General features: G+C 49.4%; 1 long non-coding RNA gene across 2 annotated transcripts; it reads left to right on the top strand.

Annotated features, from left to right (window-relative positions):
* The first annotated feature begins 49,523 nt into the window (after positions 1-49,523).
* Positions 49,524-111,995, top strand: LOC125439370. Of its 2 annotated transcripts, none has more exons than XR_007245527.1 (4): positions 49,524-49,600; positions 50,074-50,178; positions 108,823-108,936; positions 111,728-111,995. It is a non-coding gene; the product is annotated as an uncharacterized LOC125439370 (long non-coding RNA). The 2 variants fall into 2 exon arrangements; XR_007245526.1 differs by having other exon boundaries at positions 108,818-108,936.
* The last annotated feature ends 32,184 nt before the right edge of the window (positions 111,996-144,179 follow it).

The following is a 144,179-nucleotide window of genomic DNA, read 5'->3' as shown; positions in this document are numbered from 1 at the left end:
CACACTGAGATGAGGCAAAATCAACTCCTTTCACAAAATGTTCAGCTGGAATCATTAGTGGGGCAATGGGGTGAGATTCAGCCAATCCAAATGTAGGGAAAAGAGGCTGCTCGCGCATGTGTGAAAGAGACTATGGAAGAGCTCGCAGTGCTTATGGCAAACCTCCGGGCTTGTGGGGAACCATTCAGGGCTCCCCATACCAGCCCTGACTCTAGCGAAGGAAAGAGCCAGGCAGCAGAGGGGAACTACAAGCAGGTGCACTCCGCGGCTAAGCCACAGAGCATTTATAAAGTACAAATCAGCCTATGAATTGCTTTTGAGCCACTGATCTTTCTGCCACACCACAATTTCCTTTCTTTGTTTCATTACATTTCAAAAGTCATTTGCCATGCAGCACTGGAAGGGACTGTTCAAGGAATGCAAGTTCCAGCTACCTCTGACGTTTGGCATCAGTCTAATGATTTTTTTTTTGTTAATAGGAACACTACTCAATGGAAAGACAAACTGATAACCAAGTCTCAGGTATTAAGCAGCAAGCTTCCTGAAGATTACAAATTTCTTCATTTTTCCTGGGCTCTACCTCATAAAAGTTTATGCCACAATAAGTGCGTTAATTAATCTTTTAATTGCCATGAGCTCTTCGTTGTCTTGGCTACGACAGATTAACAATGCAGACATAAACAGATTTATACGCTTCTTCCATGGATGTCCATAGGTTTAGATGGTTATAACTTTGTTTAGGATAGTGCTGTAACAAAACGAATTCTCTGGAATGTCTCACTTTCTTCCTTACTTTGAAAAAATAACCAGCAACAAGCCAACTGTTTGATGAAGGAAAGCAATATTCAGGATTGGAAGGTTTCTGAATCGATGAACCTTGATTTCTAATTTGTATTCCTAATTCAAAACTCAGTGTATGAGAAAATTTTACACAAACAACAATGTGATCGTAAAGATGAAATATATGCCTTTCAGGTGCCTGTAGTTAACGAGCTTACCTATGAGAGAAAAAATGAGAAGCTGATGAAAACAAATTGAGTCTTACCTAGAATGTTGGCTTAAATAATTATGTTCTTAAAGCACCACTCTGTAATCCACCCAGTGCTAAGTGTACATTTAACCTATAAAAATCATAGCGAGGAGCAATAAATGGAGAGAACACTATTACCACTTTTCATTTCTGCAAAATGAACTATCATTACAAAAAGGGCTCCAACAGTTTTAGTGCTACATATTCAATATAGGCTTGCAGAGAACTTCAGTTTTCTTCCTGATGGGTAGTCAGTCTTGTTCAGCAATGGGAAATTTGAATTGTTCACCCTTTGTAATTCAGGCATTCACTGCATGATAAGCTACCATGTAGAAATTTATTTTACTGAAATCTTCAGGAGGTTTTTTTAGTGACATTTGATCAATATTTTGATAGGGCAATCTTGCTTGCTACTGGGGTATATTTTCCTTTCTGATAATTCAAGGGATTAAAAAGATGCTATTGCCAGTGGCGTTCCTGCCTAGGGACAGGGGGTACCCTCTGTCCCCGGGCGCCCCCCCATTTGGTCATGTGGGGGGGGCGCCAACATTTCAGGGTAGTTTGTGTGTTTTTAAAGTTTTCAAGTGTTTTTCACGTTCCGGCCTGCAGGGGGCGCATTTTTAAGGCTAGCGGCACCAACGTTTCAGGGTACCATCCAGAGACTGTCCTGATGATACCACCCAAATTTGGTGATTTTTGGTTCAGGGGAAGCAAAGTTATGGACCCCCACAGGGGGTGCCCCCATCCCCATTGTTTTCAATGGGAGATAACCTGAGATGGGGGCTACCCATTTGAGGGACCATAACTTTGGTCCCCCTGAACCTAACTTCACAAAACTTGGGTGGCATCATAAGAATAGTGACCAGATGATACCCTGAAAATCTGGTGCCACTAACTTTAAAAAATATTTACCCCTTCCAAGCACCCCAAGGAATTTGCCCAAGATTCTTTGTTTTGCAGTGACTTTGCTCCATTGTAGCCAATGGGGAATTTCTGAGTGTGTAGGCAGGCTGCACATTTTTGAAGATAGAGGCACCAGACTTTCAGGGTGGCTCCAGGAGGACCTCCTGGTAATAGCATCCAGGTTTGGAGACCTTTGCTTCTGGGAATTCAATTTTATGGGCCCCTAAAAGGCTTATTTTGTTTCCCCGCTCCTGCACATGAAAGCCTGTGGGCTGAGTTCTCTCAGAACTCTCTCAACTCCCCCCCCTCCAGAAGCAAAGCTCACCAAGCTGGATGCTATTACTCAAGGCCTCTTGGAGCCACCTTGAAAGTCTGGTGCCTCTATCTTCAAAAATGTGCAGCCAGCGCTTACACACTCAGACATTCCCCAGAATCTGCCAGGGTCTTCAGCAAGTTCTGTGGTGGGAAAAATTACTTTTCCCACCATAGACTTCAATGGGGCTTTCTGTTATGCCCAGATGGCTCTGTGGTAGAGGTTTCAACAGGAGGTAGGGATCTTGCTCTGGGTGGGGTTATTTCCTGTAGTTGCTGGTGTGAGTCTCCTGAAAGGAACCAGCCAAATTTGCTAAAATGTGTGTGGAAGAGGAAAATGCTGTGGGCACCGAGTTGAAGGTGAACCTGATGCCCACAGCATTCGGACATCACAGGCAAACTTTAGCAAAGTTGGCTGGTTCCTTTCAGGAGACTCACACAAGCAGCCCTGCAGGAAATAAGTGTGGGGGCACTTATTTCCTGTAGGGCTGCTTGTGTGAGTCCAGAGAAAGACCACTACCACAGTGCCTCCTGTTGAAACCTCTACCACAGAGCTGGGCATAACAGAAAGCCCCATTGAAGTCTATGGTGGGAAAAATATTTTTTCCCACCACAGAACTTGCTGAAAAGCCTGGCGGATTCTGGGGAAGGCTGAAGTGTGTAACGTATTTCCCCACGCTATTTTTTTGAAGATAGAGATATGAACACTTTCAAAAAGGTAACTTCAAGAGGCCTTGAGTCAGCATCCAAGCTTGGTGACTTTTGCTTTTGAGGGGTGAGTGAAGGCGCTGAGAAGTTCTGAGAGGAGCTCAGGCCGCAGGCACCATGTGCAGGAGCAGGGAAACAAAATAAGCCTTTTGGGAGCTTATAAACCAGACCCTCAGAAGCAAAGGTCTCTAAGCCTGGATGCTGTCCCTAGGAGGGCTTCCTGGAGTACCTTGAAAGTCTGGTGCCTCTATCTTCAAAAAAATGTGCAGCCTGCCTCAGAAATTCCTCATTGGCTACAATGGAGCAAAGTCACTGCAAAACAAAGAATCTTGGGTGGCGAAAGTCCTTAGTGCCTGAGGAAGGGGTATATTTTTAAAGCTAGTGACACCAAAATTTCAGGGTATCATCTGGTCACTATTCTTATGATGCCACCCAAGTTTTGTGAAGTTAGGTTCAGGAGGACCAAAGTTACCAAAGTTATGGTTCCCCAAATGGTAGCCCCCATCTCAGGTTATCTCCCATTGAAAACAATGGGGATGGGGGCATTCCATTTGGGGGTCCATAACTTTGCTGCCCCTGAACCAAACATCACCAAATTTGGGTGGTATCATCAGGACAGTCTCTGGATGATGCCCTGAAATCATGGTGCCGCTAGCTTTAAAAATGCGTTCCCTGCAGGCCAAAAAAACACCAAAAATACTCCCGAAAGGCCCAAATACCTTGCATTCGCATTTGTTCATATTTGGACAGGACATAATCAGACAATTTTTGTCCAAATGTGCCCAAATTTGCCCAGATTCCAGCCGAATCTGCTATTTGTTTCATCTGAATCTCCAACCCTCAAAAGTGATGCTGTTTCAGGGTGGGGGAGAATCCGCTCCCAAACAGCATCACTTTCAATTTTGTTTTAACCGGGGACCCCAGATGCTCCCTTTAAGGTGGATTTAAAAGAAGAATCTGTGTTCCCTAGTTTAAACACCATTGAAAGTGATACTGTTTGGGGGTGGATTCCACTGGAGGTGTTTTGTGAGAGATGATGCTGACATTTGTTTGGTAAATGTTTTGCTGGGGGTGATTTGTGAGAGATTTACATGCTTAATACCCACTTGCACTGGCTTGGAGTTGTTTCTCAGGCTAACAACCTACCTCATAGGGTTGTTGTGATTCGGAAATTAGGAAAAGAGTTGGTGGGGAGAGAGCCATGTATGTTTTGCTGGGAGTGGAAGGTGTTTTGTGAGCTGGTACAAAAAATCATTGTTTGGTCATGGTGGGGGAGGGTGGCCGCCGATACGCCGGGCCGGGGGGGGCAGGTTTTGTCCCCGGGCACCAGTTTGCCTAGGTACGCCCCTGGCTATTGCAATCCTTTGGGTTTGTGAATATAGAGCTCAAACTAATGGAAAGGAAGTTGCTGCCTGCTTAAAACAGTGGGCCAGTGAAATAGTGACATAGATTTAAATCTGAAGCAATTAAATAATAGGCCTTAGGCCTTGAACTGCAAAATGTAAATGTTAAAGAATGTCTATCTTTACATGTCCCAACCTCAGTACTGAAAGTTCTATCATGGAATATTGCAGGGTGGCACAGAAAAGTAGCTGATTATGATCTGATCAGATTTATCAGGGAATTTTATATTATTTTCCTTCAAGAAACTTGGTCACTGAAGGATATCCACCTCAGCATGTATCAGAACTTCTCTCTCCTAGCTACAAGGTCAGCCCTTAAAAGATGGTATTAAGGGTTCTCACTTTTGATTTCAGACCATCTAGATTGTAAAATAATCCAGCTAGATCTTTGTGAGCCTTGGGCCCACACAATTATCTTGCAGTTTCCATATGCCAGCCTGAAGGTAATAAATGTGTATTTACCTCCACGTCCTTCTTACCAAGAGGTCAGAGTACTAAGAAGAAGAAGAAGAAGAAGAAGAAGAAGAAGAAGAAGAAGAAGAAGAAGAAGAGGAGGAGGAGGAGGAGGAGGGGGAGGAGGAGGAGGAGGAGGAGGAGGAGGAGGAGGAGTTTGGATTTATATCCCCCCGTCTCTCCTGTAGGAGACTCAAAGGGGTTTACAATCTCCTTTCCCTTCCCTCCTCACAACAAACACCCTGTGAGGTGGGTGGGGCTGAGAGAGCTCCGAAAAGCTGTGACTACCCCAAGGTCACCCAGCTGGCATGTGTGGGAGTGCACAGGTTAATCTGAATTCCCCAGATAAGCCTCTACAACTCAAGTGGCAGAGCTGGGAATCAAACCCAGTTCCTCCAAATCAGAGTACACCTGCTCTTAGCCACTACACCACTGATGCTCACACATGATCCACATGAAATGCCTATTGCTTGCTTTCAAGGCATTATACAATCCTGCAACTCCTGTATAAATAATGCAGGTTCCTGACTGATGGAACTGTGCATTTCTCAAAATAAACTTATCTTAAATGGTTCACAGCCAGGAGATATTCCTGGTGAATTTACCTTCTGTTCCCCAAGTGGTTGCAGTGTCATTGACTACGCACTGATTTCTCTGGGCCTAAAAACTGGGTAGTGAACTTTCACTTCAGTGTAAAAACTGACAGCAACAGAGGCATAGATACAAATGTCCCAGGCACCCCCTATTGGGGGTGCAGAAAAATTTGGGCTAATTTCTAAAAAAAATGTGGTATTTTTACTGTTTTTTGTTGTTGACCAGCAGGGGGTGCAGTTTTTAGGCAGTACCAAAAATTGTACCAAAATTGGTACAGTACCAAAATTGTACCAAAATTGCAGTACCAAAATTGCAGGCTATAGTCAGGGGCACTCCTGATGATACCAGCCAGGTTTGGTGAAGTTTGGTTCAGGGGGTACAAAGTTATGGACCCCAAAGGGAGTGCCCCCATCCCCCATTGTTTCCAATGGGAGCAAATAGTAGATGGGGCTACCCTTTTGAAGGTCCATAACTTTGGACCCCCTGAACCAAACTTCACTAAACCTGATAGTCTCCTGAAGATAGGCTAAAATTTTGGTACTATTAGCTTAAACGTTGCTCCCCTGACAGGCATCCTCAAATTATCCCCAGGTTCTCTCTTTAAATCCACCCCCTTTGGAGCGGATTTAAAGGGAGAATCTTGACTCCCTAGATTAAAAAACATTGAAAGTATTGTTGAAGTATTTCATGACCAGATTCAACTGGTTGTTGTGGGTTTTACAGACCGTGTGGCCGTGGTCTGGAAGATCTTGTTCCTAACGTTTTGCCTGCATCTGTGGCTGGCATCTTCAGAGGTGTATCACAGAGAGAAGTCTGTTATAAGAGAAGTCTGGACACAGTGTTTAACAGACCTCTCTCTGTTATACACCTCTGAAGATGCCAGCCACAGATGCAGGCAAAACATTAGGAACAAGATCTACCAGACCAGGGCCATACAGCCTCGAAAACCCACAACCAACATTCAAAGTGATGCTGTTTGGGGCGGGGGGGGGGGAATCTTCCCTGAAACAGCATCACTTTAAATGTTGTTTAAACTAGGGAGCCTAGAGTCTAAGGTGAATCTGGGCTTCCTAGTTTAAACAATATTGAAAGTGATCCTGTTTTGGGGTAGATTCTCCCTTTAAGGAGGATTTATAAGGAGATTATGGGCCCCCTAATTTAAACAAAATTGAAAATTATAGTGTTCCAGGGTGGATCCCACCCCCGAACAGCATTTCTTTCAGTGTTGTTTAAACTAGGGAGCCCAGAGTCTCTCCTTAAGGTAGATTTAAAAGGAGAATCTGGGCTCTCTAGTTTAAACAACATTAAAAGTGATGCTGATTCAGGGTGAATTCCCCCCTTCAAAAATAGCATCACTTTCAATGTTGTTTAAACTAGGGAGCCCTGGGTGTGTTCAGATTTGTGTGTTGGGGCATGTTCTATAATGTTACAATTTTGGGAACAATTTATGATGGAATAAATTAAATAAAAATAATAAGTTAGGGTTAGGGTTAAGGATCAGGCAGGGGCACAAGATTGCCTGAGTGTTACATTGAGTTCTAGGGTGCAGTCCAAGAATAGGGCTATGGTCAGTTTTAGGTTTTGGGTTTTTGTTACAATTTTGGGAACAATTTATAACTGAATAAATTAAATAAAAATAAAAAGTTAGGGTTAAGGGTCAGGCAAGGATAAGGGTTACAGCAAAACCCCAAAACCTGAAAATGACCATAGCCCTATTCTCAGACAGCGCCCTATAACTCAACGTAACACTAAGGCAAACCTGAGCCTCTGCATTTGCGTTAACCCTAACCCTAATTTACTCTTCTTCTTTAATTTATTCAGTCATAAATTGTTCCCGAAATTGTAAAAAAACCAGAAACCTGAAACTGACCATACCTCTATTCTCAGACTGTGCCCTAGAACTCAATGTAACGCTAAGGCAAGCTTGAGCCCCTGCCCTTGATTTAACCCTAACCCTAGCTTATTAATTTATTCAGTCACAAATTGTTTCCAAAATTGTAACAAAAACCTAAAACTTAAAACTGACCATAGCCGTATTCTCAGATTGCGTCCTAGAACTCCACATGGCACTAAGGCAAGCCTGAGCCCCTGCCCTTGGCTTAACCCTAACCCTAACCCTAACTTATTATTGTTATTTAATTTATTCAGTTATAAATTGTTCCCAAAATTGTAACAAAAACCGAAACCTGAAACTGACCATAGCTCTATTCTCAGACTGTGCCCTAGAACTCAACGTAACACGAAGCCAAGCCTGAGCCCCTGCCCTTGGCTTAACCCTAACCCTAACCCTAACCTTAACCCTAACTTATTATTTTTATTTAATTTATTCAGTCGTAAATTGTTCCCAAATTTAGAACAAAAACCCCAAACCTAAAATTGACCCTCGCCCCTTAACCCTAATGTATTATTTTTAATTAATTTATTTTGTCATAAATTGTTCCCCAAATTGTAAGAATTCCAGGCTTCTTGCTGACACACAGCCACACAGCAGCTGTGGAGGATGGCTATTAAAAAATAAATCAGAACCCAGAGGGATTGCTGCTCCCGACATAGCCATTTGCATGCAGAAACAGCACTGGGATGAGGAATTATTTCTCCATTTCTCCTGTTCTTCTTGGAGTATTCTGTTCCCCAAGCCCAGCTCTTTTAAAAAGTGAACATCTGGTTTGTGTCTAAGTCAAAAACTTTATGAGAAAGTCTTGTTTTGCGGTGGAGACTGGAGAAAGAGAGACAAAAGGCACCATGTAAGGATTTTTAGAAATACCAGTCATAAAGAACTAAATGAAAGAATCAGGAGAGTCTTTTAAGATAGCAGGATGTTTGGATGTGGATGGCGTTAAACATAAACACATGGAGTTTGTATTAGATATATAACAGGTTTTAATTGCAGTGTAAATTTGAGATAGTTTTTGAGGTGTGGGGAACGAATTGAGCAGCTATTTCTTTAATTGTGTAACTCAAAATAATTTCAATAATCTTGGTTGTGCCTGTCATAATAATGCATATATATATGAAGGCTAAGGTGCACTAGTCTAGATAGGACTATGCAGGCATAAATTTGTAAGAACAGATAAGTTACAGATACATTGGTGAAACTGAAGACTATTACTGAGATGCAGAAATTAGTTTTCAAAGTACATGAAATACAAATTCTGTAACCGACAGATAATGTTGAAAGACCATTTCTTTGGCATTACTGATTTTGCAACCTTCTATTCATGTTTTGCTTCTACAGATCAGCAAGTAAAACTGAGGCACATAAGCAGCATGCACTCTGATATGTAAAAGATTTAAAGTGAAGTGCATGCAAATGTAATACCCAACCCCTAATCACGCTTTATATATAAAATAAATAATAATGCTCATAAGTAAATCCTCAGACAAATATTGGCCATGTTAGGGATGTGGACGTGCAGACAGGATTTCTGTCTGCCACCCGAGGGCGGAACTGGTACTGCTCAGAGTCCCCAACCAAAATTAACAACACAGCACTCTTGTCTGTGGGGTGAAATTTTGGCCATAGCCAAACCATTTTATTGACAAAGTATGAAAAGAAGTGTGAGGCATAGCATGGGATCTGATCTGAACACTGGGCAGCCAGAGTGCTGTCCCCCAGGAAAACCTTCCTCCAACCTGCCTATTGGAGGAAACCATTAGCCTTGCACAGCAACCGTGGAACCCAGCTGGGCAGAGGGTCCTTTCTGGAGATTCGTTTTGCGCAGCGCAGTGATAGTGGAACTCAGCTGGGTGGCAGGCCCCTTTCTGAAGATTCATTTTACCACTAAGGGCGCAATCCTCAGCAGGCCGCTGCTGGGTGTCCTGACCCATGGCTTGTTCCACCTCAAACCTATTCAGGAGGTTCCGCTATAGAGGGTTAGCTCCACAGCTAAAGCGGGTTAGCTCCACATCAAATCAGTTCCCATGCACCAACCGCCAGCTTGGCTATGACAGCACACACATGCAGTAACATTGTCCAAAGGGGAGAGGGTGGTGGAAAACTTGTTGCTGCTCAGCTCTGGAGGAGGGGCCAAGGACTGGGTTGAAGCCTTATAAAGGCTTCCGATCACCCCTCTTGCTGACATCATGACGCCACACCGGCATCATGATGCTGTTGCACATCGTGGGCATAGCTGCTGCCTGTCTTCCACGGGCAGGTGCTGTGGGGCCACTTTACTGTGCCCTTTCCCGGTCGGCAATACTGACCCTGCTGACTTGTTGTAAGGAATTCCATAGACGCAGAAATAAAAGGCTTTGGGAGTAAAAGTCCATTTATTAAGACATCTTAGAAAGCTCAAGTACACGCAGTGGCAGGAATGACACTTCCCGCCAGAAGCACAGGTTATAATATCAGTCACCCCATCCCCCCTTACTGCTTCCCATGGGAACAGAGGCTTCATCTCCCGCGCAAAGATAAAGTCTCCGCCGATGCATCTGGCCCATCGCCCGGGCTGTGGAATGCACTCAAGGTTACTTCACCATCAACACCATTGAATCCTTTACACTCTGCCTCCCCTAAAGAAGACCCCTTCCCCCCAGGTTTGTGCGGAAAGGCGCGGTGGAAAGCAGCAATAGAATTGGGGGCTTCAATGTTTTCGGAATAAACCCATTGATTATGCAGAGGAATATCCCACCCAAGAGGCTAAATATTGCAAGCGTTTCGCGATTAAAGCGAGAGTCCAGGATAAGCGTCAATTTACCGGTAGTGCTTGTGTGCATCAATAATGGTCGATTGAGGACCTCTCCGGCGGGTCGTGCCAGGCATCGGCGGAGGCGGGGAGCCTCCTTGAGCAAGCTGGAATGGAAGACAGGATGGATATTACTAAGAGAGTTAAGGCAAATCCTAAGCGGGCAGTGACATCATTAATCACTTTAGTAATCTGAAAAGGTCCACACAAATCTCTTGCCAAGTTTGGAATATTTATGCACGTCTCTGAGATTTTTTGTAGATAAATATGCCAGGAGCCCACATGCAGAGGCAAAGCCGAGCGGTGTTTATCAGCTTGCAGTTTTTGGGAGTACTTTGATTGTTGTAAGGCGGTCTGGACCGAGCTTCCATCCCTCGGCTAGGGATGAAATCCATTGTTGAAATTCTGGGGGGTCCAAAGCAGCTGCGGGTAGTTGTGGCAACCTTGGCCGGGGAAGGAGCGACCAGACACAATTTCAAAGGGGGTTTTCTTTGTACTACTATGAACCGCATTGTTGTAAGTGCTCCGCCAAAGCGGAATAAGCTGCGCACCAATTGTCTTGTTGATAGTTGGTGTAACAAGCGTAAATACTGCTCTAGGGTTCTGTTAAGTTCTCTCCGTCTACGCCGTCACTTTGAGCGTGGTAGGAGGCGGCGGCGGCCGAGGCGGCCCCTAATAACCTTAAAAGCGCTTTCCAGAACTTTGAGATGAATTGGGGGGCAGCGATTGGGAGACCACCTTAACTTGAGCGGAATGGAGGCGGTAAACATGTTGAATAAACAGCCGTGCCAACTTAGGGCCGGAGGGGATGGAAGCACATGGAATAAAATGGAGGCTTGCCCAGGGAATAAGTCTACCACCACCCACAAAGAGCCGTATTGCCATGACTTTTCGGGCAAATCTGTAATGAAAATCCATGGAGATGACTTCCCAAGAGTAGGGAAGCTACCGGGAGAGGTTATTAATGATCCATGGGGCTTTCCCGAGGATGGTTTGGCCTTCTGCACAGAGCGAGCGGCCTTTTAATGTATGCCTCAATGTGCTGCGCATTAAGCCACCAGAACTGCCGGCGAGGGCTAAGTGCAGAGTTTTCAAAAAGCCAAAATGTCCAGCCGAACTGAATGGTGGCGAAGCTTCAAGAACGCTGCTTGCGGAGGGGGGGAGGCACGTACTAGCATTCCCCCCTCCGTAGCTCCATTCTCCAAGCGCAGTTGGGAGTCTCCTTCGGACTGGAGGCTCATGCAGCCCCGCCTCCTCCAATTCCCGCAGGAAAGGAGAGCCGAGACTGGGAACGGGGGGTGGAGGAGAAGTGGAAGTTTGAGATCGGGTGACAGCCAACCCCAACTGGGAGGGAGTAAGAACAGTCGCGTGGAATGTCTGCGTGGGCAGCCCCACCCCCCTCCTCGGGTAAGTAGCGAGAGCAGCGTCAACCAGTTTGTTGGTTTTCCCAGGGAAAAAATGAACTGTAAAAGAGAAGCGAGAAAAGAAATCGGTTGAAGTTGTTTTGCGGACATCTTGAGGGGGGGGGAAAGAGCTGCCAGGTTTTTATGATCCGACCAAACTTGAAAGGGGTGCTTAGCCCCTCTCCAGCCGAGTAACCAAGTGGAGAGTGCTGCTTTGATGGCCTTGATCTCCTTGTCTCCCACAATCCGGATGAGTTCGGCACCAGAGAATTTTTTAGACAAATAAGCACACGCAGACCAGTCTACCATCTTTATTTTTTTTTTCTGCAACAGGGCTGCCCCAAGTGCTTTGTCCGAGGCGTCCACGTGAACCACAAGCGGGAGATCCGGGTCAGAATTGCTTTAGGATAGGTTCGATTGAGTAAACGCAGATTTTAATAGTTGAAAGGCTGTTTGACATTTTCTCAGACCAGAAAAGGGGGGCCCCGGGCTTGGCGGACAGTGGATCTTTACCTTTAGTGCGTAAGAGGTCTGTGAGAGGGAGAGTCAGTTCAGCAAATTGGGGTGCTCTAAAATCACGATAGAAATTAGCAAAACCAAGAAACGACTGGAGTTCTTTGCGGTTGGTGGAGGCAGGCCATTGGAGGACTGCTTCAATTTTAGCAGGATCCATTGTTAAGCCCTCGGGCGAGATCCATTAACTTAAATAGTCAATGGAAGTCTGATGAAAACAGCATTTGGAGAGTTTGGCAAAGAGAGAGTTGTCAAACAAAGCGTTTTAATACCTCTCGAACCAATATTTCATGCTCTTCTATAGTTTTCGAGTAAATTAAAACGTCATATAAGTATACAAACACTCCCTTGTGCAGTAAATCATGGAGAACTTAAGACGATAAGGGCCATGAAAGCTCCGGGGGCCCCACGCCAACCCGAATAGCGTTATTAAATATTCAAATTGTCCAAACTTTGTGTTAAACGCAGTCAGGTGTTCATATCCTTCAGCAATTCTGACTCTGTAATAAGCTTCTCTCAAGTCCAATTTAGTAAAAATGCGTCCTTTGCCGAGTGCATCTAAAAGGTCCTTGATCAAAAGGCAAAGGATATTTATTGGACAGGGAGACCGCGTGAGACCTCGATAATCTGTGCAAAGCCGTAAGGAGCCATCTTTCTTTTTGACCGACAAAGCGGGGAGCAGCGTGTATTATTGTTTGGTAGCCCGCCCGTAAGGAACCCATGAGCAAGGTTCTTATCTAAGAAGGCACGAAGTTCCTTCTCTCCTCATTGGGACTCATCGCGGTAGATTCTACCCTTGGGTCGTTGTGCCCCTGGTTGTATGACAATTTTACAGTCAGTGTCTCTGTGAGGTGGCAGCTGATCGCATTCCTGCTCCTGAAAAACTCTGGCTAGATCCTGATATGCAGGTGGGATGTCAATAGAATCAGGAGCAATCACTGAGGAAGCCAGAGAGGGGGGTGTGTCAGGAGACGTTGGGTTTTCTTCTCCCAATTCATGTGTTCACCACAGGGAGGGTCCAGTGAATTCTAGGATCGCTTTCTTTCCAAATGAATTTTTGGTTCATGTAACAATAACCAAGGTACATGCCCAAAACTATGGAGTGTTTGGCCACTGGCGCCAAAATGGAAACTAATTTTCTCCCCAATGAATTACGACGCAACGGAGGAGAACCGGCTGTGTTTTGTACTGGGCCGGTCCTTCGTTTCCGAGGGGGCTGCCGTCCATCTGGGTGAATGGTATGGGCTTAGCCAGGGGAATTCGATCTAGACCTAGCTCCTCTGCCACCTGGGGCCGCATTAAGCAGTGGGAGCAGCCGGAATCCACAAGGGCTGAGTTAGTTCCCTTAGTTCCCTCTCCAACGCAGCCAGCTCCCTCTCCTTGCGAGTCAATGCATCTTGGTGCGCATGCAAAGCAGCTTTTTCCCGTTCTAACTTAACCAGTTCGTCCCGTTTAAGGGCTTCAGTGCCCGTTCCTCCTCCCATAGCTGTGCCCGTTCCTCCTCCCATAGCTGGCGTTCACGGTTCCATGCCGCTTGGGCATCACGCAGTCGTCCCACTTCCTCATCCCAGTCCTCTCTCGATGGGAGAGGAAACCGGTCCGGCTGGGAAGGCAGGCTTTCTTCGGACCTCTTAAGTGCGTCTGGAAGCCCGAGGCATCGGAGGCACCGTAGCGCCCGTAGCCACCGGTGGCTCCCCGAGGCACCTCAGGTGCGGTCGCTGGCCCGGGATTAGGGGGGTCCGATTGGGAAGCGGTACGGATACCCCTCCCAATTCCAGGTTTAGTCCGGTGTGTCCTTTGGGCCGGGCCCAGTGCTGTGCCACGGTGGTTCTTTGGGAGCATCACCAAAATACGAGTCCAGGAATCGTTCAATGGATTCCTGGGTTGCCGCATGAAAGGTGGTCAAGCCCGTCTCCTCCATGACAGGTTGCATCTGAGGTTTGTAATCCACACGAGAACGGGTAGAGATCCGTTCCACAGGCGCTCGATCCATGGACAGCGCCCCAAACGACTCATGGAAGTCCCCATCGTCGTCGTCACGTCCCTCGTTCCAACGGAGTAAAGGAAGACTCGTGCTGATACGAGGACGGGAAAGAGCCACCAGCGAGGCCCGTTCTCCTGCTGGTTCCTCCAGATCCAGAAGGGAAAGGTCGGAGCCCTCTTTGGGGGCTACCGCACCTTCCGCACTTTGCGTGCGCAGAGCCTGAACGCTTTCGCGTTGCCGTTGTAAATCCAGTCTGGACTGTTCCAGGACTTTATCATGGACTGACCGATTCTGGGCATATTGTCGTTGGAGCGCGTCTTTGGCACGGTCCAACTCGAGCTGGACTTCTTTGCGTTGCTGTTCTCGATCCCTCTGCAGGTTTTCGCGCTCTTGCTGCACTCTTTGTTTGTTTTTTTGTGAAACAGGTTGCTGAGGAAGCTAAAATTAACCTTGCAGAAACCTTCCTCACACCTGTACAGGTCTGCATTTGGATGCTGATCTCTGCATTAGCAGTCCTCAGATTACAGGAAACCATATTGTATTGCCTCTGAAGACAACCTAGAAGCTTCAGCTGATGCACAATGCTGCCACCCACATGGTCTAGTGCTGGACACTGTGACCATATTTGATAATTATTACAGCAGATAAAGTCATTACCTTATGGTTCTTGTGAATTGATTAATTATGAAAAAGCCAGAGAGACATAGTCTTAAAGTGTTGAATAGGAGAGTCTCATGTTCATCCTTACTGAACTATAAGACTTAGGTCAGTTACAAGCTATCTCAGTGTACTATGCTCTCAGGGTTGTTGTGATGTAAATATTGTGGACATGTATCTTCCAGGCCAAGAAGTTTCAGAGGGATTACGTAATCCACCAGATTGAGATTGAATTGAGTTCTCGACCAGGCCCATCTCAAGCAAGCACAATTTCATGTTTCTCTTCCAAACAAAGGCAAGTTTACAGACTGAGGTGGACGGCAGAGGAGGAGAACTGGTGCATGGAAAAGGGAGATCGTGTGAGTACAAGAGGGTCATGAGGTGGAAGGGAGAAAAAGGCAAGTTCTTGTGCAGTTAATTCTGCTTAGATACAGTTAGACCTGTCCAGCACCTGAACTTACTAAAAATAAATTTTAGATCAATTATTACCTAGATCAGTGATTCCCAAAGTGGGCGCCACCGCCCCCTGGTAGGTGCTGCAGTGATCCAGGGGGGCGGTGATGGCCACAGGTAGAAACATTAATAAATATATATATCTTTCTGTTTAATTGCTATTAAAAAAAATTAAAAATTAATTTCCAGGGGGCGCTAAGTAATATTTTTTCTGGAAAGGGGGCGGTAGGCCAAATAAGTTTGGGAACCACTGACCTAGATCCTTTCTATCACACTCTTTGCTTGGCTTTAACTGGAATTTTAGCTATCATTACTGAAGAAAATTACACATTTGATATTGTGCAGATATTTAATATAGTCTGTTTTTCTTACTTGTGATAACATGAACATTCATATTGCTTGCGGAATTTTTACATTCTTTTTCCTGTCTTGCCTCTACAAAATTCAAACTGTTGTTAATATCTTTTAGATTAGTACAAGTAGGAAGTTCACAGAGTTGGGGGTTACCATTTCTTCCTATTATAAAGGTAAAGTTTCCCCTTCAGTCGTATCCGACCCTGGGGTACCACTGCAAGCAGTGATTTTATACACAAGTTGCTTTTGTGGGGTAGTTTGCCATTGCTTTCCTTGGCTATTCTTTGCCCCCTAGCTATGAGCTAGGTACTCATTTACCAACCAAGAAATGGATGGATGGCTGAGTTGACCACGAGCCAGCTGCCAGGATATCTGACCCACAGGGGGCTCAAATTCCTGATCATGTGACTGGCAGTGCAAGCACAACCACGTGACTCCTCCTCCCTATTATAGGGACCCTATATCTCTTCATTCTTTTCCCTGGCAGACATATAACCTCTCCCTTTTCCCACTTCTTTACATCCTTCCTACCCACCAGTCAATCTACCATTACCTACTTTTTTCTTTAGCTTTCCTTCCCTCACCCCAGCAGCCTCTCCCTGGGAAAAAGCAGGCCTAGCCCAATTGTGTGGGTGGTGATACTCCAGTTGGTGCTGCTGGGCTTCTCCCCAGTGCGTCATCCTACATTAAAGACATGATGGAGGGCAGGAAAATGGGACTTTCCAGGGTTCTTTTGGTCTCCAAATTGCAGAAAGAAAGGCTTGGAAGTCTCAGCAATATTGTTGTGGTTGCTTAGTAACTTTCAGAATGTAGCGTGGGTGTTCTTTTCTTAAAGCTGCAGGAGTTGTGTCTATTATATTGTGCAGTTTTACTCTCCTAATGTAATTTTCTTTCTGCAAACCTGGATTTCCCCTGCATGACCTTAACTCCATTTGGCAGATCTACTGATCCACACAGTGTTGCCCAGGTTAGAAATTAGATATTATATTGCAGATATGCATGCAAAGGTACTAATGCTATGGGAAATTAAATAAAGTTACCTGGCATTATTTTAATCTACAAAATAGTTTGTTGCTCAATTCCTAGACATAAAAAAAACATCCTTGGATAGTTCACACAGAAAAAAAATTTATGTATCAAGTACAAACTCTTATGCTTATTTTAAAAATTGTCTATGGACCTGCCTTATTCCAAAAGAATAGCTATTGCACTACATGCACTACTCCATAAAACTAGTACATGAAAAATGTAGTTACTTTTTGTAATGGATATAAATGCTAACTTCTCTTAGACAGAGGCTCCATTCTTAGAGAAAACCCTGGGATTTGAGGATCTAAAATATCTATATCTATAATTATGTCAGTATTTTAGATACTTCATGTATTTCAAGTATGCATCCTATCCAAATGTCCTTACATGTACATCCTGTAAAAGTTTTATAAATGTTGATTGGCATACTTGATGTGTAAATGTGTTCTTTAAACTGTCATCCCAAATAAACTTAGTTGAAATCAAATAATAATTTTTAGGCAAGGGCTAGTACTGACATTTATCTCATTGAAAGATCTGATACAATTGTAAAAACCAATTCAAAAAAGGAAAAAACCAGCATTTTAAAAGAAACAATAAAATCCTCAGGTTTGTAACTAACTGGAAGAAAATGTTGCCATATTCAGGCTAAAATGGAATTCCAATGAAAATGGGACTTTTTAATTTCCTTTCTTTTATAAATGGAAAATTAATGCTTTTCTAGCTAATTAAACTAAAAAAATTAATTTGTAAAGGACCACTTGTATAAGATTATGAACAATCTTTATAGTATAGTATTATATTATTGTTTTACCCCACTAAAACATTCCCATTCTCACTGGACACAGTGTGTAATAGATTTCCCTTTGTGATACACCTCTGAAGATGCCAGCCACAGATGCAGGCGAAACGTTAGGAAGAAGATCCACCAGACCACGGCCACACAGCCCAGAAAACCCACCACAACCAATCTTTATAGTACTTTTTAAAATGCTTCAGAGGTGCTTAGCACGAAACTACAGGGTATAAGGATGCAAGTCTCTCATTCAAACTAAGGTACTTAGGAAATTGCAATTTTCCAGTTTTTGAAGACTTATTTGAGACACTTATTGTGCATAATTTGCTTCTTACCTTGTGAAACCCAAGATCTCCTGGGAAGTGTAGTTTCCACCAGGCCATTTTCAGCCTCAAGTGAACAGGCCGCTTTTTCCAGCCTGCACTTTCAGGCTGAACTAAGGTAAGTGTGTGTGTTGGGAGCAGGGCGCTGCGGGGTGGTGGGGTGGTGGGGGGAGTGGAAAACGCAGAGTGTGCACCGGGTGCAGTATGGCCCAGCTACACCTCTGTTTCCAGTGACTAAAGTCTAGTTGCTTTAGGTTAGACATATTAGTTTCTAGCAGCTAAAAGCTAAAGCTAAAGCTTTTCCTGGGCTGTGAAAGATGGAATTTAAGATACTTATTTCTTGGACTGAAGGACATTTGGCCATGTGGAACAGTTTACTGCTTTGATTTCAAAACTGATTTTTCATGTCACAAATAAGTTTCTATAGCACCAGGTGTAGCTTAGTTCAAAATATAAAGTTTGCTGTTTTTTCTGACAAAACCATACTACACATTATGTGAGAAATTCATGACTGAAAAAGCACACCAATAAAGAGTTAAATATCTCTGCCCTCATTATTAATGTTTCTTCCAGCTCCAGGCTGCTTAGGTCTTTAAATTGTGCCCAAAAATAAGTCAGCAGCCAAGATCTAGTGACTGTGAAGATATGTTCACCATGTATTCTAACAGTGAGTAATACAGCCAACAGCAAGTAATATAGCTAACACAATTTCAAGTTTCTGCATATCTTCAAAGGTAGCACCAGTTAGAGCTCATTGCAGTACCAGATCTGACAAATATAGTATCACATTATATGTTGACATTTTGCATTATTCCTGTTTTCATTTTGTCTAGCCAAATTGACATGTATAAGAATAGCAAAGTTTTAATGAAATCTAAAGATTACAATAGAGATGGGAAGCCCCCTCAGTCCGGTGATAGCCAATTTTTACATGGAACATTTTGAGAAACAAGTCCTCAAAACAGCACCCAGAAAACTCGCAACTTGGTTCCAATTTGTGGATGAAAATCTTTTACAATCTGGAGCCATGGCGAGGAGGAACTGCTGAATTTTCTGGCCCACCTTAACAGCATCCACCCAAACATCCAATTTACCATGGAAACTGAAAAAGAAGGAAAACTGCCTTTTTTAGATGTCTTGGTCTTTCGCAGAGGTAGAACCGGTTGTTAAAATTTTCTCAGTTTGCAGAACCTGTTGTTAATGGTTAACTCCATAAGGGACAAGGGGGCAATCTCTGTCCCTGGGTGCAACACAACTCATCAAGTAGGGGATGCAAAATCACCCCCAGGGCCCCCCTGCCCTCCATGGCACCCCCCTGCCCTCCATGGCACCCCCCACTCCCACCCCCACCCTGCGGCGCCCACCCCCACACTTACTTTCGTTTCAGAACGAGATAGGAATTTGCAGACGATCCCTAACTTAAGTCTCTTTTCTGCAGCCTGCTGCCTGGCTGTCTCTCTTCAGCCTCCGTCCCTCCCCCGCCCACAGCTAAGCTGAGCAAAGCAGAGGGGAGAAGCAGCTGGCTGCCAGGGAGATCCCCCCCCCCACCCCCCGCCCCCCCCCCCCCCCCCCCGCCCCCCCCTCCCTCCTCCCCTTCCGTCCCCCCCCCCCACCCCCACTCCCCCCCGCCCCCCCCCCCCCCTCCACCCCCCCCGCCACCCCCACCCCCCCCCCCAACACCCCCCCCCACCCCACCCCCCCCCCCCCCCCCCCCCCCCCCCCCCCCCCCCCCCCCCCCCCCACCCCCCCCCCCCCTCCACCCCCCCCCCCCCCCACCCCCCCCCCCCCCCACCCCCCCCCCCCCCCACCCCCCCCCCCCCCCACCCCCCCCCCCCCCCACCCCCCCCCCCCCCCACCCCCCCCCCCCCCCACCCCCCCCCCCCCCCACCCCCCCCCCCCCCCACCCCCCCCCCCCCCCACCCCCCCCCCCCCCCACCCCCCCCCCCCCCCACCCCCCCCCCCCCCCACCCCCCCCCCCCCCCACCCCCCCCCCCCCCCACCCCCCCCCCCCCCCACCCCCCCCCCCCCCCACCCCCCCCCCCCCCCACCCCCCCCCCCCCCCACCCCCCCCCCCCCCCACCCCCCCCCCCCCCCACCCCCCCCCCCCCCCACCCCCCCCCCCCCCCACCCCCCCCCCCCCCCACCCCCCCCCCCCCCCACCCCCCCCCCCCCCCACCCCCCCCCCCCCCCACCCCCCCCCCCCCCCACCCCCCCCCCCCCCCACCCCCCCCCCCCCCCACCCCCCCCCCCCCCCACCCCCCCCCCCCCCCACCCCCCCCCCCCCCCACCCCCCCCCCCCCCCACCCCCCCCCCCCCCCACCCCCCCCCCCCCCCACCCCCCCCCCCCCCCACCCCCCCCCCCCCCCACCCCCCCCCCCCCCCACCCCCCCCCCCCCCCACCCCCCCCCCCCCCCACCCCCCCCCCCCCCCACCCCCCCCCCCCCCCACCCCCCCCCCCCCCCACCCCCCCCCCCCCCCACCCCCCCCCCCCCCCACCCCCCCCCCCCCCCACCCCCCCCCCCCCCCACCCCCCCCCCCCCCCACCCCCCCCCCCCCCCACCCCCCCCCCCCCCCACCCCCCCCCCCCCCCACCCCCCCCCCCCCCCACCCCCCCCCCCCCCCACCCCCCCCCCCCCCCACCCCCCCCCCCCCCCACCCCCCCCCCCCCCCACCCCCCCCCCCCCCCACCCCCCCCCCCCCCCACCCCCCCCCCCCCCCACCCCCCCCCCCCCCCACCCCCCCCCCCCCCCACCCCCCCCCCCCCCCACCCCCCCCCCCCCCCACCCCCCCCCCCCCCCACCCCCCCCCCCCCCCACCCCCCCCCCCCCCCACCCCCCCCCCCCCCCACCCCCCCCCCCCCCCACCCCCCCCCCCCCCCACCCCCCCCCCCCCCCACCCCCCCCCCCCCCCACCCCCCCCCCCCCCCACCCCCCCCCCCCCCCACCCCCCCCCCCCCCCACCCCCCCCCCCCCCCACCCCCCCCCCCCCCCACCCCCCCCCCCCCCCACCCCCCCCCCCCCCCACCCCCCCCCCCCCCCACCCCCCCCCCCCCCCACCCCCCCCCCCCCCCACCCCCCCCCCCCCCCACCCCCCCCCCCCCCCACCCCCCCCCCCCCCCACCCCCCCCCCCCCCCACCCCCCCCCCCCCCCACCCCCCCCCCCCCCCACCCCCCCCCCCCCCCACCCCCCCCCCCCCCCACCCCCCCCCCCCCCCACCCCCCCCCCCCCCCACCCCCCCCCCCCCCCACCCCCCCCCCCCCCCACCCCCCCCCCCCCCCACCCCCCCCCCCCCCCACCCCCCCCCCCCCCCACCCCCCCCCCCCCCCACCCCCCCCCCCCCCCACCCCCCCCCCCCCCCACCCCCCCCCCCCCCCACCCCCCCCCCCCCCCACCCCCCCCCCCCCCCACCCCCCCCCCCCCCCACCCCCCCCCCCCCCCACCCCCCCCCCCCCCCACCCCCCCCCCCCCCCACCCCCCCCCCCCCCCACCCCCCCCCCCCCCCACCCCCCCCCCCCCCCACCCCCCCCCCCCCCCACCCCCCCCCCCCCCCACCCCCCCCCCCCCCCACCCCCCCCCCCCCCCACCCCCCCCCCCCCCCACCCCCCCCCCCCCCCACCCCCCCCCCCCCCCACCCCCCCCCCCCCCCACCCCCCCCCCCCCCCACCCCCCCCCCCCCCCACCCCCCCCCCCCCCCACCCCCCCCCCCCCCCACCCCCCCCCCCCCCCACCCCCCCCCCCCCCCACCCCCCCCCCCCCCCACCCCCCCCCCCCCCCACCCCCCCCCCCCCCCACCCCCCCCCCCCCCCACCCCCCCCCCCCCCCACCCCCCCCCCCCCCCACCCCCCCCCCCCCCCACCCCCCCCCCCCCCCACCCCCCCCCCCCCCCACCCCCCCCCCCCCCCACCCCCCCCCCCCCCCACCCCCCCCCCCCCCCACCCCCCCCCCCCCCCACCCCCCCCCCCCCCCACCCCCCCCCCCCCCCACCCCCCCCCCCCCCCACCCCCCCCCCCCCCCACCCCCCCCCCCCCCCACCCCCCCCCCCCCCCACCCCCCCCCCCCCCCACCCCCCCCCCCCCCCACCCCCCCCCCCCCCCACCCCCCCCCCCCCCCACCCCCCCCCCCCCCCACCCCCCCCCCCCCCCACCCCCCCCCCCCCCCACCCCCCCCCCCCCCCACCCCCCCCCCCCCCCACCCCCCCCCCCCCCCACCCCCCCCCCCCCCCACCCCCCCCCCCCCCCACCCCCCCCCCCCCCCACCCCCCCCCCCCCCCACCCCCCCCCCCCCCCACCCCCCCCCCCCCCCACCCCCCCCCCCCCCCACCCCCCCCCCCCCCCACCCCCCCCCCCCCCCACCCCCCCCCCCCCCCACCCCCCCCCCCCCCCACCCCCCCCCCCCCCCACCCCCCCCCCCCCCCACCCCCCCCCCCCCCCACCCCCCCCCCCCCCCACCCCCCCCCCCCCCCACCCCCCCCCCCCCCCACCCCCCCCCCCCCCCACCCCCCCCCCCCCCCACCCCCCCCCCCCCCCACCCCCCCCCCCCCCCACCCCCCCCCCCCCCCACCCCCCCCCCCCCCCACCCCCCCCCCCCCCCACCCCCCCCCCCCCCCACCCCCCCCCCCCCCCACCCCCCCCCCCCCCCACCCCCCCCCCCCCCCACCCCCCCCCCCCCCCACCCCCCCCCCCCCCCACCCCCCCCCCCCCCCACCCCCCCCCCCCCCCACCCCCCCCCCCCCCCACCCCCCCCCCCCCCCACCCCCCCCCCCCCCCACCCCCCCCCCCCCCCACCCCCCCCCCCCCCCACCCCCCCCCCCCCCCACCCCCCCCCCCCCCCACCCCCCCCCCCCCCCACCCCCCCCCCCCCCCACCCCCCCCCCCCCCCACCCCCCCCCCCCCCCACCCCCCCCCCCCCCCACCCCCCCCCCCCCCCACCCCCCCCCCCCCCCACCCCCCCCCCCCCCCACCCCCCCCCCCCCCCACCCCCCCCCCCCCCCACCCCCCCCCCCCCCCACCCCCCCCCCCCCCCACCCCCCCCCCCCCCCACCCCCCCCCCCCCCCACCCCCCCCCCCCCCCACCCCCCCCCCCCCCCACCCCCCCCCCCCCCCACCCCCCCCCCCCCCCACCCCCCCCCCCCCCCACCCCCCCCCCCCCCCACCCCCCCCCCCCCCCACCCCCCCCCCCCCCCACCCCCCCCCCCCCCCACCCCCCCCCCCCCCCACCCCCCCCCCCCCCCACCCCCCCCCCCCCCCACCCCCCCCCCCCCCCACCCCCCCCCCCCCCCACCCCCCCCCCCCCCCACCCCCCCCCCCCCCCACCCCCCCCCCCCCCCACCCCCCCCCCCCCCCACCCCCCCCCCCCCCCACCCCCCCCCCCCCCCACCCCCCCCCCCCCCCACCCCCCCCCCCCCCCACCCCCCCCCCCCCCCACCCCCCCCCCCCCCCACCCCCCCCCCCCCCCACCCCCCCCCCCCCCCACCCCCCCCCCCCCCCACCCCCCCCCCCCCCCACCCCCCCCCCCCCCCACCCCCCCCCCCCCCCACCCCCCCCCCCCCCCACCCCCCCCCCCCCCCACCCCCCCCCCCCCCCACCCCCCCCCCCCCCCACCCCCCCCCCCCCCCACCCCCCCCCCCCCCCACCCCCCCCCCCCCCCACCCCCCCCCCCCCCCACCCCCCCCCCCCCCCACCCCCCCCCCCCCCCACCCCCCCCCCCCCCCACCCCCCCCCCCCCCCACCCCCCCCCCCCCCCACCCCCCCCCCCCCCCACCCCCCCCCCCCCCCACCCCCCCCCCCCCCCACCCCCCCCCCCCCCCACCCCCCCCCCCCCCCACCCCCCCCCCCCCCCACCCCCCCCCCCCCCCACCCCCCCCCCCCCCCACCCCCCCCCCCCCCCACCCCCCCCCCCCCCCACCCCCCCCCCCCCCCACCCCCCCCCCCCCCCACCCCCCCCCCCCCCCACCCCCCCCCCCCCCCACCCCCCCCCCCCCCCACCCCCCCCCCCCCCCACCCCCCCCCCCCCCCACCCCCCCCCCCCCCCACCCCCCCCCCCCCCCACCCCCCCCCCCCCCCACCCCCCCCCCCCCCCACCCCCCCCCCCCCCCACCCCCCCCCCCCCCCACCCCCCCCCCCCCCCACCCCCCCCCCCCCCCACCCCCCCCCCCCCCCACCCCCCCCCCCCCCCACCCCCCCCCCCCCCCACCCCCCCCCCCCCCCACCCCCCCCCCCCCCCACCCCCCCCCCCCCCCACCCCCCCCCCCCCCCACCCCCCCCCCCCCCCACCCCCCCCCCCCCCCACCCCCCCCCCCCCCCACCCCCCCCCCCCCCCACCCCCCCCCCCCCCCACCCCCCCCCCCCCCCACCCCCCCCCCCCCCCACCCCCCCCCCCCCCCACCCCCCCCCCCCCCCACCCCCCCCCCCCCCCACCCCCCCCCCCCCCCACCCCCCCCCCCCCCCACCCCCCCCCCCCCCCACCCCCCCCCCCCCCCACCCCCCCCCCCCCCCACCCCCCCCCCCCCCCACCCCCCCCCCCCCCCACCCCCCCCCCCCCCCACCCCCCCCCCCCCCCACCCCCCCCCCCCCCCACCCCCCCCCCCCCCCACCCCCCCCCCCCCCCACCCCCCCCCCCCCCCACCCCCCCCCCCCCCCACCCCCCCCCCCCCCCACCCCCCCCCCCCCCCACCCCCCCCCCCCCCCACCCCCCCCCCCCCCCACCCCCCCCCCCCCCCACCCCCCCCCCCCCCCACCCCCCCCCCCCCCCACCCCCCCCCCCCCCCACCCCCCCCCCCCCCCACCCCCCCCCCCCCCCACCCCCCCCCCCCCCCACCCCCCCCCCCCCCCACCCCCCCCCCCCCCCACCCCCCCCCCCCCCCACCCCCCCCCCCCCCCACCCCCCCCCCCCCCCACCCCCCCCCCCCCCCACCCCCCCCCCCCCCCACCCCCCCCCCCCCCCACCCCCCCCCCCCCCCACCCCCCCCCCCCCCCACCCCCCCCCCCCCCCACCCCCCCCCCCCCCCACCCCCCCCCCCCCCCACCCCCCCCCCCCCCCACCCCCCCCCCCCCCCACCCCCCCCCCCCCCCACCCCCCCCCCCCCCCACCCCCCCCCCCCCCCACCCCCCCCCCCCCCCACCCCCCCCCCCCCCCACCCCCCCCCCCCCCCACCCCCCCCCCCCCCCACCCCCCCCCCCCCCCACCCCCCCCCCCCCCCACCCCCCCCCCCCCCCACCCCCCCCCCCCCCCACCCCCCCCCCCCCCCACCCCCCCCCCCCCCCACCCCCCCCCCCCCCCACCCCCCCCCCCCCCCACCCCCCCCCCCCCCCACCCCCCCCCCCCCCCACCCCCCCCCCCCCCCACCCCCCCCCCCCCCCACCCCCCCCCCCCCCCACCCCCCCCCCCCCCCACCCCCCCCCCCCCCCACCCCCCCCCCCCCCCACCCCCCCCCCCCCCCACCCCCCCCCCCCCCCACCCCCCCCCCCCCCCACCCCCCCCCCCCCCCACCCCCCCCCCCCCCCACCCCCCCCCCCCCCCACCCCCCCCCCCCCCCACCCCCCCCCCCCCCCACCCCCCCCCCCCCCCACCCCCCCCCCCCCCCACCCCCCCCCCCCCCCACCCCCCCCCCCCCCCACCCCCCCCCCCCCCCACCCCCCCCCCCCCCCACCCCCCCCCCCCCCCACCCCCCCCCCCCCCCACCCCCCCCCCCCCCCACCCCCCCCCCCCCCCACCCCCCCCCCCCCCCACCCCCCCCCCCCCCCACCCCCCCCCCCCCCCACCCCCCCCCCCCCCCACCCCCCCCCCCCCCCACCCCCCCCCCCCCCCACCCCCCCCCCCCCCCACCCCCCCCCCCCCCCACCCCCCCCCCCCCCCACCCCCCCCCCCCCCCACCCCCCCCCCCCCCCACCCCCCCCCCCCCCCACCCCCCCCCCCCCCCACCCCCCCCCCCCCCCACCCCCCCCCCCCCCCACCCCCCCCCCCCCCCACCCCCCCCCCCCCCCACCCCCCCCCCCCCCCACCCCCCCCCCCCCCCACCCCCCCCCCCCCCCACCCCCCCCCCCCCCCACCCCCCCCCCCCCCCACCCCCCCCCCCCCCCACCCCCCCCCCCCCCCACCCCCCCCCCCCCCCACCCCCCCCCCCCCCCACCCCCCCCCCCCCCCACCCCCCCCCCCCCCCACCCCCCCCCCCCCCCACCCCCCCCCCCCCCCACCCCCCCCCCCCCCCACCCCCCCCCCCCCCCACCCCCCCCCCCCCCCACCCCCCCCCCCCCCCACCCCCCCCCCCCCCCACCCCCCCCCCCCCCCACCCCCCCCCCCCCCCACCCCCCCCCCCCCCCACCCCCCCCCCCCCCCACCCCCCCCCCCCCCCACCCCCCCCCCCCCCCACCCCCCCCCCCCCCCACCCCCCCCCCCCCCCACCCCCCCCCCCCCCCACCCCCCCCCCCCCCCACCCCCCCCCCCCCCCACCCCCCCCCCCCCCCACCCCCCCCCCCCCCCACCCCCCCCCCCCCCCACCCCCCCCCCCCCCCACCCCCCCCCCCCCCCACCCCCCCCCCCCCCCACCCCCCCCCCCCCCCACCCCCCCCCCCCCCCACCCCCCCCCCCCCCCACCCCCCCCCCCCCCCACCCCCCCCCCCCCCCACCCCCCCCCCCCCCCACCCCCCCCCCCCCCCACCCCCCCCCCCCCCCACCCCCCCCCCCCCCCACCCCCCCCCCCCCCCACCCCCCCCCCCCCCCACCCCCCCCCCCCCCCACCCCCCCCCCCCCCCACCCCCCCCCCCCCCCACCCCCCCCCCCCCCCACCCCCCCCCCCCCCCACCCCCCCCCCCCCCCACCCCCCCCCCCCCCCACCCCCCCCCCCCCCCACCCCCCCCCCCCCCCACCCCCCCCCCCCCCCACCCCCCCCCCCCCCCACCCCCCCCCCCCCCCACCCCCCCCCCCCCCCACCCCCCCCCCCCCCCACCCCCCCCCCCCCCCACCCCCCCCCCCCCCCACCCCCCCCCCCCCCCACCCCCCCCCCCCCCCACCCCCCCCCCCCCCCACCCCCCCCCCCCCCCACCCCCCCCCCCCCCCACCCCCCCCCCCCCCCACCCCCCCCCCCCCCCACCCCCCCCCCCCCCCACCCCCCCCCCCCCCCACCCCCCCCCCCCCCCACCCCCCCCCCCCCCCACCCCCCCCCCCCCCCACCCCCCCCCCCCCCCACCCCCCCCCCCCCCCACCCCCCCCCCCCCCCACCCCCCCCCCCCCCCACCCCCCCCCCCCCCCACCCCCCCCCCCCCCCACCCCCCCCCCCCCCCACCCCCCCCCCCCCCCACCCCCCCCCCCCCCCACCCCCCCCCCCCCCCACCCCCCCCCCCCCCCACCCCCCCCCCCCCCCACCCCCCCCCCCCCCCACCCCCCCCCCCCCCCACCCCCCCCCCCCCCCACCCCCCCCCCCCCCCACCCCCCCCCCCCCCCACCCCCCCCCCCCCCCACCCCCCCCCCCCCCCACCCCCCCCCCCCCCCACCCCCCCCCCCCCCCACCCCCCCCCCCCCCCACCCCCCCCCCCCCCCACCCCCCCCCCCCCCCACCCCCCCCCCCCCCCACCCCCCCCCCCCCCCACCCCCCCCCCCCCCCACCCCCCCCCCCCCCCACCCCCCCCCCCCCCCACCCCCCCCCCCCCCCACCCCCCCCCCCCCCCACCCCCCCCCCCCCCCACCCCCCCCCCCCCCCACCCCCCCCCCCCCCCACCCCCCCCCCCCCCCACCCCCCCCCCCCCCCACCCCCCCCCCCCCCCACCCCCCCCCCCCCCCACCCCCCCCCCCCCCCACCCCCCCCCCCCCCCACCCCCCCCCCCCCCCACCCCCCCCCCCCCCCACCCCCCCCCCCCCCCACCCCCCCCCCCCCCCACCCCCCCCCCCCCCCACCCCCCCCCCCCCCCACCCCCCCCCCCCCCCACCCCCCCCCCCCCCCACCCCCCCCCCCCCCCACCCCCCCCCCCCCCCACCCCCCCCCCCCCCCACCCCCCCCCCCCCCCACCCCCCCCCCCCCCCACCCCCCCCCCCCCCCACCCCCCCCCCCCCCCACCCCCCCCCCCCCCCACCCCCCCCCCCCCCCACCCCCCCCCCCCCCCACCCCCCCCCCCCCCCACCCCCCCCCCCCCCCACCCCCCCCCCCCCCCACCCCCCCCCCCCCCCACCCCCCCCCCCCCCCACCCCCCCCCCCCCCCACCCCCCCCCCCCCCCACCCCCCCCCCCCCCCACCCCCCCCCCCCCCCACCCCCCCCCCCCCCCACCCCCCCCCCCCCCCACCCCCCCCCCCCCCCACCCCCCCCCCCCCCCACCCCCCCCCCCCCCCACCCCCCCCCCCCCCCACCCCCCCCCCCCCCCACCCCCCCCCCCCCCCACCCCCCCCCCCCCCCACCCCCCCCCCCCCCCACCCCCCCCCCCCCCCACCCCCCCCCCCCCCCACCCCCCCCCCCCCCCACCCCCCCCCCCCCCCACCCCCCCCCCCCCCCACCCCCCCCCCCCCCCACCCCCCCCCCCCCCCACCCCCCCCCCCCCCCACCCCCCCCCCCCCCCACCCCCCCCCCCCCCCACCCCCCCCCCCCCCCACCCCCCCCCCCCCCCACCCCCCCCCCCCCCCACCCCCCCCCCCCCCCACCCCCCCCCCCCCCCACCCCCCCCCCCCCCCACCCCCCCCCCCCCCCACCCCCCCCCCCCCCCACCCCCCCCCCCCCCCACCCCCCCCCCCCCCCACCCCCCCCCCCCCCCACCCCCCCCCCCCCCCACCCCCCCCCCCCCCCACCCCCCCCCCCCCCCACCCCCCCCCCCCCCCACCCCCCCCCCCCCCCACCCCCCCCCCCCCCCACCCCCCCCCCCCCCCACCCCCCCCCCCCCCCACCCCCCCCCCCCCCCACCCCCCCCCCCCCCCACCCCCCCCCCCCCCCACCCCCCCCCCCCCCCACCCCCCCCCCCCCCCACCCCCCCCCCCCCCCACCCCCCCCCCCCCCCACCCCCCCCCCCCCCCACCCCCCCCCCCCCCCACCCCCCCCCCCCCCCACCCCCCCCCCCCCCCACCCCCCCCCCCCCCCACCCCCCCCCCCCCCCACCCCCCCCCCCCCCCACCCCCCCCCCCCCCCACCCCCCCCCCCCCCCACCCCCCCCCCCCCCCACCCCCCCCCCCCCCCACCCCCCCCCCCCCCCACCCCCCCCCCCCCCCACCCCCCCCCCCCCCCACCCCCCCCCCCCCCCACCCCCCCCCCCCCCCACCCCCCCCCCCCCCCACCCCCCCCCCCCCCCACCCCCCCCCCCCCCCACCCCCCCCCCCCCCCACCCCCCCCCCCCCCCACCCCCCCCCCCCCCCACCCCCCCCCCCCCCCACCCCCCCCCCCCCCCACCCCCCCCCCCCCCCACCCCCCCCCCCCCCCACCCCCCCCCCCCCCCACCCCCCCCCCCCCCCACCCCCCCCCCCCCCCACCCCCCCCCCCCCCCACCCCCCCCCCCCCCCACCCCCCCCCCCCCCCACCCCCCCCCCCCCCCACCCCCCCCCCCCCCCACCCCCCCCCCCCCCCACCCCCCCCCCCCCCCACCCCCCCCCCCCCCCACCCCCCCCCCCCCCCACCCCCCCCCCCCCCCACCCCCCCCCCCCCCCACCCCCCCCCCCCCCCACCCCCCCCCCCCCCCACCCCCCCCCCCCCCCACCCCCCCCCCCCCCCACCCCCCCCCCCCCCCACCCCCCCCCCCCCCCACCCCCCCCCCCCCCCACCCCCCCCCCCCCCCACCCCCCCCCCCCCCCACCCCCCCCCCCCCCCACCCCCCCCCCCCCCCACCCCCCCCCCCCCCCACCCCCCCCCCCCCCCACCCCCCCCCCCCCCCACCCCCCCCCCCCCCCACCCCCCCCCCCCCCCACCCCCCCCCCCCCCCACCCCCCCCCCCCCCCACCCCCCCCCCCCCCCACCCCCCCCCCCCCCCACCCCCCCCCCCCCCCACCCCCCCCCCCCCCCACCCCCCCCCCCCCCCACCCCCCCCCCCCCCCACCCCCCCCCCCCCCCACCCCCCCCCCCCCCCACCCCCCCCCCCCCCCACCCCCCCCCCCCCCCACCCCCCCCCCCCCCCACCCCCCCCCCCCCCCACCCCCCCCCCCCCCCACCCCCCCCCCCCCCCACCCCCCCCCCCCCCCACCCCCCCCCCCCCCCACCCCCCCCCCCCCCCACCCCCCCCCCCCCCCACCCCCCCCCCCCCCCACCCCCCCCCCCCCCCACCCCCCCCCCCCCCCACCCCCCCCCCCCCCCACCCCCCCCCCCCCCCACCCCCCCCCCCCCCCACCCCCCCCCCCCCCCACCCCCCCCCCCCCCCACCCCCCCCCCCCCCCACCCCCCCCCCCCCCCACCCCCCCCCCCCCCCACCCCCCCCCCCCCCCACCCCCCCCCCCCCCCACCCCCCCCCCCCCCCACCCCCCCCCCCCCCCACCCCCCCCCCCCCCCACCCCCCCCCCCCCCCACCCCCCCCCCCCCCCACCCCCCCCCCCCCCCACCCCCCCCCCCCCCCACCCCCCCCCCCCCCCACCCCCCCCCCCCCCCACCCCCCCCCCCCCCCACCCCCCCCCCCCCCCACCCCCCCCCCCCCCCACCCCCCCCCCCCCCCACCCCCCCCCCCCCCCACCCCCCCCCCCCCCCACCCCCCCCCCCCCCCACCCCCCCCCCCCCCCACCCCCCCCCCCCCCCACCCCCCCCCCCCCCCACCCCCCCCCCCCCCCACCCCCCCCCCCCCCCACCCCCCCCCCCCCCCACCCCCCCCCCCCCCCACCCCCCCCCCCCCCCACCCCCCCCCCCCCCCACCCCCCCCCCCCCCCACCCCCCCCCCCCCCCACCCCCCCCCCCCCCCACCCCCCCCCCCCCCCACCCCCCCCCCCCCCCACCCCCCCCCCCCCCCACCCCCCCCCCCCCCCACCCCCCCCCCCCCCCACCCCCCCCCCCCCCCACCCCCCCCCCCCCCCACCCCCCCCCCCCCCCACCCCCCCCCCCCCCCACCCCCCCCCCCCCCCACCCCCCCCCCCCCCCACCCCCCCCCCCCCCCACCCCCCCCCCCCCCCACCCCCCCCCCCCCCCACCCCCCCCCCCCCCCACCCCCCCCCCCCCCCACCCCCCCCCCCCCCCACCCCCCCCCCCCCCCACCCCCCCCCCCCCCCACCCCCCCCCCCCCCCACCCCCCCCCCCCCCCACCCCCCCCCCCCCCCACCCCCCCCCCCCCCCACCCCCCCCCCCCCCCACCCCCCCCCCCCCCCACCCCCCCCCCCCCCCACCCCCCCCCCCCCCCACCCCCCCCCCCCCCCACCCCCCCCCCCCCCCACCCCCCCCCCCCCCCACCCCCCCCCCCCCCCACCCCCCCCCCCCCCCACCCCCCCCCCCCCCCACCCCCCCCCCCCCCCACCCCCCCCCCCCCCCACCCCCCCCCCCCCCCACCCCCCCCCCCCCCCACCCCCCCCCCCCCCCACCCCCCCCCCCCCCCACCCCCCCCCCCCCCCACCCCCCCCCCCCCCCACCCCCCCCCCCCCCCACCCCCCCCCCCCCCCACCCCCCCCCCCCCCCACCCCCCCCCCCCCCCACCCCCCCCCCCCCCCACCCCCCCCCCCCCCCACCCCCCCCCCCCCCCACCCCCCCCCCCCCCCACCCCCCCCCCCCCCCACCCCCCCCCCCCCCCACCCCCCCCCCCCCCCACCCCCCCCCCCCCCCACCCCCCCCCCCCCCCACCCCCCCCCCCCCCCACCCCCCCCCCCCCCCACCCCCCCCCCCCCCCACCCCCCCCCCCCCCCACCCCCCCCCCCCCCCACCCCCCCCCCCCCCCACCCCCCCCCCCCCCCACCCCCCCCCCCCCCCACCCCCCCCCCCCCCCACCCCCCCCCCCCCCCACCCCCCCCCCCCCCCACCCCCCCCCCCCCCCACCCCCCCCCCCCCCCACCCCCCCCCCCCCCCACCCCCCCCCCCCCCCACCCCCCCCCCCCCCCACCCCCCCCCCCCCCCACCCCCCCCCCCCCCCACCCCCCCCCCCCCCCACCCCCCCCCCCCCCCACCCCCCCCCCCCCCCACCCCCCCCCCCCCCCACCCCCCCCCCCCCCCACCCCCCCCCCCCCCCACCCCCCCCCCCCCCCACCCCCCCCCCCCCCCACCCCCCCCCCCCCCCACCCCCCCCCCCCCCCACCCCCCCCCCCCCCCACCCCCCCCCCCCCCCACCCCCCCCCCCCCCCACCCCCCCCCCCCCCCACCCCCCCCCCCCCCCACCCCCCCCCCCCCCCACCCCCCCCCCCCCCCACCCCCCCCCCCCCCCACCCCCCCCCCCCCCCACCCCCCCCCCCCCCCACCCCCCCCCCCCCCCACCCCCCCCCCCCCCCACCCCCCCCCCCCCCCACCCCCCCCCCCCCCCACCCCCCCCCCCCCCCACCCCCCCCCCCCCCCACCCCCCCCCCCCCCCACCCCCCCCCCCCCCCACCCCCCCCCCCCCCCACCCCCCCCCCCCCCCACCCCCCCCCCCCCCCACCCCCCCCCCCCCCCACCCCCCCCCCCCCCCACCCCCCCCCCCCCCCACCCCCCCCCCCCCCCACCCCCCCCCCCCCCCACCCCCCCCCCCCCCCACCCCCCCCCCCCCCCACCCCCCCCCCCCCCCACCCCCCCCCCCCCCCACCCCCCCCCCCCCCCACCCCCCCCCCCCCCCACCCCCCCCCCCCCCCACCCCCCCCCCCCCCCACCCCCCCCCCCCCCCACCCCCCCCCCCCCCCACCCCCCCCCCCCCCCACCCCCCCCCCCCCCCACCCCCCCCCCCCCCCACCCCCCCCCCCCCCCACCCCCCCCCCCCCCCACCCCCCCCCCCCCCCACCCCCCCCCCCCCCCACCCCCCCCCCCCCCCACCCCCCCCCCCCCCCACCCCCCCCCCCCCCCACCCCCCCCCCCCCCCACCCCCCCCCCCCCCCACCCCCCCCCCCCCCCACCCCCCCCCCCCCCCACCCCCCCCCCCCCCCACCCCCCCCCCCCCCCACCCCCCCCCCCCCCCACCCCCCCCCCCCCCCACCCCCCCCCCCCCCCACCCCCCCCCCCCCCCACCCCCCCCCCCCCCCACCCCCCCCCCCCCCCACCCCCCCCCCCCCCCACCCCCCCCCCCCCCCACCCCCCCCCCCCCCCACCCCCCCCCCCCCCCACCCCCCCCCCCCCCCACCCCCCCCCCCCCCCACCCCCCCCCCCCCCCACCCCCCCCCCCCCCCACCCCCCCCCCCCCCCACCCCCCCCCCCCCCCACCCCCCCCCCCCCCCACCCCCCCCCCCCCCCACCCCCCCCCCCCCCCACCCCCCCCCCCCCCCACCCCCCCCCCCCCCCACCCCCCCCCCCCCCCACCCCCCCCCCCCCCCACCCCCCCCCCCCCCCACCCCCCCCCCCCCCCACCCCCCCCCCCCCCCACCCCCCCCCCCCCCCACCCCCCCCCCCCCCCACCCCCCCCCCCCCCCACCCCCCCCCCCCCCCACCCCCCCCCCCCCCCACCCCCCCCCCCCCCCACCCCCCCCCCCCCCCACCCCCCCCCCCCCCCACCCCCCCCCCCCCCCACCCCCCCCCCCCCCCACCCCCCCCCCCCCCCACCCCCCCCCCCCCCCACCCCCCCCCCCCCCCACCCCCCCCCCCCCCCACCCCCCCCCCCCCCCACCCCCCCCCCCCCCCACCCCCCCCCCCCCCCACCCCCCCCCCCCCCCACCCCCCCCCCCCCCCACCCCCCCCCCCCCCCACCCCCCCCCCCCCCCACCCCCCCCCCCCCCCACCCCCCCCCCCCCCCACCCCCCCCCCCCCCCACCCCCCCCCCCCCCCACCCCCCCCCCCCCCCACCCCCCCCCCCCCCCACCCCCCCCCCCCCCCACCCCCCCCCCCCCCCACCCCCCCCCCCCCCCACCCCCCCCCCCCCCCACCCCCCCCCCCCCCCACCCCCCCCCCCCCCCACCCCCCCCCCCCCCCACCCCCCCCCCCCCCCACCCCCCCCCCCCCCCACCCCCCCCCCCCCCCACCCCCCCCCCCCCCCACCCCCCCCCCCCCCCACCCCCCCCCCCCCCCACCCCCCCCCCCCCCCACCCCCCCCCCCCCCCACCCCCCCCCCCCCCCACCCCCCCCCCCCCCCACCCCCCCCCCCCCCCACCCCCCCCCCCCCCCACCCCCCCCCCCCCCCACCCCCCCCCCCCCCCACCCCCCCCCCCCCCCACCCCCCCCCCCCCCCACCCCCCCCCCCCCCCACCCCCCCCCCCCCCCACCCCCCCCCCCCCCCACCCCCCCCCCCCCCCACCCCCCCCCCCCCCCACCCCCCCCCCCCCCCACCCCCCCCCCCCCCCACCCCCCCCCCCCCCCACCCCCCCCCCCCCCCACCCCCCCCCCCCCCCACCCCCCCCCCCCCCCACCCCCCCCCCCCCCCACCCCCCCCCCCCCCCACCCCCCCCCCCCCCCACCCCCCCCCCCCCCCACCCCCCCCCCCCCCCACCCCCCCCCCCCCCCACCCCCCCCCCCCCCCACCCCCCCCCCCCCCCACCCCCCCCCCCCCCCACCCCCCCCCCCCCCCACCCCCCCCCCCCCCCACCCCCCCCCCCCCCCACCCCCCCCCCCCCCCACCCCCCCCCCCCCCCACCCCCCCCCCCCCCCACCCCCCCCCCCCCCCACCCCCCCCCCCCCCCACCCCCCCCCCCCCCCACCCCCCCCCCCCCCCACCCCCCCCCCCCCCCACCCCCCCCCCCCCCCACCCCCCCCCCCCCCCACCCCCCCCCCCCCCCACCCCCCCCCCCCCCCACCCCCCCCCCCCCCCACCCCCCCCCCCCCCCACCCCCCCCCCCCCCCACCCCCCCCCCCCCCCACCCCCCCCCCCCCCCACCCCCCCCCCCCCCCACCCCCCCCCCCCCCCACCCCCCCCCCCCCCCACCCCCCCCCCCCCCCACCCCCCCCCCCCCCCACCCCCCCCCCCCCCCACCCCCCCCCCCCCCCACCCCCCCCCCCCCCCACCCCCCCCCCCCCCCACCCCCCCCCCCCCCCACCCCCCCCCCCCCCCACCCCCCCCCCCCCCCACCCCCCCCCCCCCCCACCCCCCCCCCCCCCCACCCCCCCCCCCCCCCACCCCCCCCCCCCCCCACCCCCCCCCCCCCCCACCCCCCCCCCCCCCCACCCCCCCCCCCCCCCACCCCCCCCCCCCCCCACCCCCCCCCCCCCCCACCCCCCCCCCCCCCCACCCCCCCCCCCCCCCACCCCCCCCCCCCCCCACCCCCCCCCCCCCCCACCCCCCCCCCCCCCCACCCCCCCCCCCCCCCACCCCCCCCCCCCCCCACCCCCCCCCCCCCCCACCCCCCCCCCCCCCCACCCCCCCCCCCCCCCACCCCCCCCCCCCCCCACCCCCCCCCCCCCCCACCCCCCCCCCCCCCCACCCCCCCCCCCCCCCACCCCCCCCCCCCCCCACCCCCCCCCCCCCCCACCCCCCCCCCCCCCCACCCCCCCCCCCCCCCACCCCCCCCCCCCCCCACCCCCCCCCCCCCCCACCCCCCCCCCCCCCCACCCCCCCCCCCCCCCACCCCCCCCCCCCCCCACCCCCCCCCCCCCCCACCCCCCCCCCCCCCCACCCCCCCCCCCCCCCACCCCCCCCCCCCCCCACCCCCCCCCCCCCCCACCCCCCCCCCCCCCCACCCCCCCCCCCCCCCACCCCCCCCCCCCCCCACCCCCCCCCCCCCCCACCCCCCCCCCCCCCCACCCCCCCCCCCCCCCACCCCCCCCCCCCCCCACCCCCCCCCCCCCCCACCCCCCCCCCCCCCCACCCCCCCCCCCCCCCACCCCCCCCCCCCCCCACCCCCCCCCCCCCCCACCCCCCCCCCCCCCCACCCCCCCCCCCCCCCACCCCCCCCCCCCCCCACCCCCCCCCCCCCCCACCCCCCCCCCCCCCCACCCCCCCCCCCCCCCACCCCCCCCCCCCCCCACCCCCCCCCCCCCCCACCCCCCCCCCCCCCCACCCCCCCCCCCCCCCACCCCCCCCCCCCCCCACCCCCCCCCCCCCCCACCCCCCCCCCCCCCCACCCCCCCCCCCCCCCACCCCCCCCCCCCCCCACCCCCCCCCCCCCCCACCCCCCCCCCCCCCCACCCCCCCCCCCCCCCACCCCCCCCCCCCCCCACCCCCCCCCCCCCCCACCCCCCCCCCCCCCCACCCCCCCCCCCCCCCACCCCCCCCCCCCCCCACCCCCCCCCCCCCCCACCCCCCCCCCCCCCCACCCCCCCCCCCCCCCACCCCCCCCCCCCCCCACCCCCCCCCCCCCCCACCCCCCCCCCCCCCCACCCCCCCCCCCCCCCACCCCCCCCCCCCCCCACCCCCCCCCCCCCCCACCCCCCCCCCCCCCCACCCCCCCCCCCCCCCACCCCCCCCCCCCCCCACCCCCCCCCCCCCCCACCCCCCCCCCCCCCCACCCCCCCCCCCCCCCACCCCCCCCCCCCCCCACCCCCCCCCCCCCCCACCCCCCCCCCCCCCCACCCCCCCCCCCCCCCACCCCCCCCCCCCCCCACCCCCCCCCCCCCCCACCCCCCCCCCCCCCCACCCCCCCCCCCCCCCACCCCCCCCCCCCCCCACCCCCCCCCCCCCCCACCCCCCCCCCCCCCCACCCCCCCCCCCCCCCACCCCCCCCCCCCCCCACCCCCCCCCCCCCCCACCCCCCCCCCCCCCCACCCCCCCCCCCCCCCACCCCCCCCCCCCCCCACCCCCCCCCCCCCCCACCCCCCCCCCCCCCCACCCCCCCCCCCCCCCACCCCCCCCCCCCCCCACCCCCCCCCCCCCCCACCCCCCCCCCCCCCCACCCCCCCCCCCCCCCACCCCCCCCCCCCCCCACCCCCCCCCCCCCCCACCCCCCCCCCCCCCCACCCCCCCCCCCCCCCACCCCCCCCCCCCCCCACCCCCCCCCCCCCCCACCCCCCCCCCCCCCCACCCCCCCCCCCCCCCACCCCCCCCCCCCCCCACCCCCCCCCCCCCCCACCCCCCCCCCCCCCCACCCCCCCCCCCCCCCACCCCCCCCCCCCCCCACCCCCCCCCCCCCCCACCCCCCCCCCCCCCCACCCCCCCCCCCCCCCACCCCCCCCCCCCCCCACCCCCCCCCCCCCCCACCCCCCCCCCCCCCCACCCCCCCCCCCCCCCACCCCCCCCCCCCCCCACCCCCCCCCCCCCCCACCCCCCCCCCCCCCCACCCCCCCCCCCCCCCACCCCCCCCCCCCCCCACCCCCCCCCCCCCCCACCCCCCCCCCCCCCCACCCCCCCCCCCCCCCACCCCCCCCCCCCCCCACCCCCCCCCCCCCCCACCCCCCCCCCCCCCCACCCCCCCCCCCCCCCACCCCCCCCCCCCCCCACCCCCCCCCCCCCCCACCCCCCCCCCCCCCCACCCCCCCCCCCCCCCACCCCCCCCCCCCCCCACCCCCCCCCCCCCCCACCCCCCCCCCCCCCCACCCCCCCCCCCCCCCACCCCCCCCCCCCCCCACCCCCCCCCCCCCCCACCCCCCCCCCCCCCCACCCCCCCCCCCCCCCACCCCCCCCCCCCCCCACCCCCCCCCCCCCCCACCCCCCCCCCCCCCCACCCCCCCCCCCCCCCACCCCCCCCCCCCCCCACCCCCCCCCCCCCCCACCCCCCCCCCCCCCCACCCCCCCCCCCCCCCACCCCCCCCCCCCCCCACCCCCCCCCCCCCCCACCCCCCCCCCCCCCCACCCCCCCCCCCCCCCACCCCCCCCCCCCCCCACCCCCCCCCCCCCCCACCCCCCCCCCCCCCCACCCCCCCCCCCCCCCACCCCCCCCCCCCCCCACCCCCCCCCCCCCCCACCCCCCCCCCCCCCCACCCCCCCCCCCCCCCACCCCCCCCCCCCCCCACCCCCCCCCCCCCCCACCCCCCCCCCCCCCCACCCCCCCCCCCCCCCACCCCCCCCCCCCCCCACCCCCCCCCCCCCCCACCCCCCCCCCCCCCCACCCCCCCCCCCCCCCACCCCCCCCCCCCCCCACCCCCCCCCCCCCCCACCCCCCCCCCCCCCCACCCCCCCCCCCCCCCACCCCCCCCCCCCCCCACCCCCCCCCCCCCCCACCCCCCCCCCCCCCCACCCCCCCCCCCCCCCACCCCCCCCCCCCCCCACCCCCCCCCCCCCCCACCCCCCCCCCCCCCCACCCCCCCCCCCCCCCACCCCCCCCCCCCCCCACCCCCCCCCCCCCCCACCCCCCCCCCCCCCCACCCCCCCCCCCCCCCACCCCCCCCCCCCCCCACCCCCCCCCCCCCCCACCCCCCCCCCCCCCCACCCCCCCCCCCCCCCACCCCCCCCCCCCCCCACCCCCCCCCCCCCCCACCCCCCCCCCCCCCCACCCCCCCCCCCCCCCACCCCCCCCCCCCCCCACCCCCCCCCCCCCCCACCCCCCCCCCCCCCCACCCCCCCCCCCCCCCACCCCCCCCCCCCCCCACCCCCCCCCCCCCCCACCCCCCCCCCCCCCCACCCCCCCCCCCCCCCACCCCCCCCCCCCCCCACCCCCCCCCCCCCCCACCCCCCCCCCCCCCCACCCCCCCCCCCCCCCACCCCCCCCCCCCCCCACCCCCCCCCCCCCCCACCCCCCCCCCCCCCCACCCCCCCCCCCCCCCACCCCCCCCCCCCCCCACCCCCCCCCCCCCCCACCCCCCCCCCCCCCCACCCCCCCCCCCCCCCACCCCCCCCCCCCCCCACCCCCCCCCCCCCCCACCCCCCCCCCCCCCCACCCCCCCCCCCCCCCACCCCCCCCCCCCCCCACCCCCCCCCCCCCCCACCCCCCCCCCCCCCCACCCCCCCCCCCCCCCACCCCCCCCCCCCCCCACCCCCCCCCCCCCCCACCCCCCCCCCCCCCCACCCCCCCCCCCCCCCACCCCCCCCCCCCCCCACCCCCCCCCCCCCCCACCCCCCCCCCCCCCCACCCCCCCCCCCCCCCACCCCCCCCCCCCCCCACCCCCCCCCCCCCCCACCCCCCCCCCCCCCCACCCCCCCCCCCCCCCACCCCCCCCCCCCCCCACCCCCCCCCCCCCCCACCCCCCCCCCCCCCCACCCCCCCCCCCCCCCACCCCCCCCCCCCCCCACCCCCCCCCCCCCCCACCCCCCCCCCCCCCCACCCCCCCCCCCCCCCACCCCCCCCCCCCCCCACCCCCCCCCCCCCCCACCCCCCCCCCCCCCCACCCCCCCCCCCCCCCACCCCCCCCCCCCCCCACCCCCCCCCCCCCCCACCCCCCCCCCCCCCCACCCCCCCCCCCCCCCACCCCCCCCCCCCCCCACCCCCCCCCCCCCCCACCCCCCCCCCCCCCCACCCCCCCCCCCCCCCACCCCCCCCCCCCCCCACCCCCCCCCCCCCCCACCCCCCCCCCCCCCCACCCCCCCCCCCCCCCACCCCCCCCCCCCCCCACCCCCCCCCCCCCCCACCCCCCCCCCCCCCCACCCCCCCCCCCCCCCACCCCCCCCCCCCCCCACCCCCCCCCCCCCCCACCCCCCCCCCCCCCCACCCCCCCCCCCCCGTGGCACCCCCCCCCCCCCCCACCCCCCCCCCCCCCCCCCTAGAAATTTGCCCAAGAATCTTTGTTCTGCATTGAGTTTTCTGCATTGCTGTCAATGGGGGTTGCAGGCTGGGGGGGCACATTTCTGAAGGCACAGTCTCAAAACTTTCAGGGTCTCATCAGGAGACTGCCCTAATGATACCCCCCAAGTTTGGTGCAGTTTGGTTCAGGGGGGCCAAAGTTATGGACCCTCAAAACTGTAGCCCCCATCTCCTATTAGCTCCCATTGGAAACAATGGGGGATAGGGGCACCCCCTTTGGGGGTCCATAACTTTGGACTCCCTGAACCAAACCTCACAAAACTTGGGGAATAGCATAAGGACAGTCTCCTGATGATACGCTGAAACTTTGGTGTTGCTAGCCTAAAAAATGCGCCCCCTGCAGGCCAAAAATGGAAAACCACTAAAATACCCCAAAACGAACCCAGCATTTTGATGTCCCCCACAAGGTGATGCCCTGGGCAGCTGCCCACCTTGCCCAATGGGCATTACACCAGTGATCTATGGCATGTCTATGGTGACCTTGGGGTATGTCCATTCCAGGGAAGCAACCAAATTCTGAATGTGTGCTCAGGCAGCTATCTAGTCATCTGTCATGCAGAATGCAAGCACTACACTGACACAAATCTGTTCAAAATATTACTCATTTTAAATAGTAAACAAATCAGCATGGTTGTCTGGGGCACTTGATTTGAGTAACAGTGATCACTGCAAGCAAAGTAATTTTGAGTTTTGAATATTTTGTCAAATTTTCCCTGTTGGTTTCCTTTTGAATTATTCTTGCATTGACGCTGGTTCTGTCATTTGGAGGCTCCCTTTTTGGCACAATTGTGTAGTTCAAGAGTTGTTGCCCTCCTCAGGTCAACCTAATTGTCTTATATGCTTGGAAAGAAGATAGATCTGTTCCTGCAATCAGAACAAGTTCTGGTTTTCAAACATCATCCATGTCATCCACAAAGACTATGGTCCATTCACATGCTGAAATATACATCTTCTTGGATGTCAGCAGAATTGGAAATTGAAGATGTTGAAAAATTATGGGAATAGGGCTTTAACCTAAAACCCCAGAAACAATACTGCACTCTTAAACATTATTTATGAAAACTGTGAACCATCCTTTCTCTTATGGATACAAAAACACCAGAAATACTTGTGTTTTTAAAAGAAACATAGGCTCATTCCGCACATTCAGAATAATGCACTTTTAAACTGCTTTCAGTGCTCTGTGAAGCTGTGTGGAATGGCAAAATCCACTTGCAAATAGTTGTGAAAGTGGTTTGAAAATGCATTATTTTGCATGTGCGGAAGGGGCCATAGAAAAATCTGTTCTCCTTTTGCTGAGTCTTGATCGCTCAACCTACATTCAAAATGCCTTTTCCAAGAAAATGTGGAAAACTCAAGTCATTGCCACTAATTACTGTTAAATCACCACTATATTTTGAAGATCTTTTGAATATTTTAACCATTTCTGCTTTACAGATGGCATTTTTACTGGATAAAATACTTAGCTCTGGCATTAAACTTGAGTAAGAATGACTGTGAATGTGGGAAATAAAAAGGGTTTTTTAAAGTACCTTGGGAATCTCAAGCTCTTAAATTGTTTTTAAAAAGAGACAGCATTATAATACATGTCAGACACCCACCAGTAGAAATAGCCAAGGCTTACAATGTAATGTTTCCTTAGAATCATTCTGTAACCTGTCACTACTGACGCCTTAAAGCAGCTTACTGGAGAAAATGAACAAATTCTCTGTGGAGCTCATTATGAATAATTACCTGTTTGTAAGAAACATTAACTTCTGACAGCTGCTAATTTTCCAAGAGAATTCTAACAATTCAATAAATTGGATTTTTTTTTCATACACTGCTCACTTTGTCATTGCAGCAGTTAAATATCAGTACTGGCTTTGTACTTTTTCCCCTCCAATGTGATTGAAGAGCCCAACTTACACCCTATGAAGTTTCACATCAATCTGCAATATTTTTAATAGAGAGAAGAGTGTCTAGAATTGTTTTCATTACTGTCTTGTAGTGTTTTTGAACATCCATTAAATTGAGAGCTAGTTTTGTGCTCATTGGCAATAAGCAGGAGATACTGGAAATTTTCCCATATTGCGCACAATGGCAGAAATCTCTGCTTAACTATGACTGAAATTGCCACAGCAGCTTCTAATATCCATTTGAATCAATGCAGCAAAAGATTTCATAATGTTATGTTTGAACAATGTTTTGTTTGTAACATCCTTTTAGAAACTGCCTAATAGTGAGATTGAAATTTTGTGTTAAAAGTATAATTTATTTCATCATGATTTGCTTCCAACTAAGTAAGCTAACAACAACAACTTCCAAAATGATTCTATTAACTGCAAAACTGTAAGCCCATTTATAGTTTCTTGCTTACACCTTTAATACAGGATGTAGATGCTGGAAGCGGCTGCCGGGTTGCACCAGGGATGGCCGTGTCCAGCTTCCAGTGGCAATGGTTATCCCTGCTGCAGAGATCTGGCCCTGACTGAGGGATTTCTTGTCCCTCCCACAACCATAAGGGAGAAGTCTAGGGCTGTTCAAGGGATGACTGAACCTATTTCTCTGTGATGGCCATCCCTGTCATAGGCCCCTTCCGCACATGCAGAATAATGCACTTTCAATCCACTTTCAATGCATTTTGCAGCTGTGCGAAATAGCAAAATACACTTGCAAAGTCGACTGGAAGTGCATTCTTCTGAAAGTGCATTCTTCTGCATGTGCGGAAGGGGCCATAGGGCCTTTCCCCACTTTTCCCTCAGCCGCTGTCGCTGCACGCAATTCCCAGCGCGTGGCATCCCTGGCGCGCGCCCGGGTGTCCCCACGACCCCGTGCTCTGTGCGGGGTCATCAAAAGGCGCCCTTTGCAAGAGCGCCAGGGATGCCTTGCGCTGAGGGGGTGCAACAGCGTCAGCGTCGGGGCAGTTGCACTGTTGCCGCCCCTCTTGTGAGGAGTGCCGGGGGACCCCGCGTTACTCTCCTCAAGTAGCGCGGGGCTTAAGGTAAGTGCGGAAAAGCCCATAGACAGCCAGGCCGGGCCAGAGAATTCCTGCAAGGGGAAGATCATATTCCTCCCACTACAAGGGAAATATTGGATTCCTTCCACCCTGTGAGAGAGAAATCAGATTTCTCTCTTCAAGGGGGAGATGGCATACCCCCATGAGTTTTGCAAGTCCCCACTTGTTATGTATAATGCCATGAAATCTACCATCCCAAGCAGTCATGTTCTTCATGTGATTTGATCTCGGCCAACTGGAGATGAGTTGTAAAACCAGGAGATCTCCAGTCACCACCTGGAGGTTGGCAATCCTAGAGATAAGCATGATATAGAGTAATAATTTTTGTGTAGTTCTAGTGCTGAAATATTTCCTCAATTATGATTGAAATATAAAAACGTTTAAAGATTTGTAGTTTGCATGTTATTGGTCAGCAGGATATGCTCAGTGAGATTTATTATTATTATTATTATTGAATCTGTCAGACTTGCTCTGCAAAATCAAAACCTGCTCTGAAAACCCTCCTACATTTTAAATAGTGGGCTGCCATATGTTGTGGGTGGGCACTATTTCAGGAACACAAACCCAAAGCCTTCTTTAGACTGTGGTACTAGTTGCATGGTTCTTTTGATGTACAATCTTTTCTTCTAAAGAACACGTAATGGAGAAAAACAAAACTTTGGTGTGATGGGCCTCACAAGCAGACTATGCTTACAGGAGAGCAGGAAAGTTAAATTGATGAACTTCCATCTCATACCAACATCAGCCCGCCAACTGGAAAAGAATTACAGAAGGCAAGTCTGTAAATTAGTGGCCAGCAGAATAATGAACAGTATTTATCCATGAAAAGGCAATGGCTTCTCTTCACTTCTGTAGCAGAAAACACAGTGGCAGCAATGCAAGTAGTGACATCATTTGAGGTGAGGGAAACCTGACTCTACTTATTAAATTGGAATTCAACAGTTACTGAAACTAGCACCATGAGGCCCCTCTTACAATAAATACTGAATCCAATGAGAGAATGCAGGGAAGAATAAGAGGCTAGAGAAATTGGTATGAAATTTACCTTCAGCTTCCATCTCATACCAACATCAGCCCTCCAACTAGAAAAGAATCACAGAAGACCAAGTCTTACTCACAACCTATTGTCAAAGGCTTTCACGGCTGGAATCACTGGGGTGTTGTGTGGCTCCTGGACTGTATGGCCCGGAAACCACACAACCTTGGTTTATTATGTTGGAAATGGAATATTATGGCTTTCTCAGATATGATTACCTCATGGCTTCACTGGTTTGAGGTAGCCCCTGGCCTCAAGAAGCCCAGCTGATACTAAGTTCTGCAGTTCCTTTCCCTTCAGGTTCAGCCTGACCTCAGTGCCAATTTCCAACTTGAGGCCATGTCCCTCCTTACTGTCACTGGCTCTATCATCCATCTCCTCAATCTACCAGACATCCAGGGGCACCCTCAAAAGATATATAGGACACTCAGCTGTGGTGGGACCTCACATAATCCCAGGGAAAGGAACTGCAATTTTGTACAGATTTCTTGTACGGGAAAGTGATTCCTGCCAATGTGAAAATGAAGTACAGATGGCAACAGAGAAGGGTTATGGATGATGAAAAATAACCAGATTGTTTATATGAGCTTACATTCCCTAAGAAAGAAGATGCATTACATTAGAAATCCATTGTGACCAAAATACATCAGTATTTGTTTACATCTATAATTCCAATTAACTCATCAAACTCAGTCAAGGGGACAACAGTGAAGTTAGTTCCTGAGGAAAACTAATTTCCAGTTTCCAAACTGTACTTTCGCTAAATTCAAGTCCACTAGCACCTGAGAGAGCAATAAGATTTTCAGAGTATGAGTTTTCAAGAGCCAAGGCCCTCTTTTTCAGCTATAAGTAGGAAGGTCAAAGCTCCCTAATGAAGGAAGCTTTGCCTCCCCCAAAAATCTACCCAGAAAATCTTGTCAGCCTGTGAGGCGCTTCTGAACTCAAATTGAGCTGTTCTACTACAGGGCAACTCTTTGAAATGCTACTTTCTGTCCATATTGATTCTGTAAATTTATTTATTGAACAAGTTTGCCTTTTATCAAAGAAGACAGTATCTGAAGGAAAAACAATTCAGACAAGAGAAATCTGTTTATCAACCTTTTCCCCTTGCTTCACTTTTTGACTCCTGATGCTTAGTGAATAAAATCAAACCGTTAGGTGATAGTATTAACTGCCAGACTGAATGATGTAAGTGACTTTGTTCAAATTAAGAGCATTTTCCGGATTTACAAATGGGCAATGACCACCTACCTTCTAATTGTACAAACCAAGTTCCAGTGATAACTAGAACTATTAATCAGTGACAGCAGATCTAATGAATATTACAGCTCTACAAAACTAAACCAAAGCAGTTAGAAAGCAAGTTCGCACATTGATTGGGACTTGGCAATGCTTCCATGGATGCCTCCTTTCCTTCTCAATTAATTTTCCATGCTGGTAAATGAGCTATTAACTACAGTTAAAGACAGAATGTGTTTAACAACTTTGCGAGCAAAACGCCGAACTCTGAATTTCTTCTGTGTGACATATGGGAAAAGGATCTTTCACACAAGCCCTTGGGTTAGCTGTTTATCAGTTCTACCAGTTTGTTTATATGTGCTGACATTTTTTTCCCCTAAACAGAATTGATTTTCTCAGGAAGTTCTCTCCACACACACACCCCGCATTCTATTAACAAGGAGAAAAAGCAGTAAACATGGTCCTATCTCACTTGAAATTGAATCATGTAACTGAGCATTTTATCCACAAATAAACATTTAACTGAACTTTCATATTTCTGCTAATTGGTGTTTAATTAAGGACCAGTGTCATTAAAGCAAATTAATGCAAGACAAACAACATTTCATAAACTAGATCACGGCAACACGATTAATTTAAAACATTATTACAACAACAATGTGATTTAAAATATTTTTGCAGGCCTGTCAGTAGCACAGTCATTTTTATGATATATTCATTACGCTTTGCCTTTATGGAGGGAAAGGATTAGTTATGCAGACAGTAGTGGTTAAGAACTGTGTTTACTGGAATACAACAGCTAACCAACCAGACCACAACTAAGCCTCACTAACTGTGACTTTTCCTCCAGTTATAGTCATAAGACCTGTGTCTCTCCATTGTCCTTAAAGCAAGAACATCAATATATCACATATTATACAGTCTCCTCTCCCACTGTAGATCTTCCTCAGATTTATTGAGCTGGGTTTTGTTATATTACAGCATGGTCTTTAAGCTTATGAACACCTATATTTGTGGACTATTCTAACAATTTATACTGCGATCTTTTACACTCTGAATACCAACAGTGACATACAATATTACTTCTGACAACATATCAACAATAGTAGTACTATGTTCAATTCAAGTAGGGCTAATTTACCCTACTAGTTTGGATTTCCTCTAGAATTTCAGTAGAAAGAACCAACTGCATGTTTCACCAAAATGTATGACTTAGGTCAAACTACACATTACCAGTTATGTGAATTGGGTCACAGTTCCCCAGCCCTGACTATGTCCTGTTTGAAGGCAGACGTGACCTCAGGAAACTAATGTTGTCAGTCATGTGACATGTAGGGAGGAGTTTCAGCTTCCCCTCCCAAAAAGGTTGCAAAGGGCTGAATTTGCCCTACTAGATTGCTCCGTGTAACCTCCACAGCCCTTTTGGCTTTGTGACTCTTGGGCTGATTCTGCATGGGCCAAAAACAGAAGTGTGAAAACGGTGTGAAAACAGTATAAACCCTTTTACACCGTTTTAAACCCTTTTACACCATTTTCACACCGTTTTCACACTGCTGTTTTTGGCCCATGCGGAATCAGCCATGGATTATTCTGGGCTAGCTGAAGTCTTCAAAAGGAGTGCGGATACCAGAGGTCTTGGATTAACGTCACATGCCCTCACTGTTTCGTTGGGTTGCTCTGCAGAAGGTGAGCTAAAAATCTCATTCCATCTGAAATCATGCTTCCTGAATTGCTCTAGTATATTTAAATCTAACTGGAGACCTGTTTGTCAGTTTGATTGTAAGCTGTCTCAACCAGGAGTTTGAAGAGGTGACATGGAAATATTTTAAATAAATTAATAAACTGAAAAACAGGATATAAAGCTTCAAATTAAATACAAAGTGTTGGCTCCTATGAATTCCTTCCACTAAGGAACTCTTTTCAGTTGAGTCTTTCATCAAGGGATTAAGACTTTCTCCAGTACAGCATTACTTTTTCTGATGGAGAAAGACTTTTTTTGGTAGAAAAAAACATTTATTGAAAAAATGTTTCTCTGTTGGAGAAAGACTTGTGGAGTAATATCATAGCATGCAACTTAAATGAAGGCAATCATAGGATCCACCTCATAGTAATTTGCTCTGATCTTGCTCCTCTCTTGTGCAAGTCTTAAATATTTGCCACTAACATTGTTTTCAAGATTTCTTTGAAAGCTAAACTATCCACAATAACAGCAAAGTCAGATTATAAACATTTTTAAAGCAGGAAAGTAGGATAAAACTGAGCATCTCTTCTTGAAAATGGGAGTGCTGGAGGATGCATAGTGTTAATTACAGACTGGTGCTTGCTACTTTACACAAATGTGTGACTTCAAAGGATAGTGTAACTGGCTTATCATACCTTCATACTTAAGACTGACTGATGTCAAAACTGTAATCGCAGGATTCCCTAGGTGAGTCATACAGTTTCTCCAGGTGAGCCATACATAATGAATCATACAGGTTCATATCTAAATGGAAGAATCGTGCATCTTTCAAATGGATTTTCTCACACATATCTTAATGAAAGGGGAGAGGTGGCATAGCACAGCCAATAAACTAAATTAAACTTAGAGAAACAAGCTCTTGCTTAAATTACGATTAGATGGTCCATGTGTTTCTATTGCTTTCTTTCCCCTGTCTTAACTACCACATGAAGGTGATTTAGAAAAGGCCACAATTTGCCTATCATAAGGCAGAACACAGGGAACAGGATTTGTCATAAAGGAACCTTTTTTTTTAAGGGAGGATTTATTTTCATGTCTAAAAGCGCAATCCAATATGCTGCAGCAGCTGAAGGTGGTGCAGCACCTTCTCCAAATGGATGTTGAGTGGCACAGAAGGGAGGGAGAACAAGAAAACCCTCCCGCTGCCCAATTCACCCCATTGCTTACAATAGCTTGTACAGCACAAAAGTGTGGCATAAGCCTGAGGGCCCGGGAGCCAGCGTTCCTGGGCTAGAATGCTGGTGGAAGCCAACCAGTGTTGGTTCCATCTCTGGGAATGCCCCGCCAGCACAGCTCTGTGGCACCCCAGATTTCCATGTTCTGGTACTGCAAAACAGATTAGCAGCCTACCTGCCTATTGCTCTACCTAATGTGGCAGAAGGTGGCAAACGTGTTGGTGTGGCCCTCTGCTGTTCCCTATGGGGATTGGATCCCCATCTGGATTGGGTTGTCCATCTGCTGAATTAGTCTGCATCATGTGGTCTCCAGGATTCTAAGTAAAATTCCTGACCTATTTTTACAATAACAAATTGTACCCTAGTTTTCTTTCTTTTTTTCCCTACTCATCATGGGAATTGGCCATTCCTCTTATTAACAATTACACAAGAAAAACTGGTTTGAAAGAGAAGATCTAAATCAAGAAATAATTTAATAGTAAGTAGAAATACAGCATTGCTCCTGGCATTTCAAACCTTTAGGCCTCTTGCATGATTAACCATTATCCTTGTCCTCAGATTTTAAAGAAAATGAGGTTATTGAGTGCTACTGTCACAGGCAACTCTTCTAGCTCCCCTCTTTGATCACTAATAGAAACTTAAAAGTAGTTCAGAACAGCAAAATCACCAAGAAGAAAGTTGTTAAAAATTTGTCCTGGGTTTCCAAAGAAGGATATGCACTATTAGTGTACTATCAATGTCATTTACCTTGTGCTAAATAAATGTTTAAGATGCATTAGTTTTGATGGTAGAAGAATGGTACCTTAGTACTTAGATTTTGATTTTGAATGGGTATATCAAAGTGAAGTTGAAACAGGGGATACGTCGTGCAGAGTTCACACAGCCTGTAAACTACACATATTCCATTTTGGTGATAAGGGCCGATTCCCCACTGGATATTAAATCTATATAAAAGAACGTTTAAAAATAAACTGCATCTTTTCATCGAGGTTTCATCCCTCCTACCGCATAATGTACCCAGTGATGACATCTAGGCCTATCTTGGTTGCAAACAATGTGACAATCCCCACTTACATGCGATTGTCTTGGAGACTCTCTGCTGATTGGCTAGCGTGCCGTGTTGGGGCAGAAACCTTTTTTTGGAGAAATCGTGATCTCATCATCTCGTGATCTCGTCAGAGCGACTCCGATGTTTCCGCCTCCTGATTGGTTGACGTATTCTCATGCTCTCGCGCGAAGGACACCGAAGGGTCTCATTGGCGCCTAGTTTTAAAATTCTTTCCTGATTAGATCGGGTCAGAGATCCTGACAGAGTGCTCATGTCTGCTTAGGCAGTGTACAGTTTGTTCAGAGGGCTGCTCTTGTGCAGTTTGCACAGGGGGTCTCTGCTTTATACAGTTTTCATTTCTCATTTTGGCACGTTGGCAAAAGGGGGAAATCATCATTTGCAGCTCTTAACATGCCTCTGGATCTTGATGAGACAGAGCTGCTGATCCTGCTCCTGCTACTTCTTGACCATTGGAGGAGGCTCATGGTGGCTGCCCATGCCACCTTGCCACCTTGTCCATGCCACCTGGGAGGACAACCGCTCCACTATCTCGGCATGTGAGAGGTGTGGGTCCAGGCTGGTGAGCCACACCCACACACCCAGCTGAGAGAACGTATGGCAAACCACCATTCCCCCATCCAGTAATACACATCCTGCCTTCTTTATGAATGCATATGGAAATGTTTTTGAAATGCTGCCGGGCTTCCACTGACACATCTGCTTGTTTCAGAGTGGACCCCCGTGATTCTGAAATGCACGGATGTGCTCCAGGAAAGTGTGTACATTTGCAAAATGTACAGAGTATGAGCCTTCCCTGCCCCCCCACCCCCAGCATGCAGCCACATAATTGTGCACTCACCTGCTTTTACATTCCCTCCACTTTTGCGCAAACAAGCCTGGACCTAGACTGAGCGGGTGCACTCTCTGCCATCCCTCTGCCCCCTCGAACCCTTTAATTCTCTTTTATTTCACATGGTGCCCAGTTAGATTATTGGTGAAGAGGGGGGAATGCTTCTCTTCTCATTTCCACTCATCTCTTTCACTTGCTGGATTCGTTCTATGCTCAGCCCACTTCACTAATTATGTGTTGCATGTTTCCCCGCCATAGGAACATCTGCGCCTGGCCCAAGTCCAGAGCAGGAGGAGGAGAGAGAGAGGAGGGGAGAGTCTTGCCCTGACAAGGGTGAGTTGGTTTTGGCACCTGGGTAGGCCTGAAGGGTTGGGCCTCCCTGAGTCCATGAAATGGAGGGTGGCATTGGGTCATCTCTGGCTTCAGGAGCAGCCTGTCCAACTACTGTTTCATTACTGTTTTAAATGCAAAGTAGCCTCTGCCGTGGCATGCCACGCCAGGGTGGAAGACTTTTATCCACAGATCTCCAGACAGTTACCATCCCCCATGCCTCTGCCTGCTGCAAACAGCCATGGAGGCAACCTGCCCCCCATCCCCCCCCCCCGTTGGACACTGAGCCAGCAGTCCTGCTCTCCCACAATGCAGACCTTGACAAGAGGTTGGGGTATAAGGTCGTGGGTGCAGGCTGTTGGTTAGCTGTTGGGAGGGTTGTCCTCGCAAGCATATTTTAAATGTCAAGTCTTCCAGAAATGGTAAGAGAGTGAAGAGAGTGATGACAGCAATGCACTGTTTTCTGCCCTTTTCAGGGACAGCTGGAGAGCAAGGCAGCCAGACTGTTGCTGAGGGGGCCTCAGGGGCCCATGCTGGAGTTTCCTCCACCTCTTACAAAATGAAAATGGTCATCAAGCGCAGTGAGTGCTTGTCCCGTATTGTTTGGTGGTTGGTGCAAGGATATTGTCATCTGTATGGGTTCAGATCTGGGAGACTCAGGTTCAAATGCCCACTTTGCCAGGGGATTTTGCTGAGTGACCTTGGACCAGACATGTATTTTCAACCTAACACTCCTTGCAGGATTGTTGAGAGGAGGAAGTGGGGAGGGGAGAGAATGACAAAAGTCGCTTTGGATTCTCATTGGGGGTGAGGATGGTGTATAAACGAAGGGAAGTAAAGATAGATGGGAAGGTGTGCTCCTGCTGAGGACTGAACCTGACTAAGATCGAGACAGTTCTCGGAATGCATGTAAACAGCAGACCAGAAGCAATGGTGGTTAAGAACATGTGGGCTCTAATCTTGTGAACTGGCTGTGTTTCCCTGCTCCTCCACATGAAGCCTGCTGCGTGAGTTTGCTGTAGTCCCAGTTCTCTCCAAACTCTCTGAGCCAGACCTGCCTCTGAGTACAAACCCTTGTGGAAAGAGGAAGGGAAAAGGAGTGTGTAAGCCACTTTGACAGACCCAGCATGGCGTAGTGGTTCACAGCAAGTGGGTTCTAATCTGGAGAACTGGGTTTGATTCCCCATTCTTTCAACTGAGAGGCAGAGGCTTATTGGGTGGATCAAATGTGTTTGCGCACGCCCACAATACTGCTGGGTGATTTTGGGCAACTCATGTTCTATGGAAACTCTGTAAGTCCCCCCTCCACCCAACACGAGAGCACACTGAAAAAGGGGATAGGAATGACAGCCTGCACCAGTGCAACATGCCCACAAGCATGGTTTCATAAGCAAAGCACAACTTTAATAACCTTCACAAGTGCAAAAGTGTGGTAAAAAAGAGTCATGATAACAACCCAAACTGCAGGTATGCAAAAACTGACAGTGACAGGGTGCTGAACTGGTCAAAATGTTTATCCACATGAAGCAAGAACAGGAGGCTTTACCATTTTGGTTTGTAAAAATATAATTTAATTGAACTAAAATTTCTATATCCATGTTTTAAAAACACAGTATATGAATTAGCATCAGTGCAAGTAGTAACAGGAAATGCCATTCATGTTGGGACAGATGCTGTGACCTTTAGCTTATTGACAAACATAAACAAACTTAATCATGTTGGATACTGCAGAAAGCTGGGAAGAATATCAGACACTGCAGTTATTTTGTAAAGCCTCTTCATTTCTAATGGTTCTACAGAAACAACATAACCTTAAATAGCATGAATATCAAATGTATACTGCAGCACCAAATGAGAGACACTATTTTTTGCAAGGAATCATTTCATTTATTACTGGCCTGAGATGCTTTCCATCCTAAGTATCATAATTGTTTATTTCAGATGTTTAAATCCCTCACACTAAGCCAGTTATAGGTCGATTCCCCACTCACCATTAAATCTGTGCTCATCACTCCAAATATCCAGGTTTCCAGCAGAGTTACCCACTACACCAGCCCTGAACACGCAGTCATCCAGGTTCTGCCGCTCCACACCCCCCCCCCCCGCACATGTTATTTCAGAACCTGGAAGAAAGCAGACCTTTTGAAAAAACGCACAGCCAATCTGGAGCGCTGGGGACTTTGGGGGGGGGGGGTGAATTCAGATTCGAACTCCCACCCTTGAGAGAGATATGGAGTCTCCCATCCAATCACTGCACCGAAAACCGACATGTACACGTCGATCTGAGGCAACGGAGGCAATACAAGGGAGCAAAGAATACAATACAAAGGATTTCCCCCAACCAATCAGTAGTGGCTGTATAGCACAGTTGGTTAAGCGCTGCACTGATGGACGGAAGGTTACCAGTTCGAGTCCTGCCAGGGATGAGGAAGTTTTTATTTTAAACAGTACTACACAAAGGCACGTGGAAACAGGGCTTTGTTTTAATCACCCGTTTCCATGTTCCCGCATGTGGTTTGCCGCATAGGCTCATTCTGCGCATGCTCACAGAGACGTGGATTCGTCCTTTGGAAAATTTAAAAAAATCCCGCCCCAGCACAATGCAACAGCCAATCAGGAGAGCCCCTGAGTGGATTGCGCGTTGGATCCGCCGACAGTGGGGACTCCTGCGTGGCTGCTGCGTTTCCGGGAAGAAGGGGGCACAGGATGCAGTGGGGACCATGAAACCGTGTTCAAAAGGTCTCTGTGCCACCCAATCCACCCAAACTGGTTCGTATCTTGTTTCATTTCCAACATAGTTTTTAAGATGGCTGTTTACAGGCACTGAGACTTTTTACAAAGCTGAGAGACTGTACATTTGCAAAAAAAACTTTTGTAAAGGATATAGTAACATTCTTTTTTAAAAAAATAAAATAAAAGCTTTCAAAATTAATCTGGTACTAAGGATATGCATACAGTTCCTATGCTTTCTAGGTAAATGGTTCTAGTTCCCTTTCTCTTTTGAAAAAAAGTTAAATTGTTGTTGAACTTATTTATTCATTAGAGCTTTATAGAAGATTAGATTTCCACAGACCTTAGAGAGGGGTTGTCTTTCTAGGAAACAAAAGGTTGGGTTAAAGGAATTATTTATGATAGAATGACAAGTGTGCATGGGTTGTCCTTGTTTCTTCATCTTCATCTCTAATCTTCTAACTAATTCAACATTAATGTTTTACAGTACAAGCCAGTACAATACAGTACAGTACAGAACAGGGTGTTGGCCAGGTTTGCAAATGACACCAAATTATTTCGGGTAGTTAAAACAAAAATAGATTGTGAAGACCTCCCAAAGGATGTCTCCAAACTGGAGGAATGGGCATTAAAATTTCAAATGAGATTCAATGTGAGCCAGTGTAAGGAGATGCATACTGGGACAAAAAAAACACCCCTTCAAATATACACTGATGGATCTGTGTTGGCACTGAAAGACCAAGAAAGCGATCTTGGGGTAGTAGGGGATAGCTTGATGAAAATGTCAATCCTGCGTGTGGCTGCCATGAAAAATGCAAGTTCCATGCTGGCCATAACTAGACAAGGAATAAAGAATAAAACTGCTGCTATCATACGCCATTATATAAATCTATGGTGATGCTAACTGGAAATACTGTGTACAGTTCTAGTCACCATACCTAAAAAAAAGGATATTGCAGAGTTTGAGAAGGTGCAGAGAAGAGCAACCAAAATGATCAGGGGGCTAGATATACTGTTCTATGAGGAGCACTTAAAATACTTAGGGCTGTTTAGCTTAGGAAAAAAGGGGAGTAAGAGGAGACATGATAGAGGGCTATAAAATTATGCATGGTGTGGAGAGAGTGAACAGGGAGAAGCTTTTCTGCCTCTCATAATACTAGAACGTGGAATTATCCAATGAAGCTGAAACAAAATAGACAAAGGGAAGTATTTTTCACACAACTCATAGTAAAATTGTGGAACTGCCTGCCCCAGTATGTAGTGATGGCTGCCTGCTTGGAAGGCTGTAAGAAGGGACATGTTCATGGAGGTTAGGGCTATCTATCACTATTAATCAAAATGGCTACTAATCAAAATGGATTCTAGTCATGATGCATACCTATTCTCTCCAGTATCAGAGGTGCATATCTATTATATTAGTTGTTGTGGAACACAGGCAGGATAATGTTGCTGCAGCCATCTTGTTAGTGGGTTTCCTAGAGGCACCTGGTTGGCAAAGAGATGGCTGGACTTGATGGACCTTGGACTAATTCAGCATGGCTTTTCTTATGATCCTGTGTACATTCTTGATTTGAGTGTGCCAAGACCCAGAAGAGTAAAAAAACTATACCTAAACACGTAAACTATATCATCTGCTCAATAACATTTCCATTAATCAACAATCTGTGCTTGGAACTTCTATTCAACCAAACTGCTTTGACTTACTGTAGTTAATTGTCAGATACTCATTATCACAGTATGATGCAAGCGCTCTCAATATACATCTTAATCTGATATAAGAACAAGACAGCAAAACTGTATCATCTGCATAAAGCAAAACTGGGAGTACTCTCGAAGCCAGTACTGAATTAATATTAATATAGAAGTTGACTAAAGCATGTAACAAAATACATCCCCGCTTAAAAATGTTGCAAGTAGGAACTGGTGATCCAAACACTGAAGCAAATGTTCTTGGCGGAAAGATAGATTTGTACCAGGGAAGGTTGGATTTATCAGGGAGCAGATTCTGATGGTACATGATTGGTGGGTGAGATAAGTTCTCAAATTTCTGGAAATGAAATATTACAATAAGATTGGAAGCCAGTATGGGTGAAGCAACACACACTGCTGCCTTCAGGGGACCTGGCTAGGCCTATCCATGATTTTTGCAGTGAAAGCCTAAGCATCCATTTTAAGTCTATTGATGTCAGTGGGTTTAAGAGGGTGCTGCAGAAGTACATCAGAGTACAAGTACAGTACAAGTACAGAATATTACTAGTCTGAGAAGAATGTCTTCTTATAAAACATTTTTGGTTTATTAGAATACAATATGCTTTGTTTATTTTTAAATGAAGCATACTATAGCATATTTAATGTACACATTAAATATGTGTAGGCATGCTCCCTAGTAATATTTATTATGTTCCTCAGTGAACTGGAGTAACTGTTGCTGGGACCAAGAGGGCTATATTTCTCTATTTTTTTTGAAGCGCGCAGCAGGAGATCTTTGTGGAATTGAACTGAAATACCACCTTAGTGTCACACAGGTGGTAAATATTTTCATACAGTGCCCTAGAGTTTGCTACTCAGCTAGACTGGATATGTACTAGTGGTTTAAACTTGAAAGGTCATACTAATCAGTTATCAGTCCTTTGAGCCTTGAAGACTCCTAGCAGGTTTTAGAATGAGTTCCATTATATGAAGCTTGAAATTAGATAGCTCAACCTCCTGGGGCAGATACAAGATAGATACATTAAATAAAGGATCTTATTAATAGAACTTTTCTTTCTGCAAGAGAACCGCTGTTAAAAATTGTTAGTGGGGTACCATATGATCTCATGCATTAGACTGGATGCTATTAACCTCACCACTGGGAAAGTGTCCTTTTTGCTGAGAAACAGCTTATATGCCATTCCATAAAAAGTGGAATCAGTTGCTTTAAAATGGAATGACTTGGAAACTGCTGCTTTAATATATCACTTACTTTCTCAAAATGTAAAATCTTCATTTTCTACATGGCCTGTTTTTTCAAAGAACTTTAGCATAATGGTCAAAAAATAATTTTTGGGAGAGGGAAGAAAACATAAACAGTGTGGAGATTTACTTTAATATCCTCAGTTGCTGAAAACAATAATAAGCCCTTTTTGTAGATCATTTATATTCCTTCATTTTGCTATAGGAACTGCATAAGCATTTTAAACTTAGCCATTCTGTCTAAGAGACGTGAACTGTGCCCTCATTATACTTTAAAAAACAGTCTTTGTCTTTGCTAAATCCAAATTCATCCAGTGCTGGTCATTTACATAAACTGAAAATCCAAAGTTTGATTTCCATCATCATGAGAGGTTTAATGCTTGCAATCATCTTTAGAATGATATTTTGAACTGGTATTCATAACAATTTGGGTGGACTATACATGAAGGCAGACATTATGCAGCTAATAAATAAGCTAATAATTGTGGTCTATAGATACTGGTTCACTGCTGGTAATACTTATACAGCCTACAATCACAAGAGTTTTATCAGCAAGGATACTGGGTTGGATTGTATCAAGTGCTAGAAAAGGGTGTTTGCAGATTTGATTTTTCTCCACACTCTACTTTCTCTCTCAGTCTCTTTTGATGATCTCTAGAGTCATGAAATTTACATAGACAGAACGAGATGAGGGTTGTGGGTCTGAAGAGATAGTTAAGCTAAACCACCCCTTCCCCCAGCATAGTTCCTGGAACATAAGAATAAAGTAGTGGGTGATTTTGCTGTTTCTTCTCCTCACTGTAGCCCAGTAACAACTGTGACATGACAATGTTAGCCTAAGCAAACAGCCTCCAGGAATTAGTTGGAGACAGAGAAGCAAGAGCGGGTAACTGGCATCGATAACCTATATATGCCAGGAAAATCCCTGCTAAATATGTTATTATTTATTTATTTTATTTATTTATAATTGGTTTTATATACCCCCCCTCCCCCGAAGGGCTCTGGGCGGTGAACAACACAATAAATATCCTAAATGAGCCACCAGTTTTATAGTTGAACAGGTTTTATTAAAGAATAAAAATAGTAAAAAACAAGAAATATAGTTCAAACAAATGGCATGCACATGGAAAGCATACAAGAGCTGACTAAAAGGAAAGGGAGGAAGTTGGATAGGGTTTCATGGATGAGTGATAGTCACAAGGATGTCAAGGAGAAGTAGCGCTGAAAAGGAAAACAACCAGTGTTTCCAACAACAAAAGGAAGAGTCCACATGCAAGTGGGGGTGTGCACATGGCTCCAGAACACACACACTATGAATGGCCAGAGAACCAATATTTATACCCTAAAATGGGTCCTGATGGCATGAAGTAAGTGTGCAGGAAAGCCAGATACAATGAACTGATTGATGTCCTTAGTTCTGACAAAAAGATACAGTTGTCAAGACCTAAGAGAATGTCTGGGTTACTCTATTGAATACTGATTAATTGCTGGGTGCAGATAGAGTAATGGTCTATTCAAAGTGCCGATTAAATCACACAACAGGGATTAGCTAGTCCCATTGTTTAGCCAGGCACACCTTAGGGCCAGGGAAAAAGTTAAGTGGCCAACTGCCTTTCCTCCTAGGCTTGTCACACAAAATGGATCCCAAAAACCCTCTGAGAGTTATCCATTTTCTGGAGAGCAGTGCCTTGCTCTTATGCCAGTCTCTGGTCCCTGTGTAGCATCCTTAGCAGGAGGAGGGATCCAACTGCTTACAACATCCTGACTAATATTTCTTGGGGTTAAAAGAAACTTTTAGGGAAAAGGAACATAGGGAAAATCTGGATGTATTGGAAGTTACATAGATACCACCACTGAGTGGTATCTACCTCGGGGAGCGAGGTTTTTCAAAAACGGCGTCTTCCACATGCTTCTTCTATCAAACTAGCACCATTTATGTTCTACTGTAAAATACCATTTAAGGAACAAGAAATTCGTGTTGGCAAGTTATTTAGCTAATTTACTGATCCCTAAAGACAACAGAGGACTGTGAACAGTGGGGCCCCTCTAGAATGTGTTGAGACCAGTGATTTTTAACTTGTTCATCAATGACCTGGAGCTGAGAGTGTGGAAGGTTTGCAAATGACACCAAATTATTTAGTGAAGTTAAAACAAAAATAGATTGTGAAGACCTCCACAAGGATTTCTCCAAACTGAAAACAAAAAAATCCTTCAGTCAAGTATTTATTTGCTCAGAGGCTTTATACATCATCCAAGATGCATGGTTACTTCCCATGCCAGCCTTCACCATTATTAGAACTGCCAATGTTTCTATGAGAAATCATTGTGTAATCCAGATGAAAAGTGCAATTAATCCTAGAATGTGTTATTAGTGTAACTTGAATTCTGTACACACAAAAATAGATTTGACCATGATCCTTGCACCTTCTGATTCACACCTAAAGCTTGTTAGCCTGGTACACACGCTTACTTAGACTTAGTTTCACCTGTGCAACAGGGCAGATTGGGCAACAAGCATTCTCCAACGATTTCAGTTGGCTGCAACAAGTTCAACTTCGTCCCATGAGATGCGAGAGTCGTTTAGATCTTCTTTGAAAGTCTGGCACCATGTTTTCCATGGTCTACCTGGCTTTCGCTTTCCTCCAGATGGTAACCATTGCATCACATTCTTCAGATGACAATGACCTGGTAGGCATATGATGTGCCCAACAAGATACAATGGTCACTCTGTCACAATGTCCTGCAGCCTCTGTATACCACTTCTGCACAGAATTTCGTCATTTATATGTTTTATATGTTTTATATGTTTAAACGCTGCTGTTAATTTCGTGTTGCGTGCACAATGACAATAAAATGCTTATGCTTATGCTTATGCTTATGCTTATGCTGTATCTATTTTAAATCGACTTGATTGTATGTTTTAAACTGTTGTTCACCGCCCAGAGCCCTTCGGGGGTAGGGCGGTATAAAAAACCCAAAAATAAATAAATAAATAAATAAATTTGTAATGTGGTCATGGTAAGTGATTCCAAGAATCTTGCAAAGGCACTGCTGCTGGAACACGTTCAGCTTTTGGGCTATTCTTGCAGTGGTCTTCCATGTTTCACTGACCTAAATTGCAATTGGTATGATGATGGTGCTGAAGAGTTGTATTTTCATCCTAGTATTGGTGATAGATTTTGACCAGATTTGGCACATCCTCTGGAACATTGCTGATGCTTTGCCAATTCTACTATTCACATTAGCTTCGACATCTCCATCACAGGCCAGTACACACAACAGCCCTTTTCATTTGCTGTTTGTACAGGGAGGGAGATTGGGAGCAAGTGCACTAGGCCTAACCCCTCTCTGCACAATTGTGTGGCCAATTGTAAGAGTGACCTCATGGAAGAAGCTATGGCATGAATTCTCCTTGCCATTGATCAGTGGCATTCCAGATCAGTCTCAATGAAGAGAGCTGGTAGTTCTTCTGAATGGTTGCCCTGAAAACAATTCAGTGATTGACAAAGCAAGGGGTAGGGCCAGTATGCTGGCTCCTTGTCTCCCTCTCTGCACACTCAGTGAATGCATGGGACTGTTAGACATGCAGTTTTATTGTCATTCACAGAAGTAACTCAACATAGGAAAGGTTAGGACATGGCTGTATTGATAGAATTCTTGATTAATTTTATTAAAACAAGTATGCATTATAGGTACCCATGTTTCTTCATGGGAAAACAAATCCCCAACCATAAATACATTTTTTATTAGGAACAATCAAAATAGTATAAGCTTTTATGTTCCCCAGCACTCTTTTCTGGCTGGATGTTAAGATCAGTTTAACTTTTCCAAGGAAAATAGTTTAAGAATAACAATTTTAAAGCAATTAAAAACAAACTTTTATATATGGTGTTTTTAGCTGAACAGCACAGAAAAAAGATGACAAGTTTAAGTGAGGAGAATGATGGCTAACTAACAGTTTATCAGGTATGAGTCATTTTTTACTAAAAAAAGTCTCTTATAAATAAGTAATGATAGGTGCTCTTTAATATTTAACAGAAAGGTGAAAAGCTTGTTATCTTGGTAGGTAACATATCTACAGTGTACCATCTCCAGAAACTAGCAGTAAAATGCAACCCAGAAATGTAAAATATGCCTCCCATCCATACAAGATATCAGTCTAAAGAAGCCCACACAAAGATTGCCTGTCACAGACATGTCAGTATGCCATTAGTTTGGATGGCAAGTAGATAAACAAGCTCAGCTTTTCCTCATGTGTGGAAGAAAAAGAAACATGTGATGCTCCTGCATGTGTTACCACCATTTACTTAGGATATTTTTTTAAAAAAAATGGTTACAAACCAAAGTAAAAGAATGATGTAAAACAACATGAGAGTTAAAAGACTTTATTTAACTTTTTATTTTAATTTTTTTCTTGTTTTTGTTTTTTTAAGGAAATTAATTGCCTTGTTATATTTTTCATGTGTATTTAGAAGGTTTAAATAGTAACAAATATTAAAATTACTTTAATTTGTTTCTATGATATGGGAACTATTATTCATTGGTTTTAATACATGAAGGGACTTCACTGGGAAAACTTCAAATTTAAAGCTTAGGCATTGCCTTTGATGTCAAAATCTAATACTCTGAACCCATGAGACACTGAGAGAGCAATGACTGGATCTTCCTAGTGATTTTTAAAGAGCACCATCAGAGCTGGAAGAGAGAGAAGATTTTACCCTTCTTCCTGCATAGCTTCACTAATTAAAACTGTACCCACACTCACACAATTAGCCATTTGAAGCCAAGAGATAGCCTCAATACAAATGGAAATCACCCAGGGCTGAAATACTCTTCGGCACAAGCCGAAGAATCAGCGGCACAGCAGCATAATTCATGCTGGTGAAGCCTCGGGGCCACTTGCACAGTCCCGCTGTGGAGGTGCCTCTTTTTGTCATCCCTCACTTACCTTCTGTCCCTGCGGAACTCTGCAGGGATGGAGAGGCATGCCCATGCTGCCCTCTAGCCCTCAGGGGTCGAAGGGCAGGGGGGCTGTGCCCCCTCATCCCTGCAGAGCTCTTCAGGGACAGAAGGTAAGTGAGGAAAAAATCAGAGGTGCACGGCGCTGCTTTTAGGCACCTCTGATTTTTAGGCACCTCTGATTTAGGCACCTCTCAGAGACACTGTCTCCCCAAAAACTTGCTTATTGAGCGACTTTTAAAATAGTGTTTCCCCACCAGTTGCAGGGAAAAAGCACTGTGCTGCCTCGTTTCAGAGGCGGCAGCTGTGTGAGCAGTGCCTCAGGGACAGTTTGTGGCCCCTGCAGAATGGACCAGAGGGTGGTATTCCATTCAGTACTTGTTCTGTGCCAGCAGAACAGCAATCTAGCAACAGAAAAAGAGGGTTTTTTTCTGATTCCTGATCCTCCTGAACAGGCTCCCACATCATGCTCAGTGCTATTCTTGAGACTGCCTGAACTGTGGAGACAGCATTTTGGTTGGTGTTGGGCAATCCCTGAGTGTGGGGGTCAAGATAATAACCAGCTACTAATAACAGAATAAGCCCAATTTATGGGGCTAAAAGAAGAGATAATGGAGAAACAAGATTTTTTGTATAATCCTTATATGCTAAACAGAAGAAATTACCAAGAGATTGTCATGTCCAGTTCAATTCTAGATCTATAAAGGACCAGGTTCTACAGATTCACTATGCAAATCATTTACAGATTGAAGGAAAACAAATCATAATATTAAAGGAGATACTATTCAGACTCTTGAAGAAAAGGAGAGATTACATAACTTGAACTGCTTGAAAAAAGTGGCATTCTATTTAGATGGGAAAACCCTGAAGGGTGTAGTTTACTTTCAAGGACAAAAGACACAGGATTTCAGAACTTTTTAAAGCTGAGGAATTCTTTTGTAAATATAAAAAGGACTTTGACACACCAGAGGAAAAATAAACATGATGGATTACAAAATTTTGTTTTGGAATGTAAATGGTCTTAACTCAATTTAAAAAAAGAAAGATTTTTCACTTTTTCAAACAAAAATTGAATATAATATGCTTACAAGAGACACACATTAATACACAAGTCCAGAAGTATTTGCTCAACAAATCTTTGTTGGACCAAGAATTTATTGCTGCTGATATCAAGAGAGAGATGTGTATGAGTGGTTTTTTACATTTAAAAAATTGAGCCAAACTTGACATTGAGCAATTACATGGGTTGGTGGTGGTGGAGAAAATGTTAGCAGCAAAACTAAAAAAGTCAAAAGAGAACATATACATTACTAAAATACAATTGAAAGGTAACATTGTGTCAGACATTATTAGGAATGTTTTTTTAAAAAATACTATCTGAAACTATTTGAAAGCAACATGTCCACAGACAGGCTGTGAGGAAATATTCTGCATGTCACCCCAAAGTTCACAAACAGGCTGTAAAGAAGTATGTTGAATGTCAACCCGAAATTCATAGAGAGCCTGTGATGAAGTATGCGTAGCGAAGCACGGGTGCCCTGCTAGTGGTCATATAAATTGAGGGCTTTTGTGGATGGTGTGTTTATAATGTAAGAGCGAATTCAAATTGTGGAAAGACTTAAACAAAATAAAAGAGTTTGGAGAATTGGTGGGGTTTAGATTGAATAAAACTAAAACCAAAATGCTGACTAAAAATATGGACCAAAAAGCACAACTGAGATTAACTGGGGTATCTGGGTTATTGGTGGTTAAAAAAGTAAAATATTTGGGAGTTTGGTTGACTAATAAGAACTGTATGTTAGATTTAAATAATTATGTTAAAGAGTGAATGATGCAAAGAAAGATATGTTGAGAATAGAATGAACATATCTTTTGGGGGGAGAATATTGGTGATAAAAATGAATGTATTGCCAAAAATGTTATTTTTTATTTCAAGTCATTCCAATAATTAACTCTGCATTATGTTTCAAATAATGGCAAAAAGATATGAGTAATTTTATTTGGCAGGGTAAGAATCCAAGAATTAAATATTCTTGAATAAAAATATTCAAGACAAAAAGAAAAGAGGGGGTTTTTCATTGCCAAATTTAAAACTGTATTTTGAAATTGCCTCACTGGGATGGATAAGGGAACAGGTGATGTTGAAGTATACTAGGCTGTTGGGCCTGGAGATTTTGATAGGTGATTTGGATGGCATGATTGTTTGTGGTATGAAAGGGAAAATGCATAGATTTTTCTAGTACTATGTTAGAAGGAGCCTGCTTTGGGTATGGTTGAAACATGAAAGGATGATATCAAATGTAATACCTTTTTGGTAATCTCCAATTGAAGCTAAATGATCTTTTGAGATCATTTTGAGAGTTGCTAGATTTCCAAGATGACAAATGAGAACTTAAACCTATGGATGATTTAAAAGAGATGGTTAAAAACTGGTTCTATTATTATCAGTTTCTACAAGCATTTCCAGCTCACAGTAAAAATATGGGCTTTACCACACAAATGTCAAGTATTAAGTGTAATTTATATACAAACATTGATAAATTGATACTTGAAACTTAAGTGAATATGTTCTGTACAAATTTGGTGCAAATATCTTTATAAATAACTGCCCCAGACCCTCCAATATTCTCCAATTGAAAGTAATGGTCCTGAAAAATTACATCAATTTAAATCATGAGCCAGCAATATCCTACATGAACATAAGTAATTATATTAAAAAAATCCCCCAAACCCAGATATGAAAGTATAATGATTTTTATTCTAGGTGCACATGAAATATAGTGTAACAAGAAAGAACATATTGTCTGAGCAAATGTCCCTACAACAACTTCAGTGACTCATGCAAAACAGTTCCAAGTAACCAAACTCAGACCCTACCAAGTCTGAAACTATTGACATCAACTTTTAAATTGATGGAGTTGCTCTTTATCTTGTGTCATTATCATGATTGATAAACTTTCATTTTTACACTATATAATCAACTCCTTTCAAGAATATCTCCTTTGATCAGAGGATTAACCAACCTACTCAAAAATGAGCAAAATAAAGCATTTTTCCTTGACAAATTAATTTATCCCTCTGCACTAATTATCAAAAGCTCAACTTTTAATGACTACCAGAAGACATTTACATTCTATGACACTTTAATGAAACCTGTTCCATGAACAATGACATTTACAGCATTCCTCAGAAGAATAAGAGACATGTATGGCATTCCTATCCCTGCAATCATGCCCATATTTTAGAGATTTTATGAACTTTTCTTAGGACCAGTCAAACAATTCAAGTATATTTTAACATACTGGATAAACAGAAATAAAACATGTTTGGGAACTATGAGCCTTAAAAAAAAAAATTAAGCTTTCAATACTTAAGCGGCAACACAATGCTAGATTACCAGTGATATCACTACTCAAGCATATCAAGTCAAATATTTCAGCACCCATTTTTTTTTGCATGATATATAGAGCAAGTGAGGTGTATTTTTAAAAATATTTTAGGGTTTTTACTTTGCTGGCTGCCAGGGGGCGCAGATTTTAGGCTAGCAGCACCAAATTTTCAGGATATCATCAGGTGACACTCCTGATGATACCAACCAGGTTTGGTGAAGTTTGGCTCAGGGGGTCCAAAGTTATGGACCCCCAAAGGCGGTGCCCCATCCCCCATTGTTTCCAATGGGAGCTATTAGTAGATGGGGCTACATTTTGAGGGTCTATAACTTTGGATCCCTTGAACCAAACTTCACCAAACCTGGGTGGTATCATCAGGAGGGTCTCCTAAAGATACTTTGAAATGTTGGTACTGCTAACATAAACATTCATACCCTGACAGGCACCCTCAAATTCTTCCCCAGATTCTCCCTTTAAATCACCCCCCCCCCTTCTGAGTGGATTTAAAGGGAGAATCAGGGCTTTCAGAGCTAGTTTACTGTTTTTCTTTGAAATAAGTATTCAAAAACATTTAACCTACTGATGCCTCAATTAGTGTAGTTTTATTGGAACCTATTTTTATTTTTGAAATTTACCAGTAGCTGCTGCATTTCCCACCCTCGACTTATATGCGAGTCAATAAGTTTTCCCAGTTTTTGTGGTAAAATTAGGTGCCTCGACTTATATGCAGGTCGACTTATACACGAGAATAAGTACTTATTCAAAGACAATGTTAAATATTATTGGTATATGCAAATGTCACCTCTTCATTCATGAAAGAGTTAATGATGCAGTTTGTTAGTAAACATTAGCTATGCTAGCATAGCCAATGGGGTGTTGAGTAACTAGTTGCCTGCATTAATGAAGTGATCCATTGATTGTCATTCACTAATCAATATATTGCCATAGAGGATGTGTTCCCAACCACATAGGCACTTGAGAGGAAGTTGTAAACTTTGTTCTAAGTTAGTTTGGAGTCACACCTTCTCACAATGTAGCAGCAGCATTTGCCTCACTTTAGAAAGAACTGTTTTATTGTTTTCTCCCATGTTAGCCTGACTTTCTATTTTTCTTAGTAAAGTTTATTTAAAATAACCAGCAGCATCAGTGATAGTTTACTCAGCTTACTACTTTATATTTTTAAGCCAACAAATATTGCCAATGAAGGGAAATGTAGCATTTGAAATGGTGACCTTACTTTTCAGGAACAATCTGCTACAAAACTGAATCATCATAATTGTGATTTAAAGGTGATCCTGTCAAAAACGTGTTATCCTTCCCTTTTCATTATTTCATCTCATAAACACAGGTTCTATTAAAGTGATAACACATTTTTAACTTTCTAATTTCTTACAGATCATGCAAGTAAAACATGAACTTGCATTACAAAAGCTACTTCTACTATAAGTGGGTAGAAATGGGGATGAGAATGAAACCCATTGCTTTACAGATACCTAAAGGGAATGAGAACCCCATGGTGCAGAGTAGTAGTAGTAGAAGAAGAACAGTTGGATTTACATCCCCCTTTCTCTCCTATAGGAAACTCAAACTCCTATAGGAAACTTTCCCCTCCCCCCTCACAACAAACACCCTGTGAGGTAGGTGGGGCTGAGAGAGCTCCGAAGAACTGTGACTAGCCCAAGGTCACCCAGCTGGCATGTGTTGGAGTGCACAGGCTAATCTGAATTCCCCAAATAAGCATCCACAGCTCAGGCGGCAGAATGGGGAATCAAACTCGGTTCCTCCAGATTAGAGTACACCTGCTCTTAACCACTATGCCACTGCTTTAGTTAAAGCTTTGCTCATGACCTGATTTAGATCCCAATGGAAGTTTCATGTAGCTGGCTGAAGGTTGACTCAGCCTTCCATCTTTCCAGAGTCAGTAATATGAGTACCCGGCTTGCTGGAGTAAAGTATAAATGACTGGGGAAGGCAAAGGCAAACTATGCTGAAACACAGTAAATGTCATGTTGTGACATCACTCCATGGATTAGTAATGACACAGTCCTTGCACAGAGAACTTTACATTTAAAGGGAATTAAGTGCCATCCAGAAAGATTGGCATCACAGCCCTTTTCAGATATTCTAATGAATATGTAACAGGGTAATGGGATCACAGCGATAAATTCAACTGCTGATCTGAATCATTCATTGAAATAACATTCACATCTAGATATTTGTGCACTCAGGATGCTCTCTGTACAATCAGGAAGACTTTTCTGATTTCCATTCACACACACAGGGAGATTGTACAGACAAGTACTCTTAAACATTTATAGGCACATAGGTCAGGGACTGAATTTGTTGATATAGCTACTAACAGCTATTTTTTAAAATAGGCACTATATCTCATCATGTGGGAAAATTTTACGCTTGCTTCTGGTTTGCTTTTGGGAGAAACTCAAAGTATCGGCATGGACTTACAAAGCTCTGCTCAATAGCCAAGTTTAAGAGAGCAGGGGAAAGAAACAGGTTAAAACCATGTTGGAGAGCCAGAGAACAGACAGCCTGTGTGAGAAAATCTCCCCCAGTCCTTTGAGAGGGGAGTGTGTTTGGGTATATTTATCAAATACTTGGATGAAGGTAACAATATTCCAGTGCAAAAGAAAGTGTTTGTGTTATTAATATAGAAACATAAGGATAATGGGATAGATCATGTAATTTGGTCTCCAGAGCAATACCTGGCTTTGTGATAGTCTTTTTCCTCTTTGACATGAAATTAAAAAGAGAGGAAGCAAAAGGCTGCTATACATCCTGTCCTCAAGGTGCATTTAAAACAACATGCTACAGTTCACTTAAAAATGTTTAAGGTAAATTAATCTCTGAGTTCTCCATAGTACAAGGTCAGACTAAATTATCACTGTAGCTTGGTTTCAAAGCAATAGCTGAAACAATATCCATTTTGGCACAATCCCTATTTAGTTTCAATAGTGCCAGGCTTTCATCTTTTACATGTTCTTATTGTTACAGATCAGATATTCTCTTAAATCGGTCATCTGGAGGTACCTTATCTATTCCATTATTTACTGTAGCAGAGCATATAACCTAGCTGTTTTCATTCCATCCATGTATGCTTTCCCTTTATTGTTCTTCCAAACAGAAAGTCAGCTACAACTGAGCCATATATCTTTGAGACAAGCAGCCTGCTCACACTATAAAGAACCATTGGAATGGGAAACAGACTGAATGAAAATATACTGGGAGAACAAAAATAGTTGTACTGATTTCTCCTTCCCCCAGCATGTCACTCCCCATTGTCCTTTATCCCACAGGAACAGCATCAGTGGAAGAGGATGTCAGGATATTGAAAATTGCAAGGTGGTCATATGCTGGTCTAGAATGACTGGAATGTAACAGTCAGCAGAATTGTAAAGGTCGGAGCCTCTCTGTCTGGGTCTGCAGTGATTGGCATGTAACAGTCAGCAGAAGTGAAAAGGTCACAGGCCAGGATGATTAGAGCACCTAGCTAATGATTTGCTGGACAAAACTATATAAGAAGACTGCATACCCAATTCAGTACCTCTCCTTCACCGTCAGGTTCGGGCTCAGAGTGGTGTCAGAGTAGAGAGTGGAAAGTTATTGTTATTTTTGTTCCTTTGAGAAACAAGAGATAAAGTATTCCTGTTGGAACTAAATCTACTGTCTGAGTGTTTCTTTTTCTTATACTGCAAGCAGTTACCTCCTGTTCTATAAGGGTGAGTTGGCACCTAGTCCTTCCGCTGTGCACTAGGCCAACAATTTGGTTATGGGCCCAGTATCCTAACCACTGAAGCTAGAGAGTGTCGAGGCAGTGTGACACGATGACATCCACCATGTGCAGTTTGCCTTTTGAACGGCTGACTGCAGGGAACTACTCAGCATGGAGTGTGAAAATGCAGAGCTTCATCACGTGAAGATTTATGGGCTGTAGCTCTAGACCCCATCGAACCCAGGCACAGCAGTGAGAGCAGAGGGCAGATGCCAGAGCTGCTGGGCGCCCATACTGTTGGCTGTGGAAAACTCCCAGCCTTCCACCCATCTACGGGCTGTTGAGAAGGCTTGTGACTGCTGGAAGGTGGTGAAGGACCTTGTACCAGATCGAGACTGTTGGTCTCCAAGGTAATTCTTGGACCAGACGCTATACAATTTGAAGTCCGAAAGGAGGTGAAAATGTGGGCCAATCCATGTCCAACAGCTGCGTATGCATTAATTCATTCGTCTGAGCTGGAAGACAGAGGCATGACTTTCACTGAACAGCATAGGGCCTATATTGCACTATCTTCCAGATGACAGCCAACAATTTTGTCTATAGTATGCAGAGCATAAAGGAAAGATGATTTGACTCTAGACTATGTGACTGCACGGCTTCTGGAGCTCCGGTGAAACAAAGCAGTTTTGCCTTGAAGCCACAGCCAGAGAGAAGCCTGCTGTTTCCAGAGGCAAAAGTGAAACTCCAGCTTTCCCCGAACTGTCCAAGGTCATATGGAAGTTCGCTGTTTCCGTTGTGGCTCTACTAACTCATCTTCTCCAAGAATGCCCACAGAAGGGGAGAAGAAGGCCAGCTAAAGGACAACGGGAAGAGGAAAGATGGTTAATTCAATTTCTGATCTGCATTGCTGGAGAACCGGGATGTCCAGAGAAAACTAACTCCATCTGGCTCTTGACTTCTGCCCCCTGCTCAGAGCATGTCGTAAATGCTCATCACCTATTGACTGAGGAGTCCAAGGCAAGTGTGAAGCATGTCAGCCATTCTGGCCGATGGATCACCAGCGCTGCTGCCACGCCTGCAAGGAACCGCCTACATACCATGCCTAGGTAAAAGTTAAAAATGTGTTGTGTGGTTCCTGGACTGATTTTTGTTTGTTGAGCGTCCCAAGTTTAGCTGAACAAGGGTACAAAAACTATATTTGATAGACAGGGTTGTACAGTATGGTAGAATGACATAGAGTGTGCACAAGGTACACTCTGCGACAAAATGTATGTTATGACTGATAAAGGCAAAAATGAAAATGTAATGAATGTTTCAAGTCTAGCTTAATAAGCCTATGCATGATGATTGTGTGCACTATCTTCACAGAGTCCTAGGATTATGCAAGTTTTGCCACCATCAAGCAGTTGGCAAAAGCATGTGGATTTGAGTGTAAAGCTCCTCGCGTAAAGCATTCCTAGACTGTTCAGTCTGTAGTGGGTTAAGGTGAAATCCTATCCAATCCCCAAAAAGAGTTATTGGCGACAAATGTGGAAAGCATCCATTTGAACTAGTCCATGGTGACTTTAGCTGGTCCTTTCCAATCAGTTTAAGGTGCACGTAATGATATATTTCTGCTGGATTGATGATTATAGCAGATATTCTTACTGCTTGCTGTTGAAATCTAAGGCATGAAGCCTTTGGCTACAGGTTTAAGGAATGGGTCTCACGATTGAACGTGGAGGTTCTCACAAGGTGGCTTGCCTGCAATCTGACAGGGAGCGCGAGTTCATGGGGAACAAATTCCAAACATGGCTGACACAGAAAGGTATTAGCCACAGAGATATTGGAAATCTGCTCAGCCCGGCTGAAAAATGGCGTGGTTGAGAGGAGACTAGGCATTCTTCAAAACAATGCGGGATTGTATGATAAATGATGCCAAGGTTCCATTCCATTTCTGGGGAGAGGCTGTCTTTAGCTGCCACACATGTGTAATAAACAGGTTGTGGAGAGTTCAAGCTATCAATGAAAACAACACCATTTTTTCAGAATGTTTGGCAAAGGCCTTCCTGAAACACCTTAGAAGATTTGGGAGTTTTTGCCACCGCCCCGCAACGTTCCCCAGACTGCAGCGGAAAAGGACAAAAGAAATGGTAGACCGCGCTTGTAGGATATGCTAGAACAACAAAGCTAGGATTTTCATTGGGTCATGGAAGAATTCGCTATCTCAATGCGAGTGCGCCAACTTTGAAAAGCATACAGGTTGGGAACATGTGCATCATCAAAACTGAAGTGCTCTTACCACTCAGTAAGCCATGACACAGTACCTTAGTGATTACAGCACACAACCCCCACTTCCCTGTTCAAGGTCACACATCTGTTCCTCGCAGCCTTAAGCAACAACAGAACAAGCCATAGTGACTCAGGAAGCGAAGCTTTCAGGGAGAGGAGGTTGGAGCAAACTGGAGAAATAGCTATACCACGCAGATCAGAAAGAGCAAATAAAGGCATACCACCAAAAAAGGTTTATGGCAATAAGAAGTGAGGAGGTGCTAATTAGGGACAGAAACCACAAAGGGTTTTATGATATGTTCGAAATGTCCACTCTGAGGAACAGGGAAAAATGGAATCGTGGGTTGCGGACAATGAGTTTGAATCCTGGTAGAACTTAAAAGTGCGAGCGAATATTGTTGATAAACCCTACTGATCCAAGCCGATCATAGGTGCAAGATGGGTATACAGGCGCAGTATGCCCAATGGACTCTCAACCCATCAATCAAGATTAGTCGCCATTAAGGCTTCTCTCAAACAAAGTTTCTGACAAAGTTATGATCAGATCTATGCACCCACTGCAAAGGCAGAACTGTCCATGAGATTAGTGATTGCTCTGGCTGAGCAAAGAGATTCTTAAAATGATGCAAGAGCACTTTGATTTTGAAACAGCTTATTTAAATGCAGATTTGCAAGAGACCATATACATGAAGCAAGCACCAGGTTATGAGCATGAACAAGTTGATAAAGTTTATAAGCTCAACAAAGCTTTGTACGGGCTGAAACAGTCAGCCAGATGTTGGAACAGGTGCATACACAAAAGCTAATATGTGAAATGAAATGAATGACCAAAGTGTGGCCAATGATGCCTGTATATATACCAAAGGTAACTGGTGATGAATGTATCATTTTGATGATTTATGTTGATGATCTCTGTGTGGATGCAAAACAGACAACCAAATCAAACAACTTTTACACTGAGTTGAGTAAACACTTTAAGCTGAAAGAGACTTGGGGTATCTCCAGCAACACTCCTGGGCATTCAAGTCAGTAAATCTGAAGAAGGGATGTGTTTCTGACACAAAACAAAAAGATAGAGGGTGTTGCATACAAAGTTGGTCTGGGCAAGATGCCAAAGTGGCACAAACCCCAATGGTGGCTGATTTTTGCAAGCAAGATAACAGCAAAGCATTTGAAAGGCAAGACCTATATCGCTTCCTAATTGGCAGCCTACTGTACATTACTGTTAACTGGACAAGACCAGACATATTTTGCTGTAGGCTTATTACAGAACAGTTAAAACCTACTGAGAAAGACTGGCAGGGGCTAAAAAGAGTAATTCGCTACTTTGAAGGAACTGCTAACTATGGTTTACTACTTTTCTAACCAAAACAATAAGGACTTAGTGGTGTATGCGGACAGCTCATTTGCAGAGGACGGATGTGTCGCGAGTGGTTATTATATGCAATATGGCAAGCCGGAACCGACGAGCTGGAGATCTCGAAACAAACAACGTTGCCACTTCAACTGCTGAGGCAGAGTATGCGCTCTTAATGAGGCATGCAATGAGCTACCGGGTTGCGTAGTTGCTAAAAGACCCAAGGAGAAATGTGAACAACCTATAACAGTTTTTTTTGAAGACTCACAGACATGTATAGCCATGGTGGCAGAGAACTTAAAACCTTAAAAGTCGTATCAAACATGTAGCTGTGAAATTCCAAAATGTGAAACAACTGATACAGTCAATGCGATTAAGTTGCAGTACTGTGAATCATCTGCAAACATAGCTGACATCTTAACAAAGCCATTGCCAATACAAAAACATAATGACTTGGTGTTTGGTTTGGGTTTAGCAGATGTACAATTTGGCAAGGACTCTGTACAAAGTGAGTGAAATAAATAACTCTGTGTACTGACGATGTACTAACTATGTAATGAGTGTAAATAATGTGAATGACTTTTGGTTGTAATTATTTTGTTTGTAAACATTATATAATGAGGCAACATTCCAACCAGATATGAGAAGGGGTGTCAGGATATTGAAAATTGCAAGGTCATATGCTGGTCTGGAATGCCTGGAATGTACCAGTCAGCAGAATTGTAGCGTCGAGTTCTCTGTCTGGGTCTGCAGTGATTGGCATGTAACAGTCAGCAGAAGTGAAAAGGTCACAGGCCAGGATGATTAGATCATCTAGCTAATGATTTGCTGGACAAAACTATATAAGAAGACTGCATACCCAATTCAGTACCTCTCCTTCACCTTCAGGTTCGGGCTCAGATTGTTGTCAGAGAGTGGAAAGTTATTGTTATTTTTGTTCCTTTGAGAAACAAGAGATAAAGTATTCCTGTTGGAACTAAATCTACTGTCTGAGTGTTTCTTTTTCTTATACTGCAAGCAGTTACCTCCTGTTCTAGCAAGGGTGAGTTGGCACCTAGTCCTTCCGCTGTGCACTAGGCCAACAGAGGATGGGCAAAAAAGTTCCATTCTGCCATAGCAGAGTTTAATCTGCATCCAACCTATTGAACATTTGTAATGAATAGGACCTGGTTGCCCAGAGATATAATCCACTGAGCCTCTATACATTCTCCATTTGCAAGATGCTGACACTGAGGTAGAAAGCCTTTGTTTCCTTTGCACAGTCGGTAATCATCCACACATTAACCAAAGTCCATGTCATCCTGCATTGGCCGAACCAGCACCAAAGGGATTTTTTTTTTTAATCCCGCACATGTTATGAGGGAGTTTTCATACACTTGCCTCCTGGATGTACCCACTTTTTTCTGTTTGTGAACAACACACAATGGCTACATGTAGACACAAAACCCCAATTGCACATGTAATACAAAGAGCAAGCACTTTACAGTATGTAGGTAGACCCCCCCACACACACACAAATATAGCAAACTAGAAATGCAAGAAAGGAAAAGTCTGAACTAGTGTCCTCCTGCTCGATACCTACATTACAATCTTAATAAGAGTTTCACTTTCTTAAAGTCACTTCAGAGAATGGGTGTAGAATTCCGTGTTTAGGAATTCACTGCTATGTACATTTTTGCTGTCTATGTACATTTTTGTATGGTAAGAGTCATGTGCCATCTCATACAGCAATCATACATTTGAGAAGCCTTTTAGGTGAGAGAGAAAATGCTGTCTCCATATCAGCAAAACATCTATAATTTTCAGTACTCCTGCAACCGAGAAACCTCATATCCAACTGCTCCAATTTTTAACTCTGCATAATATTAGCTAGGCTTTCACACTACATAAAATTCTAACTATAATTATCTGGAAGTAGGTCTTACTGGAGCCGGTGGGATGTAGTTTTGAGTATCCATGACATAAATAGGAACGAAAGCTAGCTGCTTGAACATTTTGCTTTTATAAGATAAACAGTTTCTTTTAGTTTGTGCACACAATACATTCTTTCAGAAGTTCTTTGCAATCATTTCAGACTATGCATGAACATTAAAACTTCTCTTTTTCATTTTTTTCATTTGTCCTTTATTTTTGAAATAGATAAACACAAAACAAAACAGAATACAAAAGCACGCAAAATTGAACTAAACCTTTTCATAAAACTAAACTGTCATAAAAATGTAATACAACTTTATGAATCTTCTAAAAAGCAGTAAACTAAACTAAGCTAAAATGAAATAAAAGAAGGTAAAAGAAAATAAAACTGTAGGTTAAGAACGTAAGAAAGAGCCTGCTGGATCAGACCAGAGTCCATCTAGTCCAGCACTCTGCTACTCACAGTGGCCCACCAGGTGCTTTGGGAGCTCACATGCAGAATGTGAAAGCAATGGTGATATTTCTTCCTCTGTCTCACACATCCCTATGCATTAAATTTAGCATTCCCAAGCTGATTAGAAGATGGAAGAAAGAAAAAAAGGATCAGTAACCAATAAAACACAGTACATCTTTTCTGAAGCAGGAGCCCTGGGAGCCCTATTTTGATCTTCTCCCTAGCTTTGTTGCACTATACATTGGAAACATTTTCTGTTCTAAAGGAGCCTAAACTATTTGAGCTAGAGCAGAATCTGTTTTAATTTACAGTGTATTGCTGGTGGGCATTTATAGAGATTCTCCACATCCCTTGCAGATATAAAAATTATGTATCTACAGTTTTGTTAATCACAAATACTATCCCTTCTTTACAGCTACTGATGAATGTGGTGGGGTGTGTGTGTGTTCTGGACCAGGCTGTGTACGACTTTCTATTCAGGTGTGTTCTCCCCCTTGCACATAAAGCACTAAGAACATTTGCATTTTAAAATACATATATGAATAAAGCCAGAAATGTGGTCTACCTATTCATTAAGGCACATCCATAGTTTAACAATAACTTACAGATAAATCCCAGAAGAATACATATTGCTTTAGATGATGGAGAACATAAATTGTCAGCAAATAGCTTTTAAATCAGATAATAGGTCTCTCCCCGCCCCCTTTTTGTATCTTTTTTTTTGCAAAACTTGTTAATTGCCTCAGTGATAGAATAGAAAGTACTGATTTGTGTTTCCTCAGGCTTGTCAACACAATAAATATTTTAAGAATGTTTCAATGAAACAATAGAAAAAAAATGGCATCAGCTATGTCTTTTGGATTATCAGAACCTCCAAAGGGATAAATGTAAAGAATATTTTGTATTATGATATGAGAGAAAATATATTTGCACTGTGGGTTCTTAAGACTACATCACAAAAGTCATTTCCAACTATACAGAACTTCTTTTCTTATGTGATTTCATGACCACAGGGATACCTGACTTCAGATGGTACTGAAGAAGCACACTGTAGTTCACTTATAGTGCAGTAGTACTGAGTACAGAAGTGCTGACAATGCAGCAGTGCTGGAACTTGGATGACACACTGCCATGTGGCTCCTTAAAACCAGCATAAATGCCTCTGTCCCAGCATTTACGCAGGGACCACGGTCATGCCACCTCCAGAGTGTTTTTGCCCCTTCCAGGATTGCTTCATTAGTATAGGTGTCTTGAATGCTTGACTCCTAATTTGCCTGCAGCTCAACGGCTCTTATAGAAAGACTCATGCATCTCCTAGGATAAGACTCAACCAAAGAGGACAAAAAAAATTGCTGCTAGACTTGTTTATGTTTTTTGTGCTTGTGTTAGCATGGTGTAGTGGTAAAGAGCAGGTGGACTCCTATCTGGAGAACCCGGTTTGATTCCCCACTCCTCCACATGACTAGTGGAGTCTTATCTGGTGAATCAGAGTTGTTTCCCCACTCCTCCATTCCTGCTGGGTAACCTTGGGCTAGTCACAGTTCATTCAGAACTTTCATATCCCCACCCACATCACAAGGTCTCTGTTATGGGGAGAGTAAGGAAAGGAGTCTGTAAGCCACCTTGAGTCTCCTTAAAGATGCAGGATAAAATCCAAACTCTTCTTCTTCTTCTTTAAACTCTTTTATTTCATAGTAGAGTTTTTTTGTGCTGGTTATCTTCATTTCAGGTGCTTTTTCTAGTCCATGTTTTGTTTCTAAGATGGAACAAAGCTTGGTAACATCCTTGGGGTGGAGGAGTAGCTCAGGATATTTTTCATTACTCAGAAGTGGCTCTCATTAAAGAAAACACATGTGCTATGCTTTAAAAGAGGAGCATTGTATCTATTTATTGTAAGCATGCGTACCCTGTCCCCACCAAAAACTGCCTCATGGGTCAGCAAACAAAACAGTCAAAAATAGTATATCAGAATGACATGAGATGACATGACATAACACATATTGCTCTATACCAACAGAGTACCTCTATATTTGTATAACAGATCCACAAATATGTCCTCCAGAGTTTGTCATACAATTCAAAATTTATTCCTAACATTTTGGGATTTTGTGCCTTGAAAAAGCTTATGAGATGTGATAAAGGGTCACAAGATTTTTACTTATTCTGAAACTCTTAATTCATAAAAAAATGTTGAAGCATGCAACTTTCTCAAAACAATTTGGAGAAGTTAATAAAATAAATTACTATAATCAATGTTTACGGTTATGTGACAGCCACCTGTGACCCCACTCCAACCCTCTGCCTAAAGGCCAGACCATCCACTCTGAACCCATTGAAGATTATCATGAGCTATAGTCAGAGCAAAGAATGTTAAAAGAACACCAGAGCTAGATATTGTCATCCTTGCATGTTTGAAAACAGCATCCTGCTTGCTCACAGTGCCCAGTTTGTCTCAAATGGACTTCCACAATTTCTCCATCCTTTGAATGAGTTGTTCTTCAAATATATTTGCATATGTGCAGTTGGCAACATTTACATAGCCAGCTGGCAGGTACCCCGATGCCTGGATCCATGCCCTATGCCAACCTGATGCTCCTGTTATTGCAATCAGCAAAAATGTGGCCTGTTTTACCCCAGTGTAATTTCTGTGTCAATTTGTTTTTCCACCCTGCCTCTTTACAAATCTTCCGTACCATTTTGTTTGAGATACTGCTGTAAAAGTTGTTGAAACACAGTGCGTGAGAAATTCTATGAAAGAAGTAAGGCTCAAATTACAAAAAGAAAAAAAAAGGGAAATAGTGCCAATGTATAAAAAGTTATCATATTTTGGATGTAGACCAGCATGTACCTGATTAATCAAGTACAATTCACAAACAAGGCTGCTAATCCACAGCTCAGCTTCAGTGATGCTTTTGGAGTAAAGCCCATTTGTCTTTGTTGGTTTCAGTGGTACTTAATTACATTACCTCAAATACTTCACCTTAATTCATTTGTTTGTCAGCTTGACAGTTCTGTAACTATTAATGAGTTCATTATTTTCCTTGAAATCAATAGTCAGATGTTGAGGCTTGTAAATAGTTTCTGGATTGCAGCAAAAACATAAGCCCTGATAATCTTCAATAGAAATATGAATACTGCTGAAAGATGTTATCACAAATCTAACCCAACCTTGTCTCAAGAAACAGAAAGCAGTATGGATGGAAAGTCTCTTTTTACACCATTTTCAGTGAAATTTTAAACCAGAATATAAAAGTGGAGAGGCCTGTGCTATCAATGGCATTTTTTGGACTGTAAATAGATTAGTTTGAAAAATTAGTATATCTTTCTGGATCTGTAAAATGGATATGGCGAAAGCAAAGTACAGTTTTTAATATCTGCATTATAAAATAACTTTATTTCTATGCCAATAAAGGCTTGCTGTAAAAATAATTTTATAACCCTTTTCTTTCCAAAAAGCACATAGACTTTGCTGCAGATGGTGAGACTTTACTTCGCTCAATAATCACACAACAACGACAGGCTGGAAAGGAATGGGCCGCAGCCCAGTTTATTAATTATTCAATAACATAATCAACATGGAGACTTCATGCCAACACCCGAAAGGAGCTGGAAGCTGGCAAGCGGGTGCTTTGTCATCCTGATACTCCATTGGGGAGAACTTGGCGAGGAAGGGAAGTCCCAGAGATAACGCTCGGCTGCGCCCTTCCCCCTGCTGAGGGAGGCCCGGGCACCGGCCCTTCAAAATTGCCCATGGCCATGCCTATCGGCCCGCCCTCCTCTCCTTGCTTGCTGGGGTGTGGGGGCACTTGCGGCTGGGAGAAGCCCCTAAACTGCCGCTTGCTTCAATTGCCATTTATTTGTTGTTTATTTACGTTTATTTATTTATTTGTTGTTGCGGTATTTACATTTATTTATTTATTTATTTATTTATGGGATTTCTATACCGCCCAATCCCCAAAGGGGTGTCGGGCAGGCTGGGGTGTCGGGCGATGTGGCCCGGACCTACTACGGCCTGCCAGCTGCTCCGGCCTTATCAGCCCACCCCCGATACCCTTCCACGGGAGGGCACTGAAGCCTGCCAGGAGACTGGCAGGAAGGAGCTCGGTACTCCTGCCAGATGATAACGGAGCGCCGGTTGCGCAAACCGCCAGGACTGGAACAGTAAAGGTGCACAACCTGACCCACTAAAACCATGAAGGTGGGTAGACCCCATGCTTACCTGCTGCGCCGCCGGAAGCCAGACTGGGAAGCGTCCTTATATAAATATCGCTGTAACAGGAATACCATCATTACCGGTTCTGCGGCCTTCCCGCAAAGCCATTGCATGCCGCTTGCATTTTTTGCGTTGCTCACCACGGCGGCAATGGCTGCTGATTGATAGGGATTGCATCTAATTTTGTTTCGCCAGATGGTGAACTTTTACTTCCAGCTCAATAATCACTGCAACAGCGACAGGCTGGAAGATGGAGCGCGGCCAGTTTATTAATTGATACGGCAAACGTAATCCAGCATGAACTACAAACCAATTTTAAAAGAGCACAAAACAGTGCTTGTCATCAATCTCCAGGAAACTGACAGAAGTCCAGAAGATAACCTCGGCTTCCCTTGCCCTACATAAGCCCTGCTGAGGGCAAGGAGCGCAGCTTCAAAGCCCGTAGCCGCCCTATCGGCCCACAGCCCTCCTTGCTGATTGGCGGGCGCGGCTTCAAATACCAGCCCTTCATATTAATGCTCCCTCCTGGGGTGTGGGCCCGACCGATACCTAATGCCAGCCCTTCTGGGCACAAACCCACCAGGAGACCAAGCCGGGAGAGAGACTCGTTTTCTCCCCAGATGTCGCGACACCCGTTGCTATAAAACCATACCGGAAAAGCTGCCCCCCCTTACCAGCTCCCCTTCAAAACTCCCTCAAGAAACCCCTGGAAGCACTGTCTGCACCGGACCCAGCGGAGGAGGGTGTACCGGACCGATTGAATTACAGGTCCATGCCTTGCCTTCGCGGACAAAGGCGGGGCGCCATCCGGCTCAAAAAGTTCTTTGTTGTCCTGGGTGATCTCAGCACGTTCACCACCGCCATTCCGAAGGAGAGCACTTTCACCTTGCCAGCGGCCATCTGGTGAGCTTTTCATACTGCGAGCCCTGTCCACGGCGGTGGAGTCCACAGCTCCCCTCAAGTGGATACCGCTGCAATAGCGGGATTCAGACCAAGGTCATGCCCGAGGGACCAATACCTGGCGAGACTCCGCAGCGTGGAGGCCCTTTCATAACGGAGTTCCATTCCCGACCTGGCCAGGAGATCCTCCTCCCCCTGGTGGATAACTGGGAGATCCCGTGTGGCTAACTGGAAGAAATGTACTCAATGAGCTTATGAAGCTCCGAGGGATTCGTACCAAAACATCGCCCTTGCCCAATAGGTGAAATCGCCACATGAGCCCCGAGTCCGAGATACCCAGGCCCCAGTCGGATGGGCAGGCGTAATTGACTCTGTTGAATAGAATATTGCTTCATGACCCACACCTGCCGAAAAACGGTCTGCGGCGTCCCTGGAGGCACTGTGAAGAGAATCAACAAGTCAGATGAAGGCGAATGTAAAGCCGAAAGGCCCCCGACATACCCCTCCCCAAGGTGTGGATGTCCTCCTGAATACACGGTTGTAGCGGCCCCTATTTGGAAGGAGTGCCAACTGGCGAAGCCGGCGGCCGGCAACCAGCTTTGGCCAAGCATGCCCGAAACACCGCCATATCTAGAACTATTTGAGGGGGGAACCGTCCCTCGATATTACCAAGGAGCATACGCCCAATCGAGGCCCGCAATGCCGAGAAACCAAAAGAGGAATGAGGCGAAGGGGCGGGTGGCGATGTAACCGGCAGGACCGAGCATGATGACCGAAGGCACCGCCGGCCTTCCTGATGGATTTTGGAATGTTCAAGCTTCACGCATAGACGATATCCCCCGACAGGACGAAGGTGCTCCCTTTACTGTGCGGGTGCTGGTGAGCTGGTCCCTAGTGGGGGCAACTAGTTCTCTGGTTTCCAGACGCAAACTACGATGCGCCAGGTGAAAGGCGGCTGCGAAAAGTAAATGCTCTATGGCGTGGGCGCACGCCTGCTGCAGCTCCCCAGTGATGGCACCTTAACACCTTCCAGGTGACTGGGCGCCGGAGGTCCCCTCCCTGTCTAGGGCCCGCCCGCCGCCAACCATACACCAGCCGAAAGCCTGAACTGCAAACGCCTTGGTCTACATCTGGGAAGCCCGAAACCCTGCAGTAAAAGGCAATGCCCGTAGTTGCACCCCCATGGAGCGTGGGTGCATCCCCCGCCTAAGGTTTGTACCAAAATACTCCAGTAGGAGGCCTGTGTCCACCATGCCACAGGCTGATGGACTCTGCGTAATATAAGTGTTGCGCGCTCGGCCATTGCGTACTGCCTGCAGTGGCCGGTGCCAAGCGAAGTTTCAAAAACACCTGTGATGACGGTTGGCTGCCAAGGGGTTTCCATGAGGGACGCCTTTAATGGGTTAGGGAACAGCTCCACGCCGAGAGACCAGAAGCGGGGAATCAATCCACCTGCTGGCGAGATAAAGAAACATCAAGCGATCTCATTTTTACCAAAACCAAAGGAGGCAAGCGAAGCTTTAAAAGAAATGTTATAGGTGAGGGCTTAGGTGAGAACAAGATTCGCGAACCAAGCGTGGGGCCCCGGCCTGAGTCCAGGGGAGAGCTGGAGGTCCGCCGCCATTCCACTTGCGGTTTCCGCCCTCAACGCGCCAGCCGCCGGTGACGCGGGGGGCTCGAATTCCCCTGCGCCGCAGGGGGTTCCAGATTTCCTGACCACTCCGCCGAGGGGCTGGGAAAAAGTCCCTTAGCAATCACCGGAGGTTCCTGGATGAGTGGAATCGGGGCCCGGCTCGCTGGCAGGCCCAAACCGGGGGACCGATCCAATGCCACCAGGAGTAGCAGGGAGAACCTCCCCAACCCCGGGGAGGACTGCTCCCCCAGATCCCCACCTGATCTGCCCTCTCTCGGTCGAGGACAGGCCCTTGTCTCATGGCGGTGGCCGCCACGCACGGAAGCAGCTCACAATCCCCGACCCACCCACAGGGCCCTACGCGTCCGAAGTCCCTGGGGCGGTCTGAGGCCGGACCCTGGTGAGGAGAGCTCGGGCTCCTGCCCGGGAAGGTGCCGCCCTCCCCCAGCGGGGAGCTCCTTGCTCTTGGCCCGCTTTGGCCCCATTCAAAACTTCGCCCGAGACCGGCCAACGACCAGAGGAAAGCAAAGAGAATGGAGAGGAAAACGAAGGAAGGTGAGTAGAAATGGAAGCAAGAGAGAAGGAGAGTGAGAAGAGCCCATGGGAACCGAGTCTCCTTCCGAATTGCCCCACGAAGACACTTATTTTCTCCCGCGCCTTACTTCGGGTCTACCGGGAAGGGCGCGGACTGGGAGAGGCGTCCTTATATATCCTGGCTCCTCCTGCCTTTACGGCTGGGAGCCAATCATTGCACCCGGTTCTGCAGCATGCCGCCAAGCCATGCATGCCCCTTTATTTTGCTACATTGCTCACCCCGGCAGCAATGGCTGCCCCCGGTTATTCAGGTGCATCTAATTTCTTGCACACTGGAAAGTTAATACTTTGTAAAAATGCAGATATATGATAATTTGTTCTTATGCTACAGTAAAGGGTCTGTAGAAAAAATTGAAAATCTTAACTGATTTGTAAAATACTTTGTAACTTCTTTGTCATTTGGCAAATCATGACTAAATATACAAAATCAGACAGAATGCTACCCTTCTGTGCATGTTTTCCTATGTCCTTTTCTGTTTTTTGCAGATCTTCCCATCTGGAAAACATCATTCCCAAGGATGCAAAACCACATGGAGGAACAACTGCCTAGTTGGGGAGGGGGCTGGAGCGAGGACATGGAACTGAAATTGTAGTTCTTCTGAGGCAGGGGTCTGCAACCTGTGGCTCTCCAGATGTTCATGGACTACAGTTCCCCTCAGCCCCTGCCAGCATGGCCACGAACATATGGAGAGCCGCAGGTTGCAGACCCCAAAAGGGGTCAGTTCCATCACCTTGTCTCCTCACTCCAGCCCAATGACCTTCACATCCCTTCCTCTGTATGGATTCTGCATCCCAGGAGTGATCACTCCGATGTTTGGAAAGTGCTGTAGGGAAGGAATGTGGGAAAACCCGTGTTTCTTCCATCACAGATGTTAGGATACTTTTATCTGGAGATGCTAGAGACTGAACCATGGACATTTTGCATGCAAACAAGATGTTTTCCCACTGAACCATGGACCCTTCTGTTGTTATTAACCTGTCATGAACCCATTTAACATAGCACAGCTCACATATATAATTGTGAACAAATAAGATCCTGCAGAGGTGTAAGCTTCCAAGACCCAAAACTGCCACCCAGCAGTGCGCCAGTGGTTTGCCCACTTACACCCGTGGCCCCCCCGCCATGCACGCAGCACCCCCCCGCTGACACCCTCGCGGCCAAGCCCCTTTCCCACACTTACCTACGATTTCGCTTTTCTATTTCTAGTACTTTTTGCAGGCTGAAAAAGGCGGGCCTCACCCAGTTCCAGGAAAAAACTGCCTGATCGAACTATACTTCACCAGGAGACCTTGCAAGAGCCCCAAAGGACCTCTCCTGGGAACTGTAGATCCTCAGGCAGTTTTTAGCCTGAACTGTAAATAGGCCGCTTTTTTCAGCCTCAAAAAGTACTAAAAAAAGAAAAGGAACATAGGTGAATGTGGAAAGGGGGGCGGTGTGTGTGTGTGTGTGTGTGTGTGTGTGCTGCAGGTGGGGGGCTGCGGGCATGGTGGGGGGCTGTGGGGGGCATGGGGAAAAGGGAGAGGGGCCGTGGGACAATTTTTTGCTCTTCAGGCATTCGCCCGGTGCATGACACACACCCCGCCCCTTGGCGCTCCGCCACTGAGATTTTGTTCTTTTCAGAGTGCTGGTTCCTGTGAAAACAGAAAAGCTAAACAGAAGTAATTCCACTCACTGCTTGAATGTCGCTGACCACTCTTTATTTGAGGAAAAGCTGTGAATGTACTAGTGACACCTGAAACTAAGCATTTATTGTTGCACATTCACTTTTGTCAAAAATCAATAGAAGAACCTATTTCTTCTCAAAGCAGCTTTTAGCTGCTGAAAATTAAAACATGTACTGTTTCCATTCAGTTCTAAGAAATCACTGACAATGTGAAACTTACTGTGTTCAACCTAGACAGGTCATGGTATTGCCTTTTATTTTAAAGTCAAAAGTAATTGATTGGTTGTACTTGGTAACAATTGCTACAAGAGAGACTGAAAATACCATCAGTTTAAGACCCATCCATTGGTAAGGAGCTCCCCTTCTGCTCCTAAGGCATCACAGAAACCCAGGAATCACCGGGAGGCTTAATGATAGCATAACTGCCCCCCCAACTTCCTTAATTTGCAGAAGTTGCTTTTTATCACCCATAACTCTAATTTTGAACATTCTAGCACTAGATCTCTTGGAAGTGATCATGGAACAAGTACTGAAGAAGAAGAAGAAGAAGAAGAAGAAGAAGAAGAAGAAGAAGAAGAAGAAGAAGAAGAAGAAGAGGAGGAGGAGGAGGAGGAGGAGGAGGAGGAGGAGTTTGGATTTATATCCCCCCTTTCTCTCCTGTAGGAGACTCAAAGAAGCTTACAATCTCCTTGCCCTTCCCCCCCCCCCACAACAAACACCCTGTGAGGTGGGTGGGGCTGAGAGAGCTCCAAAAAGCTGTGACTAGCCCCAAGGTCACCAAGCTGGCATGTATGGAAGTGCACTAGCTAATCTGAATTCCCCAGATAAGCCTCCACAGCTCAAGCGGCAGAGCGGGGAATCAAACTCGGTTCCTCCAGATTAGAATGCACCTGCTCTTAACCACTATGCCACTGCTGCTGCACCTGTTTAAAAAAATCTACTTTCTCTCCTGACCCAAGCTAGCCTGGTCTCATCAGAGGTACAGAAGCCAGACAGGATTGACCCTGGCAAGTATTTAGATGGGAGACTTCCAAGAAATACTAGGATCATGACATGCAGGCCCACAATGGTCAACCATCTCCGAGGCTCACTCCGCACGGGCCAACAACACCGGTACAGGCCTGATTAAAACACAGGTTGGGGGGAGAATTTTACATGGCTGCTGAGTCCGCAACAAGATAGCACAGTCCTTTTTCACCCCAACTGGTGTTTTTGAAACTCACGAAACTAGCAAGTTTTTTTAAAACACGGTTGTGTACCCAGTGCTGAGCAAACGGCACCGGGTGGGGAGACTCCACTTTTAGGCATGTCCTTAAAAAAAAACTTACCTTCTCTTCCCTGCACAGCTCCGCAGGGACAAGAAAACACACTTCCTGCCCCTTCGACCCCTGAGGCATTGCCATGGGTGCCTGTCCCCTCATTCTGCGGAGCTGCGCAGGGAAGAGTAGGTAAGTTTTTTTAAAAAATGGGTGCGCCTCTATGCAGAGGCGCCTCTATGAGCCGTGGCAGTTTTGGGGCTGTTTGCACAGAAGTATGCGAAAGGCCCTGGGGCTGCACTGAGGTCATTTTTCCCAGTGTGCAGTCACTTCACTGGCCCATGTGGAATGGGCCTAAATGTCTCTTGCACTGAAGACCCTACCAAGGGTTGCCATAAGTCAAATGTGACTTGGCAGCAGCAGCAACAACAAAAACCCTTCTGCATTAAGAGCTCAAAGCTCAAATGTTACTTAGAAATCATGACTCCCCATTTCTCTGATCAAAGTTTTGCTTTTCTATGAAAAGCCATTTTGCATGCTATGATCAAGAATGCCATTTGTCCATTCCCTGCCCCAAACTGTTTTACCAGTTGCAGGGGATAATTTATATGGACACCACATTTTTTCCACCATGATAAAAGCAGTAGGGGGGATGTTTTTGAGTGAACAAGCAGTAAGAAAGAAAAACCGCCACTTTCCCCTTTGCACCTCTCTTTTTCCTTCTCACAACAGCAGCAGTGCTTTGCATTTAGAAATTCCATTTTATTATTCTGAAATTTCGTCTGTTTTATTAAATTATTTTGGTCTGTGACTGTAAACAAATCAGTACAGAATAGTGCATTTAGAAATTATACTGGAAGCAAAAATCTCTTCATTGATTGCAACTTGTTTCAACAGATTGGAAACTGTGACAGCAAAAAACTTACCCACTTATAGAGTAACTTTTAAAATACAGAATACTAGCGTGGAGCTGTATCTTACAAAATACTCTTTCCTTGGAAGGTGTGCAGGGTTACTTTTAACATTAAAGGCCTATTTGTTGGCACAGCGAATGTTTCCAAATGACCCACCTAGCTTTGTTCAGCATTTCAGTTATTAGCCCAAGGTTGCTAAACAGTTGATTTAGCCTGTCTTGCTTCCTTTTACTACCAACCAGCACTTCTTCTAGAACTGATATCTATAATCATCATCAGTTTATTAAATTTCCTTAGAAGAGCAGACTGAAATGTGTTCTCTTTCAAGTACACCCACATAAATGAGATGAACAATAGCCAAGCTAGAAATCGTAGGAGGAGAGTTTAGAATACCATTATGCAAAAGCTGGAAAATTGATTTATCTTTAGATTATCAAGACAAATTCAACAGGCTTCCAGTAAATTACTGTATGAAGGAGAAAATGACTGAAAATGTTGCATTTGAATCAGTGTGTGTGAATGCACATACACAACATTCAGGCTCCAGTAGACCATGAGGAAGTGCTCACTGGTAATACTGCTAAGGTATAGGATAAAGCAAATCTCATTTACTTATCATATTCAAAGATTAAGGTTTTCTGAATGTTAAGCAATTAAAATAACTTTCTGAACAGTGAGATGAGCATTTAGAGCTAAAAGCCCTTAAAGGCATTGCAAAAGAAAGCCAGATCCATTTTTTAAAGTGCCTTTCATAGGAAGCACAAAATAGTTCAGAGCCTTCCATTATACCAGCTAAAAGGCTCAAAAAGAATGAGAAATGGCTTTGGCCTAGTTTGAAGCATGCTATCCTAAATTCATGAACAATAATTTTCCTCAGTGATGTGCCACAGGAATCCTTGGTGCTTTTGAGAGGACTTCATTACATTTTGTAGCCCCCAAATTAAAGGGGAAAAAAGAAATGGGGCAATTTCCCTGCAAAGGACATATTTTTAGTTCCAAGAGTCATTTTCTCCTTTTTCAAGAGTATAATATATTAATGTAGCACATGGTAACGATTCTGTTCAGTATCTTAAAGAAATCATATCATTTTAAGGTCCTGGCCCTATCTTCAGACTGAATAGAAGAAATTCATGACATAATGAGAAGACATAGGAATACTATCTGATTCCTCTGACGAAGGCATACTGTTGTGCTTTGGTGACAGTGTTACCAGACCTGGAAAGAATCAGGTGGATTCTTCACAGGACAAATATAATAGGTGTAAGACACTGCATAAACCTTTTGGGGGGGAGGGGCTTCACACAGGTCCCATCCCCAAAATGAGTCTGCCCTAAACCAGTGGCCCTTTTGCAAAATCCTGGGTAAGAGCCTGTCCCACATGAACAACCAGGCAGGAGGCACTTTATTTCCCTCCCTTCCAATGCAGCTCCCAAAAAGAGGCAGCAGGCACCCTCCCAAGAGAGAAGTTGCATAGAAAAACCACGGAAGCAGCAGGTGGGCAAAATGGCTGCTTTGCTGGGGACCCGTCACAGCAGAGAGATCCCTGTTTAAAGAAAAAAACATGCAAACAGCTGTGCAGGAAGCAGTCAGAGCACAAAAACTCACTGAATGACTTCTGGGAAATCATTCTCCTTCAGCCTAACCTACCTTGCACAGGTTTTATGAAGATAAAATGGAAGAGAAACATATATTCTGCCCTGACCTCTTTGCAGGGAAAGTGGGATAAAAATGTGATAGATGAGTATACTTGAGCAAGTAAATATAAAATATTTGTCTACTACTTACAATAAATAGAGTGCTTTGCAAAAATAAGGCCGTTTCTGCATGGCCAGGAGGCGCCCCCACGCCGGCAGGAGTTGCTGCGGCGTGAAGTGAGGCTACTCGCATAGCGTGCAAGCAGGCCGAAGAGGCCGACAGATGGCGAAGCTAAACTGCGCGCACGGAGCCGCCTCCTGTCTCCCGCCCCGCTCCACGGTGTCCTCCTGCGTGTTAAGCCTGCCGTGGCGTCGCCCAGCCCCAGCCCACGCTGCCTTCCTCCGACCCCTGGAGGTGGGAGGGACAGTGTGAAGCGAGGAGCTTCTAACACTACCGCAGGCAGAACCCGTGAGTGAAGCGAACGACTGGCAACAGCGTCTTGGCCTTCCAGCTGGCGTGGTTAAGCACCGGCTGCCGCATGCAAGACGCTCACTGTTTTAACAACCCTTTAAAAGCGAATTGTTTGTTTTAGAGTGACTTGGCCGCCCTGGGGGAGGAAGGAAGAAGGAATCGAAGGTCGCCCAGCACAATGTGCGACTCCCAAGCGGCGGCCTAAAGTACAGGGCGCACACATTTGGCGCCCCCAGACTGTAATTGCTCATAAATGGAGCCGTGCAGAAGCTTGAGCCCTAGAAGACAGTATTTTTTAGCCCCTACATATTCTAGTTTTGAGCAAGGAAAAGAACACTGCTTCTTCATTCCATGCTAAAATGTCACAACAATTCCAAGGAGCAACTAAAGAACATGTTTATTACAATTAAATCACTATGCATGATACTTTCATGTGATGAATTGTGTCTGAATTGTGAAATACTAGATTATGAATTCATAATTACCAAACAGTATTACTGTTTTTACTTCAGGGTTTGACTTCTCCTTTACATTCAGTCACTATGTATACCAGATTCTATGTCTGCCCACCTGCTTCTATTGTTTTCTATTTCCAAACTGTGCCTTGGCAAACCAATGTGGCATGGAGCTTAGAGGAGATGCAGTTTCAAATTTTAACTCTGTTCTGGACATTTTTGGGTGATCTTGGACTGGTCACACTTTCAGCCTAAGCAGCCTCATGGGGTTGTTGTAAGGATAAGTAAAGTAAACAAAGTAAATAATGTTAGATGCTTTGGATACCCACTGTGGAGAAAGATAGGGTATATGGTTACAAAACAAACAAGTAAATAAATAAATAATCTTCCAGCTCCTGCTCTTCCCTGTGTACATACTCTCATTTATCCTTCCTCTATTGCATTTAGGCTGCACACATTTCAGCTAATTTTCCCAAAAGAAGTTGAAGTGTTTAAGAACAGGGCTTCCATTTATGTGCCATTTATGTGCAATGACTTCCGAGGTTTGTCCCATGCAAAGAGCAATGAAAATCAGAAGTGATTTCCTTTGCTTCAAGGATTAAGAAGAATCGCAAAGGCCTTTCAAGATCTCATATCAATTAATTTAATTTCCCCTTTTCTTCATTTACTGATCTCCCCTTTCCCTCAAGATGTTTTTCCTGAGCAAGCAAAAAACCCTCAAGCGAATAATTTCTGAATAATGCATTAAAGTGTCCTTGTTTAGAATTGATCAGGCCAGTAATTTGAAACTCCTATCTTAACAATTGCTATAGCTAAACAAACTAAAATGTATTACCGGTTTTCTAATATAATTCCATGCTTTTTGAATGCACTGCACTCTAATTTTAAATTATGTTGTTGTCTGAATTCATTTTGTGCTGTATGAAATGCTAGTTTTGATCATTGCTTTTGAAGGTAAATTGTTATGGGGTTGTTTCAATTTTAAAACCCTGTAATATTATTGGCACAACTATTTTCTAGTAAATTACTATTAAAGACATTGCAAAACCAGCATGGAGGCTGTAACAAAAATGTGCTACTAAAACTTAAAAGTTTCAGCAACTCTTTCTTTCCCCTGACATGAGCAGAATGTTTCGTGGAGGGCCAATGTTTCGTGGAGGGTTGACAATTCCAGTTTTGGAGATTCCTGGGGATGGAACATGTGGAGGAAGAGGTTTGGGGAGAGGAAGGTCTTCAGCAGGGGATATACCATAGAATTTATCCTCCAAAGCAGCCTTTTGCTCCAGGAGGACTGATCTCATTAGTCTGGGATCAGGAAATCTCCCAGCCTCACAAGAAGGTTGGCAGCTTCAGCTGAAAGACAGACCTGACAGATAGATCATGTCTGATGTCGATCTGGTAAAATGGAGAAGAAAATAGTGTAAACTGCTTTCGGTTTCCACTGGGAAGAAAGGTATGGTATAAATGAAATAAATAAATGAAAAAAAAATTGTGTCTGTATCTCTGGCTCAGTAAAAATTTGCACTGGCATTTATGTCATATATGTCATTGGCATTTGAGATGAGCATGTTTGGTAGCTTGTGAGATTTCATACATGAAACCTTCCAAAATCAAAACAATCAAGAAATGCCAACAGATCTAGTGCTTTCATATTTTCAATACCTTTACATCCAAATGCACATCTTGCATTTTTTTCCAACAACTTGAGTGGCAAAGTTGGGAAATATGCTATGAATTCACAGTGTTTGTGAAGATTCTTTTCATCTCTGTTGACAAATTCTGCTAAAGCCCAGGAGAGTCATGCACTCCTCACATAGATCTCTAAGCCTTCAGATCTTGCCTGAGTAATGCCTATGAGAAATAGGGTTTCCAGCTCTGGCATGGAAAATGCCTGGAGATTTTGGGGGTGGATCCCAAGGAGGGTGGGGTTTGGGAGGGGGTGGGAATTCACTGGTGTAAAATACAGTCCATCTTCCAAAGTGGCCGTTTTCCCCAGGCAAACTGATCTCTGTTACCTGGAGATCGGTGTCATGAAGTTTCCTTCCCTCCTTTGATAGTTGCTATATTATCTTGCTATATTGTCTACTGTATCACAGGTTATGAGAGAATTTTGAGAGTTGTATGTCCAGTGTCTTGTGATTAACAAAAGGTTGAGGTAACTCTCAAGAGAGGTTGACCTGGCACATTCATGCACTCCATTGATAAGACCACAGGTGTGAAAACCCTATCTGGCCTGTGTTTCCTGTGTTGGCCTGGCACCCAGTGGTATAATGTAAATTCATTACTCATTCCAGTAGGGGGTGGGATTTGACCTAAGTGACATCCTGACTCTTGCCTGTCCTGGGGTGGGGGGACTTTAAAGGGGGATGTCATTGGCAATTCTGCCTGGATTGGGCAGTTGCTGTGATTGGCTTGGTATCATCACTCCACATGGAATTTCATGATAAAAACTGATGTTTTATCTGATTAGGTATGCTCTGTGAAATCTTGGAAATCTTGGAATAGGTTCTGTGAAATCTGTGTATGCTCTGTGAAATCTTGGAATAGGTTACCAGAAAACTGTTTGGATCGGGGCTTGGGCTGTAAGCTGTGCAAAGTCAGCCAAAAGCTTGGAGGAGGAGACAAGGCAAAGTCATAACTTGAAGCTAGTAAGGTTATTTGTTTTCTTGTTGTCTGAGTCTGTTCTGTTATGTTATACTCCTGTATAGGCAGAGTTTTTCATCCCTGTTTAAAGGCTTAGAAAAGCCCCCTTGGCTTATATGCGCGGAAGTCACCATTTTCTAGCAATCACAAGTCAGCAGCCTGAGCGAGGTTCTAATGAGGCTAGGGGCGGGTTCTAGGAACAACCTCTCGATTAAGCACGCTCTTGATGGGCCGCTTGTTGCTGTCCTCCTGATAGAGGCGAACGGGGGAGTCCCCAAGCAGCTTCCAGAGAGTCATGACTCAGGCCTCTAACGAGGCCGGGGGCGGGGCTGGGGCTGGGACAACCTCCGTGCGGCTGCACCAGGCAGCAACTTGTTGCTGCTCCTCCTGGGGAGTGGGAGTCGCAGGGGGGAACCCCGAGGGCACTCCCTGAGTACTGGCCCTGGGGCTTCCTCAAACCCTGGGAGGCTCCATATTTGGGCAGTGACTCCCCTTAATGTCACTGCCCAAATAAGGAGGTCCCTCTGCCTGCCGGCTGGGTTTGATGAAGCCCAAGGCACCTAATTTTACTGCCCAAAGCTGGGAAAACTTATTGACTCGCATATAAGCCGAGGGTGGGAAGCTGGGAGGCAGAGGGAGCTCCTTATTTGGGCAATGACATCAGGGGGAGTCACTGCCCAAATAAGGAGCTCCCTCTGCCTGCCGGCTAGGTTTTATGAAGCCCAGCCAGCCGGCAGGCAGAGGGAGCTCCTTATTTGGGCAGTGACTCCCCCTGATGTCATTGCCCAAATAAGGAGCTCCCTCTGCCTCTGCCTCCCAGCTTCCCATTCTCCGCTTATATGCGAGTCAATAAGTTTTCCCAGGTTTGGGCAGTAAAATTAGGTGCCTTGGCTTATACACGGGTCTGCTTACACACAAGTATATATGGTAAGTTACTTGCATTCTGCTTAAATGAATATATCACTCATGAACCCTGTACTCTTTTGTGGCTTCCATACATATTCAAGAGCCCTTGAGAATCACACTACTCAGTTACTGGCCAAGTCTTCCTGTTATAAGCCTGGTTAAGAGGCTCTGGTTCTCAAATTTGGGGCAGAACTGCAGTTCTGGCACCCTAGGCTTAGAGGAACTTCTTGACAATCAGTTGTAATCCTAGGAGATATCTAGCCACGACCTGGAGATTGTCAACCCTAATTGGGAAGCAATTCCAAGCAGGTCTCTTCAGAAATGAGTCCCACTTTATTCATCGGGCTTACTCTCAAGAAGGTGTTCTTAGGACTTCAGCCTTTGCCAGTCATATGAGACAACCCTTATGTGATTAACAAAGTAATTGGTGATTCTGCTGGCAGTGGATTACTATTACACCATTGCTGGTGTAAAATTGACTGCATATAAGCAACATGCATGATGTAATTGTAAGTATCACGTATCCTTTTTAATTCATCTCTGCAGCTGGGGAATAAATGAGACCAGCATTTTAAAAATAATTAAACTCTTCAGACAAATTATAGATATTAAAAGGCAGTATATGAGGGGAAAAACACATTATGTAAAATGACCATTGTATTGTTCACAGCCTTTTATTTCATTGTTTAATTCAAGTTTAAATAAAATAAAAGGATATGGAAATATCTTAGCAGATCTTCTTGGCTGGCTTGATACTTAGCTTGTAGTATGACTCCGGAACAGCACATGTATATGAAGGGTTCGTTTCCCTCTCCCCCTGAGTGGAAGACAAATAGTTCAGTCATGTCAATGGATTTTTAAACTCATCATTACAATAGATTGTGTCAATGTAAATCTGGGCTTCATGTCCTTGCTCATAATTGATTGTTCTCCAGCCAACATGCAATTCAGATTTATTGATCACTCCTGACAAAGATCACTCCCATTAGAATAATGGACTGGCACTACTGACATTGGATTATGATAGTGAATTGATCTTTTTTTTGCAATTATCATTAACATTGAATTGTGCTGTATCATGAAGACAATCAGTCTCTAGGAAGGTCAAATACTTTTGACTAAACATCCGCTAACATATTTCTATCCTATCAAAAAATAAATTTAGTGGCCTTAAAATTAGCTCCATTGAATATCTCGTTCAATGGGATTTTTGCATATAGTCTCTCAGAAAGTTTAGGACTTGTCTCAAGAGGTTTCAAACAGTGGTACAATGCAGAGATTTTTCATGTTGACATATTCCATGATAGCAGCTGTGACAAAGGTACCCAACTTCAGCAATGGAATTGCCTTTTGTCACTCATGGGGTACAATTGCGTTATCTATTACCCACGTGTGATGGAATGAAGACATGAAGCACAGACAACAATGGGCTAAACTATGTTTTATTATCTGTTAGACCGTATTACTGCTCCAATCCATCCAATATAGGTTCTAATGGGAAATTAATTTTTCTCTAGGCCTGCTGCCAACCCAAGGTTACATGCTGGTGAACCTGTTTGGTAGCCACTTCAACAGAAGCATTCAGGAGGCTTTTTTACAAAGAGATTTCAACAGTAATATAAAGGAGCAGCATAGGGGATAGTTTATTGTACATGTTGTAGTCCAGTTTCTTCATGTGTCATGACAGGCAGCCCAATCAGAGATCAGGACAGATCTGCCACCATGGTGCCTCCAGGAGGCTTTTAGGCAGCATGGGGATGAAGCCAAAAAGAAAAAAACCCAGCAGCTGAAAGCCCTCCATGGGATTAAATGGTGTTGCGCCACCCTTTGAGGTGGCATAACTCTGAGGCCCAGGCTGTGGCATTTCTCGCTCTAAAGGCCAGGTAGAAGTTGACTACAAAAGACTCCACCCCCACAAATACCTCCAACCCAGCCCTGTTGGACATACAGGGCTGGCCTGTGGCACAGGAATGTTGACATGGTGTCCAGCATGTTTGGGTGTACCAGAGGGCTGTGGCATCCACCCGCAGACTTTTTGGCCTTATGCTGAGATAAATATCCTAGATGGCAAATCCGTGGGCTCACCATATCTGGAAGGTGCTTTTCCCTTGGATTGAGCTGTTGGACTGGCTTCTGTTTGATTTTTTCCCCAGTTTTGTAATCCTAGCTGCATTGTTTATTGGAGATCATAGCTGCCTGATTGAATTGCTTGTTGTACTTTGTAATTTGTCTTGAGATGTAGTGGTGCTACAAAGAAAGATGATAATGATAACAGCATTTTAAAAATGGCAGCTCACTGTTAAAAAAATTATCCTAATTCATACAGTTGTCTGTCATCTTCATCAAGAATATATGAGTAGGGTAGCCAGTTCTGGGTTGGAAAATACTTGAATATTTTAGATATGGAGCCTGAGGAGAGTGGTGTTTGGGGAGGGTAGGGACTTCAATGGGGTATAACATTATAAAGTCCATGGGATATATTATAATGGAGTCCAAAGCCCCCATTTTATCCAAGTGAATTGATCTCTGTCATCTGGAGTTCAATTGTAATAGTGGGAGATCTCCATATCTCCAGCAATCACCTGGAAATTGACAGTCCTCTGAGTGAACAACTTTTAGTGCAACAAACTTTAGATCCATTTTTAAGAAGAGGATTTTTACATAATTTCAAAGAATGATGAATCAAAGAAAATTTTGTGTTCCTCCATATATTCATGTACCTTCCAAAATCTACTTCTACTTAGTTATTAACCATTCCTGGGTTGGTATAATGCTTAGATCTTAGAGAAAAATGAGTTGTCCAGCCTATTTTGCCTATTTTCAGGTGGCAAATACCTCAGAAGTATCTACAATGGTTCACAAAATAATAAAAAATCCTATCAATATAATAATGACTCATAAATATGGTATGTATATCTTTTTATGAATATATTCACTAATTATACTTTATTTTCATGACAGATTAATATAAATATCTTCACACAGAGAGAGAGAGACAGAAGGAATGTGCCACACATAAGAGAGATCTAACTGTAGCATTTGGGGCTTATTAGTTCAGGGGAATTAAACAGGAGCATGAGTAGACTTGTTGTATAGGACTGTGCAGCATTCATCTAAGAATTACTTTCTAAGGTAAATAAGTCTAAAATAAATAAAATGTAATGTTGCAAGCAAAGACAAGAAGTTAATGTGGCTGTCTATGTTTTGTGTAAAAAGACAATAAAAACCTCTTTTAGTAGTAAAACCTGCCTAGATGAATATCACTTGAGTTCCTCAGTGGAAATGAATTGCAAGGCTTAAACATTCCATCCTGTTATGTGTGCATTTAACACTCTGAAAGAACCCTGCTAGATTCTTCTGAAAAGCCTCAACAAAAAAGATACAAGCATTGCATCCCTGCAGTGTGCAGGTTTTTTTTAACCCAAACCCTGTGAAGTAGCTTTTCATCTTATCAGTACTGTTCTGAGCTACTTCTAAAAGAATTTCATCCAGTGGCCCAAGAAAGCCTCTGCCTGTTGAGGTGGGTTTTCCTCTCACACAAAAATAGATCCCCACTTCTTTCTGTATGTCATATTAAAGAAAAAGAAAAGAAAAAAGACCCATTATGAGATGCAAGCTACTTTGCAGATTTTGTTAGCCTCTAAAATAATCTCTGTTTATACAAAGTACTGTAGCTCAGGCTTTGGCTGCCCACGTTGGTTATTTTGTTTGACTGAATTAGCCATCGCTTGCTGTGTTCTGCACTCACCATTCCATTGAACAGCCATAGAAATACAATTGTTAGCAAAAAGCTTTATCACTGGAATGCAGGCAGGCAGGCAAGAACCCCAATATCTAAGAATGCTACAAAGTAATCTTCAGTGTTCTCCAAGTAATTATTCTGATCATTCTTCTTTTTTTTCAAGACACCTATTCAAAATGTATGCTTTGACTCATCTACCACAAATGTGGCAGGAATTGATGAAAAAGCATTAAAGAAACAGTTGCATGCTGGTTCATCCTACTTTAGTAGGCATAATGCAGTATATGCAGAGGTGGGATCCAACCAGTTCTCACCACTTCTCTAGAAGTGGTTACTAATTTTTTCTGAGTGCCGAGAAGGGGTTACTAAAGCACCCTCCCTGCCCAATAGGGATTGGAGGTGGGTGTGTGCAGTGGCGCCACTGTTTGAATCCCACCACCATCAGAACCTGTTATTAAAAATTTTTGATCCCACCACTGAGTATATGCTTTCACCAATAATACTTACAAAATATAAGAACAGTACGTACAATATGTAAAATCTACTCTAACTGTATAAGCAGTACTCTCTATCTTGTGATATCCTGGTGATGTTGAATTTCAAGGTGTCCTATGGAATCCTGTAGGCACCTCTGGGATTGTGGCAGTGGTATAGCGCCACTGGGCCAGGGGGGGGGTACATGATGCCCCGGCACGTGTTGCAGCAGGGGCATTCCAGGGGCATTCTGAGGCAGGGGCACAGGCCGCATGCATACCCCAGGTGCAGTCCCCCCTCACTCCACCCCCGGATTGTGGAATTTGCCAGCTGGGTCAGGCCCCAAATCAACAAACTCTACAAAAGAATATTCCTTCTTGACTTGTTCCACCAAGCCAAACAGAAATAAGAATTTTTTCCACTGCCACTGTAAGAAATAGATCTTACAGATCAACATTTTCATATAAAGAATTTCTGCCTTTTCCTGGCAACATCCATTCCCTCTTGTATAGACCATATTTAGGCCAAAATGACCAAAAAATGACAATTAATTCCCACTTGCATAAAAACGAAAATGGAGGTATATCTGTAATTAAACTCAGCATTACAATAACAAGAAAAAAATCACAAAATGATAACTGAAGAAAATTAAAAGGAGTGATTAAACATAATCTTTTGCCCTAGGTCTTTCTCTGAGATTAACTCAAGAGGTGTATAGTGTCAGCATCAGTTGACCTCCCCCAATAACCAGACTCTTGGATTCAGAAATTGATTGAAGGGGCACTGTGAAGAGGATACAAGCAAGTCTTGCTGGAACTACATTTCACTACACAACCTCTGAACACTATCTCTATCCCATCCCAGCAAGGTAAAATCACTCGAAATAGTCTCAGGCGGTACAACGTTTCCAAGGCCAAAACAGAGAATACGGGCCAGGTGCTGGCTGCCTTGAAGGATGGGAAAAATTACTGTGTGCCTAACCTAAAGCAAAGAATATCCCAAAGAACTGCATAACCAGCCAGAACTTTCATGGTGCCACCTCCGCTCAGCCTGCCCTACAGTCCCAAGGCAAGAGCCAGAAAAGAGGTGAGATTTTGACAGAGGCTTGACATTTAGCCTCAATTTAAAGCTACAGGATTAGTGTTCATCTTTATCAGCTGTCTCTGTATAGGTTCTGAGGGAGAACTCTCTCTGAAAATGCTATCTTCAAATTCCTTGACATTCTAAGCAAGCTGTTCCACAACAAAAATACTTACCATGTCTATGCACAACTATATCCCACCTCAGAGTTACCTGCCTGCTGGCTGCAACACCTGGGAGAATTTTGGGGCAGACCCTGGAAGTGCAGATACTGTGAAGTGCAGATACTGTGAAATCACAGTCTTCCTTGAGGCTCTAGAAAGTCCCCCTTCTTTATGGTAAAGTCCATAGAGATTGGGGAAATGCCAAGATCATTGCAAAGGGTATGCTGTTGTTTCCACAAAAACGAGGTTCCACTGTATACATACATCTTTTTTTCCTGCTGATTGCTTGATCAAGTGAATAAATGAGGGCACGGCAAAAGCTTGCTCACCACAGCCTCCTCCACTTCTACCTGGTGGAAAGTTCTGGTCTCCCTGCTCCAGAACACTCCAATGAATTCAGCACTTTCAATCCTATTCAGATCTAGATTATTCCTCATTAACTGCCATCTTCCCCACCCAGCTGGACTGAAAGTTAGCCTGAAAAGTCCGATTTACAGATTTCTGTTTCACGGAAAGACTGCAATAAGTTTACCTGTGAGTGCAAATTAGGCATATCTCTTCCAGAGCCATAAATTCAACACAAATAATCCATGAAGAGAGGTGACATTTCACACCCTTAGTTTATCTTGCATGTAGTATTATGATACAACTGCGCATATGTTTTTCTGAGGGGGAAAAAAAGGGTGGCCCCATCTACCCAATGAAGTTTTCCACACATACTGTATGATGCACTGCTTAAATAGCTGCGGTTAAAATTTAAACGTCCACAAAAATTAGCTAACTTATGTGAGATACTTTGTCTGAATATTTAGCCAGTATGCTAAAATATCTTCTCCTACAAGATTGAAATTCACTCAAATAGACAATTATTTTATGGCAAGCCTCCAGAAAATATAAAGCATACAAAATAAGCCCTATTGCATATTGAGTTCCACTGTAGGTGCCAGCTAGAAGATGGTTTCCTAAGAAGACAAGCTAACTTCTGGCAGCTTAAAATAATGCAAGGTCTTTGGCTGTTTTAGGTGGGTTTAGTTAAAGCTACTAGTACTCTGTCAGAAATGATTTTTTTTGCTAACCAAAAGCTCTTTCAGAATATGTACTTTCACAGCAGGCCCTCTAGGTCGGGTATTATTGACTATACAGACAAACATTTGTGCAATAGAAATAGCAAAATAGGTTCTAACATTTCTACCTCATGGAGTACAATTAGACTGGGTTTTCTTACTCAACACTCCCAGTTCCCAAGGTGTATTTATTTGTGAGCCATGTCATCCTTGAGGGTCAGGAAATATCAGCATACAATCCCTGTAAATTGGAATAGTTTTATAAATGCATTCTGTTGTTCAGCCAAGGTAAGAGTGGACTCAGTTCCTGTACATATGTCTCCGCATGATTTTTAACACCTCCATTTCCCTCTTATTGGTGCTAGTCATCAGTCTAAACTATTAGCATATCTTAACTTGATAAAGTGACTAGGATAATATTCTTATTATGAAGAATAGATGCACAAATGTTTGCCAATTATAAGTACAGCAGAAATAGCCTTCAAACAGTTATATAGTTAGAGAGCTACACAAGCATTAGCAAAGGGAAGAGAATAAGCTTTAGTGGTATGCACTATTTTTTCTGGCATTTTTCATGTTCAAGTTTATTGGACCCATTTTTTCAGCTTTTCTAAGTTTATTTGGGGTTCAGGAAATGGTATTTTTAAATATAGAGGCACCAAATTGGCAGCATAGCTGCAAGTGACTCTCCATAGATGAATATCTATGTTTGGTGAAGTTTGGGTAAGGGGGTCCAATTTTATGGGCCCCTGAAGGGGTGGCCCCATCTACCCAATGAAGTTTTCAATTGTGTCCAATGCAAGTTCAGCGCATCCCCTTTGGGACCTAAAAAATTGACCCTGACCCAAACTTCTGAGGAGAGTTGCCTTTAGCTGTGTTTCAAATTTGATTCCTCTACCTTGAAAAACAGCCCCCTCATTACTTCAAGGCACTTGGAGAGCCTGTAGTTCTTGTTAGGTCATGAGCATCTCTCCCCAACTCACCATCAGGCAAAAGAAAAAAGTGCAAAAGACATGTTTCACAAAAAAACCACAAAATAAACAAAATTATTTAAAAAATAAACCAGTTACTTCAAACCACTAGACATCTTCTTCTTGAGGCTGTAGGCAAGCAACAGAAATCCAGTGCAGACATCCAGTAATCAAAGGGATATAGCACAGTGAAATCACCAGAAATTCAGAGGGAAAAGCAGCTGCTAAAGCCAGACTTTGTACTGAACTCTCCCAAACCTCTGTCTGGAATGGTGTCTGCTGGAGCCTGTTCCCTTTTTTATGTTATTTGACCATGTACAGAAAAATTCACCATCTGTTATTGGCCAAAGGGCAGTGTGATCCCTAAGCTAAAATCCAATTGGCCATTCTAACTTTATGCCCCACTCTCCCATCTCTAAAGGTTCTTGTAGTCCATATTAAGACTGCAGCAGCAACCTAACAAAACTGCAATGCACTCATTGGCCAAATAGGAAATTTCCATCAAGCTCCCCTATTTGTTCCTTTAACATGCCTCTCCTGTTCAATCCTGTTGCCCTGGAAACCAGTCACAGTGCAAGAAAACAGCAACAGGGAACTGGAATGGAAAGTTTAAAAAAATGTAACTGATATTGAGTTTTCTTGTTCCCCTAACATAGGTAAATTTCATACTCGTTTTTCATTGCTGAATATGAAAGAACTGCATAGCTTGTCAAAACATAACAAGAACATAATGCCCTATGCATTTAGAAGGCTTCTCCAAGGTCATGAGAATGGAAATATTTAAACACAGGGGGGGTTTTTTGTGTGAACAGGTCCTATGATCTGTACAGTGGTGGGATCCAAAAAATTTAGTAACAGGTTCCCATGGTGGTGGGATTCAAACAGTGGCGTAGCGCCAATGGGGCTGGGCGGGGCATGACGGGGGCGTGGCCAGGCATTCCGGGGGCGGGGCATTAATAATTTCTCTGTTACTGCTAAAAACTCTTACTGTAAAAAAAGTTTCTAATTTCCAGCTGATATCTTTCTGTCCATAATTTAAACTCATTATAACAAGTCCTATCGTCTACTGCCAACAAAAACAACTATTTCTCCTCTAATTGACTGCCTGTCAAATACTTCATACTTTCAAATACTTAATTTTGTTTCTAGAAATCAAAAGAAGGATACTTTCCTTAAACAAGGAACTTTACCATATTTCTAAAACATGTTTTTAAAACAGCCCAACAGAGAGAATTATCCCGTTTTCTACCTTCGCTTACCAGCCACATAGGAAACAACAGGACTTTATGATTTTTGAACCTAATGGAATTTCTAATGGAAAAGCAGACCCAATTAGTAACCCCCTCTCAGCACACACAAATAATTAGTAACCCACTCTCGGGAACTGGTGAGAACCTGCTGGATCCCACCTCTGGATCTGTAGCACAACATTCAGAGAAATCAATAGATATCATTCCTCTTTCTCATGCTGTTAGAAAAGCTGGTTGTATTCTGTCCAAAGGTTTTAAAATAATCAATTCTTCAACTATGAAAAAGTGACATTGAGAGCATATAGAAACTAATGCATACCTTTTATTGTTTTCAAGGCGTTTTATTTGAAAATGTTTGTTAGATTTTTAGCTTGCTGGTAGAGAGTTGTTTGCATTTATTTGTGTATAAGAGCAATAAAGACTCTTGTATAAATATGAAATGATAAATGAAATGTATTAATATGGATCTGCATTTTCCCCTTAACACTGAAGGAGGCTGGCATACAATCTTAAACCCAAGCACTTTGTTCAACATAAAGAATATCCTGTTTATTTTGTATCTATTCTGGTTATTCTGTAATATATTTTGTCAATATATTTTGTATCTCAACTTAGTTGAGATACAAAAGCAATCACAAACAAATTTTGTTGACTACTTATTCAAATCAATAAGTTGTCATAGCCTATGTTAAATTGCCAAAAGTTATCCAGGCTCCATTGTATGTATTCTCTATTAGTACTTCCATTTATGTCCAAAGTAATTATTTTAGGCCAAATGGTGAACCCATCAGGAATCTGAAAAAAAAAATCTTCCCCAAATCTTAGGTATCAATAGCCATCTGGCAAATGGTTAAAAAGAAGGTAAATGAAAGCAGTGGGTTGATATGTGGTACAGGGTAAATTTGGGGATGATAGGCATTCTATATGTAATTAAATAAAATAAATATGTACTAAATTGCAAACCTATACAGAGGATACCTGCTTGGGCTGGAGAAAGAAGGGAAAGGAATAGAGATCTTCCTATATGGCTGCCAAAAACTTCTCAACCAAATCCATAGAGATTACCAAACTACTTTGCATTTGGGGGTAGCGCTGAGGTTTGTATCATCAAGATAACATCAAGTTGCTATGCACATGTCCAGAATATTGGGGAAGAGTTGCTGTATTTGATCAAAAAGATTATATAAGGTGCTGTGTACAGGACCAGGCAGGACTTTCAGGGAAGCATGCCAAGAAGGGAGTCTAGAGACCCAGAATAGAATAACCTTGAAGATAATTAAAGCTTAGTTCTGTCAGTAAAAGACAGTGAGAGGGAGCAGAACCCTTTTCAGACCTATTGTAACCTTTGAGGCAGAACATTGCCCTAGCTAGGGTTGCCAGCTGGAGGTTGGGAAATTCCTTGAAATTTTGTGCTGAAGTCTGGGGGCAGGGTTTGGGGAGGTTGTTTATTGGTATGCTGGCTAAGAAAGCAGAGGCACAGCAGAGGGAAGGGATCCAAACACTTCCCCCAAAATCAAATGCTGGAAAAAAAACAAATCAGCAAGTTAGAGGGAGCTATATGGGGTGTTGGCCTCTGAATTAACTCCCCTTCCTGCCAGAGGGCATGAGCCCCAGCAGCCTCCAGCTGGGCATGCAGTTTCCAAGCTCATTCCACCTCCAAGGCCTCTTATGAAGGCCCCCACAAATGGGGAGGGCTGGCCTCCTGTACAACCTACCAAACACTGAGCGACCCACCTCACTCCCACCAAAGCTTCCTAAGTGGACAACCAATCATGCAACCTAAGTGGACAACCAATCATAAATGCAGATCTAATGCTGTGAAACCATAGGTCCAGGCCCTCATTTTGATTGGAAACCATCCTCCTGATACAGAGCTGGAATATGAAATGAGATGACAGGGTGGGTGATGCACCTGTCTCCCAGCGATTCCATAAAACATGCCATGGCCTTACCAGTCCTCCATCAGGCCAGACTCCACCACATGTGGAAGAGTAGGGTATCAAACCCAGTTCTCCAGATTAGAGTCTACCTGTTCTTAACTACTATATCATGCCTGCTCTCACACTGGCAGCAGTCAACTCATCTGGTCCTAGTAGGTCTTTCTTTTAAGTTTCTTTTTTAAATGATTTTTTTTATTTTCCACAGAGAGTTGCAAAAACATAAAAAGATTGGGGAGGGGAAGAGAATAGATATAAATTATAACAATGCCAAAATAAAAAAAGCCCCAGGAATAATATTTAAGAAGAAGAAGAAAAACCACAGGGAAAGTGATCAGAGAAAAGGAGTGAAGAGATACAGTGTGTTGGGGGGAGGGGCACTTCTAAAAGCCGAGAGGCTAGCAAACATCCACTGATCCTAGTGCAGGAGTCTGCAACCTGTGGCTCTCCAGATGTTCATGGACTGCAATTCCCATCAGCCCCTGCCCGCAGGGCCAATTGGCCATGCTGGCAAAGGCTGATGGGAATTTTAGTCCATGAACATCTGGAGAGCCACAGGTTGCAGACCCCTGTCCTAGTGGGTCTATTAACGATACTAAACTAATTCACCTGTCAAATTGAAGGTCTCCAGAGGTCCTGGGGAGGCTATTCAGAGCCCATCTGCTCTTGTCAGCAAATTGTACCTTTCAGTAATGTGTGGCAGGGAGCTTATAAAAACTCAAACCAGCCAAGGCGCCATCTTCCCCAGAACCCATATTTTTAAAGTTTCTTAACAGCTGGATTTATTGAGTCAATTTTTTTTGTGTTCAGATCTAAAAAAAATTGGTTGGTATCTCTGCCAGCTATTCATTCACATCTTGATGGTCTCTACAATCTTCTTTATATAGGTCAGGAAAAAAAATCCCTTATCTATTGATGTACTTCTTTCTCCGTGTATGTGATTTTATGACCTTTTTTGATTGCAGAGATTCTTCTTTTCTCCCTTTCTTTTCTTCTATTGTAGACAGAGACAACACAGGTCCATCCTTTTCTTGATAAAACACTAAAAGTGCTATGGCTAAGAAATCGTTTAATGCACATTATGACCTTGTACTGCCTGTGAAGCTGGTATTTTGACGGAAAAAAACCTCTGTAGAATCATGTGATGAATAGGAAGGGTGTAACCTCAAAGGACCTCTAAGGTGTATGTTGAAAGTGGTCTGGAGATGTCAACCATAATGATGTGTATTTGATTAATGGTGTGTGTGGGGGGGGCAGTTTGTTATGACGGTAGAGAACTTGGTGCCCTGGGCAGCTTCCGCTGGAACAGGTTCCTTAAGGCAGCACTGCTCCTTTTTGCTACTTTTCAATAAACTTTTATATTCTTGAAACTCACACGTGAACTCTCTCTGGACTATTAAGTAAGAATATTAATTAGTTCTTGAATATAAGATTGCTCCTTCCAGAGTAATCCAGCAAAGGGGAGAGGGACACCTTTACCAGCCCAGCAGAAGCCCCCTGGAAGATCAGCAGAGCACCAGCCAAAATTGCTTATGTCCACTTGTCAGAAACCCACATTACACAGTACTCTTATGATAGATGGAAAATCTATATCATAAATTCATTCCAGCAAATAGATAAAGCATAGATTAATAATGTGCCTGGATGACGGATTGCTTGTCACAGTCAGACATTCTTATATTTTTTAAACAAAGTCAGAGTTGTAAATTATACATTGCAATGTGAACTGATAAAACTTTACAATATATTAAAATCAAATGTTACATGATATTAGCAAACAGACTGATATTTCAAAAGTACTCAGGCTCTCATTACCAAAGTAGTGACTATATGTGTCCAATTACTCACCCCAGAATTTGAAAAAGTGGTAGGTTATGATTATTTTATCAAGAAAATTTGGGTTGACAAATATTCTCAGAGGGTTATGGTCTGTCACCTATACACTCTGTCTTCACTATGGTTGCAACCGCACATATGAAAGGGGTACAGAAACATGGGGGGCAATCAGAAATGGTAAGACATCATTTCCAAGGAAAACCCAGAAGTGATGCCATGCCTCTCTAGGAATCACTGGAAACTCTATGGTAAAACCATAACGTTCCTGGTGATTTCTAATGGGGATTGACATTGTTTGCAGGGAATGTGTCATCAGCTCAAATGGAATTTTATTCTTCTCCTGTTGCCACTCAGCACAGCAGGGTACAGTTAGTGTTACCAACCCATCCTGGGTAATTACAAATAACCTGGGGGCAATTACTGGTTGCTTTCAAAAGTTAGTTACTGCTTCACTGAAGAATAGAGCCAATAAAAAAGTAGGCTACTCTTGAATAAACCCTCTCTGGTCCCACCCTAACCATTTTAACAACTATCAGAAGCCAGGCACACTGGCTCACAAATCAAACTTTACTTTGTGTCCTCATGTCTCTGAAGAGTGATCTGAAGACAGAGGCCATTTCCGCACGGCCACGATTGGGGTACACAACGCCGACCCAATCCCCCCGGGACCGTTCGCACGAACGGTCCTAGAAACAGCCGGGAAAACGGCGCCGCGGAGCGCCGTCGCCCAGCCAACCTGCCATGTCTGTGGCTGTCCGACACATCGCCGAGGCCTGGGGACACGCCCCCCTTCCCTGTGCGAGTGCTCCGGCATCACAGGGGAGGGGGGGTGCTCCCAGGCCTTGGCAACACGCTGGACGACCACAGACACGGTAGGTGGAGGGCGAAAGGGGGGAGGGCGCCTTCGAGCCACTGCCGTTCGCACGGCAGCGGCTCGAAGCCGCCATTTTTCATAAACCTTGCTCGGGGAACGAGGTAGGAAAATGGCAGCTTCACGCCGCTTGGGCAGCGCGGCTGTGAAGCAGCTGCGCCCCCTGTGTGAACGTCTCCCTGGGGATGGCGTTTTTGCCGTCCCCAGGGCGCCGTATATGGCCAGTGCGGAAAGGGCCAATGTCTGCCAGAAAGAATTCAGCGATCTATCTGTGCTTTGAATCCAAGCTATCTAGTCCAAAACTAACAACACACAATCAACTGGATTGTGCTGGTTATTATTTAAATTGTTATATGTACCCTTCTAATTAAATGTTGCTTTTAATGATGTAAATAACCATTTAATAAATTTAAGATTGTTTTTGAAGTAGTCTAATCTATTTCATCATGTTGACAGTTGGAATGAAAGTATGTTTTCTATTTTATTTCCCACTTGTCTTGCCATAATGTGATTTCAGCCACAACAAGCTCTATATTGCTTTTTCTTTTTGTACAGTTGTGCGATAAAGAAACAACGAGAAAAGTCACCAAATCAAATACTACACTAACATAAATGAAAAGGTACTAAGTGGGAGGTCTATCACTGCTTACCTATTTTTGTTTTTCAAGAATACCTAGCAAGAATGTGCGTCACACTTATATCAATAGCATGTCTGGAAACAAGCTCTTCGTTTCTGAACATAGTTATTTTCAGGGTTGCAAAGAGTACAATGAAAACATTGATTCTGCTTGTCTTCATTGTTCTTTTGAAAACATCAAACTTGTAGTGCTTGTCCTTTATGAATACACAGAGTTATTCATGTTATATATTTGTATAGTACAAAAATAAAGAGCAATGATGAGAATAAAAGTATTCTGTGTGACACAGAACTATTAGGATGTTTTCAATATGAAAATGCAAGTTAATATCTGACTATATTTTTCACTGGTGAAAAAGGAAGCAGAGAATCCCCTTTAAGACCACCAGAAAGAGTGTGATGGGGATCTTGGGACCTGCAAAAGGCCTGTGGGACAAGAGAATGAAGACAAAATTAAGTGAGACTGAGGGATAAAGCTGGCTCAGTGTGTACAAAGTATGTACTTGAGCAGTAGTCATTGTTAAGACAACTGACATATTTCAAAAAATACAGAGCAATGGATATTAATCTGCACTGTCATCTTTCTACTCAGAGAACCTCATGGAGCAGTAGTACCCACAATTTAATACTCTTCTGCCCACCATTATTAGCTGCAGCGAGTCTTTATTTTCTCTCTTTTTTAATGGATGCTTTTAATTAATGGGCAGTGTTTTCAGTCTTGTTTGTTCATCTCTTAAATTTGGAGGAATGTATCTTTATTCATAGGCCATTCCCCCTCTCCAGTCAAAGTCCTTTGTAACTGTTGGTGAAAAAGAAATGTAGAATACTGGTTGTGGTGGGTTTTCCGGGCTGTGTGACCGTGGTCTGGTGGATTTTGTTCCTAACATTTCGCCTGTATCTGTGGCTGGCATCTTCAGAGGTATATCACAGAGGGAAGTCTGTTCTACACTGTGTCCAGTGAGAAGGGAATGTTTTAGTGGGGTATAAATTGTCATGTCCCCGGGTGGGGAACCCATCAGTAAGTGTTTGGGTGGAACTTGCTATGCAAAGGTGCAGTTGACAGTATAGTATTGCAGGTGGGGTTTTTCAGTCCAGGGAGTGATTCGCATTTGCATTCCCTGCAGCAGCAGCAGTATTGATGAATGCAAATCCTGTTTTTGGGTGGAGTCCATTGTCCATGAACTTAGCATGCCCTTGGCCGTTGCTTGCTTCTGATGGTTTTAAGTACTAGCTTTGCTAATTCTCAGAGTCTATTCTTTCTTGTTGAAGTTGTCTTAGTGTTTGTGAATTTCAATGACCTCCTGTGCAGTCTGATATAGTAACCTTTTGAATTGTCCAGAACTTCAGTGTTTTCAAATAAAATGTTATGTCTAGTTTTGTTTAGGACATGTTCTGCTACTGCAGATTTTTTTAGAATGGATAAGCCAACAGTGTCTTTTGTGCTTCTTAATACGAGTCTGAATGCTGTGTTTTGTGGTTCCTATGTAGACCTTTCCACAGCTGCAGGGTATGCAAAGTGAGGGGGTTTCTCTTGTCCTTTGCTGAGCATACCATCTGCTGTACTTTCCTGAGAGGTTTGAAGATGGTTTACAGGTTAAGAAAATATTTTTCTTGTGGTGGGCTGTTTCTCCTCAGTCCTCTGGGTTTGTCTTGGTTTTAAAGCTCTTCTGATATCTGTTGTGGAGTAGCCATGAGACTGCAGAGCCCAGTCTAGATGATTGATTTCATCAGGAAGGAGGTGAGGTTCACAAATTCATTTTGCACACTCTATCATAGTTTTGATTATACCTCATTTCTGTTGTGGATGGTGGTTGGAGTTTTTATGTAGATGTGTTGGTCTGTTATCTGTATACTGTGTGGCCCAGTTGATGGTTGGGTCTGTGAAAGACCAAGACATCTAAAAAAGGCAGTTTTCCTTCTTTTTCAGCTTCCATGGTAAATTGGATGCTTGGGTGGATGCTGTTAAGGGTCCAGAAAATTCAGCAGTTCCTCCTTGCCATGGCTCCAGATTGTAAAAGTGTCATTCACAAATCGGAACCAAGTTGTGGGTTTCCTGGGTGCTGTTCTGAGGGCTTGTTTCTCAAAATGTTCCCTGTAAAAATTGTCTATCACTGAGCTGAGGGGGCTTCCCATGGCTACCCCATCTGTCTGCTCATAGTTATCATTGTCCCATTGGAAGTAGCTGGTTGTTAGGCAGTATTGAAATGTGGAATACTTTTTTATTTTAAAATATCCACAAGGAAAGGAGACAAGCATCCTTCTTCCTCCTGCTGATTGTCCAGTGAAATTCACTGCCCCCCTCCCAACAGTTGTGTTTAATTGAAAAATAATCAGAAGATTCTCTACTTCAGACATTGGTATATCAGAGTAGTTATTGTTATTAATCTACATATCAACAGCAATTTGTGACACACACCCCTCAAATCTGTGAATATCTAAATTCAACTATCAGGGCCACATAGACACTAAACAGATTTTCCTGAAAACTAGGGAGACACACACACCCCTTGAGGTTTGCAAAAAAAATTAAAATCTGAAAAAAAATACATTGGGGGTTTACACTCCCCGCCCCAAATTCTCCACATCTCCAGTGTTAGTGACTGTGGGGGATCCCAGAAGCCATAGTGGGCCAGGCAGCAGAGCTAGTGATAACTACAGAGAAGCCCAGGAGCTGCGGCAGGCCTGGCAGCAGCTGAGCCTAAGAACTATTGTGGACTCAATGAGAAAATGGAGTGGGAGAGGGATCTCATGAATCTCACAGGTTCACAACTGGACCTTAAAAAAACAAATACTTTATTCCACAATAAAATATATGAAGATAAACACCTTTAAACTTTATTGCTTAGTTTTAAACTAAGAGTTCAACAGAGCAAAGTGCTATTAAGGTAACTAAAATTAAAGGGTTTAATACTTTGGTTGGATTATAAATATTGTTCTTGGTCAGTAATTTCCTGAGCAATGTGACTAAATTAGTAAATGATGCATAATAATTTTAAATGTATATATTCTTAGAAATGAATAGTATTTGTGAAGATCTCAATATTTTTATATCAACTAGAAATCCATATCTTCAAACTATGATTTCTTAGTACGTGGATCTCTCTGAAAACTGATTTCTTGTAAGATATAATTTCTAAAAGGTTGCCTAAACTATATAGTTCCTATTAATTAAATATTTTTTCTATGAATATACAGCAAAAACCATTATTGGCTTGACTTGTGAGGATTTAGTTCGATTGCGATCTCTTTGTTTCTAAATGTGCTAAAATTAACCTATATTATGGGAGTTGATTTTATCTTAGATCTTACTATGAATAACATCTTATATAACAGACCTGGAATTGGATTCAGTGGTTGTTTGACTGAGGAAGGAACTTTCCATCACAGGAAGCGGTCTATCACTGGAAAAATAAGCCTTCATCCAGTGGAAAATTCTTCCCGTAGCCTAAAGGTACCACTGAGTCCAAACCATGATCTAAAAAAGACCATGTGCTCTAGGTTTTGATACTGATGATTGAGAATGAATACTGAGTACCAGTGATAAAGATGATTTATCTGTCAGATAGGGAGGGCTCTAGGCAGCCAAACTTATTTTTTGCACTATACAAAGTTCTCTGGTAGTAAATAGAATGACCATTCCTTCTCCTTGGTCTGCTTGTATTTCAAACAAAGCTCTGAAAGGTTTTTAGTTTGCTTCTCAGTAAATGGTTTTGTGTAATTACTGCCTGTACCCATTCATCAACGATGCGTGACAGCACCAACACCATAACCAGGACATGATTTTTAGACATGCTGGAGATCTAATTGCAGTATTTTCATAGAAGTAGTTTGTTTCACTGTATGAGCTTAGAATATCAGTAATTCTCAAGCTTTAAACAGCAAAATGCTAATAAAATCAATATTTACCATATAAATTAACAGTAAAACAATAGTTTTGCATTTAAAATTACAAAGTGTACACTGAATTTTCACTATTTTTAGTTCTGATTCAGTATTGATTTGGAATAAAAGGTTACCCTTCCCTAACTTCAATTTTTTAAAATCAAGGCATGAAGGTTCCTGCCTTTGGAATACCTCCTGTGTATTTTCAGCATTTCATGTTTTCAACTAGAAGAACTCTTTCTGCCTCTCTCTGTAACATATTTTATTCTCTTCAGAATAGAATCCACAGTGAGCTGTGTCCAGTGAAGTGCAACCAGCAGGCCCAACATGAAGAAAATACCAAAAAAATGAGAAGAAAATACAAAGAAAGCAAGACACGAAGTTCAAAATAACAGTTGGTTTCTGATTTTTTACACTCTGACTCCTAACTTGGACCGAAGCTCTCATAGGGATTTTGAAGTGTCTAGACACAGCTAGACTAAAACATTTGTATTTAGTTATTAAAACATTTGCATTAGAGGTTGGCATTCAGTAAAACCAAACTGAAAAGTACCCCCCAAAATACCTTGTTGGCCCTTTCAGGGGTTTTTTTAATGATAGAAATATATGGGAGCAGAAATATGTGAAAGAAATATATGATAGAAATATATGTTAGACAAATATACAATAGAAATATAAGGGAGCAGAAAAGCTACTCCAAAAATTCAGATGTTTTTGGCATTTTTCAGGTCACTTTGGCTCTGCCAGAATTTTTAAAAGATGAGGACCACTCTACCCCACCTTGTCCTCCTTACTTACCTGCTGACCACTGCTGCCTCTGAAGTCCACATGGCCTTGGAGAAGGAGGCAGTGCACAGTTGAATGCTAGGCCCTGCTAAAATAATCCCAGCATTCTGCTACATCCTATCACCTCTGGAGTCCATGTGGATTTTGGAGAGCTGAACATGAACCCAGCATTCAGATCTGCACTTGCACATGGACTTGGAGGTGACATGCAGTATTGAGCCCAGCTTTCAGCTCTGTTTCACTGCCATCTTTAAGGCTGTTTCGTCATGGCAGCGGAAACGCACCTCCACCGGCATGAATTGTGCCGGTGGAGGCTCAGAGACCATTCGCACGGTAGCGTGTGTGCACCCCGAACATGTAATGAACCCAGTTCACCCAGCTCACTCACCTCTTCATCCAGCTCACTCACCTCTTCATCCAGGGGTCAGAGGACAGCATAGGCGTGTCCCTCCAGCCCTGCAGAGCTGCGCTGGACAGAGAGGTGAGGGGGGAGCCAAAAGCGGTGCCCTCACACTGGTGCGGTTTGCACCACCCCGGCAGGAAGATGCCGCTTTTCAAAAACCTCGCTCAGGGAGCAAGTTTTGAAAGCGGGGTCTGTGTGCTGCTTGGGAGGGCGAGGATGGCGCTGTGTGAACAGCACCCCAGGAACGATGTTTTTTCCATCCCTAGGGCACTGTTATTTGGCCATGCGGAAACGGCCTTAGACCCATGTGGACTTTGGAAGCGGCTTGGAATTTTCCAGGATCAGGTTTAATAGATTTTTAAAAATTAAATTTCTGAGGGGAAAAACAGAAAAAAATCTGGGGGGGTGGGGGGACCTGGAAACATTTCTGCGTCTTTCAGACCCGAAAAAATACTTTTGGAAAAATCCTTTTTAAAAAGGTGCACGCCCCTAATTTTCTTTCATTCTTTTTTAATGAATAGTAAAGTGATCCTGTTGAGCTGGTTGGAGTGGAAGTGAAAAAAATATAACAAAAGTTTTTTTTATAACAAAACAAGAAGGCAGCAGAGACTGGCTTGTCTCCAGTTTCTCCTCCCTTCATCAGCACACTCATGCCCCATGGTGAAATTGATTCTTAGACCTATCTTCTAAAGTTTATTGCATTTTATTCCTCACCTTTACTTAGCACACCAAGCATCAAACAGACCAGGGAGAGAGAAGCCACGAGGGAGAGAGAAGTACATTAGATTGGCAGGATTTCATCTTCCTTAAAAAAAAATGAAATCACTTCCAGTTGACATTTCTCTTCTTTGTCCATATCTGTAAACAAAAAAAAACAAAAAAGGATTTTAACTCATCAAAATGACTGGCATACCTAAGCTTTCCTTTTTAGAAAGTGTGGACATTTTCATAATATGAAGTATTTGGTTGTTTAGAAATGCTTGATAAGCATGTGTGAGAGAAAATATGACGTTATATGACAGCAATATGATATGTTATAAGATATCCAAATAAAAATAATAATGCATTCAGCACTGTTGTCTAATGTTTAATGTGTGTGTGCTGAATGTGTACAGAACTTCCCAACCATTCATTCTCTCAGTACTTCCAAGATATAATCCTATGGATTGAAAAATAAATTCTGAGGAAAGCAAAATATTCTTCTCTTCTGGGAACAAAGGAAGAGTCCACAGTGGAACAAAGTAGGAAATCTCTAGAATTAAAGAAACTTGGTCCCAAAGAGTAAAATCATATACTTTTGAAAAGACTAGCAAATAAATTCTAAAAAAATCTGACCTTTATATTCATTCTTAGCCAAATTACTGTTATTCCCAATGCTAACAGACCTGAAAAGACTTCCAACAACATAAGATCAAACCTTTTCCAGATAGCTAGCAATACTTAGATAATTCTTTTATATTTATAAGAAATTATATTTATAAGAAATTATATATGGGGACTTGTGTGGATAATAATACTTTGACCTATTTTTGATCTGTACACATAGAAAAGTTCTTGGTTAAGATGAAATTTACATTAATAATATCCTTTTGTCCAAAACGTATGAAGACGATAATGGACCTGTAATATTCTATCTGTCCTTTCATAAACCTAGTTTCCTTTCCCCATATTTTCCTCTAAAAAATGTAAAGGATAAACAATGCCCTCCTCCTTTCTATTAGGTTTGGAGTTTGACATCAAATCGAAAACAATAAACAGTTATTTTGCCCATCTTGACAGGAAGGAAAACAGAAGTGAGACAAGGTTTAAAAAATACAATTACTATGACAAAATCTAGCAATGCAATGTGAATCTGATTTGCTCTTCTCATTCTGTTAACACTATGGCACTAACAACAGATTTTTGAAAAATACTGAAGTACTTATTGTTTTTACTGACTCTTCCTACGCTGCTTTCAAAGCTTTATGAAAGACACTGTCATTCTTTTCTTTTTCAGATAATCATATCCTCATTGACTCCGCTTATCAAAAGTGATGGGTTAATTGCTCTTGTGGGTGTGAACTTTAATTCAGAGAATGCATTGTGAAATTTGTATCCAGTAGTGCCTCAATATTTTAAATGGATGTGATCTCTATCACCACAGTAATTTTAAGTACAAGTTTGCCAGGTCTAGAATTAAAATCTTTGATTTTATTAATGACTTCCTGATGATGTAAATTCCAGATTGTTACCATTAACTTTGGGGAATAAACTATATAATCTCTAATGGGCTAATTTACTGAGATTAAATATGTATATTTTAATACTGTGAAAGTAAGTTTCCTTTTTTGAACTTTAAATCCAGATTATGAAGAGTTTGATATTTAAAAAAAATCTGAAATGGATCTTTGAAATGAGTCTGACTCACAAATCAGTCAGCGATGTTGGACTTTAAATTAAGTATAATGGCTTGTTTTATTTCCTCTAAAATGTTTCTTTTAGTGTTTAATTTTTGACTAAACAGTGGTGTTCAGGATGTGTATTTGGTTATCTTTTGTGCACACTTTTTAAATGTTCACAATGAAAGCAATCATGCTTGTGTCATGGATGCTCTTGTAATTTTTGAATGTTAATTCTTTGCCCTTGAACTTTGGTCTGAACACAGTTGTCTACAATACAGCCTTCTAGTGTTGTGACTACATCTTCTTTGTGTCCTACCCATATGCCAATGTAATTCTTCTTTTCATCACATGGCTATTATTATAGACAACTATTGAGACAGATTGGAGAAAATAAAATGTGAGACCAACAAGCCCTCAAGATCTCCACTGAGTGAGAATCTTTCAGTTGTGTAAAGCAATTGATGACACTTTGTAAGCATACTCAAGCATGGTACTGTAATAGCCAAATTAAATCTCTTTGGTGTGTAATTTTTATACCCTTTAGAAGGTGTACAGAATCAGGTATTTCTTTTAAACTTGTTTTCCCCAATGTATCTGTTGATGTCAGATTTATTCTACTGCTCAAACCAGAGTTTCAAGCTATGTGGAGGAAATTTCCCCAAGGAAAACATGAAAGCTTAAAGTTATGTGCAAAGAAACCTCCTGAAGTGAGTGACAGAAAGAAAAGTAATATTTGGAAGAGTACGGGTTTGTTGTTGGGTTCATTTAAATGAGGATCCCATTTCTGTATGCTATTCACTGAATAAAGGTGTATTTTAATAGCAATGCATTCATTTGTTTAGATATCTATATCTTTTTTTCTCCTCAATGGTGATCCAAAGTTATTACAGCAGCATTCTCCTCTCCATTTTATCATCACAACAACAACCCTAGCAAATAGGTTAGGCTGTGAGAGAGTGACTGGCCCACAATCACTCAGTTAGCTTCCAAGTTAGACTTAGGATTCAGATCTGGGTCTCCTAGAACTTTGTCCTAGCCTCTGCACAAGTTACCACTTACTGGGCAAAATTAACTGGCAGAAATGCAGCAAATGTAATACTTTCTAGGTATCTTACATATTGAATTATGTCATGGATGCAGGTAATGTAAGGTGATAATGTGTGTAGCAAAATTCCTGTGTCATTTGTGTAATACAGAAGTGGAAAAATATTTTTATTCATTTGATAATACACCTATTCTATGGACCAAAGCAAACAGCAAAAGCAAAGTGATAAAGTTGTTTTGTTATTTCACATGAACAGGAAAGGAATACTTGCTATATTTAGATTTTCCTTATACCTTTTTTTTTAATTAAGGCTTTCCTCAAGATGATTAGAAGATTATTTAGGAAGATTTCATTTAAAGGGATAGCAACTGCACAAAAATCCAAAACAGAAAAAATATTTTCAAACAGGAAAAATAAATAAAACAATGCTAGTTCTCTGGAAAAGGCACACAGTATTCAAAACAATATGCAGCCAAGATCACAAATAATTTTCATTTATTTAGATCAGAGGGTCTAATCCGAGAGTTTCTCCCACTAAAAACAGTTGAACTTAAAATATCTACTGTTAATAGCTACCGGCATAGATGTAGCAGGCAATAACACATAACATATTATAGTATTATAACTCTCATCTTTCAGGGATTTAGATAACACTGCATGTCTGCTGAACTTTAAAAGCACCGGTGAGTCAAAACTTCCCACCAGGCTTATAGAATATGACTGGCATTCATCCCTTGAGGATCAGATATCTGGATTACTAAGCAACGAAGATGGTTAAAAGAGTCAATCAGTGTTCAAAAACTATTATGGGGCATTGTTTTTGTTTTGACTGTACCAATTCTCATTAAATTACTAAATGAATGAAAAACATCCTAATTATTACTGAATGAATGTACTGCAAATGTGTTTTAATTAACTCATTGTGATTAGATTGATTAGAATATTTTAGTTACAATGTAGTTATTAGAACTATGGCTAAGGAGAGTGTACTTGAGGGAGTTAAAAGGAAAACACTGGCAAACCATTAGGACTAGCTGGTAGAATTGTGTGTTCTCCAATGTATACCTAGAGCTATTTCCTCCTTAATCCTTTGCTAGGCCCTTTCCGCACGGGCCAAAAACAGCGCCCTGGGGACGGCAAAAACGCTGCTCCCCAGGGAGCTGTTCGCAAGGGGGGGTGCAGTTGCTTCACAGCCGCGCTGCCCTCACTCCTCCCCAATGGTGCAAAGCCGCTGTTTCCCAACCTCGCTCCCCAAGCAAGGTTTTGGGGAAACAGCAGCTTCCAACCACTGCTGTGCGAAAGGCAGCGGCTAGAAGGCACCATCCCTCCCCCCTTTCCCAATCGACCTACCTTCCCTGTGACCATCCGGCACATCGCCGAGGCCTGGGGACATGCCCCCCTGCCCGGCGACTCTGCAGCAGTCGTGCAGGGCAGGGGGGCATGTCCCCTGGCCTCGACGATGTGCCAGACAGTTGCAGGGAAGGTAGGTCGATTGGGCGACTGTGCAGCGCGGCGCCGTCTTCCTGGTAGTTTCCAGGACCGTTCATGCGAACGGTCCCAGGGGGGTTGGGTCGGCGTCATGTATGCCGACCCAACCCCCAGCGTGGCCATGCGGAAACAGCCCTAGTTTATCTCTTTTAAACTTGTCCCTGTAAATAAAATCTTTCAATTGCAGGTTTCAACTGTATAAGCCTATGGTGCTAATTCTTTATTTAGTTCATGACAGAAAGACAACAGGTAATTTTAGTTTTCTTTCAGAGATACTGTCCTGTTTAACAGACAAATGCCCTGGAAGAGCATCTAAAGACTATTGAGATGGCTTCTTAAATCTCTGTCTCTTTGTGTATGTATGTATATGTGTGTCTGTGTGTCTGTGTATACAAGTGCCTGTCAACTGCCTGTCCTGAGGAAATTTTTTCCCCTCCAAAATTTCTAACTGACAGTTCTCTCTCTCTCTCTCATATATATATATATTCTCAGGACACAGGTATATATATATATTCTCAGGACACAGACAGCTGACAGGCACTTGTGTGAGAGAGAGGTACACCTTCTTTGTCACTCTCATTGAGAAGACTAGAGGGTGCCCCACTATAAGGACCAATGTACTGCAGTTGAATCCATATAAGATGGAGATTCTCTGTGTTCCAGGTATTACCCCAGAATACCTGTATTCCACGTATTACCCCAGAATACCTGTGTTCCAGGTATTACCCTGTGTTCCAGGTATTACCCCAGAAAGACCAGGTGTGAAGCCTGAGAATGCTTCTGGATTCATTACTGTTCCTTGAAGCTCAGGTGGCACTGGTGGCCTGGAGGGCCTTCCAGCTGCTCTATCTGGTTTGCCAGTTTTTGGACAAAAGGTCACAGTGTTACATGCTCTGGCAACCTCCCAACTAGATTATTGTAATGTGTGCTACGTGAGGCTACCCTTGGAAGACAATCTGGAGGTGGGAGATGGTGCAGCATACTGCAGCTAGGCTGCTTGCTGGTACATCTGGACGTCCATCACACTAATCCTCAAGGACCTGTACAATACACTCAAGGGGTTGATGTTAACACACAAAGCCCTAAATGGCTTGGGCCCTGCCTACCTCAAGGATTACCTGAATCTGGATGTATTTGCCCAGGCACTGAGATCACAGGGAGAGGTTCTCCTTGTGTCCCGAGTCGCGAATTTACTGGTGGTTCCCGGCCCCTCCATGATGCAGCTGGCCTCCACACGGGCCAGGGCGTTTACTGCCCTGGCCCCTGCCTGGTGGAACGCCCTCCCTTCACCAATTAGGGCCCTGCGGGACCTTGGAGAGGATTCCGGTGAGGGCCGCTGTAAAACGGTGCTGTTCCACCGGGCTTTTGAGGGAGCCGGCCGCTGAGTCCACCCCTCGTACTGTCCTGCACACTGGCTATCTGTTGGACCATCTGCCAATCCCCTCCCATCCCAGGGTTTGACCACTGGGGTTGGGTGCCAGACGTCTTCTATTATTAATTCAATTATTTATTGCAAGTATTACTGCTGCTGTAGTTTATAGTTTTATAGTTTTATGGCTTTGTATTTTGACTGGGGTTATTCGATTTGTTTTATTGTATTGTTATTGTTGTGCACCGCCCTGAGCCCTTCGGGGGTAGGGCGGTTTACCAAATCGAATAAATAATAATAATAATAATAATTGTACATGGGCCCCCTGCTGAGATCCGGGGGGGGGGGGAAACACATGTGGGACGGCTTTCTGTTTGATTTCCCCAGGCTTTGGAATAACCTTCCCTCAGAGGTACCCGTTATGGGTTTAGGTTCCTGGCGAAGACTTTTTTTCTTTACCCAGGCATTTGGTTAGCCTCCCTGGATGCCCCCTCCATGATACTGCTGGTTATGGGGAGGGGGTGAAAGTTAGGGTTGGGATTTTTGCTTTTGTATGTTAAGAACATAAGAACATAAGAACTAGCCTGCTGGATCAGACCAGAGTCCATCTAGTCCAGCATTCTGCTACTCGCAGTGGCCCACCAGGTGCCTTTGGGAGCTCACATGCAGGATGTGAAAGCAATGGCCTTCTGCTGCTGCTGCTCCTGAGCACCTGGTCTGCTAAGGCATTTGCAATCTGAGATCAAGGAGGATCAAGATTGGTAGCCATAGATTGACTTCTCCTCCATAAATCTGTCCAAGCCCTTTTTAAAGCTATCCAGGTTAGTGGCCATCACCACCTCCTGTGGCAGCATATTCCAAACACCAATCACACGTTGCGTGAAGAAGTGTTTCCTTTTATTAGTCCTAATTCTTCCCCCCAGCATTTTCAATGAAGGCCCCTGGTTCTAGTATTGTGAGAAAGAGAGAAAAATTTCTCTCTATCAACATTTTCTACCCCATGCATAATTTTATAGACTTCAATCATATCCCCCCTCAGATGTCTCCTCTCCAAACTAAAGAGTCCCAAACGCTGCAGCCTCTCCTCATAAGGAAGGTGCTCCAATCCTTCAATCATCCTCGTTGCCCTTCTCTGCACTTTTTCTATCTCTTCGATATCCTTTTTTGAGATGTGGCGACCAGAACTGAACACAGTACTCCAAGTGCGGTCGCACCACTGCTTTATATAAGAGCATGACAATCCTTGGCAGTTTTATTATCAACTCCTTTTCCTAATTATCCCTGGCATAAAGTTTCTGCGTTTTTCACAGCTGCCATGCATTGAGTTGACATTCCCATGGAAACTATCAACTAAGACGCCTAAATCCCTTTCCTGGTCTGTGAACTGGCGTAGCACTGGACCCCTCGTAGTGTGCATGTGAAGTTTGGATTTTTTTGCCCCTATGTGCATCACTTTACATTTTGCTACATTGAACTCGTATTTGCCATTTCTTAGCCCACTCACCTAATTTATAAAGGTCCGCTTTGGAGCTCGAATTCAGCAATCCTTTTGTGGTTCTTACCACCCTACATAATTTGGTATCATCTGCAAAACTTGGCCACCCACACTACCCACCCCCTACTTCCAGGTCATTAACCAATAGAAGTTAAAGAGCACTGGTCCCCAAAAGCGGATCCTTGGGGGACACCACTCCCTACATCTCTCTCCATTGTAGAGAACTTCCCATTTTATACTCCACCTCTTTGTTTCCTGTTCCTTCAACCAGTTTTTAATCCATAGGAGGACTTCCCTTCTTATTCCTTTCCATTGCTGAGTTTTCTCAACAGTCTCTGGTGAGGAACTTTGTCAAAAGCCTTTTGGAAATCCAAGTAGACAATGTCCACTGGTTCCCCCTTATCCACATGTCTGTTTTGCACCCTCAAGAGAACTCTAGTAAGTTTGTAAGACCAGGCATCTTGCTCTCTACAAAAGCCATGCTGACTCTTCCTCCAGCAGGTCTTGCTTTTCTAACATGTTTAATAATTTTAGCTATCATTAATGATAGATTCTACTAATTTACCAGGAACAGATGTCAAACTGACTGGCCTGTAATTTCCTGGGTCCCCCCTAGACCCTTTCTTAAAGATTGGTGTGACATTGGCCATCTTCCAGTCTTCAGGGATGGAGCCTGATTTCAGGGATAAGTTGCATATTAATGTGAGAACATCAGCAATTTCATGCTTGAGCTCTTTAAGAACTCTTGGGTGAATGCAATCTGGGCCAGGGGATTTGGTAGCATTTAGTTTATCAATGGCTGCCAGAACTTCTTCCTTGTCTACCACTATCTTCGCTAGTTCCTCGGATTCGCCTCCTAAGAAGCTTGGTTCAGGTGCAGGAATTTTCCTCACCTCCTTTTGGGTGAAGACAAATGCAAAGAATTCATTCAGCTTCTCTGCAATCTCCCTGTCATCTTTTAGCACACCTTTTGTTCCTTCATCATCCTAACGGGCCTACCGCTTCCCTAGCTGGCTTCCTGCTTTTTTGATGTACTTGAAGGAACTTTGTTTGTTGCTAGTCTTGATGTTGTTCGCAGCCATCGTTCCTCATAATCCTTTTTGCCTCCCTTACAGCTAACTTGCTTCTCTTTTTTGCCACCATTTGTGTTCTCCTTTCTGGTATTCTTCATTCGGTTAAGTTGGGACTTCCATTTTCTAAAAGACATCTTTTTTTTTCCTAATAATTTCCTCAACCTCCCTTTGTTAACCATGGTGGCTTTCTTTTGGACTGGGCTGCCTTTTCCTAACCTCTTGCAAGTGAACCACGGAAATTCCAGCTGGGAGCTTTTAAGACTGTGTTTTTAAATAACCTCCAAGCACGCTTTGGACATTTTTGACTCTCTTGATTTTCCCTTTCAGCTTCCTCGCACTATCCCCTCATCTTTGAGGAATTTCCCTTTCTTGAGGAGGCAAATGTAATCTTACATTAGTAGTTGTCACTTGTTCACATGCAGAGATACTGAAATCTGACAGCATTGTGGTTAAGCTGTTCTCTATCGTGGCTCAACAACACTGGACTTCCCGCTTTCCAGTGTGGCTGTCCTGGGTCCCACATAGAATTAGATCTAGGATCACATCTCCCTGGATTTGGCTTCTACAACCATCTGCTCCTAAGCCACAGTCATTTAGCATATCCAGGGAATGTTCTCTCGCATTACTATGACCTGGAACATGCATTTTTTCCAGTTTTATGTGGGGATAAAGTTAAAATCGCCCATTACTCACCTGACATTTTTTTGCTTTTGTTGGCCTCTCTAATTTCTTTTTTCCATCTCAGAATCCTCTTGTGCACTTTTTTTTTGGTCAGGGACTCGATAATATATCCCTAATGTTAAACTGTATGCTTCACCCTGGTAATTGATATCCACCAGTGCTTCTGTGAGAGGAATCAGCTCCCCACTGCATTGTCTATTTTATGTGATACTAGCATGCTCTCTTTGATGTAGAGGGCCACCCCACACCCAATACGCCCTGTCCTATCCTTCCTGTAGGAGGCCTGTATCCTGGGAGGATAACAGCATCCCACTGGTTCTCTTCCCTCGATTCCACCATGTCTCTGTGATGCCCACTATATCAATGTCCTCCTTCAAAAACTCCTGTAGAATCCTCCAGCTCCCCCATTTTAGGCCGAATGCTTCTACTATTAGCATAGAGACACTTGTATACTTTGTCTCTGTCCCTAACCTGGGATTTATGTGTTTTGCCCTCTAGCCTTTTGTAGGCACTTTCACTTATCACATTGCTATGCTCCTCGCTTGTATGTGGTTGATTTAGAAAAACCTCCCTCTCTGTCTGCATCCCCATGGACTCTGTATTCCGAACCGAAGTCACCTCAGCTCCTGTCGGCTTTCCCCCAAGGATCAGTTTAAAAGCTGTTCTGCCACCTTTTTAACGTTGAACGCCAGCAGCCTGGTTCCTCTTTGGTTAAGATGAAGCCCGTCCCTTTTGTACAGGCCTGCCTTATCCCAAAAGGTTCCCCAGTTCCTGACAAAGCTGAAACCCTCTGCCTTACACCACCTTCTCATCCACGCATTGAGACCCTGTATCTCTGCTTGCCTAGCTCGCCCTGCGCGTGGAACAGGTAGCATTTCGGAGAATGCCACCTTGGGGGTCCTGGATTTTAACCTTTTCCCTAGCAGCCTAAATTTAGCTTCCAGAACCTCCCGGCTACATTTCCCAATGTCATTGGTACCAATGTGGACCACAACTGCTGACTCCACCCCAGCACTGTCTAACAGCCTATCTAGACGAAGCGTGACATCCGCAACCTTCGCACCAGGCAGGCAAGTCACCATGCGGTCATCACGCCTCTCACAAACCCAACTCTCTATATTCCTAATGATCAAATCACCCACTACAAGGAGCCCCCCACCTCCCCGAGGGGTATCCTCAGTGCGAGAGGATATCTGACCACCAGCTAAGGAAGGGGTCCCATCTAAGGGAGCATCTTCCCCCACCTCAGACTGGCACCCTCCGTCACCCAGACTCTCATTCTCCATGACATCTGAAGAGATGTCACCTTGGGAGTAGGACCCGGCTGCTAGGTCCCTGAAAGCCTTGTCTGTCACCCTCTCTGCCTCTCTCAGCTTCACCAGGTCTGCCACCTTGGCTTCAAGAGAACGCACACGTTCCTTGAGTGCCAGGAGCTCATTGCAGCGAGGGCACACCCATGACTTCTGCCCTAGTGGCAGATAGTCATACATGTGACACTCAGTGCAAAACACTGGAAAGCCCCCATCCCCCTGCTGGCTTCCTGCCTTCATATCTAATTTTAGATATTCAAATACTGATTTTAATTAGTGCCTCCCTCTTAAGGTTTCTATACCTTCTACTATCCCTTAAAATATGTTCTTATTTAGTAAAACACCTGTGCGCGCCGTTAGGCGCGCGCTGCTGGTTCCAGAGACTAACTGACAAGATTTAAAAATGTGAGAAGCCCCACCCCTTCAGCACTAACTGAAAAGATTTACAAATGTGAGAAGCCCCACCCCTTCAGCAGCCTCCACCAATCAGCAGCCCTAGGACAAGGAGAAAAAAAGAGAAACCCCCTGTTTAAAATTAATGCTTCTGTTGTAGTACTTGTTCTGTTATTGTTGTAGTACTTTTAAGTTTTTTAAGTTTTACAGTTTTAGTTTTATTTTGCATATAAGTAGGGTATAAATAAAAAAAATAAAAAATAAAGATTTCAGGTGGTGGAAACATTATTAACTGCATCAGCTCCTTGCTCTCTTCTCCCAGCCTTAGAGAGAGAGAAAATCAGATCTTTGAAAACAGCTCCGGAGGTGACAAAACACCTCAGACTTCTGCCAGGACTCTAGTTCTGTGTGTCACAAAGGCTGTTTCCGAACAGCCAGAGGCAGTGGCTTCCCACTGGCATAAATGAAGCCAGTGGAGCATCGGGACAGTTTGCATGGTCCCATGTGGACAGTCCCAATGCCGCCGCTGGTCGCAGGGGTGGCTCTGCACTGAGCCACCCAAGGGTGTCTGAGAGGGACTTGCCTTGCCTTGCTCTGCAGCTCTGGGCAGCTGGAAAGATACGCCCTCACTTCCCTCCAACCCTCAGATAAGTCCCTCGCAGCTACTGGAGGGGCCAAAAGCAAAAGCCTCACACCGATGCGGTTCGCACCGCGCCAGCGGGAAGACGGCGCTTTTAAAAAGCTTGCTCAGGGAACAAGGTTTGAAAGCAGCGTCTTTGCGCCACTTGAGCGGGTTCAGCACAGTGCTGCTGCGATGCAGCAGTGCCTGCTGTGTGAACAGCGCCCCAGGGACAGTGTTTTAACTGTCCCTAGGGCACTGTTTTCCTCCTGTGCAGAAACAGCCAAGGTTATTTATTGAGCTTAACAACAAAGATAAGGTTAACAGTTTTCTAATGGTCCCTATTCTTGGTTGCTTCTGTCCCACTCTAACTGCGTCTTCTAGTTCCACCGTACTTCCACCCTTTAATTCAAACTCTTTCTTAAACACACATTTCACCACACCTTTTTCACTGAGCTGGTTTGAGACTGTATGGAATTCCAGTTAGTGAGCATTCTATCCCCAGTGGCAGATAAACATAGTGGAACGTGAATTTCTTTTGGAAGGGTAGTGGGAAACTGAAAGAGACTGTGCTCTAATACTGAGTACTGTGCTGGCCTCTAGTATATAATTTACAGTTGTTGCTGAAAAATTAAAACTCACTGGTAGCTGAATTCTTCAATCAGCAAGGAGTAAAACGAACATTTTATTCTCTACCTTTATTAGCAGTTCTGTTTTTATGCTAATAAGAACTCAGAATTCCATAAACAGGCTAACAACTGTTTTTAATGGTGAAGCTATTTCACTGTATAGCAGTTGCCTGAGAAATCTATTTTTGTTTCCTATTTCTTCAGATGATTATGTTGCATTTTTTGTGAAATTTATACAGCCAGTTCTCATTATAATTATTATAATAATACACCTAGTCCAAATTCAAAGCAGATTCTCCAATAAATATTTTGAATACATTTTATAGCTGTCTGTTCAGGAACAGGAGCTATCTACACCAAGGCCTTGTTTTACCATCCTGTTCTTGCTTAATGGAAATAATAGCCAACAGTTATGGGAAGGAATATTTATGTTATGCATCTAGGTACCTAGCATGCTTTGCTCCATTTCCATGGACATATTTGGAGGCTCTTACAAATTATATATCTTCAAAACTTTAAATTCACAAAATGTGCTCTAACATTTTGAAAAACTTCTGTATTCAAATATGAATCATGGACTATCAAGAATTTGATAGACATTTATGTTAAAAGCCCATGTTAATCAATTGCTATAAGGTATCAGTTCGACAGCCAGGTGGCAAACTATTTAGGATCAACTAACCTTTACACCAGTATAACTTGGAGGCACACTATTGTAAGCACTATCCAAGGAGTTAAAGCTGCACTGTCATCCTGGTGCACTGAATGAGAAATTAATGGAGCCAGGGATATGCAGCTGGCATCTTAACCCCATCTGCCATATTTTATCCCTTAGCTCCAGTATATTGTTTATGCTTCCGAAAATTCTGGCTTCAGTACAAACACTTCCTAATGGAACTAATCAGACATGAAAACACATCTGCCCCCCTACTGCCTTCTGTTCTGACACACCTTAGGATACTAAATCTGCTACCAATAGCATCTCAAGCTTTATCTAAAATTCAGCAAACCTCGAATGATGAGGCTACATTTGCCTGACCGATGCTAAGCATTCCTCCAATGGGGATATGAAGATAATATGTGCCACAGATATAATCAAAGGAGGTGGAGCACCTGCCTCAAGCTCAGAGCAGTACAAATGTTATTGCCCTAACAATGTGTATCTACTGTGTGTTGGTTCAACAGCCTTTTTTCAAGTAATGTCTCCAAAATAGGGAGTATAGGGTATGCATAGCACATACCCCATGATATGCTGGAATAAAGATGTCAGCATAATGTTATACCAATGTAGCTCTCCAGGCAAGGACAGGAGCACAACTATCACTTCTGATGGCCAAGCAAACCTCTGTTTTCTGTCAATACAGCTTTCAAAAGTGCAAGAGTCTTCATCAAGAGCACTGCCAACCTATTCATCCAACTTACTTTGAGAACTCCATTCAGGATCCTGCCAAATAAATATGTGGAGTGTTTCACTGCTGTGTTTCTGTGTCTCTGGGGTTCCCAATCCAAACTCAGAATTATTCTCATCTGTATTCAGTGAGAGACTTACTGGAAGGGGTAGGGGTGAGGGTCAAGCAAGGGACATCCAGTCCTGCCTCTTCCTTCTGATTGGCCAGTTGATGGCCAAAATCTGAGCTTTGCCTTATAGTCAGCTTGCCCTTTGATAAGATTCAAAAACTCCTATCTGCAGATCTCCCAGGAATACACTCATTTGAGAGCTCCTATTTGGCATGCCATAATTCCCCCCATTCTGAAAGGGACTGAGTTGCCTTTGTTCCTTTGGAAAAGCTGCATATAAAAAGGAAACAGAAAATAGCAAAGAATGTTTCCAGTTGGCAGTAGTTTATTCCTTATTGGATGCTGCAGTGCCTAGCAAGGAATGCAAGAAACATTTCCTGAAGGGCATACATGCATGCATAAATAAATTAATGTAATGTAATGTAAATAAATAATAAATAATAACATATCCCCCCCCCCCCCCCGGGCATCCATCTCATTCCCTACAAGCGAACATATAGTTTGTTAGAGTTACCATTGTACTGCTATTATTTCAGGCAGAATTTTTTAAGGAATGGCCATAGAACTTCAGCAAGGCTTTGTAGATTTCATTTCCTTTTATAGACAATAATGGCCCCACCTTTGCTCCTTCCCTGTAGTGGGATTCTCTGTGGGCTTTTCCGTAAAGATCTTGGCAATGCATGTTTGCAGATCTAACCTTCTTTTTGGGTGGGATTTCCCACATGTACTAAAAGAACAGTCCAGTTGTTCCAACAATTACAAGCCTTTATTGGCATACAAAACAGGACAAAATTTCAAAGTAAAACAAGATGAGTCCAGTTATTACTGTTTTGAAAATTCATAATAAAAACTTGTAAATCTTATTGAATGTTTTCAAAATCAGCATTCTACCCATTTCCAGCTTTCTACCCATTTCCTCCCATCAAAATGAGCACATTGATGTCCTTGCAAAGGTCATTTCTTCCGTGGACTCTTGCTGATTCTTGACAATATGCCACAGCGACAGAATGGGATAACAGGAGGTAGAGAAGGATGAATAAACACAGCAGAGGCACACACATCCCTGACAGATCCCCCAAGTGATCTGTGATCCAGAAGTCTTTGCACAAAGGCATTTGCTGCCAGTAATGCTTAGCTCTTCCAGTGAGCTGTGCTGTTGGTGATGCTCTTGCTTCTGCTGCTTTTTTTGTCATTTATATATATCGTGCCAACAAAGTGGAACAGTCCACAACCCTGACTTAAGTTCAAACCAGTTCTGTAACTCCCAGCATGTATATGGCTCCAAAAGGTAACAAGACCAATTCATGGTCTTGGCAGTGAATCATTATGACAGTGAATCATTACGGCTGACATCAGAGATGGTAAGTTTCTGAATGCCAGTCACTAAAGAGTAACAGAAGAAAGAAACTTTTGCCTCTGCCCTGCTGGGTTTCCCAAGTAGTAAAAATGTAGGCAAGTCAAATTTATTGTATGAAGCCAAAGGCCATAATGTTATAACAAAAACACCTGCAAAAGCAGTTATAAATGTAATAAAAGATAACACCACAGAATTAAACAGAATATTAAAATTGTCAGAACTATGGCATCATACAGATTGCAGCAATTTAAACATCAGGCCAAGAGTTCAGCATGGATCTTCGTGGCCATCAAATGCATACAGTGACATCATATGTTACACAATGCTGTTCATCAGATAAAAGATAAATAACACACACAAGCCTTTATTGGCATACAAAACAGGACAATATTTTAAAGCAAAACAAGGTTAAGAAATACAGTTAAAATTACTAATTTCCAGTATAAAATTTGCAACAGTTTCACAAAAGAGCACATCAGAGCTGTTCAGGAGTTTGGGTATAAATAATTTTATCTGCCACTTAATGCAGAGCTAGCCTAGCTAGAATGGCTGCAAGAAACTTGTCCTGCGATCTGAATAAAAGTCATAAGACAGGACATGATGAAGGATGTCCTCCAATCCCAGGGTTCCACAGATATATAACTTGTGGGGCAACTGGTATAGGCTGACATCAACCCATTAATATGGTTGTAAAGGCTTTTCTAAATCTGTGGAAGGTTATGCTGGACAAAGAAGAAGCTAGAGGGGAGGGCAGAAGGGGCTGCCGGCTGCCAGCCCAGGTGGTGGGGGGGCGGGGAAGGGCAGGGGAGGGGACTCTGCTGTCCCTGGCCTCAGAGAGCTGCTTTTATAAGCACTGGGGCCAGGGCGGGGCTTGGGAAGGTGTGGCCATGCCCCAGGGGTGGGTGGGGGCATGGCCCCACCCCCAACCCCCCCATAAATATCTATACCTACGTCCCTGATGGCACAAACTTCAATATGAGTTTTTACAGCAGGGACAGCAAATACGAGAGCCCTGTAGAGATGGGAGACTGCAAACACAAGTTATCAAATTCTTTCAGGTTTTTTTAAAGTTTGAATCATGGAATTTATTCCCCCAACCCACAAGGTTTCAGGAGAGAAGGTGTAACTTCTTAATCCTATTCAGTTCTCCACTGAGATATACTTGAATGGATCCATTTTAAGTGTGGGCACTGGACTTAACGTAGGGAGTTCACTAGCCTCCCAAGTATATAAGGCTGACCGTTGTGAGAAATAGGATATTGGGTGAGCTAGATCACTTACAAGATCCAGCTTCCTTATATGGGATTCCATATACAATAGCATAATTTATTTTTATATTGTTCTTATTTTAACACAAAGTTTTATAGATGAGTCCATAACTCATTTTTGAGCATCTATTCGCTCGACAAATACATGAATCTAAAATGGGCTGAATTTGAAGATTGACTGGAATAATTGTTTCAAAGCAAAGATTATGCAAGGAAAGTAGACACATCCAAAGGTTCTTCTGGTGACTACAGTAATATATATTCTATGTATTCTATTTGTTGTTAATTATTTATTGACCTGTTTGGGAGACTTCTATGCATTCTCTTCAGATTCCTACTCAAGGCGGCTTGTAATACCATTAAAGCAAGTGATGACTTATTCTTGCATAATACTCTAAATCTATGAAGATAATTTAGAAAGCCACTTGGACTCTTGCTAACTATCATGACTCAGAAAGGTGATTTTGAAGCAGAGTAGGATATGCCTTCAAAAACTGGCAATACAACATGTATGAACAAAGAAAGACTTTATCCTTGAAAAGCATTGTTTGCTTGGGGACTGCAATGGCAGATCAATTTGTTTTGCTTTTCATAACAGCGATGCAAAGATTTTGCTTCCTACTCCGCTAGCAGCAAAGAAAAATAGATGTTCTTCAAACTAAAGTTCAGATGGCACAAACACAGGGAACAGATTATTAACTTCGCAGCAGGGAAGATGCTGTTACAATCAAAGGCTTCCAGATTTCTTTTCTTATGTGATTCGTTATGAGACATTCGGTTCTCTGGCTTCTGTAGAGCTATTTGTTTGCCTGACTTTAGTCATATGTCCATACTGGGGGTTGTTAGGCTCGGTCTAATTATCCAAAACGATTATGCTTGTCTATGATCAATCTAAGCAGTTTGTTGTAAGTCACATAGTAAGAGAAGAACAGCTATACTGTATCAGACCAATGACCCACTTAGTTCAAGACCCTGCTTCTAAGAGTGGCCTACAAAAACAATAATAATAATAACCCTTACCTACTAACCTGTCACCAGCATCTGATTGTCAGAAGCATTCCATCTCTGAATTTGGTGGCCCCATTCAGCTGTTATAGCTAATAGCCAATAAAAGACCTAGCCTCCATAAATTCAGCTTTCATAGCTGATAGCCAGTGACAGGTCTAGCCTCCATAACCCCCTGGGTAATCCATTCAAACCAATGACCATCACTATATCCTGTGGTAGTGAATTAGACAAACAAAAAACATGAAGCAGTACTTTCCTATTTCTGTTCTTAATGTACAGCCAGTCAGTTTCCCAGGGTAACTAAGTACTAATATTATGAGAGAGAGAGCAAAGTCCATCCAGCTTAGCATGGTCTTCTCCACTGGCTTCCTTACGATACCATAACTGGAAAGGCCAGGGATTGAACCTGGAATCTCCAGCAAGCAAAGCTTGTACTCTTCTACAACCCTGTACCCCAATACATGGTATCTGGTAAGTACATATGATGGTTCATCCAAATCATTAACAAGTGGCAAATATGCATGTGTAGACTAGCTCTAACTGCAGAATTGAATGTATGTATTCAGTTTCTAACCACCTGACAGGAGGACTTGCAGTCATTCAGATAAAAACACAGGTATTTCCAGAGCTGGTATTAAAGCTCTGTCAGATTTTATTCCACCTTTCACCCACGTAGATCCACCAGAGATCTCTCTAAATCTCACAACCCTGTGAGATAAGTTAAATGGAAATAATAGATAATAGATAATAACCTGCCCTGTTGTTGTTTCATTGGTGAGGACTCATTCATACTTGGAGCCATCAAGTAATGACTCCTATGTCAACCAGAGTTGAGTCTCTATTTATCAGTATTGGCTTCTTGGGAGTAGAAAACACTCCCACACCAAATTTGTTTATCAGCAGCAGTGAAATCCTATGTGAAAGTCCTGAAATCAGTGGGTTTAGAAAGATGTAATGCTGCTCATGATGGCAGTGTACAATGTTTCATTAAAAAATTGTAAATTACAACATGTAGAAAGAAGGTATCTATTTTGAAAACACACTGCAATAGCATGAAATATACAACTCTTTAATAACTATGCTGAAAATTGAAGCAGTCTGTTTTCAATAACACTGTTAACAATGCAAATGTTAACACACCAAAAATGTACAATCCAGGGATGTAGGTATAGATTTTTATGGGGGGTTCAGGGGGCATGCCCCCACCTGCCCCTGGGGCATGGCCATGCCTTCCCAAGCCCCACCTCCAGCCTCAGTGCTTATAAAAACAGTTCTCTGAGGCTGGGACGGCAGACTCTCCTGCCCTGCCCCGTCCTCCCCCAATCCCAACTGGCAGCCAGCAGCCCCTTCTGCCCTCCCCTCTGGGCAGAGGCGTAGTTAGGGAAAATGGAGTCTGGTGCAAAATCTGACTTGGGCGGGGACCCCCTCCATGGGCGGCCACTGTGATGCTAGAATCCACCCCCAAACAGCACCACTTTCAATGGTGTTTAAACTAGAGAGCCCAAATTCTCCTTTTAAATCCACCTTAAAGGGAGAATCTGGGGTTCCCAGTTAAAACTGTTTTGGGGTGGATTCTCCCCCACCCTGAAACAGCATCACTTTCAATGTTTAAACTGGGGACCTCAAATTCTCCCTTTAAATCCATGCCGAAGAGGGTGGATTTAAAAGGAGAATCTGGGGAAATTTGGGGGGTGCCTGCTGTCAGGGGTACAATTGTTAAGCTAGCAGCACCAAACTTTCAGGGTATCTTTAGGATACTCTCCTAATGATACCACCCAAGTTTGGTGAAGTTTGGTTCAGGGGGCTAAAGTTATGGACCCTCAAATGTGTAGCCCCCATCTTCTGTTAGCTCCCATTGGAAACAATGGGGATGGGGGCACCCCCTTTGGAAGTCCATATCTTTGGACCCCCTGGACCAAACTTCACAAAACCTGGGTGGTATTGGTAAGAGACTCTCCTGATGATACCACCCAGGTTTGGTGAAGTTTGGTTCAGGGGGCTAAAGTTATGGACCCTCAAATGTGTAGCCCCCATCTTCTGTTAGCTCCCATTGGAAACAATGTGGAATGGGGCACCCCCTTTGGGAGTCTACAGCTTTGGACCCCCTGAACCAAACCTCTCCAAACCTGGGTAGTATCATCAGGAGAGCCTCCCAAAAAAACTCTGAAATATTGGTGCTGCTAACCTAAAAACTGCGCTCCCTGCATGCCAAAAACTGAAAAAACACTAAAAATAAAAAAAACCACAAATGGGGGGGGCGGAGCTTCGGACATGTAATGAGGGGGGGTTGAACCCAAGAACCCCCTTTACCTAAATCCTTGGTACAATCTATACAAAAATTAGAGTGATTTTTAAGCATGCTATAGAGAAAGGGAAAATACTGGCAGCTGCTCATCTTGGATAGAATGATTTTAATTTTCCAGTTTCCCAGATGGCACAGAATGCACAGCCACTGCTGTTTCCAAGGCTGCTTTCCTTAATAAAGTGATTGGAGGAAGGATCAGTACAAGACCCCAGGGACTGAATCACTGAATGGTCAAATCAACAGTTGAAATTAACCATGTGCAGAAAAACTTTTACACCATGGAGTAAACAAAGAAAAAAAGATTAAGGGTTTGTGATTGCACAATTTTCCAAGAGGCATGAGAAGAGAGCATAACAAGAATGGGAAAATATGGTCAGGCTTCCTTAGGAATAAGCCTGCAGGATTGATCCTAGGGGTAACTTGGGCATCAGGTGTGAGACCCAAGCCCCTTGTGCCTGGCCATCATCATCCAGGGGATTCTGGGAGACTGTGACACCAAAGAACATCCTGCTTATGCTTTCTCTAGAACTGCAATAAAAGCTTTCCCAAGCCAGTTAGACAACATCTGGCTCTTATCAGATTCTGACCTTGGAGAGTACTGAGCATAGCTGAGAATGCTTTGTGCTTTAGAAACTGTTTTTCTTTGAGCTGCTGAGAAAGTTTTGCTAAGAGGGTGGCTGATAGGAAAGAGGGTGCTTGGGGCTTAGCTGAAGCATATCATCTGCTACTGTGTATATGAACACCAAATTCAGCAATATCTTTGGAGTGTGCCTGTTGGAACTGATTCAATAAACCTGATTTCAGCAACCCTGAATCTGGTTATTGGGAAGAGGTTGACAGACATGACAGGGGAGCACAATTCACCCTCATGACTCCTGTTCTCTCACTGAGGTCGCCCAGCAGCTTCTCATAGCTAGAGAAGTTGGGAGAAATAGGGAGGGTGGGCACTTTTGCATTAGACTCTATGCCAAGCCTTCATAGCATCCAAGAATGCTGTTTTAAACCTCTTGAGTTTGGCGTAGCATTGCTCAGGGGTCTACTCACACCCACCCTCTTGGAGGTGCTCAGCTATGCACCCAGAGAGGTTACTGTGTGTTCTGGCCATTAGCCTGGAGGAGAGCACCTGGTCAATTTCTGGGCTCTGCCAGAAAGTTCTCCTATGCTGCATGGGTAACAAATGTGAAGTGGAGTACTGTGCATTGGATAATGAGAAAAGCTTGGCCAATCAATTCATACCAAAACAGAAAATTTTCAAAATTATTGGGTTTTTGAAGGGTTCCCCAAAGATCTCACAGGAATATTAAGTATTCTGGTGGGGAATCAGATGAATTCCCACTCAGTGAACTAACCCTTTCACTATGGTCCAAACAATTATCATAGTAGATGGAAGATGCATTTTAAATAATACTGATGATAGCTCAGAGCTGTGCTGTCCACCCCACAACATGAAGGAAGAATTCCAGACCACAGTAAGATCTGTACAAAATGGAGGAACCACAGGTGATTACAGTATTCATTCACAGACAGGCAGCATTTTGACACAGAAAGATTACTGCTAGTGCTGTCCACTGGGACAGATTGCACCCCAAAGACATTGCCAGCATTGGAGCCTGTAGGAATGATTGGATGAGTGTGCAACAAAGCAGATCATGTTGTTAATTCTGGTCTGTGCACCATCATTGCTCCCTTTTCCCAGTAACCAGAGGATGGAAACAAAGTGGACAAAGAATCTTTGCAGGTAAGTATTCATTATTTGGTATAGCACAATATTGATATATCAATATGAAGGAAACAAGGAATCTCAATCCAAAACCAATGTCTTTTATTATATTGCTAAACCTGATTTTTCACTCAAAATGGTGGATCAGTTATTTCTCCCACCCTCCCTCTTCCACTAGCCATTTCATTTTTTCACTAGGCTTGGCAGGGATGTTTGGAGGGTCCAAGGGGAGTTGCAGAAGCACACACACATAATTAAAGATCCATGAAAATGAGGAGAGATCCCGCCACCAGGACAGATCTTTGCCACTAACGATCTGAAAAGGAAGCCTCCCCCAGCCAATACATCACCTGGGCAAGGAGAAAATCATCAAAATGTAGCATGAATGCCGGGTTGCAGTAGGAATGTTATACCATGGTGCCCCACCACCAGTAACAGAAGTCTTTCAAAAAAGCACTAACATTACAAGAGGATTTTTCCTGCTGTAGTCAGATAAAAACTTATATTTTGGTCCACATCACATAGCCAGTGGCATTTGAGTCTAAAGATTTTGAGTAGTCTTTAGGGTCAGAGGCGTAGCTGGGCCATACTGCACCTGCTGCGCAGTCTGTTTTCCACCCCTCCCCCCAGCGCCCCACCCCCAACGCACACATTTACCTTCATTCAGCCTGAAAGTGCAGGCTGGAAAAAGCGGCCTGTTCTCTTGAGGCTGAAAACGACCGGGTGGGAACTGCACTTCCCAGGAGACCTTGGGGCTTGCCTCCACTTTCAGGCTGAACTAAGGTACGTGGGGGGAGCAGGAAGCTGCGGGGGCGATTTTCTGCCCCTTAAGGTGTGCTCCCGGTGCAATGCGCACACCCTACCCCCTGGTGGTTCTGCCTCTGTTTATGGTGGTCTATCACATTGAGGAAATAAGCAGTTCTGTTTGAAGCAGTAATTATGAAATTGTGATATATCCCAGGTGGCATAGCATTGTATAACTTACCACAGATGTAGCATTGTTTCAACAGCAGGAATTTAGGAGCCATTTTTCCCCAGGGAGGGAGAAGATGTCTGATTAGAATTGATGGAAGCATGCACACCCCAAAAAACCCAACAAAAGTGGACTGAAAAGGGCAGAACTGTCAATCCACATGAACACTCTCCAAGACATCACAGGTGATGCCTCAAGTCCACAGCAAGAAATGCCAGTGAACCAGGGATAAACGATAATACCTGGGTAATGCCTGCCCCAGTGCAGATAGGTGAGGGGGAACAGGGGAATGGAAAACAACATCCAGCATGCCTGAAAGCAAAGACCACGCAGTGAATACCCCTTCGTATCGCAGTAAGCTCCCCGTGTACAATGGGTCTCAGGTTCCATGCTGTCCCAGCTCAACCCAGATACACTAAATGAACATTATACCATCGAGCAATTCACTTGTGGTATAAACAGGAAATTTTGCATCCTTTCCATAGAAAACAAGTTTTAATTCTACTCTTAAGGTTTATATTACACTGGCTTGCTTAAAATGTATGAAAGAGAGTTCTGAAAAAGCAGGGGAGAAATGCAATCTGTTTTTCAGTATGCTGTCAGTGGTGGTTGGTTTGAAGAAGGACATGACCCTTGCTTCTTCCCATTCCAGTTTTTCCTCTTCTCAGCACCTGCATAATACATTTACTGTTTTCGTTAATCACTGTAGGGTTTTCCTACCACACAATAAGAACTTATTTGAGAGCAGAAACAGTCTCAGTGCTTCAGATGAACGAAACCTCCTTAAGGCCCCACAGTTTTCTTTGTCTTGCATATATCATGTTCACTAGCATATTTAACCCACAGATGTTATCTTCTTTAATTTGGGAGCAATTCGGGATTTGAAAGAAACACAGATTAGCAGATTTGTGAGAAATAGAATGCCATCCCCATGGCCACACTAAACCAGCAATTATCTAGAGCAGTCTACTCTGGAGAACTCTCCACACCCAATAAACATCCCTTTTCTTCTGCAAAACATCCATGTATTTTTAATGATTTGTTTAAAAATGTATTTTCCATGCAGCTTCAACGCTCTGTGACCACAGACCACAGTGCGTGATAAGCATCACCAAAAGTTGCTGGAGAACATTTAAAAAGTTAAGAACATGGGAAGGAATTCAAATGTTGCATTATTTGGGTCTCTGATGTTGCCTATAATTTTGCTGGCTTTATTGTTTTCTCCAGTGGGAAAGGCTGCCCAAATATGCATTCACAGTAAACTACGTCTGCCATATAGTATTAAAGCAAGGCGTATGTGATAAGCACTTTCTTTGTGACCTGTTATTATGAATAACATTTAGCATTCATTGTAATAGTGTAGCTCTAATCATAACAGACTTGCTTAGTATTCATAGGATTGAGAGGCAAATTTTGTTCCATTATAATTTAGTAACAGTTAATGGGTACATTTTCTCTTTTTATATTTTTTTAACATGTACAATGTATAACAGTTTCACATCTGCTGTAGCACTCTTGTAGAAATAGAATTTGTAATGTTTCTAAAAGACATTATTGAAAATGCCAGTCATCTAAAGCAGAGCATGAACAACCAACAATGTTTACTTCAGCTCTTTCACAAAAACCTAATAGTTTGAGAGTTTCTGAAGATGATTAAAGTAACTAATAGCAAAGAATGCATTCCTATGATATATGCATTCAGATGATATCTGCCTGTAGAGATATTGAAGGGACTATTCTGCACATAGAGATGGATTATACCTGGCCAGGATACTTATATTCAGATGGGTTTCGCTCTCACAGACAAAGGAGTTCAGTCATTCCATTATTTGGGTGGGTCTAAATGGTCTTTCACCCAGTTTGCAAAGGATTTTGAGGGGCTTTAAAGGGCAGGCATCTTTTAAGGGGGAGGACAGTGACAAAGGGAGGGGGAACTGCGCCAGGGGCATGAACTGCCCGCGCGCCCCCTCCCATTCCCGCCCACACCACGCCCCTGCCACATGACGGCAATGGCTGCACCCGGGACAAGCAGCCCCTGATGTCCCCATTGCCGCTACACATCTGGGGAAGGGAGAAGAGTTCGGGTTTGCATTTTTATTCTTGTGTAGTAATGTGCTTTTCCAAAGCCACCCTGGTAGCCAAAATGTCAAACTGAACAGATGAACACTTGGCAAAAGCACTTGAATTAATAACCATGAGGAAAATAATCTAAAACTGAAACTGGGCCATTTGACTTGACCAGTCAAAATGTCAAACTTATGTTCATAAAGTATCTCAGATGGTTTGTTACCATTTACTCATATCTTATATGCAAGTGATTTTTGTTTCTTAGGAAAGATGTTCGGAAATAGAGGCTGTTTTGTGCATATGTACACACACACATGTGCACACAAAGTGAATATCACCTGGTCTTGTCACAAAAATCAATAGAATAATCCATTCCTTCATCAGTTTCTTTTACACATGAATTACTACTACAAGAAAACATTTGCAATCCAGATCACATTTAAACAAAAAAGGAGAATATTTGATATTTCTATGTAGCTAATCTTGTCTTTCTGTTCCACAAGTTTCTAGTCACTTCAAATCCAAAGAGATGCCATCCTCATCTGTTATAGATCAGTAGTGGCCACCTGTGATTTTGCACATGTGGGTGGTCTCTGCAGTATTTTATTGACTTCAGAGATCTGTTTTTTCAGATATAATATAACAATATAACAAATTCAAAGCCTAGTTCCAAAAAACACAGCTTAACATAATTTTACATAACATGAAACACTTCTTATTTTACAGCCTAGGTATATAGGAAATGTGATTGGCAGAAACAGGCAAGGCTGTAGACAGCTATAACGACTGGTTGGGGATGTTCTCAAGCCAAGAGTTCCTAAGTTCAGTTGATGATGCTGCACGTTTAAAAAAAAGATGAGGGTGCAACACGAAGAAGACAGTTGCTCTGCAATCAGGAAAGAATGGAAGGGTGCTCCTCTAGCAGTTATACCAGGTCTGGCCAATCTGGAAACTTTATACTGTTGCCAGTTGTAGGAGTTAATCTGGACATGCTTGTTTGTCTCTGTACCTGAAGGAGAACTTAAACCAGGGATCTCCAACAAGTAGCGTATTCATCCTCTAGAAGACCTAGGAAGAGATCACAAAAGATCTGCTGTAGACCTTTTTAAAATTTCACTTTTGTAAGATTTTTCTCTGTGATGTGTACTTGATAACTTCATAACTTGTGGCCTTCCCAATCCATGTCCTGTTTCTAAGGCTGTTTCTGCACAGCCAAGGGAGAGACCCTGCATCGGCATTAATCATGCCAATTCAGGCTCTGGGACCGTTCGCACAAATGACCCCATGGGATGTGCAGCACTGGCGTAATGCCCATTGGGCAAGGTGGGCAGCTGCCCAGGGCATCACCTTGTGGGGGGCATCAAAATGCTGGGTTCGTTTTGGGGTATTTTAGTGGTTTTCCATTTTTGGCCTGCAGGGGGCGCAGTTTTTAGGCTAGCGGCACCAAAAGTTCAGCGTATCATCAGGAGACTGTCCTTATGCTACCCCCCAAGTTTGGTGAGGTTTGGTTCAGGGAGTCCAAAGTTATGGACTCCCAAAGGGGGTGCCCCTATCCCCTATTGTTTCCAATGGGAGCTAATAGGAGATGGGGGCTACAGTTTTGAGGGTCCATAACTTTGGCCTCCCTGAACCAAACTGCACCAAACTTGGGGGTATCATCAGGGCAGTCTCCTGATGAGACCTTGAAAGTTTTGAGACTGTGCCTTCAGAAATGTGCCCCCCCCCCCCAGCCTGCAACCCCCATTGACAGCAATGCAGAAAACTCAATGCAGAACAAAGATTCTTGGGCAAATTTCTAGGATGTTCCTGCAGGGGGTGCATTTTTGGATGTATCAGCACCAACATTTCAGGGTATCATCTGGAGATGATGGCACCCCCCAAGTTTGGTGCAGTTTGGTTCAGGGGGTCCAAAGTTATGGACCCTCAAAGGGTAGCCCCCATCTCCATAGCAAAGAATGGGGGATGGGGCACCCCCTTTGAGGGTCCATAACTTTGGACCCCCTAAACCAAACTGCACCAAACTTTGTGGGTACCATAAGGACAGTTTCCAGATGATACCCTAAAATTTTGGTGCCAATACATCCACAAATGCGCCCCCTGCAGGAACATCCCAGAAATTTTCCCAAGAATCTTTGTTCTGCATTGAGTTTTCTGTATTGCTGTCCATGGGGGTTGCAGGCTGTGGGGGGGCACATTTCTGAAGGCACAGTCTCAAAACTTTCAAGGTCTCATCAGGAGACTGCCCTGATGATACCCCCAAGTTTGGTGCAGTTTGGTTCAGGGGGGCCAAAGTTATGGACCCTCAAAACTGTAGCCCCCATCTCCTATTAGCTCCCATTGGAAACAATAGGGGATAGGGGCACCCCCTTTTGGAGTCCATAACTTTGGACTCCTTGAACCAAACCTCACCAAGCTTGGGGAGTAGCATAAGGACAGTCTCCTGATGATATGCTAAAATTGTGGTGCTGATTTGACTAAAAATGTACCCTCTGCAGGCACCAAAGTCCTGGTGCAAAAAAAATTTGGTCATGGTGGAGTGGCCGCCCATGGCGGGGCATCCAACTCAGGTTTTGCCCAGGGCTACAGTTTACCCAGGGCTGCCTCGTTACGCCCCTGATGCGCAGCTGTTGGAGCAAGCTCCGCACAGTCGCATATTCCCCTCCCCAGCCCTAAACGCCTCCTTATCTTCTGCTGGCAGCCGCGTCACTCTATCGTCGCTCTGAGGAGGAAAGGGGACTCGCCCCCATGGCCACAGCAACGGATGAAGCACCGGAGACCAGGGGGCATGTCCCCTTCCCTCCTCTGAGCGACGATAGAGCGACGCGGCTGCTAGCAGAAGGTAAGGAGGCGTTTGGGGCCAGGAAGGGGAGGGGAGGGGAAAACGCCGGCTTCCACCCGCTGCCGTTCGCATGGCAGCAGATGGAAGCTGGCGTTTGCAGGAAAACTCGCTCCCCAAGCGAGTTTTGAATACACCGTTTTGGCCGGCACAGAGCGCTGCTGCATCGATTTGGCAGCGGCACCTGTGCAAAGGGTCCCCGCCAAAACAGTGTTTTACTGGGCTGAAGCCGTTGCTTTCATCCTGTGCAGAAACTGCCTAAGATAGAAAGACATTTAGTAACATGTCAGGGTGAAGGATTAGATCAAGATATTTTCATTACTCAGAAACAGGTCTCATTAAATAAAAGATTGGCAGCACAGTTTCAAATAATTTGCTAGGTTGGGACCCACCTTGAGTTTCTCATTTAGACTACAGCATCTCTGACAATGATAGAAGCAAACTCTTTGGTGTTCCCGTCTCATGGATCTGGTACTGCTAATTTGTAATTAGCCTGGATACCAACCATCTTTTACAAAACGGAGAAAATTGATCTCACAGCCTTTGAGCATGAGGGTAATTCTTCAATGAACAAACAGAAGTTTCCAAACTTTTTGATTAAAATATTGTTAAATTGCTTATGGAAGAACTGGAAGGAACCATTCTCTAACATGGGAAGTTTTCCAGGCTTTGTTCTTGAAGTCACTATGCTACTTAAAAAGTTTGAAGGGGGAAAAGATTACTTGTATGAAACTGGGGCCATTTATGAACTTGTGGTCTCCTTCACATTCCCTTTGGGTTGGATTCTTGATTATGCACATGTTTCCTCTATTTCAGAACTCACCACACTACAGAAGGGAGCTAAGGTCACACTACAGAAGGGAGCTAAGGTCGACTTGGTTCCCTTCAGTGGGGGGTGATTCCAGGCTTTCCGCACAGCAACTTACTTGGTCCCCTGGAACCGAGCTAAGTGGGCGGGATCATCTTGGTGCCTGTTTCGCTCCTTGATCGTGATTGGAGCTTGTGTTACCACAGGAAACGGGAGTGTTCTTTTTTTTTCAGTTTACAGTTACATGCCCGCCATGACTCTCCCGTTTTACATATGCCACAAAAGCGGCTCCTGATTGGTTGAACGGATGAGGTGTCATTTCAATGCATCCGCACTTCGAAGCTTCGAAGCAGTATCAACCTTGTTCCAGCAGAAAGGTGCAGTTCATAACTGCGACAGGGATGTCGCAGTTCTGGGGGGGGGGGGGACTGAGACAAAACAACGTTGAGCTTGGTTGCGGTGCGGATACACTGAGGTGAACCTAGATAGAAACCAGTACAACTCTGTCAGTGCGGAAAGCCCCCTAGTTCACATTATCCTTGCAGATTCCAAAATCTGTGAAAGTATGACTTTTTGCTTCCCTTCACAGGGAAAGTAAGAGATGAATGTGCATTCAGTTTTCTTTGAGTTTTCCTGTTCCTCCCCTCTTTCTCCTGGCCACACAGGAGCATTTCTGCCCACTGCAGAAACAACAAGGAGGTGGAAGGTGGGCAAAATGGTGGCTCAGCATAGCTGAGCAGCTTTTTATTAAAGGAAATCAGGGATAATTAGCCAAATTATTTTGAAATATAGTCTGAGCAGTTCCCTTTGTTATGCTCCTGAGAAGGGGACAGAGAAGAAAGGAGGGACTCAGCAGAGGCAGACTTGATTCATGGCATTTGAAGGCCTTTCATAAGTCGATTCGATTTCGAATACCTTTAATGGCATATAAATAGTTTAACATTAACGTTGTAAGATAATAACAGCCTTTACAACGTCTGACGAGTTAAAATAACACCATTTAAAAATTTAGCCACCGCTTCCAACAGCTCTTAGTTGTGGCTGTTTAAAAGATATATAACCTTCTGTTTATCTGTAATGCCTTCACTTCCATGCAGGAAGGGGATTATGTGCTTCTTCCTACGTATCTCATAAAAAGGACAATCCAACAGCATATGAGATACTGTTTCCACAGAACCCATGCCACACGGGCATTTCCTTTCTTTATGTGGAATTCCAAGGTGGCGTCCAAGGCTAAAGGAGGAAGGCAGGGCATTACACCTAGCTAAGGTGATTGCTCTACGCCACCGGGCCTCAACCAAGAGATAAAAGTACCGGGCTACAATTAATCTATCCACAGGTATTCCCAGAGAGATCGGGGAACAGGTTTTATTAGCTTCCTCTAGCATCTGTTGAAACTCTCTATCAAAAAGTCTCTTCTTGATAGCCCCATAGACCTCCTGCTCTGTTAACATTAGCAGATCCTCCAAGGAAATGCCCAACTCATTAAGTTTGGCTTCGATTTTAACCCACCGCTGGGTTGTGTGGAGGATGGAGCATCCCTGGGATGTATAGTCCAGTTCATCTCGATTAAAACAAATCCTGGCCCAAAACTTGAATGTACGGCACCAGGCCAGAGTTTCCAGCTGATGCTGGCCTGTTTCTAAGCACAGGGCCGCATAGGGAATAGAATGGGGCAAGCCAAGGATTTTATACAGAAAGTACGACTGGACCCTTTCAACCTCTCTGCTCCATGCCCCTATCCAGATGGGGATCCCATAAAGGATTTGTTGACTCACTTTGGCATTAAATGCTCTCAACGCCGCAGGGATGTATCCTCGGCCTTTCCCATAGAGGAAGCGTATAATGGCTGAGGCACTTAATTTAGCGGCGGAGATGGCCCAATTCCTATGTAGTGTCCAGGAGGCCCTATGATGATAGGTAAACTCTAGGTATTTATAACCTTTCATAAGTCCTGGTTTGCACTTCGCAAACAGCCTCTCTGAAAACCGCATCTGCCTCAGTTACAAAAGATGCTGATGTGGAAGCCAGACAGACAAGATAGGAATTATGGACCATAAATGAATCAGTTAATATAACAAACTGTTCTCTGGGCTGTTTCACTTAGCAGTGAAGGGACACTTGGCAGTCAAAACAAGAAAACTCAGGAAAATCTTCCTGCGAAGCAAACAGCCACAGGGTAAATGCTGCTTGCATTAATAGCCTGGAAAACCTTTAAGCATTTCAGAGCTGTGGTAAATATCAAAGGTAGCCATTACTGTTGTTCCCTAAGAACAGGAGCAGGCTAATAGCAGTTGCAATAAATGCAGTTTTAGATTTTTTTAAAAAAATATTCTTTATTAGAAAATTTTTGGCAAAGTTACAGAGAATCAATAGATATAATAGATACAAAAAAGAAAGTTTAAAAAGCCTCAGTTTCAACCATCAAAATAATTGTATAATTTCTTGTCTTACACGTGTAAAGTCTAAATTTCTTTACTTTATGTTTATCATATCAAAATATAATGAAAACCAAGACTCAAGTAGAAGAAAATTAAATACAGTTTTAGATTGATGGTTTATTGAAGTGGAGGTTTGCTCTCTGTGGCACAAGAATATCAGTGAAGATGAAAATAATGAACACAAAGGTTACACAATATGTAATTCTCTCTTCACCAACATCTTAAATCTGCTGCTTCCTCCTCAATACATTACAAGATTGTGGGTATGTATCCAAAATCCAATATTATACTTACTGAACTTTTAACTAGCCAACGGAGCCCCTCAGGGATGGGGCGGTATAAAAATCAAACTAATAAAATAAATAAATAAATAAACTATACAATTGCATTGTTTTCAGTTTACAATGACATTGTTTTGGAAGTGCTTATCATATCTATTACATGACTTCACATTTATTTTAAAATTTTGGCTTGGAAACAAAGGGCCAACCTATATTTTATATTGGGGTTTCCCAAATCCATGTTGCTTTCCTGCTGCTACACAGCATCTGAAAGGAATGTCATTTTAAGGAGCTGGCCTCATTATCTTCTTTATTTCATCCCAACTTTTGGTTTCCTTATTTTAGGGAGTTGTTCTCTTTCCTTATTTTTAATTGAGATGGCTCTTGATCCACAAATTGTAAACCTGCTTTGAATGAGCATCTGGCATGCTTCATCTCTCCTTACAATTTTCTCTCAGACACCCATTCTTGCTATTCTCCAGTTCAAACAGTGGTTCATCCATAACTTAACATAAACCAGCCCATTATATTATTCAGTTCATCAATGACATAATTATATGCAGTTGTTAGTCACAAGGGCTTCTGCTCATGCAAGATTATCTTTCAATAAAAAAAATGTTGTATAGTTAAGGACAACCTAAACTCTGACTGCCATATATGGCTTTAACTTGCTGCATACCAGTGCTTGTAGCATTTTTTCACCATTCTGCTTCTAATACTGGAACTTTCTGCTGGGTTGACAGAAAATGCTGGCAGTATTGGAGTAAGCCAAGAATTTGGTCCCCCTATCCTAGACTTAAACTTTATTTCAAAATTGTTTAAACAAGATGCTGCCTGCCTTCCTTACATTCTGTGGCCAGTAGTACCTGTGAATGGAGACATTTATATATTGGAAGTGGTGTAGCTAACTGTTTTAATATTTTCATATAAAATTAACACCAAGATCTCAAAAATGCTGATCCTTCAAAATAGAAGTTTCCTATAGAGATGGAACTCTGATCATTGATCTCTTACGCCTCACACTCCCATTTCTAGCACTGATCTCTCATGTCTCATGCCCTTCCCCCTTTTGGCTTACCTCCCAGAATGAAAAAGCAACCAAAAATGCTTTGACAGAAAACACTGCACTTATATACCTCTTGAGACACTCCTGGTTGTCTGTGCCTCTGAGGTGATGGCACTGGAATACTGATAATTGTGTGGGTCCACCTAAGATGGTAGAATGGGCTTGTCACAGCCGCCTTCTAAAATTCTGCTACTCCCACCACCATTATGGTACCTTTCCTACCCCAAAGTGTATGAGCAAAAAGGAAATGAAAATGAGAATGGCTTCAGAACATTTTTATACTTATGGTTCTCCTGTCTTTAGTGAGTGGTTTAAAGAACTCAACCATTTTACAAGCGTTTGCAAAAAAAGGTTGAAAAAAGCTAAATTAAACTGAAGCAAGGTATCAGGTGTTTACTCATTATTGATTTTAATAAGAGAAGATAAACTTTAATGTCATTGTGCACGCACAACGAAAATACAAACATCCCCTGATGCACATTTCTGCAGTCCTCACACCCCATCTTCCACAATCCCCCTTCCAACCATCCCTGCACAGCCACAGCCACGTCCACGCGACACCATGGACATTTTGTAGTCTTACATCACCATATACAATTATTGCAGTAATTTTTTTGTTTCAGCAAAAACAAAATATAGACTTCCATGCTTGTGGATGTATCCAAGACGGCAAGCATGCCATATGCATATTATATTTTACCTAAACTCTCTCTCCCTGTGCTTGACTGTATAGCCAATGTCAATATTTGGGGTCAAAAAGAACCTAAAGAATGCCATTTGTGCTTATATCGAAGATAACAAGCCTGCCATATCTTTTATTATAATCTGGAACCAAAAGAACCTTTTGTTCTTCCCTGTCCAAGTTCATTTCACCCCTGTTTCCATTATACCTATAATGAAATAAAATTGCCTGTAATCCAGCACATGTGAAATGTTGCTTCAGAACTATCTCTTTATAGGTAGGATAAGACTGGAATTGTCCTTTTCCTTCTGCTGTTCAGTTTTTTGGTTTTGAAGGAACAGTCAGAGTTATCAGTACTAACTCATCAAAGACTCATTCATTTCAATGAGGTAATTGCCATTTTTGTATGGGTAGGTACATGATATACTCCAGCAGATTACAAGAAGCTGAAGTATTCTCACTTGCCATATTGCATTAGGGGCTTTCAGATTTTGTTTGAACTGAGAAACACATGTTTGTTGAGGAAGGCTGTGTGACATTCAGCTGCCAGTGGCAGAGGGGTTTCCCCCTCTTATATACTGAAGTCCTATATCTGAAGTTGGTGAGCATAGGTTTTACCACCAAAACTTCTAGAAATCTCTTTTAATATGTCCTGAAATGTATTAAAAGGGAATTTCTAAGTGAGAGGCCCTGTTGTCATATTGCTTTTAACCTTGTTCATATGCCTTATCACCAGAGTGTTACCATGAGAACATTTGTCTTTTAGTATTTTCTTATGCTACTGTGTACAAGAAGGAACACTAAATTAAGGCTATTTGTTGGAGCATCAAATGGCTGTGCAGTCAGTAGTTATCTTAGCTTGTCATTAGTTTAGCAACAAATGTTATATTGGCACATGTTGTACATATAGCAGCATGTAGTGATGTTTGTTACAATAAAATGAAGCCTAGAAAGACAGGGAATAAACTATTCTGTGCCATCTTGAGTATCTCTCTGATAATAACGCACAGCATCCAATAGTGTAGTACTTGCTAAAGAAATAAAACGTGCATTGCTGCCAGCATAGTGTAATGGTTAAGAGCATTGTACTCTAATCTAGTGAGTAGAGTTTTATTCTCCACTCCTCCAAATGCAGCCTGTTGGGTGATTTTGAGCCAGTGATAGTTCTCTCAGAACTCTCTCAGCCCCACCAATCTCATAAGGAGCATGTTGTGGAGATAGGAAGGGATTGTCATTGTAAAGTCCCATACAAAAATCCAGATACAGTTTTCATACTGTGTCCTACCTGATTTTTCTGTATCAAAACATACCGTCTGATAGACATCACTTAAGATCAAAACAGACAAGGGGTCGGATACAGAATAAATCACTAGTCCGTCAATTCCTTTCCCCCTCATGCCATTCCTCAGTGTCCCTTTCTGTACCCCCACCCCCACAGTGGCATTTAATGGAGATCAGTGCTTTAGATGCTTTAGAAGGAGGGAATCAGGAAAGAGCCATACCACTGATGGAAAATTTAGTCTGGATTCAGTCCATTGGATTGAGCGACTGGGACCTTTTGTAATTTTTTAAAAGTTAATGAGGAGCCCAGGAGGCTATTTGGATGATCAGGAATCCATTCCTGTATAAGGGATT

The sequence above is a fragment of the Sphaerodactylus townsendi genome, linkage group LG09 (genome assembly GCF_021028975.2).
Source record: "Sphaerodactylus townsendi isolate TG3544 linkage group LG09, MPM_Stown_v2.3, whole genome shotgun sequence".
NCBI lineage: Eukaryota > Metazoa > Chordata > Lepidosauria > Squamata > Sphaerodactylidae > Sphaerodactylus > Sphaerodactylus townsendi.
Note: the sequence above shows the minus strand (reverse complement) of the source record. Positions and strands in the feature narration are given on the sequence as shown.